Source organism: Curcuma longa, chromosome 11, assembly GCF_044706935.1.
Source record: "Curcuma longa cultivar G26 ecotype Majalengka, Jawa Barat chromosome 11, ITB_CL_G26_1.1, whole genome shotgun sequence".
Classification (NCBI taxonomy): Eukaryota; Viridiplantae; Streptophyta; class Magnoliopsida; order Zingiberales; family Zingiberaceae; genus Curcuma; species Curcuma longa.
Genome location: NC_133871.1, coordinates 21,738,423 through 21,874,496, shown reverse-complemented (window position 1 = coordinate 21,874,496; position 136,074 = coordinate 21,738,423). Strand labels below are relative to the sequence as shown.

The window sequence follows — 136,074 nt, the reverse complement described above, 5'->3', positions numbered from 1 at the left end:
TTAGTCTCGCTCCGGCGGGTTCTTGAGCCTTCACCGCGCGCCGGGGTGATTAATATTGAGATAATTAATATAAGTTAATAATAGTGTGTGATTTTGTTAATCATTTAGTTGTGTAAATTGTTTATCTTTTCTCCCTTGATTATCGTATCGATCTTTAATGTTTTCTATAGTGATATAAACGAGTAAATATAATTTTTTAAAAAAGGAAAAAGAAAAAGAAAAAGTGAAAAATTTGGTTGACACGTTGCTCCGCTACGGTAACCTCCGTCATCAACCGTTTTCCGTTTTTCAAATAGTTGGCAGCGTAATTATTTGCAGTGCGATTTCTCCCTTTATATAGCAAACCAAAACAGATCGATATAACGAAGTTTCTTGTTTAAGTTTGATTAAGCAAATTGCTTTGCTTATATTCTTTCTTTTCAACAACTCTATAAATTAAATTTTCTGATTTTTGAAAAGAAATCAAATATCTTCTCCAAAAAAGGAAAGGAACTTAGCCAAATCTAACAAGAATGGTAACCAAATCCAACCAAACCGATCTCTTTCTTGTTGGCTGCCAAATCCAAACAGAACAACCCTCTCCTTTAACAACGAGAGAAATTACTACCGTATCAAAAAGGTCGTCTCCAATAAAAGAAAGAAGTAAAATGGCCGGCTGGACGCCTCCTCTCTCTTTTGCTTTATCGGTTCGCTCCCTTTGTTGACGCGATTCCCAAGTCTCCATTCCCGGAACCAAACTCATCTTCTCGTTCGTCGCCATCTCCGCAGCCTCCTCCTCCTGCTCACAACTCTCACGCTTCTTTGAAACCGGAGGAGATTGGTAAGAAAATGAACACAAAATCATAGCTTTTGCCTCTCTTTCTTCCCTCTCTCCTTGTTCTGTCGATATTCCTGAATTTAATACGTATTTTATTCTTTTTTGTTGGAAGATTAGTTCATGCTTTTGTGTTCTTGTTGCCCACATTCAAGTTAATGATGTTTAAAATGTCTTCACTATAACATCGACAATGTTTATTTGCTATCTCTTGACTACTTGCAGTAACCTGGCTGCATCCTGCCTGTGCCTTTTATTTTCGATTATCTACGCATGATGTTGCAGTTTAATGATTTATGCAATGATCATCAGGCAAATTAAAATGCCAGATATTCAGATGGGATCCCACACACTGAGATCCCATGGAACCAAAGTCTTAAGATTTCACATGCAAGACTGGATCATACTCATACTCCTTGCTGTAATAGACGGATGCTTAAATATCATAGAGCCTTTTCACCGGTTTGTTGGAAGAAATATGATGACAGATTTGAGGTATCCAATGAAAAAGAACACAGTGCCATTTTGGGGTGTTCCGGTATATTCTCTCTTCCATTCAAAGTAGTAAAGAGTACTGTTTCTTCCATTGTGGAATAGTAAGATCGTCTTCTCGGCAGATACTTGCAATTGTGTTGCCATTCTTAATTATTTTGGGGATCTACTTGAAGAGGAAGAATGTTCTTGATCTGCATAACGCCGTATTAGGTAGATTTCTTTTTGTTTCTTTATCATTTGGCTGTCACTGCGAGCTGATGGAAGCACATAATCAGGCTTGCTCTTTTCGACATTTATCACTGGAGTTATAACTGATGCCATCAAGGATGCTGTTGGCCGACCGAGGCCAGATTTCTTCTGGCGCTGTTTTCCTGATGGAATTCCTGTGAGATATGCTCGATCTGTTCTTCTTTCCATTTTCATTGAAGGATTTCAGAAATCACCATTACAAGTATTGATATGCAGAAATATGACAACATAACAACTGGTGTCATATGCCATGGGGTAAAAAGTGTTATCAAAGAAGGGCACAAGAGTTTCCCGAGCGGGCATTCATCATGTAAGCATCGAACAATTCGTGTTCTTGTTTTTTTAAAGCTGTAACTACAGATTGTGTGACTCTATGGCTTGCTGGTTGCCTCGATCAGGGTCTTTCGCTGGGCTAGGCTTCCTATCATGGTACCTGGCAGGAAAACTCCAGGCTTTTGATGGCAGAGGTCATGTTGCCAAACTGTGCATTGTGATTCTTCCTTTGCTCTTAGCATCACTTGTGGCGATTTCTCGAGTCGATGACTATTGGCATCATTGGCAAGATGTATTTGCAGGAGGCTTCCTAGGTTTGTTTAGAATTTTGAAATCTACATTTGAATTTCAATTGTGTTTCATGGTGATCGACTTGTTTATATTGTAGGACTGGTTGTTGCTTCATTTTGCTACCTGCAATTCTTTCCACCACCGTATGATCTAGATGGTATCGACTAGTTCAAGTGCAAGAACGCAGCTAGCTGTTTCCTTCCTCGTTCATCTAAAATCTCTCATTCTTCTTCTTCCTCTGCAGGTTGGTTGCCTCATGCATACTTGCGCGAAATGTCTGATTCTAGAACCAATGTGCCATTGCAGTCGACTGCAATTTCCCGACAGTCGAGGCCATCAGAAGTCGAAGCTGCAGTTGCATCTAGGCATCAGAATGAGATCTACGCGAGCGATGCAAACACAATTCTAGAGTCGATTGAAGCTGGCAGGAGATATTGATGCACCATCGTTCCTTCTTAGCATTCATTCAGCCACCATCTTCGATTTGTTCTTTTGTTGCTATTTATGTTTGCACAAGGTTTGTTCTTGTTTCCTTGTCTTGTTTTTAACCTTGTTGTTCTTTATGAGAGCTGAATTTGTGTTCATAAGATTTGCATCAAATGTTCAAAGAAATAACTACTTTGTATCAAATGCTCTCATCGATTTGCTCCATAAGATTTGCCCCAATCATTGTTGAGAATCTTTTGACATTAATTTTTTAATTTATAATTAGAAAATTTATACAATTTTATTATGTTTTAGTTAGGGGAGATTTTTAAAGGAAGAAAAAAAAAGTCGAGTCGAGGCAGTTTCAGATTCCTCCTTATCTCGTTTTCTTACTTATCTGACGCCATCGATGGCCCGAGTCTTGGCCGCCGCTGTCGCATTGGTTGGATTTCCTCTCCGCCTGCGCTGCTGCCTCCTCCGCCGTCGCTCCCACTGCCGCCCTTTGTTGTCGTCGTCGTCGCGCTCTCCAAAACACTTCTCCACCGTCACCATGTAAATCAGTCCGGCTCCTCTTAAGATCGATCCCCTTCTCCCAGCACTTGTTCGATTACTGTTCGCTGATTCGTCTCATCCAAGATTCCATCTTGACCAGTCGGAAAGTGTCTGTGTCTTCGTCTGCGCGAGCAGTATCTGCCAAGGAAATGTCCTCCCTCGCGATCGACCCGGCGACCGCCGAAGAGTACGCCTCGCAGTCTAAATTGCTTCAGGAGTTCACGAACGCCCCCACCATCGACAAAGCTTGGATCTTTAAGTCTGGAAATGGTTATATTCTTCAGAATGATGGCGAAGGCTTCTTCGTGTTGCCTATTTCTTTCATCTTATTGATTTTGCTCTTTGTTCCTCACTGTAAATGCAGCAGGCACCTCGCGGGCGATGTTTATTGTCCGGCAAGTGGATCTTTTGGCTAACAAGAAGAGGTTGATGGTTTTGTCTTCTCATATCTCGAAGGCTAGTGAAGACTCTGTCGACTTTCAGTGGTCGCCATTTCCTGTGGAGATGAACGGGGCGTCTGCAGTTGTCCCATCGCCGTCTGGCTCGAAGCTTCTGGTGGTTCGTAATAAAGAGAATGATTCACCAACGGTGCTCGAAATTTGGGGGCCGGCTCTATTGGAAAAGGAAATTCACGTTCCCCAGTCAGTTCATGGTTCAGTTTACACCGACGGATGGTAAGAAGACTTGATGATGTAAAATATTTTTTTCCCTGCTACAAAATGCGTTTGATAAATTATACCCTCATGGTGGTTACATCGTCTGCACTTTGTTCTATTCTTCTGTTTTTTTTTTTTTTTTTTTTGAAATGATTATATTGGCTTTGTTATAGGTTTGAGGGGATTTCATGGAACCATGATGAGTCAATGATCGCCTATGTTGCCGAGGAACCACTTTTAGAAAAGCCAGTGTTCAATTATTTAGGCTTCAAGAAAGAAGGTTCTTCCGAGAAAGATTTTAATAGCTGGAAAGGGCAAGGGGATTGGGAAGAGAGCTGGGGTGAAACATATTCTAAGAAAAGGAACCCTTCACTCTTCGTTGCCAGCATCAATAGGTCTGACCTAGTCCGTTTAATGTTGTAAAAACTGGCAAATTTTACAAATAACGACCTTGTTTTCATGCTTGTGCAGTGGAGAAGTACGGGCGGTTAAAGGCATTCCCAGGAGCTTAAGTGTGGGTCAAGTTGTTTGGGCTCCATCAGTTTCTAAGGCAAATAATTCATTGGTTTTTGTTGGGTGGTCAGTAGAAAATGGACCTCAAAAAACTCCAAGAAAGCTTGGAATCAAATATTGTTACAATAGGCCATGTGCCCTGTATGCAATTAGTGATCCTTTTCAAGATCAAAGTTCTAGCAAGTCATCAAATGGGTGAGTCTGCCATCTTTTTCAATTATCTACAGTTATCTTAGTTTGGAGATGTTTGCTGTGGCAATTTCCTCATATTGCTGGCCACCATTCATCAGGAATGAAGATGTTGTCAATTCTGCAATCAATTTAACTCAAGACTTAGGTAGTGCATTCTGTCCCCGTTTCAGGTAACATTGGCTCTTCCCTTAATTTATGTTTTTAGGATTTTATTTCTGGTAATAGGTAATGTACATTGAATGAGTTAGATGTTTTGATACTTCAAATAATGATGGTAGAAAGCATGTATTTTTTGTTATTTTTTCCAGAAACATGTATGATTTTTTATGATATAACTTATTGGATGGCACACATTTAAATGTTTCTCGAGGGCACATTAGTTGGTGGTGGGGCCAACAAGATGCAAGTGGCAAGTTGTTTTTATTATGACCTCTTCTTCCAAATGATTATACATAAATAGGCTACTTAAGTAGCAGGAAGATAGTAATGATATATGAAACTTCTTTAGCAATTTGTTTAGCATTACTTATTAGGGCTTTCTCTATAATCAACAGGAAGATATTAATGACTTATCAAACTTCTCTTAGCATTTGTTCAACATTATTTATTAGGTCCTAATCTATGATCTGATTTTCTCTTTAATCCGAAGTTTTAGCCAAATGACAGATTTCAGAGTAATAGTCATTAGTGAAAAAACAGTACTTGTAGAAACAAATGAGGTCATTTCAACTTCTAATAATCCTTCATATATGCCTTCGATTGCCTCTAGGAATTTCATAACTGAATGTGAATTGTATTTTTTTTAACTTTTATCATCAGTTACAAAATGCAATGTTTAAGATTTTATTTTTTTCTTTCAATTATCTATTACTTTTGATCAGAAAAAAAATGTGTAGGAATATGCTTGCCCAGAGTTGTGTTGATTTAGGGAGTTATATCCATCTTTAATGCACTTGAATGAGCACAACACTAATAATTTTTGCACCTCAAGTTGGGTTCTGAGGCTTGACATTTTCGAGCTATATGATACTGATATCAAGTTCATTAGAAAGAGCTTTCCTTGTATTAGATTGTTATGCAAAAGCCAAAAGCCTTCTGGGCATACATATCCTTTTTACACTATCACATGGCCTATTTATTTATTTTTTTCCTTACAGTATTGTGTTCCATATCTCAGGTCACATTGTCTTTTTTTTTTTTTTTTTTATATGATGTATACAGTTTGTGTGAATTAGCTATAACAATCTGGTGTGGTACTTCATTCAAATCTGATTATATTATTGCAGTCCAAATGGGAAGTATTTGGTTTTTGTATCTGCAAGGAATGCTGTTGAAAGTGGTGCTCATATGGCAACAGATTCACTTCACAGAATTGTTTGGCCTTCTGATGGACAACTTCATCATTCCCTAGATATCATTGATGTGGTATGCCTTCATCTCATGGGCACAATTTTGCTGGTGTCATCTCACCTTTTTAGTTCGCCAAGTATCAATATTGTGATCCCTCGAGTCCGAATATGTTAGTACGGGCCTTATCAATTTGGCCTAGTGTGATTGGGATTGACCAAGCTTGAGTGATTATCTCTTGATTTTTGTGGGCGACCAATTTTCACTTATTAGCTTTTAGTTTGGATGGCTTACTTTGTAATTTAATAATATCTAGTAAATAATTCATGACATTCCTGCTTACATGAACAAAAAAAAAACTATGACTTCCTTTTCCTGATTGCAAATACAGTTTATAAAATGTAAAGGTCAAGATGAAATGTGATGGGTATTAGATACTATCCTCTTATTACTAGGAATAAGCGACAAATACAGTTTATAATTGAACCATGAACTTTTTAGTTCTTGTATGTGTAAACAACAGATTCAGTATGTGGAAACTTAAATCAAAATAGTCATTGTGAGGGATTACATGCCATTGCCGTATATGTGTATATTGTATTGAGGTTTAATGAATGGGATAAAATTTTGGAATACAGTTTACGGTAACATAGTCAAATGATTTTGTAAGTTGGCCATGGTCATATACTTTTAGTTTCATATATATTTTACGTTGATACTGAGGATGATTGCTTCCCTTCACTTGTTACCAGTCCGATTATAGACCTCTGCCTTTCAGGTCCCTGTTATCATGTGTCCTGAGGATGATTGCTTTCCTGGACTTTATAATTCTGAATTTCTACCTGATCCATGGCTTTCTGATGGCTCTACAATGATTGTTTCATCTGTATGGTGCAGCACTCAAGTAATACTTTCAGTAAATATTATCAGGTACTTCCTATTGCAAATAAAAATTCTAAGTCAATACTGCATTATTCTTGCCTGTAATGCACAAAAATAATTTCTACAGTGGCAAAGTTTTACGTATCAGTCCACATGAATCAAATTTCTCATGGAGTGTTCTTGCTGTACATGGAGATGATATTCTTGCTGGTAAGCTAACTTTAGTTTGCATAATAAAAAGAAATTAACTAACTCATTGTCACATTGCAAATGTTTTCCTTGTTTTCCAAGTTTACAGCAGTCCCATTAACCCACCACAAATCCAGTATGGATGCCATACTTCCCAGAAGGACCAGTTGAGTACATGGACTTGGTTAGGTGTGTCTACTCCAACTTTAAGATACTCTGACAAGGTAGGTATTCTCTGTCATGTTCTTCTTAGTTAAGTATATTTTAGCTATTTTAACTTTAGATTATCTTATGATAATGCATTTTTACTTCATTTGTTTTTCAGGTGAGATCTTTGTTGTCACCACTTAAGTTTAGTATATTGAAGATTCCTGTCAGTAATCCTTCTGCAGAACTTTCTAAAGGTAAAATTTTCTCTTTCTTGTACAGGTTAGGTCTGTTTTAGTTGAATTACAGAAGCCTCTAGGGGTGTTTATTTGCCTACAAATGGTCTGCAAGCTGCAATTCCATTTCCATTGTTTAAAAGGCATTTTTTTTACTTGTAATCAGAAACAATTCACATTTAACACTATTTTGCATGTAAAATATAACAAATTTCAACTACCAATATATAAAATATTATAATATATGATCTGGTACACATTGGCTTATCTCAATTTTCTGTCTGACTGTCAATCTTTTTGGTTTATGCTCAATCCATTAAGTTCATAGTTTGGCTTATGCTTAATGCATCTAAGTTTTTCTGTCTCCCTTTTGTTTCACTGGCATGCATCCCTTCTATATACCGAATCATTTCACACCAATCAAACCTCATTACTATCTTTTTAAGCTTTTCTCACTGAAATGCTACTTCATAAAGCATGAGCTTGGAAATTGTTTCTTGGTTGCGCTGCAATCACAAGATTTGAAGTAGCATTTTGGTGTTAGCTTGGATGGCCATGGTTTTAGTGTCAACCTATAACGCAGTCAGTACATATTGGTACAGGTCAGTTGACCACACCTCTCTAGTTCATCCCATTTGGCCTGTTTACAATGTCAATCACCATCACATGTTTGTATTAAAGAGATAATTCGATCTTTTCAAATAATTCATTCTACTTGCTATGTTGGTCTTGGCAGAGCTCATGTTTGCCTCTATACCCCAATGATCGTCTGTTTCTAGCTTTCCTGTTGATTACAACCAAAACAATCTCAACTCTAAGAAAATTGTCATGAGATGTTGAGCTTGATAAGGGATCTACAAATGAAGAGAATTGTCCCTTTTATTTCCATAATAAGAGGCTAGATTGGGAAAATCATATTTTGTATTATTAGAAGTATATGTATGGCTCATTTAGGCTAATCAGAAAGGTTATCCTACATACTGCTGTTATCCTATATACTTATCTGTTTGATTATATGGTAGGAAATAAGTGCAAATTATCCAGTTAGCTTGGTTTTACTGTTTATTTCTTACAATAGATTAACATGTATAAACTGCAAAGCAGATTTAATTTGGTTTGCATGTTATGATGCATTAATATCTCAAACATCCCTTGCATCTATGTTTGTTATACTATCTAATGAATAGTCTTATAGAACAATTTGGTTATTGTCTAAATGCAGGTGCTAAAAAACCATTTGAGGTTATCTTCGTGTCTCATCCACCTGCTTCTGACAAATCATGCAAGCAGACTCAAGAGGATGGCTTGTGTGCCCCATTAATTCTCGTCCTTCATGGTGGACCGCATTCAATTTCATTGACAAGCTACTCAAAGTCATTGGCATTTCTTTCTTCACTAGGCTATAACTTGCTTGTGGTGAACTACAGGTGAGTCTTCCACATTTTAGTAGATTGAGTTAGTCAAGATCTATTTATCTATTGGGACCTATGTGTTCATGTATTATTTTACTGTAATGAGAAGATTCTTAGTTCTTGTCTTGTTGTAATGATGCAAGTTTTGTAGCCTTTTATTTTTCATATATTGCTACCCTGCAGTTGGTAACTTTTAAAAATTTTCTTTTGCTGGGTGTAACTTGGCTTCAAAGGTTTAATGTGGTGATTTTGCAAAATGGTTTATTAGTTTACATGACATAAGGATGCTCTGTAGTTTCTTTGATTCCCTAGTTCAAGTAAAGATCCTTTTCTCCTGGTGGATTACAAGATCTCAGTGGATACTGAGTTTTTTCTCTAGCTACTTGATTCCAGCTTGCTGTAGTTGAACTCTGTAAAGTTATATCTCCCTCTTGAAATATCTCATGATTTATAACAGGTTTTCTTTTGTTTTTCAGTGTTTATGGTTTTTCTAGTTTGCATCGTCAGAACTTCCATGAATCATGATATATTGACTATTGGGTTTCCCCATTTTTTACTGCATTCTGCAATTTAACCCAGCATCAAAAGCAATAGAAATATTGATAAAATGTCCATTTCTCCTTATCTTCATCAAAACCAATAAACATTTCTTTCGATAACTATTTTACTTTCTTTAGCTTGGTCTTCTTCCTCATGTTGGAGCTTTCCTGTTTCCATTATCTTCTTATGACTTTGTTTGGAAACTGTTAACAGGGGTTCACTGGGATTTGGTGAAGAAGCATTGCAGTCTCTCCCAGGAAGAATTGGTTGCCAGGTGCTTGCTTTGCCATGCTTTTGAAATGGTTTCTGATTATGTTCAATAGTCTGTGGTAAGGACTTTTCTGCAGTTTCTGACATGGAACATAACCTTTATTGTGGTCAGGATGTAGGTGACGTACTTACAGCTTTAGACTATGTCATTCATAAAGGACTTGCAAGCTCATCTAAGGTAGCTGTTGTTGGAGGCTCGCATGGAGGCTTCTTAACTACTCATTTAGTCGGCCAGGTTAGATATCTCTTAAATTTCATCCATGTTTGAGGTTCTTCTGATGTGTTTTCACTATCATGCTTTTAATTTGATACAATGATGCAAGTTGCTCCATAGAGAAACTGATTGAGCAAATTGGTCTGCGTAATGTGTTTTTATCCAAATATTTGATTTTTAGTGCCTTCAGATGTGAATATTGATCACTATTATGTCATGACCAAAACATTGTATGTGTTGGAATCATACAAGATTCTGTGACGAGGTAGTTGCATCATGAGCATGGTCATTTTGTTTTCCTCTGCTTGTATCTTTCCTCATGTTTAGTTAGGTAGCATTCCTGCTCAGCTCTCATGGATGTTGTATCATTCGTTAGAATGTTCTTTTCAGTATCACACAAAATTATATGCCATCTAGCATACATGGCTCATGAGTAATAATAATTGTATATGTTGAAATCATACAAGATTATACCACCAGTTATGTTCTTTCCCCATTTGCATCATGAACATGAGCATTTTGTTTTTCTTCCATTGTAGCTTTTGTGTGATCTTCATGGTGTCCCTTAAAGAAAAGTTTTATAAGACAGCAGCATCACTCACCATACTATATGAACCAGTTTTGCCAAGGAGACATCAATGTACCTGAGTTGAAATGCTAAGGTGGATGTGTGAGATCATTGGAAAAGATAAAAAGGAAGCATCACTACTTGTGAGCAATCCTTCTAAGTTCCAATTCCAATTGATAAAATAAACTAAAGTGGCGTTTAAATGCTATGAATATGTTCAAAGTCGACCAATAAATTTTGTAGTAAGATGAGTTGAAGTAGAGTTGCAAAATAAGTGCCTAGGGAGACCAAAGAAAATTGTAGTTAATGTAATAAAAGTGATTTAATTAACTCGAATACTGGAAGTGGCTTAGAGTTCAATAGGGGATAACATCCATGCTGCTAAATCAGATTGATTATGAATTACATATGCACACTGCTGCTCATATAGATTGAGTCCACCATTGTTGTCATATGTAGTCATTCCAGAATTTATGGAAACCGGAACCAGACCAGTACTTCAAAGTTCAAACCTGTTGTTTAAGCCTCATGCTCAGATTTGTTATCTATGGACTAGTCAGATTTGAAATAAATTTCTTTGCTACAATGTGCTTAGAAGACAAGACAATATACTATTATCATGAGCAGCAAAGAAAGCTAAACCATTTGTATAGTTTGCTAGTATCTTTTTACATTGATATTAAGCATAGATTCAACTAGCTTATTGATGAAGAAAGTAAGCCATGTTTCTTCTCTCTCCAACTTCTTTGCTGGATATCATGTGCATTAAGTGGGTTCTGTTTATTTAGTCATTTGAAAACAGCCAACACGTATTGATTTCTGTTTATTCAGGAAACATTTTTTGGTTCAAAGAACTATGAACAGCTCTTTAACCAAATATAAGCCAGTCCAATCAACAGAGAATGTAAAAAATGTTTCTGTCTTTGTTCCAGGCTCCAGACAGATTTGTTGCAGCAGTTGCTCGCAACCCCGTCTGTAACTTATCAATAATGGTGGGCACCACTGATATCCCTGATTGGTGCTATACAGAGGCCTTTGGAAAGGAAGGGAAGAATTTTTTCTCAGAAGCTCCTACAATTGAAAATCTTCAGATTTTTTATGAGAAGTCTCCTATCTCACATCTTCCAAAGGTATAAATAGTGAATATTTTTCTTGTGAGTAATTTTTACCTATGCTTGTACTGTTGTACCAAGTCCTGAGCTATGATTGTTACCCTGCTCATGAAGTTGGTTATAGGTACTGTCCGTTTGATGATGCACTGTGTTTTTGCAATATTATTATTTTTCATCATGCTCTAGTAGTTATGTCGGTTTACCTGCCTAGCAGCCACTGATCAAATCCCAGAGATGCTTCACAGGTCCATTTAATATGCCTAATATGTTGATGTTCATAGAATTTGCTTTGATTCAGAATATGTTTTGTAAGAATAGAGATTGATCCCTAGCATAAATGGGCATAATCTAGACAAGATTTGTTTCAATTCCCTAGCATTAACAAGCACAATATCAGAAAAACATTGGCAATCTGGTAATTTCAGGTCAAAACGCCAATGCTTTTCCTCCTCGGAGCACAAGATCTTCGTGTTCCTATATCAAATGGACTTCAGGTATGCTAGAGTTTTCCAGTTAGTTTGACATCTATTGCACTTCATTCTGATTTTTTTGTTTGTCTTATAAATATTGCATCTATGCTTATGCAGTGAAAAAAAAATCATTTATATGCTGAATGTTAATTTGTATCCAGGTTTGAGTTCTTGTCCAAGTTTTGGCTTTGAAACTACACCTTTTCTTTATGTTGAAAAAACATAAACTGGGGGAGTATGATTCCCAAATATGCTTGCTTCAATGCATGTTTTATATCCAAATTTTGGTTTTTATCCAGTAGAACAAAATCTACTACAAGGGTTCATCTCGGTGTTTCTTAGCAATGAAAAACTTAAACTTGTAGAATACGATATCTCCCTTTAAAGATGAAATCATTTTCCTAAACAAGAGTCATCATTATTGGATTATGCTACATCATCTGCCATTCCATCAATTTGGATGTGTAGTCGAGATGGTTTCAAACTCACAAACACGCTTCTGGTTCAGATATGAGCAATACACCATGAGAAATTTTGCATAATATCACTTGTCCACTGCAAATCTTTTGTTCTGCTTTCCTTAATTTTTCCCCCTTCTTATACTTTTCCATTTCATACCTATATTGCTTGAATTTCCAGTATGCCCGCGCTCTGAGAGAGAAAGGAGTTGAAGTCAAAATCATTGTATTTCCAGAGGATGTACATGGAATTGACAGGTATTTCCAAATAGTCATAAAGCTTTCATTCTGAATAAATTCAAGCTTTGTTTTTCTGCTCGATGTTAAGTTTATCTATTGATTGTAGGCCACAATCTGATTTCGAAAGCTTCCTCAACATTGGCGTATGGTTTAAGAAGCATTTAGGTTGAATTGCCAATATGGGAATCAAAAATATGAGAAAAAGGGAAGTAATTTATCATTAGCAATCATCTGGACTTTCACCTCCTAGCCGAATGTGGACGGATGCAATTCTAAAGGAAAGAAAAAAAAATCGATTAGGACAACCATTTGTAATGGTTTTTGATTGCTGCAATGTAAACTTTCCCAGGATGATACAATTTTTTAAAAATAATTATAAGCCCAGGTATGATGGATGGTATAAACTTCAGTAATTGAAGATTATTCGAGTGATAAATAACTACGACTAAATTGTGGATTATTTTTCACTAAAGTTAAAGTGTGTAACTATGAGTAGTTCTCAGGAAATTATCTGCCTTGTTTCAAAGAACATGGGAAAAATCAGAGGAAGCGTACAGAGCCTTTTAGGCACCGCCAGCAACAGAAACACATGAAGAACAAAACATGTGATGATGTACAGGCAGGAGAAGAAAACAGAAACACAGGAAGCTTATATATATGACGTAACAATGCATCTATAAAGTGAAGGATGTTTAAGTGCTTTCTTTTTTCAACAACACTAAATGCATCATCACTTAGCTTCTTCAAGATTAGATGCATTGTAATAGTTTTCAGATGCATTTAATTTGTTTGTTAATATCAGAGGCATGAGAGAGATGAATGAATACTGGAACAAAAGGAACGGATCGAAAAGGATGTGAGAGACCATGCATCACCCCATGAAGAACAAGAAGATGAAGGGAAAAGAGAGAAAAAAAAAAAAGCTAGAGACTGTAAAAAGACACTTGAGAAGATGGAATAGTAGCAGTGCTCGGTAATCGCGCTGCCAATCTCTCCACTTTACTACCCTGAAGTGTTACTGAACTGAACAGGAAGGAAGCAAACATGCATGCCATGCATGCATGGTTTACAAATATACACTCATACATACGATCCATGCTTGGTGGTCCCACGCCTATCCCTATCTAGCCAATCTAAAACACATGCTGGTCCCACCCATGCCATGCATGCATCCCTCTCCCTCTCTCGTCTTGGATGCCTCATCCCTACCTTTGCCGGTGCCTTGTCCCCCTTCCAACCTAAACCAGCCAAAACAACGGCCTCAGGCCTCCACTCTCATCCACTTGAGCCTTCTCTATCAATCACTCACTCCCCTCCCTCGAATGCCATTTAAATCCTCCAAGCCTTAACTTATTTTGAATATTACTCCTTCCTTTAATTTCCCCCTCCCCTCTCTTCCTCCTTCTCCTCCTCCTCTACCTATACGTCTAGCCTTTCTTCCTTCATTCACCTTCCCATCAATCAATTCCGGACTAGCTAGCTACGTTCTCCATGTTTTCCCACGGAGGCAACGACGCCTTGCCCAACGACCATAATGCCAAACCTCCTCCTCGCCAAGAAGTCGATGACTCCGTTCTGTTGCTCTCTCTTTGGCCCCCCGGAGCCCATCCCACACCCACCCCTACGACGCTCACTGCCTCCTCTTGCTCCTCGCCGGCTTCCTCCTCCACTTGTTGCTCCTCCAATTGGCTCCAGTACTCCAGCTCCAACCAATGCCAAGACGATCGCGCCGACGTGACGATTGCGCTCTCGATCGGCATGCCGAATTCAAGCGGCATTATTGGTGGTAGTAGTGCTATTGGTGCAACAGTGGCGGCCGCCGCAGCCGCCGCCGCCGCCGCCGCTGCCAGTACTGGTGTCGGTGGCTCAGGGTTCAACCCAGCCCTGCCCAGCCAGTACTGGATCCCCTCCGCCTCCGAAATCCTCATCGGCAACACCCAGTTCTCCTGCACCGTCTGCAATAAAACCTTCAATCGTTTCAACAACATGCAGGTTGAGTTCATTGATTAATTAATTACCTGCATTCTCCCGTCTTGTATGTACCCCTATAATTTAAACTCAAGATACGTTAGTGATTTCAATTTCCAAATTCAACTGGAAAAATTTGTGTTAGGAATATATTGGATAATGTATTAAATGTGCTCTGTTGTTTTCTTAATTTTATGACATGGATGTGGTACAGATGCACATGTGGGGGCACGGATCGCAGTACCGGCGGGGATCGGAGTCGCTGCGTGGGGCTACGCGGCCGATGCCGTCGCCGGCGCTGCTGAAGCTTCCGTGCTACTGCTGCGTGGAGGGGTGCAAGAACCACATCGAGCACCCGCGGGCGCGGCCGCTCAAGGACTTCCGCACGCTGCAGACGCACTACAAGCGCAAGCACGGGGCTCGCCCCTTCGCGTGTCGACGCTGCGGCAAGGCCTTCGCCGTCCGCGGCGACTGGCGCACCCACGAGAAGAACTGCGGCAAGCTCTGGTTCTGCATCTGCGGCTCCGACTTCAAGCACAAGCGCTCCCTCAAGGACCACGTCCGCTCCTTCGGCGCCGGCCACGCCCCCCATATCCTCGACACCGCCGCCGCCACCGTCGCCACCATGAGCGTCGACGAGGAAGAAGACGAGGAGGAGGAAGAGGACCTGCAGGATCAGACCGATGAGGTGGAGCTAGCCAACTAATCGATCGATCCATCCATATCAATCAATCAATCTCACTAGCTTAATTATTAATTATACGATGATCTGATGTTTCCATGCACATAGATATGGTCTTTACTTTTTCCCTTTAGGTTACTGTCCAGTACTATCATTGTGTCTCGTGCATGAGAGGCTGAATCGTTTTAATTATATCCTAGGGCAGACTAGCTACATGTATCTTTTCTAGCTCTTTCAATTCAGTACGTCAAGTTTATGCTCCTTCCATCCACACACACACACACTCTCTCTCTCTCTCTCTCTATATATATATATTATAATATGATAATAAACAGTTAATTCGATCCTTAATTCAAGTTAGTGTATCCATCCATATATATATAGTTACTGATTGATCTGTGAGACGCAGATGATGAGTGGGTGGGAGAGCTCGAAATGGGCAATGTTGGGCTCTTCTCTTTTAGTCTGCACATTTAAAGCAACTCTTCTACTAGTGATGTAAGAGAAAGGATGTGTGATTTTGGTGGTAGAGGCCAGGAGGTGTCTGTTAGCTGCAGCAGCCATGGATGCAATTTATATATAAAACACAGCCAGGGCCCTATGAATTGACAAATGAACACGTTACCTTTCTCTGTTAGTTTCTATATATCTAAGTCGAGAGTACTTGCACTTGCACTTACTCTGTGGTTGTTTTTCTCTCTTGATGCGTACGTACGTCTTCCACGATTACCACTGTTGGAGCAGTGGCTTTATGCGCAGGGTGGTGTCAGCACTGTTATATACGTACGTGGCACTGGTAGCTGCAGCTGCAGCTGCAGCTGGGCGATGGATGGGAGAGGAGAGGTAGCTAGTGTGTGCGTAGTCGAGTGAATGACCAAGCAAGGATTGGGCAGAAGCAGTAGTGGCACTGTAGCGTGTTTCCTTTGTGAGGCAGTGAGGAGCAGAGGCAACAGACGAAAGCGAGGTTTTGCATGCCTGCTCCTTCGCTCGGGTTCCATCAGCTCTCATTATATTGCACGGAAAGTGAAACCCAGATCACTACGCGCCGGGTGTTACCTTCAACCTTCACTTCTGCGGCATGCATGCATTGATCCAAGCACCATCCCCATGCCGACACTCAGGCTACCTAGCTCGATCCACACCTCCAACAAAACCTGAACTCATCTTGTACGTATTATTATTCTATACATCACTAGCTAGTGCTAAAGTTTACACCGACACCACTATATATATATATATATATATATATAGTGAAACTAAGAGCAGATAGAGATATATAAATTAAAGAATGAATATATATAGCTAGATATGGTTTAAGACTTAATGATGAGCTAGATTACCTGTAAATTTTTTACAGGTAATTACATATAGCAGCTAGATGTGATTAAGACGAAATATATATGGAGGTAATAGAAATATCATAGTGGATAATTAATTAATGACTCTGGTAGCTAGCTAGTTCCTCCTCTCAATTAAGTGCACCGACAACAGCTGCATTATGAAAATAATCTTCTACTTCAATCCCAAGCAAGCAATTCATCATCGGAATCAAGGGAATGAGGAAGCTAGATTTGTAAGTTTCCTTGAGGAAAAGTTGCTGCATGCATTCATGATTGTTTCTTTGATCATCAGGCTGCATGCAGATGAACTATTTAATTTGCTTGATTAATTGCATCTTTGAAAGTGTGATTATTAATTATTTGAGATCGATTAGGTGGAAAACTATGTGGGTTTTAATTGATTTTTCCGACCAAGTTTATGATAAAACATCGAAATATTATATTTATTAATTTGGTGTTAAATCCAAGGGCAGAATTAGTCTTCAGTTTATGATCACCGACTTAATTTAATTTTATTGGATCACTTGACTACCACACTTTCTCATTTCCTCTTTTCCTATACGAAGTTTCTCAGATATCAGAATCTAAGTTCTCTATTCTTGAATTAAATGATCGCTAAGTAGCTTGTCTTTGGTTGACTTAACCACCTATCAGTCACAGAGTTTTGAATTATTTTATTTTATTTGAGATGTGAGATAATGATTCAGGGGAACTGAGTACTAGAGAAACAATCAATAGCAGCATGCAGTACGTAGAGCAGGGCCCCACGGGAGGACCCGTCTCAGTCCGTGAGGAAGTGTTCCCCACGCGCAGGGGCCCCACTCCAGACAGTACGACTAAACATACTGTTCCTCGTCCCAAAAGATGCGCGCGCACCATGCAGCAGGCAGCAGCTCCCTCCCCTTGCTCTCTCGCTCGATCGCTGCGAAGGAGGAGGGAGGGAGGGAGGGAGCGGGGCGAGCCATGGACAATTATATGCATGCCCCAGCCCACGCCAGAAGACTCCAAAGCGACTCCCCACAAATTAAAGCTCGCTTCCGAAAGCGACGTCCCCCAGTACCCTGCTGATGCATGTTCTTCTCTCCCCTCCCCTCCCCCCGCCCTCACCGCTGCTAGCTGCGCTTCTGTCTCCGTGCATGCACGTCGAGTGCCCACTACTCATCACCGGCACTGCATTACGCATGTGCATGACCGATTACTAAATCCATCTATGATGCATGTGAATTATTAATGGAATCGGCATGACGAAAGAGATGTGATGGGTCGTTGGCGGATATCTTATTCTGTCGCGGCACGTATGCTTCTCGCCCGTAGGACAGGTTTTTGTAATAACCGCTCGCTCGCGCTCGCTCGGCGTTTAGCTTTTCGTTCTGTCGACTCCAGCTCCAGCTCCAGCTCCAACTCTGGATGACACTTCGCTTTCCACCGTCGACCAACTGCGGATGATTCGGCAATCATCCATCGAGTGTGTTGCTGTGCCGCGCGCTTGCTTTAGGGAGCAAACCTTGGTCGACCTTGTACGCCTGCCTCTTTAGTTAGAAAGCAAGCAGCTGCAGCAACAACAAAATTCCAAAAAGAAACCATGCATGCACCTTCAATAAACTGCTAAATTTATTTTGTTTGTGCTTCAGACTCAGAGCATAATTAATTAACTGGATGGTTGCGAATGAATTTAACTAGCGATGGGCACTGCTCTACTTTGTGATGTGGATTTGAACAGCATCTACCGCGTTTTCTGTGCGACGCGAGCCCCGAAGCCATTAAAGTTGGATGCCTGACAAATATGTTCATGGCTGTGTTGTTTAGAGGTGTCAACCGGCCTGAGCCAATCGCTGCACAGCAGGCGTACCTTGGCCCATCATCATCAGTCATCACGACGGTCCAATCTGCATGAACGTCCATCTGTTCATGTTGACGTATAAACATGCATGAGATGAGATGAGATGAGATGAGGTAGACCATTCCAATTTAAAAGTGTTTTTTTTTACACTTAAAACGACGACGACAACAAAAATTAATGGATTAACTTAAATATTATAAATTGTCCTCTGAATTACTAATTAAAATTCATGGGGCAAAACTAAAAAATAAATAAATCCCGAAAATTGGAAACAAAGAATTGGATTACACTTTGATGGGGCGATGTATTTGGGCTGGGCCGAAATAAGATGGGCCTCATTAATTAACAATGAAACTTAGCAAAGTCACACGACGGTCGATGGAGAAAGAAGAGGCCACATTATTTTGATTTTTTAAATTATATTAAATGCTTATGAGTATGTATACTGATAGATTTAATTATATATTATCTATAAAATTTTAATTATTATATATATATATATATAAAGGCCATATATTTTTTTTATAAAATTAACCACTTGTATTCTATTCTGAATTAATATTATAATGATTTCCAAGTTGACAGTTCCATTAATTAATTTATTATTATTTAGTATATTTATGATGTTATTTTGTAATTACCAGTGAAACTAGTGATCTCATAGTATTTAATCTTTAGTCTATTTTTTTAAAAATTATTTCATGATCGTAAAACATCTTAATTTAGATGAGATAATTGGCAACATCAAAATGGTGTTGTTTTTTAAAAAGTTATCAAAACCTTACTAAAAACAATTATTTTATTTGCCTTTTCTTATAAAATTTGAATCAATAATAAAAATCAAAACTTTTAATTACTTATTTTATAAAATCTTAATTTTAAATTTTTATATGATGTTTTTGTACATTTACATTTTATAACTCTAATTTAATAAAACCTAAATTCATAAAGAAATTAATTTATATATTATAAAAAAATTGGTATTTATAATTATTTTTTAACATTATTTCACAAAAGTTCAGAATTATATACAAAAAGATTTCATAAAATTTTGATGTAAACAACTTGTATATATATACACACACAATTAGTTTAATATATAAATTTATATAATAAAAATAAAAATAACTCTATTTTTGTTATTTGTACTCAAATTCTGCTAAGGTAGTTAATTATATCTAAAAATATTTAAGAATTATCATTTCCAATACATAAAAATCAAAAGGATAAAGTTTTCTTCTTTCTACTCCTTTTAACAACTTCTATTTTTCATAATTAAACTTGTTTTGATTTTTAGTGAGGTTTCTCAAGATCAAACGCACCATAGCCATAATATAATCGTTCGATTCTTTTTTCCTTTCATCAAAAAATTTCATATTAATTAGATTCTCGATCAATAGCTAATAACTCTCAGTTTCTAATACATATCTACATCATCCGACAAGGATAATCCTATCTGATGAGTTTCTTTGAAAAAGAAGATGGCGACGATGATAAACCGAGAACAAGGACACACACATACAAAAGTAATTAATTATATATATGCAGATGACGATGGAATCCCAGAAACTAACATCTCTATCCATCATTATTTACAAACTTGCAAGCCACAGCAAGGTATCGTTATTTAATTATACTAGAAAAGAATATAAATAAATAAAATCATTATTTATTCACTGCATCCCATGCATTCATGCACCTTCCCTTCCCTTTCTCCTCTTCTTCTTCTTCTGTGGTCCAAAAAGGACAGCTAGTGGCTTAACTTGAAGGAACTCTCTTGCATGGTAACCTGCAGCTAGCAATTCCCACGAGTCAAGAAATGGATGAGGAATCTCGGCAAAGTGAGATAAATATCAGCAACTAAAGAGTTGCAACGAATCGAAACACTACTGTGGATTTCTTAATCGAAACACTATATATTAAATGCCCCAAAGAAGAAAGCATCCATTTGTTTATTAAGGATTAATGGAATTAATCTTGATGAGGTATATTGACAACTTAGTTAATTATTAACAAAGCAAATATATATATATACAGAAAACATGAAACACATGCATGGGGAAGGATTAATTAGTCTAACTAAGCTGCTAACTTTATATATATAGTTTGTATGAATACGTCAGAAAATTATCCTGGATAAGGCTTGTGTGGTGACATGACTGGTCCTTAATAATTAAGAAGGTCATAGTTGATACATAATCTGGAATTCCTTGTATTAATTATTATCATATATTGTGCTCCTTTTGTAAGGTGATATATATATTCATGTGAGATTCTGTGTTCGAGTGGTTATTCATTAATATAATTCTGGAATGATCGAGTTGAACTTGGCCTTTTGTTTCTGTCCCTGGATGCAATTAATACAGAGGATCCACCACCCCTAGTTTACGCACGGATGAGAAGAATCCCCAGAAATGACAGATAGGTAAAGTGGGGAAAAAAACAAATGCAGCAACTTGCTCCTGAATTCTATGTTCATCCCCAGCTGCCAATATATATGTATGGACACATACAAAGAATGACACTGACGTACAAACATCACAGAATGCCATGCATGCCACTTTCACTTTCAGCTCACTTTAAAGCTAGCTCTCGGGGAGGGTTTATATGCATGCATCATGCATGAACTTGAAGCCCTCCACCATCCATATCTCCATCCCCATGTTTGTTCTATCTATCCACCATAATTAATCTCCACTTGCATGCCCAAGTTGCACACATAAAACAGTACTGTTCCTTTCCTTTCGTCCATACACAGCTAGCTAGCTACCAACACAAGAAAACAAACAATTAATAATGATTTAATCTTCCTTTTTTGTGTGTGTTGAATTGACCCCCACCACCTCCCCGGCCACATGCCATTAGATGCATGCGTAGAATGCAATGCTAGTAGAAAGCATAATATATGATATAATAAATAACAAACTAATTAATTAAATGTTCTCTCCCTTTCCTCTATATATAACGATCACTACGAGTTTGTTGATTTGTGTTCTCTCTTTAACTATTTATTTATCTCTAGAGCTATCCAAATTTATTCCTTGAATGAATATGGAGAGTAGCATCGAGGAGGAGGCACCAACTCCGCCGCCGCCGCCGCCGCCGCCTCCTAAAGTTGACTTGCGTAGGCTTGGCAGCGGCGGGAGCGTCGTCCTGGATCCTGAGGTGGGCGCCGAAGCAGAGTCCCGCAAGAAGCTGCCGTCGTCGCGGTACAAGGGCGTGGTGCCGCAGCCCAACGGGCGTTGGGGCGCTCAGATCTACGAGAAGCACAACCGCGTCTGGCTCGGCACCTTCGATAACGAGGCCGAGGCTGCTCGAGTCTACGACGTCGCCGTCCAGCGCTTCCGCGGCAGCGACGCCGTCACCAACTTCAAACCCCTCTCCGAGTCCTCGGCCCCCGACGCCGCGGCCGAACGGGCGTTCATCGCCTCGCGCTCCAAGGACGAGGTCGTCGACATGCTCCGTAAGCACACCTACCGAGACGAGCTGCAGCAGAGCAAGAGAAAGCGGGCGACGAGACAGCGGTCGAGAGGCGGCCTCGGGCTCGGTTCGCCGGGATTTGGGGCGGCGGCGCCGCAGCACAGGGTGCAGCTCTTCGAGAAGGCGGTGACGCCAAGCGACGTGGGGAAGTTGAACCGTCTGGTGATCCCCAAGCAGCACGCGGAGAAGCACTTCCCGGCGACGACGGCCGCCGTTAAGGGCATGCTGCTCCACTTCGAGGACGCCGCCGACGGGAAGGTGTGGCGGTTCCGGTACTCGTACTGGGGCAGCAGCCAGAGCTACGTGCTGACCAAGGGATGGAGCCGGTTCGTGAAGGAGAAGGGTCTCCGGGCCGGCGACGTCATCACCTTCCAGCGCTCCACCGGCTCTGAGAAGCTCCTCTTTATCGGGTGGAGGACCCGCTCCGGCCAAGGTCGGCGCACGCAGACGGTGGCATCTGCGACGCCGAACCCAGCTGTCGAGGTCGTGAGGCTCTTTGGGGTCGACATCGTCGTTAGGATGCCGGCGGCCGGCGGAGCCGCGGCAAAGGGGAGCAAGCGCGTAGAGTTGAGCCCGACGGACGAGAGATTACTCAAGAAGCAATGCACGGAGACTAATTTTTGGTCGCCTGTTAATTCGATCGATTAATTTACCAAGAACTCAAAATTTTTCAGGTTTTTGTAAATGTTCAGGTGCACATCAACGGCGGAGATGGCAATTGAGTTGCATCCTATTGGAAGAACTAATAAGAAAAATCAAACATATCTAAAGATTAAAAAAAAAGGAAAGAAAAGAGAATTGCGACTTATTCGTGTTTGATCTCGACTTCTGAACATCGAACGATGATAATCGAGTACAGCAGCGGCACTTTTGGGTAGTCTAAATTCTCTGCGATCATAAAAAAAGACCAAGCTTCTTTAAAATCGTATCATGTTGCACAATTTGTAGAGTTTGAACAAAACGACATGTCCCAAGTTAACTCATTTCCACAAAATTAATCAATCGATATAAATTAAATACCTAATATAAAAAAATTAATGCCATCATCGTGTTGTCTTCCATAACAAGAGTCAACTTTAAGATCACCAAAGACTACAATTGAAATTTAAAAATATTAAGAAGAAGAAAATGAAACATTCAAAAGAAGGCTCATTACCTATATATCATATTTATCACAGTCAAAAAATCAACTCGTATACCTGCACAACCAATTATAATTTTATAAAGTGAACATCATCATTGTCAGTATCAGAGAAGGCGAGTAAGTAAATGGACAAATAAACAAAATTGAGCACAGAACTGCTCGAAATTGTGTAACGTCTGGGACAACATGGTCAGTTACATGTGAGAGTCAAAGAAGGCATAAAATAATAGATGGACAAAATATTCTTGAATACAATGTCTATTATAGTCCCAATAAACTGGTAGCTACTTAAGTTGATAAATACTTCCAATAAATCTGAATATAGATGCATCCAATGTCTATTATCCCCTTAAAATGTAAAAGATCATCCAATACCAAGATTTTCATCCATCCCAAGGTTTCCAATTTTTACATGCCTACCAGTCGATATTTTCAGTTTTCAACAAAAATAATTGAAAATATTAACCCACCATAGGATGGATGAAAATTAGTCTGAGAACTTCGATTTTATCCAAAATATCAAACGCCAATAAACAACACGAGATAAACCAAATTAATCAAATCCATGCACTATATTGTCTGCATCCAAGCTAAATCAGAAAAAAACAATGAAACAATAAAAAAAAGATTTCTTAGGTGTGAGATCGGACAGCACTAAACAAATCCTTTGGTATAAGCAAAATGAACATTTCTGTGTTTATTATCAAAATTTCATAAAACAGCCACTTGGGCATTCTGCCACAAATTTTCGTAAATGCATGTATATTAAGTGATATAAACAACATGAGACTAAAGTACAAATTCCTAATCAAGTTGACACCGTGCTTTTAAAGGCACCTTCAAATATTGTCAGTAATTTCGGAACTACACTGGAAATGGGAACGCGGATAAGACCATGGTTGTGTCCGTTTATGGAGACTTTTGATAGAAGCAAAACTTCGTTGTTCAAAGAATTCCCACAAATTAGTTTATTCCAAAAATTATCATCCTCATTGAGAATTGACTGCTTGAGTAGTTCTAATACCTTGTTCAAATGAGCAACATTTCTACCAGCTCCACAACCAGTTGCAGTTGCAGCACCTATTGCATTTGCTAGTGTTAATGTGTTAATCGCAGGCATGCCATGTAGAAATCCAAAAGCTATGGCTGCAGTGTAACTATCGCCACACCCCACAGTATCAACAACATTTACCTGTTGAGAATTGAGGATCAAATTAAAGCATGTAGTGGCAGTAACCCGAGCATAAATTAGTTTCATAAAAGCAGTGTTTAGGAGGCTGAAGCAAAACAGAGATCGTGGACCTTCAATGGTAGGCTTAAACTGATACAGCAAACTATACCTTGAATGAGGGAGCACATGACACAGTGGTGTGGTCGATCAAAATTGATCCTTTGGCACCCATCTTAATAATGACCCATTTTGTTCGTGCACCTTCTCTGATCAATGCCTTTCCTGCCTCAATAGGATTGTGGATCCCAGTCAGTGTCTCAACCTGCAATATTATAATCAGCATTCGTTGTTCATTCAAAGTTGGATTGTTTAGACATCTACATGCATGAAAGTAATCCTGTTAGAAACTCCTATCAAGTGAATTGAGCATGTAATTAAAATGCTAAATATTATACATTTCAACCAATGATTCTTTTTGGTTGGTTACTATTTGGATAAAGGGAGAGAGGAGCATGAGACAAATTGAAGAAAAGGGACCTCAGTGGAAGATTCAATTATTTTTAATTTTTTCCAAATAATAATTACCCAAATTTAAATAAAAATAAGAATGGATAAAGGTCTTAATCAAATCACAAAAGATATACGCGGTAAATAAAAAAATGGAAATGAGAACTGACACATGTTTGTATCAAAATAAAACCATATGTTCTCCCAGGTAGATGCAGCTATTAGCTGCACTGCATAAGCAATATGCTCTTTATGTGGTTCAAACAATGACAAATTGTACAGGCTAAGTAGAACATCTGTATACTTGTATATTGTAGTCTTCAATTGGCTCACTATTCAGCAAAGGTGGAATCCGCCACCCAAACGGCCCCAGACGGTCGGTCCCACGACCATATGTGAGAAGGTTAATCGGGAAGCTGCAGTACAACGGAGGAGAGCATTGCCTCGGCTTCATCGAGATTCGACCCTTGCCTACTTCAGTAATTCATAGCCATAACCAACTCAACTATGTCCTGGGGGCTTCAATTGGCTCACTCAAACCATGACAATTTAACTTATTTGAGTGCAGTGATTGCTATAGAATCCCCGACTAAAAGCAAAGTTCACACAGTTGCTCAGTCAGGAAAAATGTAACTTTTGATGAACAATGTCTTTACTTTGTTGACAAAAAATAGGTTTAACCTCTCTAGTTTAGTGCATTTACTGCTGTATTTAGTAACTGAATACAGAAGTCTAGGCCCCTATTGAATAAAACTTAATTGTTAAGGAAGATGTGAAGAACTCAAAGAGAATACAAGAGAAGCATGAACATACAATGTCATAGTTGTTTGAAAAGAAAACTGATTTTTGGAGTTTAACGAGGTTATCCAGTTTTGAATAACGTTCCTACAAGCACAACCCAGGATAGAATTTTGTTTTGTTTTTTCCAAGTTTGCCAGTCAATTACATACATTATTTTCTTTTCTATCCATGTTTTCTAAGTCTTCTTTCTTACTCTATAATCATGGTACACTTTCATCCATTAGAGTTTAAAAGCAATTCCAGATCTATACAGAACAATAATTTGTCCAACACAAATGATCCTGTCTATGGTAGATAGTTAACTTCACCTCAGTGTTTCTTCAATATACAATCATTGGTATAGGCAAGTCTATTCTTGAAATCATGCATTTTCTGTACATGTGTTTTTTTTTTTGGCTAAAGTGTTTTTCATCCCTGAATGTAGGAAGCCTGCCACCGGAACCAATGTTTTAAAAGTTGAACTGGACAGCTGGTTCAATTGGGTCAGCTAGGAATGAAACCCACTCAAAAGATGAACCCCTTGACCTTTACTGAACGTGCTATTTACTTCTTTGTTGCCAGATCATCAATGGACCAACTCTGGCAAGTTTATCTCAGAATAGATTGGTTAAGTAACAGACTGTAAAAATTCACTCTATAAACTAAACCTTATCTGACAAGTTCTCTCTGTCACCAGAGTCTCTCCTCAACCTCTTCTGATTCCAATTCAAATATTTCAGGATAATGTTTAATCGCTCTTTAAAAGAAAACATAGCTGAAGACATTTTGCATCAACTATATTTTCTGGGATTATTTTAGAATACTGAATAAATAAGTAAAGCAAGCAGAGATTATGAACCAATTCAAACAATCCTGAAAGGTCTCCAAGAAACTGTGAAATCTAAGAGCAGATCTAAGAATTAATGGTCTGTAAGTAGACACTAGAGATTTATTGACGAATACACACACAGAATCTAGCTGTCTAGTCCTTACCTCCATTATGATTCCCACTGCTAAAACTGAGTGTTGTAGCTAAGTGCAAATAAAATACACAGCATTCAGACCTATGTAAAGCATGCTAAAATAATTATCATAAGAAAGAAGTAAATAAAAAAATCGAGCAATACATGAAATGGCATATGCTGATATTTATTTTGTCAAATAGCTGCACATTTTTTGAAGATACTGCAAGTTTGATAACGTGTAAGAGATCAAAATAATAAAAAATAGTTGAAGAGTGGACCTCATCTGAAGTAAAAAGAAGAACATCACTTTGCCTCAGAAATTGCTGAAGTGCCATCTGTTCTCGAGGGGTTCCATTTGAAAGAGTTTTTACACGTGGGCCAGGATCAAAAAATACTGATGTTCCACAACTAATAGCACAATCAAGTGAAGAGATGATCAAATCAGGGAAGAATTCATCAAATGCATAACCATTGCAGAATAATATCTTAGCTTGCTGGATAGCTATCTTAATCTCTTCTGTCAGCTCAGTCATCCAACTAAATGCAGGTTCCTCACTGAAATCAGCAAAGCTGTACTTGAAAGAATTATGCATTAAGATAAGAATGAAGCCATTAATGTTTTAACATTTTCAATACAAGTAGCAATAAACAGTGAAACGATAAAAAAAAATTGATGATGCAAAAGTCTACCTGCAGAAACCATGCTTTTGAAATGGATCAACCAGTACCCAGCACAAAAGAGTTTGGTAATCTGTAATACTAGAAGTTTCATCAACATTTTTACTCATTCCTAAAAAATTAATGTTCTCATCCTCAAGCACCTCAAGGAGAAAGTTCCCATAAATTTCATCGCCAACATGACCAAGGGTTAAACACAATAGTCCTAGCCTTGATGCAGCAATGGCCAAGTTGCAGTTACCACCAGCTTCCCAAAATTTCTAGACAAAAGAGGGGAAAAGGTTTATAGCGCATTTACCAGAGCCATATAGCAAATCAAGTTCAAATTTCAGTGCTACTCACTCATGGAAGGTAAATTTTGACACAAACAAAAAATAATACAAGAGTTCTGATTTCAATGTACTAGCCAAGCCAAGATTAAGCTCGTTTCTTCAGTATTCCTATTACTTCATTACAATGGCTATAAAAGGGTGACAATGTGAAAAATAATGCAATACAATTTCTTCTAGTTGCTTGTATCTTGATACTATCTTCCCAACAAATTGATAACTTTCTTCTCTACCTCTAGATAACAATCCTCAGGAACTGAAAACAAGGAATTTGTTTTATTTGGTCGATTGTTGAGTTGTTTAAACACTGGGAGATGCATGAAAAATGAGCATAATTAGAAGCATCAGATCTTAATTGTTTAATAATAAAACATCATGACAATTTAAAACCATAATGAAGCTTATATACCATCAAAATAAATTTCTTGTATTTAACAAATGTTTTGAAAAACATGAACAGAATCTCAGGGTAGTATCATAATCTAATAACAGTATCAGTCAATGTAGACCCTTCATGTACCTTTTTTTCTAGAATATCAAAGCGAGCAATCTCTTAAAATGCAAAGACAGACGAGGCCTTTTGTGTTCTCAGAAAAAAGAGTAAATCCAGTAAAGGAAAGAAAAATTGCCAGAAAGCGAACGAATGGGATTCCTACCAACCTTATCAGGAGGCGAAGCTGCCAGCCGTTCCATGTACGCCCGCCGCTCCTCCTTGGACGCCGGCGGCAAGCTCGGGACACCGAGAACGATGTCTACGCAGAGGTTCCCCAGCGTCGTGAGATCGACACTCTTCCGCACCCCGTTCCTCGCCTCGCCACCTACAACGGGATCCCAAACCCGACCATTCCCGGCGGTGATCTGTCGGGAGGCGCAGGCGCCGACAGCGACGCTGGCAGGAGGGAAGGCCGATCTTCTCGGAGGGAGGTGGAGGGTCGTCCGGACATCGATCAGGAACGAGGGTTCTGGCCTCCGAGGCCATGGCGGGTTTAGGGTTCTGAGAGCCATCGATCGCCGAACGAGCGGATATAGAGTGGGCGGTTGATAGTTTCATTAATAGAACCTGAGCATTACCACAAGATACATGAAATAAAAGTCCTCAAAGAATGTGAAATTTAAAGGAGTAACCCCAGCACACAGAAATTAGGTGTTTGTATGCGATCAAAAACTTTCAGCAAGGGGGAATACGCACATTTGTCACTAAAGCCGCTTTAGAGAAGGTTCGCTCTTCGTGCCGACTTGCTCACAGAGACGTGCTTGAATCCTTTACAAAGTTGTGGCATAGAATTGAAAGAGTAGGTCATTAATCTCGGCTTTTTATATATATTAAAATTATTTTTTTTAATTCTCATTTTGTCAATTAGATCAAACTTGACAAGTGGAGGAAAAAAACACTGGTATTGTTTCAGCATCTATCATTCTCATATTAGACTATTAAATCCCTCATTTGATCTGGAATACATAAAAATCGAATAGAATAACAAGTGGAATGAAATGCTTCATTCTTTTATTTAATTGCCACTACAAGTGTGCATACCAATTGAAATGTTGAGAACACCACAAGGGAGACTGTAATTAATCTCATCAACCAGGAGAAGATGAAGGAGCTATGCATAAGATTCAATGAAATGGTTGTTGAGGCAAACAAATAGCAGTCTATCCAACCATTTGAATAAAACAAAATTTGTCTACATTTTACAAGGCTGTGATCCATAACACTTGGGACGACGAAGAATCACTCCAGTAGCACATTCAGCGGATGTCCTATGATCAGCCAACGAATTGTTGCTACTTGATAAAAGCGAATCATGCTGCTACTTTTCTGTCCTGCCGTTTCCGCTTCTTTACCAGGCCTTTTTCTGATAAGGTCCTAAGCTTCTGTGCTTTTCTTTCTCGTGCTGTATCTTCAAAACCATCATCTACCATTTTCATCGTGGCCACGCGTCTAGCTTTGAAGACCTGCACTTTGCGATAAAGTTAACATAAGGCAATTTAGCTGGTGTGGAAATTCCTTGCAACACTGGAATATGAAATCCAGACACCCAATGTTCCTTTATGATGATGGTCTGAATTAAAATAGCATCAAAAGAATGTTTGCTTAACCATTGTACCTGGATAACTATGTTCTATTCTATCGAAACTGAAGAATTAAGAGAATAATTTCAACATGTGAAGGATTGACAAAATATATTGAGAACTTGTCTTGTTTGTTAGCCACACGGGCATCCTCAAACTCCTGGCCATGGAACCAATACGAGTAGCTTATGCCAAGGTAGCACAGAGTTTGTCGAATATTGATTCAACACCATAAACTAACCAGACAAACCACAATTTCCAGTACCTTAATTTATCAAAAGGGCTAATGAGAAATCCTTGATGATACTATGGTGAACAAGAAATGACAATGAGCTGAACTACTACATATCTCATTTAATAAAAGAATGTGGTTGCTTCAAATATCAATCAATTGAACTCAATTCTCTTCACTTTTTCAAGAAGAATAGCAAAGGCTTAGGACATTGTGGTTCTCAGTTTCTTTTCTTCACTCTTTAGACTTCTCAAATTTAAAATGGCTTGTTTATAAGGGTGGATGAATAGGAGAGGAGGAAAAAAACACATAAGCACCCATTTTATGTGTTTTTATTGTTTCTCCCTCCCTCTCTCTCTCTTCCTCCCCCTGTCGTCTTCCCTCTTATTCATTCATCCGTCCCCGGGGCAATGGTGCCGCGGTAGGAATAAGCACCCATTCGATCCCCAGCTACGGTGTATTTGCAGGAATTTTCCTTCAAATAGGGAGCGCAATCAAAGGATGCTGGGTGTCTAGGCTGGCCGCTGCACTTCCCGATTTACCCTAGTGGCCGGTAGGAAACTTCCGTGTGGTCGGGCCGGGCCGGTCACCCCAGGGATAGTCAATGAGGCTAATTGGGGTTTATCATTTTTTTTCTTATTCATTCATCCAAATCAACAAGCTTAAAACCTTTCATCTTCTGTCTCTCTTTCCGCTTTCTTCCTGGCTATCTACCTACACTGCATGCTGTTCCATACCTCTTCTTTTTATCTTCACTGCCTTCGACCTTCAAAACTAGAAGTTTCAATTTGTTCATGGATAGGAACACAAAACTGAATCGGCTCTCCTTAAGTTTGGCATTCTACTTGTAAAAAATCCATACTGATCATAACACAGTTAAAATAATAGACACAAACTCTGACACAATTTGTGAAGCATGCATGTTTATCAAGTCTATATATTTTTAATCTTCTGACAAGAAATACAAGAGGATGAGGGCCTAATTTGACAATAAGGTGGTCACTTGCAACCTAGGTAACTATGTCCAAGTCATGGATATACACCATTTATTTGGGAGAGAGATTGTAAGCATTAACCCTTTATTACTTAGAGGTGCAGTCTATACATTAGGTAATACAGAGGTTCCATCAGTAGCAAGTCCGTAAAAATTCTGTACCCATCGTACCAAGCTTATACTTCAAATTGAAAATCAGCGATTGATGTTTATGTTAAATATTGGTCAAGGCATACACAACTTAAACCTTGAAAACTTACAAAATCAAATGAAAAAAAATCTAGAGACAGTAAGTAGCTTGATCTTGGATAAATATGACAGATTAATGGAACCATACCATTGACAGATCATCTTTAAAGGCGTTTTCTTCATATTTGTATTCTGTTAATTGTTTTTGGATAACAGCCTCTATCTCATGAATGAGATCCAAATCATTCTGCACCATAAGGAACAGGGTAAATATACCTGTCTAGTGAAAAATTATAGTTGCAATAGTAAATCATTAGTTAAATGTTTTGTGGTTAATAATCAGCAATTCATAATACAGGTGATGATGATTTCATGATCATGATGCCAGACCTCGGTGACAAAGCTTATAGAAAGTCCTCCTCTGCCTGCTCTTGCAGTTCGTCCAACACGATGAACATAGTCCCTTGCATACCTTCAGAATTGAAAATACCAATAAGTAGGAATGACATCAAACAGTTAGAGGATCCAAGAAAATCTAAAGTTTGTTCATCTACTTGGGAATGTCATAGTTGATTACGAGATCAACTGTTGGAATATCCAAACCACGGCTTGCTACATCAGTGGCAAGCAAAATAGGAACTTGACCAGATTTAAACCGACTTAATGCAGAAAGTCTCAGTTTTTGGGCCTTGTGAGAGTGCAGAGCCACTGCGGACTGGTCCAATTCTTCCAGGAGCACACTCAGAAGGTGACAACTTCTGCATGCACATAACCAAGAGTTAATAGTGCCCCTAGCTTAAAAAAGAAGGATTCTCGCATTAGATGTCTCTTCCAAAACACATAAAGTGCTTCAAGCCAAACAGGAGAGATACGATAGGTTATTGTTTGCAAAAAAATGCCAACTGATGGGAAAGAGAATCCATAAATAAACAATTTCATGTTGATAGATAGTATATGAAAGTCTATTTGATGCACAGTCCGAGTATGTCTACCAGATGAATGGACTCTAGTGCTCAGTCCTACTATGTATCTTCTAAAACACATAAAAGGCTTTAACCCATAAAGGTATGGATATAATAAATTATGTTCGCAAAAAATTTCCAATTGATGCGTGAGTAAAATTATATAATAAGCAATGTCAAGTTCTTAAATGGTATAAGAAATTTTCTTTGATGCTCAGATGTACTATGTCTACCAGATGAACAAATTCTAGTGCTTGTATAGGCCTGACAGATAGTCATTGCTCCATTTTCAGGGAAACACTTTCATGATAACCAGTAAAAAGCCAGAGGCAGCAATGCTGGTAATAACATCGAAACTAGAAGATTATCTTTGATGAATACAAACTGTTGCTAAGGAATGAAATAGTGAAGATATTGAAAAGCATTATGGGTAAGTGAAGTATTGTCTTAAATAATATAGCATCAGATTTTATCACATTGTTTGTTACCAAAATAACCATATTAAGATATATTCCTATTTCCCAATGATTGTAGTGCTTTAAATAGACAACAGAAAATGAATGAAGCAAAATAGAAGAACAAAATGTTTTTGAAATCACTAGGTGCATTGCATATGCATTACTTAGGTGTGTTTGAGAGCACTTTTAAAAGCATCTTTGAGTGCAAGTGGGGTGTTGGGAAGTGTATACTCAAAAGAATACTTTATCAAAGCCCCACCTTCCTAAAGATATTCTCCAAATGCTGGCACGGAAGCGAAAACTACTTTAGAAAAGCAAATTATAGATTACCATGAAAGTTAGTATAAGACATTTTAGAATATATAATCAATTAAATAATGTTAAATTAGCTTCCATATCTTAGTGAATATTAACACATTCATGTTTCACTTGAATTGATTTCACATCATAACAAAACCAACATAAGATGTATCTCCAGTTTTCAAGATTAGATGAACAATTACAATATACCAAATGAAAGACTATTCTGATCAAAACGTCCAACTACAAACATACCTGCAAGTGGAAACAAATACCATGACTGATCGGATATTTCTCTCCTCCATTCTCGACAAAATGTGAAACAGGTACACATCCTTAAGATTCTTGGGAGTGATAACAAACTGTTGTTCTAAAGAATCAACTGTTTTAAATCCTTCATATCCCTCGTAAAAGTATGACCTATTTCCAGATATTTGAAGCAAGGCCTGTAAATTACTGGTCATAGTTGCAGAAAACAAAAGTGTTTGCCGACTCTTAGGCAGAAATTTAAATATAACCCGAAGTTCCTCCTCAAAGCCAACATCCAATACTCGGTCTGCCTCGTCCAAAACTAGAAACTGAAAGAAAAGAAATAAGACACATAAATATCATAAATCTTGAAACTTTAATGCTCAGAAAGCAGACAATAAGAAGTGATATAGAAGTTTTAACAAACTAAACATACAAAGGATGAGAAGCTTTGTTTAATGCAAGAGAAAAAAAACAATTTCCAGTCATACTTTTGTTCACATCTCCACCAGACAATCACATACTTTGTTTTTATGATGCTTCTCAAAAAAATCAAATGAAGATATCTTTCCAAAGAGTTACCCTGTAAACATAGGTCATAACTTGATAAGATCAAGATTACTAAATAGTTGGGGCAAGAAGGAAAAAACTAAATTTTAATCTCCCTACTAGGTTTCAACTCATTGCAGCGACTCAAACTGAAATTCTTTCCAAGACAGCTAGTCATGCTAACTTAAGTTAGAAATAAAAAATTTAATGTTGTTGCCGATGAATGATTTATTTTCTTGTTATACAAAGCCACCTGATTGCATCTAATTCATCTAGCACTGAACCCAATGCTAGCCGCAATTAGGATAATATTAAGCAACCATCACTAAGAATTAGTTTGTCTGTTGCTATATAGCTTATTCATCTGCTAAATCATAGTTGCTAGTAGACCAAATGGATTCAATTCCAGATACAACTACCAATTTATACATGTATGGATTTACATTTAGCACATCTGTGTTGAAGACACATCTGATATTGCAAACAAAATTACATAACTTGGAGCAAAGTTAGTCACTCTGTCTGCATCTACACTGTTTCAAGTATGATGAAAAAATTTGTAGCCATTATTTATATATAGTGTAAGAACAAAACTACCACAGTTATGCATAACAAGAACTCACTGTAAGGTACAGCATTTTTGTTAGTTACTGTAAGGTACTTTTCATACCAGTCCAGACCAAAATTGGTCATCAGAATAAAGGAAATCTCATCGTAAACCCAAAATTTTGCAGCCAACAAGAACTCACTGTATTTAATGCTAATCTACAGTGGTAGAAGACTGAAACAAAAGCAAAGCATGCCTGGGCATAATAAAACACTAAAATTTTCCGAGTTAAATATCATGCAACAAATAAAACTATTAATCTTTCATTGCACAACTTAAAATAGTTCTTAGAAAATGCTTGAACAATCTCCATAAAACATAAAAGGGAGACGATATATCAAGTTTGATAAAACGTAGGCTACTTAATTTGTAAGAGAGTAATTATTGAAGTCAACACTATTATTTTCCTCTTTTGGTGGAAATACTGTTTTTTGTTTTATCAACCTAAAGATACTCTTTGGACTTTCACTCGGCAATATATAGCAAGCAAATTTTCACCTTTGTCTTTGAAAAAACAGCAGGTAAATCAGGATCTTGCTCCAGCAAAACCTTGATCCGCCCTGGGGTCGCAACGACTACATGTGGTCGTTGGGAGAGGGCCCGTGCCTGACTGAGCATGTCCATACCACCGACGACGAGCGTGCACCTTAGGTTGAGCGATGAACCAAACGCCCTGAATTGCTCCGCAAGCTGAACGGCAAGCTCCCTGGTGGGAGTGACTACGAGGGCGAAGACACCGTAGGGGTCCTCAGCCAAGCGATTGAGGATAGGAAGGGCAAAGGCTGCAGTCTTTCCGCTGCCGGTCTGAGCAATCCCTAGCACATCATCACCAGCTAGGATACGCGGAATACAGCGGCTCTGCACTGTGGTGGGGCGTTCAATTCGCAGCTCACGGCAGGTATCGACAGCCCACTCGGAGAGGCCAAGCTCGGCGAAGGAAGCCGGACCGACGGCGTCGGCATTGCCGCGTTCGTGTTCGAAGTCATTGGAAGTAGGATCTGGGATGCGGGAGGGTAAGGCGGGAGCTGGAGGGTTGGACTTCTTGATGCTGGAGAAGAGGCGGAATGGTTTGGGCTCCGCATCCATAGGAAGAGTTGATTACGCCGCCGACAGCGAGCGAGGGACCTTGGCGAGGGATAAATTTCGGCGATGGACGACGATAACGAACGACCGCCCTCGAAAAATCGCCGGCGGCGAGTTGTTAGGGTTTTGTTGGGATGCCAATCCACGCTACACATTGACAATAAAAAAAAGGAAGCAAACGGAAATTAGATCAGTTATTGTAAAATAATAATAATAATAAATAAATAAATAAAAAGCCTGATTTATAATAAATTCAATAAAATTATGAACAAAATTAAGTGGTTGTTTTCTACGAAAGTTAAAAGATTAAAAATTGGACTTGTTATTTCAATTATAATATGCAGTTATTTTTATAATTGAAACTAAAATAAATGTCACTTCAAACGCTTTGTAAATAAATTTTTAATTAAAAATATATTTAAAAATTGAGAATTATTAATGATAAATCCCAGTTAGTGTCATGGACTTAATCCCTGGAGGTGGTCGGTTCGGTCCCACAAAATTTTCTACCGACCACCAGGATAAATCGGAAAGCACATATGGCGACCAATCCAAATGCTCAGCATCCTTTGATTGCGTTTCCCATTTGGAAGAAAATTCTTGTAAATACGTCGTAGTTGGGGATCGAACCGTAGGTCCCTGGTCACCATTGCCCCGGGGACAGACATTGTTAATATAACAACGTATATCAAGGATTTCAAATGGACATTATCATAAAATTAATTGAATGTGAAATTTAATAAAATAAAAATGAATGAACAATGAATATGCAATCGCAGCTGGTGATGAAATTGTAGTTTCTCAACTAATACGTAGATTGTAGTAGCTCTGTATTTCATCGTGGTCGTACTTACAACAAAATAATAAAGGCCATCCATCATTCACTGGTGAACAAAGATGCATGTATCCATTAACACACTGCAAATTCAAAGAAGAAATGCAACAAGACTTGCTAAGCAATATCACAACCACCATTCATGCATGCATAGAAGAAATACGATGGCTTCTATAGTCCATTTCTCCTCTCGTCTAAGTGCGAGGCCCCTCGAGCCGTAGCCTCGCCGTAAGCCACTCGCAGACAGCACCCATCTCGTCAGGTACAGTGTAGTGTTCGAGCCTGCCCAATTCCATCTCATCGAGTAAAGGTTTAAATATTAAAGGTCATTTTGAGCTGAAAATTTAAATGCTAGCTGAGAACATACGCATTAAAGGTCTTAAACATGAGATTTCTGAACCCAGAGATTCTTAGAATCTCTGCAGATCTTTCCCCGAGCTTGTAGGAAACGACTCCATCCCCTGCAGTTCAAAAATAAGAAAACAAAATCTTCTTCTTTTTGTTCTATATATCGTAGCTGTCTGATAAATACCTCTTCCATGGCAGAGCAAGACTGGCATGGAAGCAGCTCTCCTCGCCGCATCATGTGAACTTTCGACCTTTGTTTTCAGAGTCCTGTTTTGAATTCATGTCAGAAATAATGTGGTTATTCGATCTCCTAAAATGACGACTATTCTGAAACGAAGAGAATTTGCAGACCTGCAACATGGAAGCCAACCGCTGAGACTGACAGTTACACTGAGGTTGATGGGGTATGGGCTGCCATTTCCGTACTTGCCGTATGCAAAGCATGATGCAGAGTACAAGGCAGTCGCAGCACCCATACTGAATCCACCAATCCCGAGTTTCACTGGATGAATTCGAGCAGAGAGCAAATGAATTTAGCATCGATGGAAACAATAACACAAAAAAGGAAGAAGCAGAAGAAGAAGAAGAAGAAGAAAGCACCATCAGATGGCTCAGAAGATAAAAGATTCGCAATGTGTGCGGCCGAAGCATCCAGTCCGTCAACATCATCAGGGCCATCCTCTTTGATTTCCATGACATCAAACCCTATCAGAAAGAACAAAAGAAAAAAACGATGCTTACCATTTTTCAGAGAACGTACGTATATCACAAACTGAAGAAGAAGAAGAAGAAGAAAAAAAAAATGCTTCATTCAATTAGAATGCAGATCTACATGCTGTGCAGGCAAATCCACCAAACATGGCCACAGGTCGCGTAGGAGCAGTCGGACATATCCACTTAATCTGCAGGAAAACAACTTTGAAGTTCCAATTAGATGGACTGGACTGTCCGAGAGCATGATCATGAAGCTCGTAATTGCACTTACATTTGGCAGAGGAAGTGATTTCAGAAACTGGGACCAGCTGCTCATGTAAACAAGATGGAATTATGTTATATATTCTCTCTCTCTCTCTCTCTCTCTCTCTCTCTGGTTGCACCAGTGAAATAAACAGCATTTGGTCTGGTGTCTGACCTTAATCCGTTGTCGCCTAAACCATGGAGCCACACAATGGTCGCCTGGTGTCTCCCCTTGGGCCTCACCACGTAGGTCCTGCCATACTCCACGAACCTCCTCGCTGCAGACTTACCACCTGCATGCGTGGAAACTTAACCGTTTCTAAAATACTTACAGATCGATTATGATACAAACAGGAGTTTACCAGAAGGATTTGAGCTGCTTCCACGGTACATTTCGATGGCAATTAATTGTTGGATTTAATTTGGAACTGCGATATAATGTGATGACGAGAGAGAGGATGGATTGACCTCTATTTATAAAGGAGAAGGTAGTGGTGCCTGCTGATCATGGGGCTGTGCCTCTGGGATATCATATATAATTAGTACATATAAAAAGAAGGGAAGCTTTTTTCTGCAGGCGAATTGAAGAATCTTTGAGCAAAACTGCGAGCTCGCTCACTCGCAATATAATACTATATATATTTATATAGTCTTTAATATAACGAATCCATTGAACTCTTCTTTAACAAGAAATAGGCTTTTAGATTAATTTTATGTGCCATAATTCTCTAGTGTAGTTTTTAAGCTGAGGATTTCCCTACCAAACAACTGCAATAACCATCATCTAACTAAAAGGTTAATAATCTGCTTCGACGTGTCATCTCATTATTCCTCGAATAAGCAGAGATGTAGAGTAATTAATCAATGACGACAATAATTATAAGCAACTCAAGTCCAAGTCAAATAGTGCAGAATCTTTCAATATCCAAGGAAAAAAGGCATCATTGCCGAAGTCAACGTGCATGGTTCTATACATGCATGCGTCGATGCTGAGCTACTTAACTTTGGAGCTGGAATTTATTCCTCTTTCTCTTTCTTATTGATATCTTTGTGCAACAAGCAGAATCTAAGCTATTTCTGCCGACAGTTAATTAATTTATTACTAACAAGTAAGTGAAATCAAATTTCAATTGGGTGTCCTTGTTATGCTTGTCTCATGATGAAGCTCTACGATAGCGACAGTAACATGAAGGTGTGTCCTAATTGCAACTCCACAAGTGGAATCGGTTTGTGTTATCGTACAGGTAATGACTAATCTAATCTAATATGCCTGCAGGCTAAGAAATGGGAACAGATTCGAGTGTTTTAATTACTGTGAATTAGGTATAGGAGATAAGGCCATGAAGATAAATATACCTACAAAATATAGAATGTTATCATCAATGCCAAGAAATCGAAATCCTTGGTACACTGTTTTTTACGAACAAGTCTTTGTGCCATGTAGGATATTAGAGAAGCTTTCGACACCTTCCTACTGCTTGAGTTTTTCAGGGGCAGCTTCATTTCACCTTCAATAATGATGTATGTTTTTTGGTGAATTTTCGACAATAAAAGATAAACTTAAAAAAATAATAAAAAAATTTACTCAGCCAAAAGAAAGATGAATGATCTAAGTACTACTAATAATATAATCTTGCAAAAAATTCAACAGCAATCCAAGCTTGCTGTGAATACCAGATTCATAATAACCCATGGTGCTGTTTCAGCTGCACCAAAGTTAATGCCTAATTTCCTATATTGATCAGTAATGTGCTTACACAACCAGCGTTCATTGATTGAATATCCCATGCTGATTCATTCCACTAGCTGATGAAGCTCTGTATTAGTAAAGGCAGAAGATGCACACAAGGCTGAATGTGAAAGCCGAGAACTCTACTGGTGCAATTTCTAGCAACTAAGCCACATATACACAATTCTAATATCTGGTTAAGACGTTGCTGAAACTTCAAGCAGTGTTGCAGAGCAAGGCTGCGTGCCGAGATTAGGTCAGGTTCCTTTCCTCGATTAAAAATGCCTCTTTTTCAAAAATCAACTGCCCAAGCCAGTGCATCCCCTCAAAATCCCTATAAGAATAGTCTGGTAAGTATGAAGCAATGGAACATGTCTTCAGCTTTTAGAACATGGCAGGAGATTGATAAAACCAAACCTAGTCAAAATTCAAACTAGGACAGTTAAAAAGGTAGTCAGAGACTTAATAGCCATTTCATTTGCTTTTCAATCTCCTCTTCACTTCCTTCAACTTATCAGCTTGTTCCTATAAACAATGGAAGATAGTCTATCAGACTCAGTGGTTAGTAATAAAAGACTAAATTCAGTTGCAAGACATAATTTAAGATGAAAATACCTTGTGCAAGATTTTCAAGCTCCTTCCTGCTAATTCGTCACAAAGCCGCCATTCCATAGCCATCTCATATTCAATTGTGTTAGGTTGCGAACAATGCGATGTTGACACAGCCATTCTCTATACCAAAAAAAAAAAAATCAGAATATTAAAATTAAATTTATAACAATATTCAAAAAGAAAAATAAACGTGCATGAAATCAGACAATAAATTATTATGAAGTTACCGTCTCTCGTGTTAGTAATTTATTTACTGAAAGATGACCACGAATAGATGATTTAGGCACCTCCAATAATCCTTTGCTGCAGAGAAGGGGACTGCAAAAGACAATTACCATAACTGAGGACGTTTTTTGTCCAAGATGACTTACTACCATGCATATATCACAATAGAATATCAAAAAAGGAAAAAAAAAACATTATTCTACGACTCCTGTTTCTCCCAACTATTTAGGAAGACTAACTGGATTTTATTCCTTCAATGGCCAATCCAAAATGCTATATAACACCAGCAATATTTAAATCGATTTTTATTGAATTAACAAGAATTTCCTTTGATCTCTCTACTCATTGCTCCTTCACTAATTGATTCAACTTGTCTAACTATAAAAGTGTTTGCCTTTCAACAGTTCATACCATGTCTGCCTTTTTTTCATATCTCTTATCCTGCCTAGATCGTGCATCTCCATTCACACTCTCTCTGTTAGTCTTTACATGTTATTTCTTAAGAGACACTAATCAATAATGTATTACAAGCCGTAAGTATCATTTTATCCTTTTAAAAAAATTCATAACATTATAAGACAATAGTTACATTCATGACAAAAAATGTATTATGTGGAATCTACATAATTCTAGTTATTTTACAATGCAACCTTTTAAGTCCCTTGCCTTTGCAACTTTCAAGGCACGATCATAAATGAATTGACAAGTAATATTCCAACCAAAACCAGCAAATAGTTCAGTTGGTGCAGATGCCATTTGCAGCGCCTACTTGGATTTTACCAAACTCCCAGATATGACAAGTTTGTCATTAATTTCAGCAGTGAAGCAATGACTTCCATGATAGCATATATGATGAAACTTACCAAAATGTAGAATATGGGTCATGAATTCATTCATTACTGATATAAAAAGATCAACATGCAGACACAAGCTATGTTGGAAGTTAGAATCACATACTACTTTAGCATAAGGTGGAATCCGCCATCCCAACGGCCCCACATGGTCGGCCTCACGACCATCTGTGAGGAGGTAAATCGGGAAGCTGCAATTGGCCACTATGAAGGAAGGCATTACCTCGATTTCGTCGAAATTCAACCCTTGCCCACTTTAGCAAGTCTACCCCGCACTAACCAACTCAACCATGCCCTGGGGGCTAGAATCACATACTACACATTAGCTCTAAGTGTCTAATGCCAGGAGCTAAATTAAGATTACTGTATTTTTTTTATCTATAGCTTGGAAGCACTTTTCATCAAAAGGATTCTTCACTAAAGATCATGAAAAACAAGTTTCACTTTATTCCAATTCTGAATCTAGGGAATATGCTTTCAACATCTTCAGTCATCATCCTTATTTGATATTCTAACTCAAGGAAAAAATCTCTAATTGGAGCAAACTTTTCATAGCTCCCATTTTTCAAAATTGATAAAGATCAACTTAAACATAAATGTTTATCCTTGGATAGTTGAACAACATGGTATGTTTGATGCTATTGCAAGATCAGCTCGTCCTCATTTATCAACAAATATATAATCTGACATACCGTAAAATCTAGCAAAGATCCATCTGATGTCTCAAAATTCAGTATATCTCAAAATTTTGGTCATACTGCATCACTATTATTCTTATAGTTAATCTAAACTTATCCTCCATTCCTCAAGCATCTTCTAAACTCCTAAACAGCTAACAATTTCACCAAATTATGTCAATCTATTAATCACTGCTCATGTCAACCAGCTCCTTTAATGCAATGGAGTCAGCTAGCTGCAGCTATTATTGAAACCCAATTTTTCTGAACTACCTGGGTGTTTGTTCAGAAAACAAATACCATACTGATAATGATGTGTGAATGATTAAAAGATTTACTAACATAAAGTTTAATTCACTAAAAAATGATTTAAAATAGACTTTAGTTTTTTTTGTCTGTGGTGAGGGGCATTGATCCCACATTATCTATGGATGGGAGGCAGCAGCATGTGCTTCAAAGGCTCAAATAAACTCTAATATTCCACGTACTGTTTAGAAAACATGACCCATGGAAATCCTTCATGAAGGGAGATAATGAAGGGACCTCTTATCCTACAAGTTGCCCTACTAGAAAGGGGAAATTAAGTTGCCTAGAAAGAAACAGGTGAGGAGTGGGAATCAATGCTTGTGTGGCAGTGAAGTTGGAACCAGCTGCAATAACCAAGAATATTTTCAATTCCATTCATACTGCTAGTTATATGGATTATATCATGATAACATCACCTAGCCATTGGTTGCATTTAATTAGTTGAAGGGAGCAGCGTCTAATACTTGTGTCTTGGTTCATCACTGATACAATCTTTCATGATCAAACAATCTTGTCAGTGCATTGGGTTAGATGCAATAGGAAGTAGGCATTCTCATTGGCAGACTTTAATAGTTTCAGTTATTAAGAAAATTTTCTCTTTCAGTAGGGCTTGAAGCAGGATGCAATTTTTTTGAATGACCTGTGAATGTTTAACACTTTTTATGTGGTACAATCTTTGTATCACATATCATAATTATAAAAATTGAAATTGAAATCGAATCAGACAAATTTAAGCCACTGGTTCAGTAGTCAAACTGGCAGATCAACATGGTTAAACTTCACATTGACTGAATATTGACCTGACGGAGACTATTGATCGAACCTACCAATGTCAATTAGTTTCCCGGCAAATTCACTGATTTTATTTCTAAATGTATAGTTAAGTAACAAAAACTAGCTAAATTTAAGCCAATGGTTCAGTAGTCAAACTGGCAGATCAACATGGTTGAACTTCACATTGACTGAATATTGACCTGACCAAGACTATCGGTCGAACCTACCAATGTCAATTAGTTTCCCTGCAAATTCACTGATTTTATTTCTTAATGTATAGTTAAGTAACAAAGAAAACTAGCTAGTTGAGTCACACAAATAAGTTCAATGTCACAAACTAGTGCTAGTCAGACTGATTGGTCCAATGGGGCTCAGCGAGCCCGTTGACTGTCAGTCCTGACAACTTGGACGGCCTAGGCAGGCAAACAAACAAGTGATTCAGGCAGCCTGATTGGTTCGGATCTGTCAGGCTGCTTTGGGTGTTCTTGATTCAATCAATGCAAGTCGGGTCATACAGTCAAGATAGTCAGTCTAGCAGGTCAAGCAAACTGAGGAATTCAGCTAATCCACACGATCTAGGAAGGCTGAGAAAACCATGGACGATTTTGGATGGCTCAAGGATGATAGCAAAGAGGGGCTTATGGGCGAAGGGTGGAATTGATGAGGGTGCAGGGCTTACGAAAACTAGAACAGGTAAATCATTGTTCCTTATGAGAAAGGGAAAGGTCTAGGTTTCCAACAAAAAAATAACTGTTCCATTACCTGTGGAAATAGTACCTCAATGAGCTGACAAATCAAGCTCAACATGCAACAAAAGACCTCATCTAGTACTAAAAATTGCTTGCAGCTTGCAAGTAGATGCAACACCATACCTAATTAACTACCATGAATAACAAATTTCGGAATATTTTTGCTTAGTTATTAGAAAAGAAATTTCAGGTGTAGTGAGCAATACCTTCCGTTTGGTAGTAAAATGCATCCTCGGTTGATTTTTGAAACTGCGGAATCTGCTGCATCCCTTGTTTTAAAAATAACATATGCCTGACCTGAAGTTACAAGAACAATTTTATGCAATTATCCAACCAGACGTATCAGTGTGGGCACATCAAAGGATCATATACCATGATTGGGATTTTGAAATGTAGCTTGTGGTATCATCTTTGCATTGCAACTTAGCTGCAAGGTAGTGAAAATAATATCCTACATAGAAGAAAAACATTTTGAAAGAAAAAAAAAACACTTGTAATACTAGTATGTAACTGATTCAAATGCTACCAAAATCTAAAAGTGCACAATGCACTGCATGTGAATGCTACAATTATTCAATGGCAACTGAACATGTGTAGGCACCTGAAGTTTGATTAATATGTTAAAAAATGGCAAATATGTCTTTGAAAAAAATGTGTGCAAGGTTGTATGTCAGTGCGCAACAATATATGCAAGCATAAAGAATGTGCAATGCCAAAATGTTTTCTTCAACCAGCTAAGCCAACTTACTCTTTGCAAAACATAATACCATAGATTCAACAACTAGTGCAGTCTGCATCATTAATGACCTAACACTTCTTCCCTATTTCCCAAACTGCTTCCAATAAGAAACAGAAGGCTTGTGTAGCAATCATATGAAAGACAGAATAAGGGGAAAAGCTATGCCTCTAACCGATAGTAAGATGCCACCACTTTGTCTCTCCCTCACCCATACTGCTAAGTAATTCCCATTTTCTAATTCTTCTGCAACTGTTGAGGTTGCCTCATCTTTTGTCAAGCCCTTTCATCTCCTCTTAGAGGTTTAGAATTGTAGTTAGTTAATATCATTAATATGCAACTATGATATTCCAAAAATTATACGAAAATTCTAACTATTTTAAACACAACAGTAATATTTGTAGATGTCTAAGTAAGCACAAAATTGAGTCCAATGGTACTTGTTCCTCCAGTCACTTGCATAAAGCTTTGTTCCAGTAAATAAGATTCGCAAGATAAAGCTCTTACTGCACCCAATGAAGTCTAGAAAGGCACTAGTTTAAGAAAACAAAAAATAGAATTTAACAGGATGGCTCTGCAATAGAGATTTGTCCATGTGCACAAAGAATACTAAAACAAGAGAGGCATGGCTGATAGTAAAATGAAACTTGTGTATGTAGCTTTAAAAAAGGCTTCACTTTCGTTGACAGCAAATAAATAAAATTTTGACTCTGAAATTTTAGAGGCAAATAGACTACCAGACATTATACAGTAAAACTTAACATCTTGTGCACATGAAACAAGCATGTTTAAGCTCTGACCATTTTTACTATATTTTGAGTAAATATTCAATGCAATGAACCTAGTGTTCCCTTATTTTTGCATATTTTGCAAAATGAGACTCGGATATTGTCAGTCCAGGACCAACTGCCAAAAATCTCAACGCGCTTGTGATTTATAGATTTATAAGGGCACGTAGAAGGGAATTCAGGTCAACAGAGAAGTGCATATGCCTTCACTTTTTGGTATAACTTCACATTAGATGAGATTGGTAATGGGAAAATATAAAGAATGGCAAATACCTCTACTTCTGATGATGCATATGATGGGTCCAAATTCTCCACAAGTACAAGAGTTCCTTCCCTCTCAGCTTTTCGCATTCTTTCTTCCCAATTCTGGATATTTCATGTGAAGTAAAATATTGAATTAAACAGCCAAAATGGTCAAAGTTTTGAAGAATTATAAGATTCATCTCTATTCTATCAAACAAGGGCCGGCAATCTAAAACATGGATTATATTGAAAAAAAAACAAGTTATCCGCCATCCTGACAGACTAGTGGACAGTAACTAGTGCAGCTAGGCACCATAATTGCATACTGGTTTAGCCATGCCACTAACTGCACAAACACAATAAGGTGTGCATATTACACCACATGGCATTAGCAACCAAATGTGTAAGACTTTAATATTTGGGTTAATATAAAATTATGATCCTATTATTTGACGCTATGAGTACATCATGCCACACAACCAAATCTAGCTCCTTTGTTCATATGACAAGTACCAATACAACATAAACATAAAACAATATAATTTGTTCCATTGGTCAAATCCAGCTTCCTAATGGTCAATGAACTCTAAAAGTTGCATTAATTTTCCCAAAAATCTTCACCTACTACTTGAAGATTAGAAAGAGGATAGTACCGCTCGTGCATCCATTTGCAGACAAAAAGAAAGAGACTCTGCAATCTGTGCAAATCCTAATGTGAGGTGAGATGCATTTGAACATGTACAACTAGAATTAAAGCAGCGAGTCACATTATTTGCTTAAAGACTGCCATATTATTATGACTGATGTTATTGACTTGTCTGCAAGTTTCATGATCATGAAAGGAAAAGGCCAAATGTGTCATTCATGCAGGGAGCACATTTAATAGGTACCACATTGGGACTGCAAAGATAGCATATGGCATATTGACATTCAGTATATGAGCAAAAAAAAGAGTATAATAACATAAAGAAAAGGGTCAGGATAGTAAAATGCTACTCACCATTTTGAACCATTTGCTTCTATCCTGGGGGAAAAAATACAAGAAATAGCATCAGCACATAACCTCTATGGCCAAATAAATACAACTTTTAATCAATGTGACTTTTTATATGTGTCCCCATGAAATGACTTCTCATATGTATATCAATTTAAAGAAACCAAATATAAGAGTATGATCTTTGAGACAAAAATAGTTTAATGCAGAGTTATGTGTAACAACCATACAATTACATGATGAGGTATAAATGTCTCTTTGACCTAGCCATGAAGTGCACAATTATCGTACCATCCAAGTTGTTGTGGGCTAACCAACAACCATACCTCAAAAAAGCACATAGTCAACAGCAGACCTAGCCTTTAACTTTGGAGGGCAAATTAATGAATATATGTTAGTATTCAATCTTAGAGGGGGCAATTGTAATTGCACAATATATATATATATAAATTTACATGGAGTTCTGCCCCCCCCCCCTGCGCGAAGCAATCGAGACCGTCCGTTTCTCCGATCGACGCACAGTCTGTTTCTCCTCGGACGTTTGCTCCTTCACCGCAGCTGTTCACCGGCGTTCGGCCATCTCCGGCCACCGACCGGCGCGATCGGATGCGCAACTCACCCCCTTTCTGCATACATCCGTAGAATTAAAATAAAGAACTCCATACTAAGGTCTAATAAAACACTTGGGGCCACTACCACTCAAGAGAAAAAGGACAATGATTAATGTATACTTTCAAATTGTAAGTGATGCAAATAAAAGTGTTGGATGCAAAAATGAGATTAGCATTCTATTATCAACTCTACGGAATGAGAAATGTTAACAGGAGATTGAGTTAAAGACCATTCATTCTGAGAAAGAGAGATGTCAGAAGAGCCTAACTCTGAGAGAAGATGTTGGAAGATATAAACAATGCTTAATTGCATCTTCAATCATGCAAAAAAATGAAAAAAAAAGTGATAATTTAGAACCTACCAGTATAACAACTTGAGGTAAACTAGTTATTAAGTGGAGAAGATTATGAAACCAAATAAATAAATGTTTCATATCTCTCATCATTTTCTTAATGGTCCCCTCTTTTAGTTGTGCCATCACACTTTCATTTTGAGGATTTGTAACTTTTTTTTTTTCAAAATACAGAATTACGTGTTATAGTTAGGTATCAGTTAATTAAAGATGATGGACAAGAGAAAAAGTGTGGAGAAACAATATTAAGGATTCATGGTGATTTCAGAAGAAGTCATAGCTCTAGGAAAGCATTCACTCAAATATCAAGTTGAAAGGGATAAATTATATTGATATCTTGTATATTGTTCAGAACAAATTACTACATACATAGAATGTTGCAAGAATCACATGTCTCGTTCAAATGGAAAGCAATAAGATGATAGTAAGGAGGCAACCACTAGTAAGTTATATTCTGTTGCTTTTTCAAGTTGTTTCAATGAATTTTAAATTCAAATGAAAATGATGCCACTATATTTTTTGTTTTTGATAATAAAAAAAGGTCAAGTGCGAGAGAATTTGATTGACCCATGTCAACCCAAATCATGTCTATGGCTTGGCACCAGAACCCCAAAATGGTGCCATTATGAGCCTTGCAGACTCTGATATGTAATTATATCAATATAATAACATATAAGAATTTTTCAAGTTGAGCTTTTAAAATTCATCATTAATTATCACAAACCCAATGAAACAAACACATCAATATCCAATATGTGCCAAAAAAACTTCTTAATAATTGAACAAAGAGCTATCACAGGCTGTATTCTTGACTCAAAAAAGTCTCTTCCCACCCTTCCTAGGCTTGCCTCATGAAAATCAGAGAAAAAAATATTAGTAAGTTTCACATTTCTTTGTTAATCAACTTGAGAATAGCAAGGGAAAAAAAGAGAAAACTAGTCCCTCACTTTTCCCAACAAGATGCCATCAAGTTGCATGTTTGCACATGAATTTTGCTGATGCACCTACTACATGGTTAAGGCATGTCTTTATTTGCCAAAAGACCCTAGATTCACTCTCATTATTCTGTGGTTGCACAAATTTCCTGCTCTAGTGGGTTTCTTTTGTCTTCTCAAGAAAACACAAGATTAGCAAGGTGAATACAGCAATATCCATCTCTTCCTTAACTTGAATTCCCTAAATCCACCTCCCCCCCCCCCCCCCCCCCCCCCCCCCCCCCCCCCCCCCACTCTCAATGTGAAGCCTATTGAAATCAGATTAAGATGACAGTTGAGCAACAAGCAGGCAAGTCATCCCTTTGCACTTAAATCTTTCAAGTAAATGATTAGTCAAATAACATTACAAAAGTAAGAAAGCACTTGACACAGTTTACAAAATTGCTACTCAAAAATATAATTAAGAAGTTTGGAATTTAGAAGTGCTTAGAATATGTGCATAGAAAGTAAGTCTTACCACATCTGGCCTTCTAGTCACTTGCAAAACCTCATTGTCAGAATGCTTCTTTGTCATTGCCAAAAGAGGAGTCTTTTTCTCAGGTCCATCCACAATTTTAGTTTTACCATCAACAAGGTTCCTGTTCTCTGACAATTTTTTGTTCAAATGAAGAATCTCTTTCGAAGAGCCAACCCCATTGGACTCCATATTTGGTTTTTGGAAACTAGGGTGACGCATGGCTTCTTTAGAAGCATTAGTGACCATTCTCTTGAGAATCTTATCAACTGGAGCATCACTCCTCATTTCAGAAGATTCTTGATGACTTGAAGAATTACAGCCATTAGACTCTACTTCATGCATGTTTAAATGAGTGGCATTCATGACTTGTACAGGATTTTTCATTTTTTTGAGATATTTACCATCGACTAAGCCTGAATGAGATATGTTTTTGTCATATACTGAGTCATCTTCAACATTTCCACCTTCTGAAGTAATTTCCATTTTTGGAGATCCTCTTTTGTCTGAAAGACATTGTCCTGAAAGTTTGCTAACAATATCAGCAGCTTTCTTAAAGGAAGTTGCAGCAGATTTGATGTTGTTATTTTCTGTGTTCTCTACAGTTCTCAAAGGATCTGGCATTGATGTACTGGGTGGAATGGGAATCAGTGGGCCTACTTTATCAGTGTCGGCTTTCACCTCAGTCTTGAAATCTGACTGATCTTCTTTACGATTTAAAAAATACTTTACTTCTACACCAGCTATCTTTTCATCAAAATTTTCAGATATTGTAAAGCTTTGAACATTAAAGGTGCGATAGAATATGTAATCTGCCGTTTCCAATTCATAATTTGATGGCTGTGGATTCCTCTCATCCCTTAAAGTGCAAATCACAGAACATTTGCCAAGAATAACTTCCAGCGGATTAATGTTGCAAAGACCAACACCTTCTCCAGTGGCTAAAAAGATTTCCTTCTCCAATGGCTTATCTTCCAAATAGTTATAGAGGTCATTAGGGCGGAAAAACCATACAAGTTTCACTTTCCTCTTGTTGTCTGGTTGTTGCCATAACTTCACTATTTTCCCAATATGAGGCTCACCAATCTCGTTATAGGCATATATAGAGTCATACAATGAATAAATGATATTATCAATCATAAATGACTCATAGAACTGAAAATTTCTCTTAGCACCACCGACTCCTCTTTTTTTGCCCCATTGAAATCTAGGTGCATCATTTGATGGATCCTCAAGGTGATCCATTGCTCATCTACAAGCAAAGTTTCCTAGACCAAATTTGCCTCAAAAAATCAAAGAAATGTTGAAGTAGCATGCCAGTTACAAATATGAATTGTACAATACAAAGCAGATTCTAGATTACAAATTGAATAATAAAGCTAAGACAATTGATGAAAATTTACAACATCCATAGAAATTCAAGATGATGTTGTGCAAATGAAGAATCAAAACTATGAAAAATGGACTAAAAGGAACAATTGAAAGTAATTATCATAGAGGGACAAAACTATGATCAAAAGGATGACTTCAAGTATGTAGAATTACTGGTATATTAACTTAATAATATGACTAGTTATTGTCTGATACAATATATAAATACATTGTAGTTATAGATTAAAATAGTGACTCAAGATTCATAATCACTTACAAATATCATAGTTATATATTCTGAAATTAAGGCATTAGCAAAAGAGGAAGTAACATCAGATTTAAAAAAAAGATATGAAAAAAGGGAGCTAATTGGAGTATGGTTGAGAGAGGAAGATGTGGTAGCTTAATATTCTGCAAAACATACAGACATTACTGTTTATCACAACCATTAGTGGCGGTATACACTATCAATTGTTATAGGAGACTTATCTTTCTAATTGCAAGAGAAGGTAGAGAAAAATGATTCTTTGATATACAATTATTCTTATAACTTCATACCCTGATGCATGACTGGACAGCTGCACCAAGAAACTCCCGTAACATAGATCAAGCACATCTTATGTGACAGAGTGGAATGTTTCAAAAATCCTACATCACTCAGAGTTTGGTATGAGCATCTAACCGAATATATGAATCTAGGTGCACAACTCATTTCGAGAAAAATCAAAAAGAAAAAAAGAAAAGAAAAAATTATACTTGATTGATTCGGATGTAAGGATCAAATTGGAATGTCTGCACAATCCAACATATGGCTGCACAATCAACGGCCTATTGCTTGCTCCAGAGCCAACCTAATAAACAGAAACCCATAATTAGCAAACCACCAAATTCAATTAGTAAGACTAAACAATCCATGACATACGGCCTGCTATATACAGACGACTGCAACAAGCGGTCTGGACGCAGGAATAGAAAGAGTTGCCACTGTGAACGCGAGGAAGAAGCAAGAAGCAAGAAACAGCGGCTTCTCACTGCACGTACAAAGGGCCCGACTGGTTGCTGCTCCACCTCGCCGGGCAGAAGAGGAGCTTCCGGAGGCGAAGGGAAAGGAGGAGGCGGAACTGGCTTCGTGCAGCAGCGGCGTTGCCAGCCGACGGCGTGCCGGTAGGTGGCCGGGTGCCGGGGGCTCGCGAGAGAAGCGCGAGGGAGGAGGGTTCCGAAAGAAGGGGGGGAAATGTTTTTTACAACTGTACAAGTAGACAGTCCGAACCGAAAATTAGGGTTTTTTGGTGCTTTAAAAAGTCGTCGGAGAAAGACTGGGAATGGAGAAGGGAGAGGACCTGTTCTAACTGGATTACCGTCGCGAAGACCTCTTGTGCGAGGACTGTTATCGCCGGCGGCCAACTCCGCGAGCAAGAAACGGCAGATTACGAAGAGAGTGCCAACATGCGGGACAAACACACAATCTTTGAAGGGAAAGATCCGTAACCGTGCGCAAATGATTTCAAATGTAGTGTGGTTAATGGGCCGCGCTCATGTCCGGCCCGGGACGAGCCCATATCAGCAGTTGAAGCGAAATCCGGGAAACAGCACAGTGCAGGATTCTGTGTCAGGATTGATCGATAACGAAATGACTTGCCAGCATGGGAAATTGCACTCCAGCAAGATAAGTGAGACAGAAGAAGATCAGTGAGTATAAGAAGATCGTCGGTGGTGGTCGGCCAACGCAACGAGCTCCCGCCGCCGCTCCTGCTCCATCCTCGGGACGGGGAGTGACGGCAGCGATCGGGACGGGGAGTGTGATAGCGACGATCGGGACAGGGACTTACGGCGGCGACGAGCTCTTTCGGGACGGCGAGAGGCGACGGCGGCGACGAGATATCTCGTCGGGACGGGGAGAGACGAGAGGGCTAGGTGGACGAAGGCTTCAAATCACCGCCGCGCGATCATTCGCTAGGGTTTCGTAGCGCGGGGGACGGTAGAGTCGGGTTCACCGTATGTTTTGAAGGGTAATTTTGTAAAGAAAATTATCTTAATTTCGGAATGAAAATTTTGAATTTTTTTTAATTTAACTAATACATTTAATTAAATATTTTTTTTCATCACATAGATATTAATAATTTTTTTAAACTTTATATTTAATTAAACAATGATTAGATCTAGGACTATAAATCTCAACTTATTATATATCCATAAATCTCAACTTATTATATATCCATACTTGTGAGAAATTCAAGAAACTCCAATGCCCTCTTTGAGTTGCTACTCAAGTTGGGTTTAGATAAGGCTTCGCTAGTGATTATCAGATGTTTATGTTTTAGTGTCAGTGATTTGATGTTGGTCAACAAGAAAAGTCTTACGGAAGAATGTCTCTATGTTAAAAGTATCGGTTGGATGCACAGAAACACTAACAAAATTGCATATCGAGAAAGTCACTATACTTCAAATCCATTGCAGGAACGAGCAAGTCTCATCCTTATAGACTGATACAATTGCATCCAATGAAAAAGGAGGAAAAGTAAGGAGATGGTGATGAAGAATTAGGTGCTTTCTTTTCTTTCAGCCATGTGCAGAGATGAAAGAAGAAGGAAAGGGTCCTTGCATATTCTTTAGGCCTTGCGTTGTGTCTGCACCAAAATAATTAGGACTAAACCTGACAAATTGGAGTAAGGAAGAAGAAGAAGGCAAGGCATACTGAACAAGGATGCTCGCTCCATGATTGAAGATAACATCTGGATTGACTCCCACTAACAAAATTATGCACACGATTAATTGCTTGGTTGAAACTCTTAATTAAAACAGAAAACACTGCACTCACGGCGATCCGTTCCCCTCCGACGACGAGGCAACGGCCGTCGCCTTGCTTCTTAATCATTCCTTTTGTCATTTCTGGCATGCAATTCCCTCGCTTGTGTTCAAATCTTTTGAAAACGACCATCGAGATCTTGTCAAGACATGCATTCACTCAAAGACTAATTCAATCAGATGCTTTTGCCCTGTTTGTTAGAATCAAGCGACATGGCTATTATATGGCCTCTGTCAGAGTGACCTTCCTTTCCGTTGCGAACATGATCGAGTTGACCTTCCTTTCAGAGAGTGAAGCTTTCGGTATGGCTCTTCCCCGTACCTCCTTGGCTGAAGCTTATCGATGGAAGATGAATGTTGTTATCGATGGAACATTCCTGTGGATTTCGTTTAAGAACTGAGCTGAGAGTAGCAGTGGGATTAGCAGCATTTACTCAAGAGTACTCTTCGGCCGTCATTTATGTCCTTTAATACCAGCTGCATGCGTAATCCCAATCAAAATGTATCTCTTGGTCTCGGTCAGTATGTTTGAGAGGAAAGAATGGCGATAGAAAGAACCAAATGGTTTGCCTCAGGCCTTACGCTTCGACGTCTCTCACACTTCACTGTCGCTCGCTGTTGCTCTGCTCCATGTAAAGCCTCTCCGTTAAACCTTCCTTGAAACTGTCCGAATTCCAGAACACCCACCGCCATCTGCCTATAAATGAAAACTCTCCCCTTTCGACTTCCCTAACCCAGTCATAATCGACGAGTCCCTTTCTGCTACAGTAGTGGAAGAAGAATAGCAAACTGAAGGCCGAATAGCGACAAACAGGCCAATGCAAAGTGGAGGAGGGGCAGAGCGGAACAGAGGACGCGTTGCCTCCGACGATAGCCCACCTGAAGCAACCTGGGTGCCGGGGCCCATTATTATCGGCGCGGGGCCCTCCGGTCTCGCCGCCGCTGCCTGTCTCGCCAACGTCGGCATCCCCTCCACCGTGGTCGAGAAGTCCAGCTGCGTGGGCTCGCTGTGGCAGCACCGCACCTACGACCGCCTGCGCCTCCACCTCCCCAAGCAGTTCTGCGAGCTTCCAATGTTGGGCTTCCCGGTGGGCTTCCCCAAGTACCCGTCCAAGCATCAGTTCCTTTCTTACCTGGAGGCCTACGCTGCTGCCTTCGGCATCCGACCGCGGTTCCGCACCGAGGTCGCTGCAGCGGAGTTCGACCCGGCCGTCGGGGCGTGGAGGGTCCGGACGCGAGGCGGCGGGGAGTTGGCGAGCCGGTGGCTGGTGGTGGCGACGGGCGAGAACGCGGAGCCGTTGGTGCCGGACTTTCCCGGGATGAAGAGCTTTCTCGGCCGCGTCGTCCACACATGCGCCTACAAATCCGGGGCCGATTTCGTTGGGCAGAGGGTGCTGGTCGTGGGCTGCGGGAATTCCGGCATGGAGGTGAGCTTGGACCTCTGCCGCCACGGCGCCAAACCTTACATGGTCGTCAGGAACACTGTAAGCTCGCTCTCCCTACACATCTCTTGCTCTTGGGGCGCGATCAAGTATTTCACAATGGCGCCTTCTCCAGGTACATGTGTTGCCGCGGGAGATGATGCGGATGTCGACGTTCGGCCTGACGGTGGCGCTCCTGCGGTGGCTACCGCTGCGGCTGGTGGACCAGTTTCTGTGCGCGGTGGCCCATCTCATGCTCGGCGACACTGACAGGCTCGGCCTCCGAAGGCCTAAGACAGGCCCCATCGCCCTCAAGAATCTCACGGGCAAGACTCCGGTCCTCGACGCGGGCGCCCTCGCCCAAATCAAATCTGGCAACATTAAGGTACGCTTAACTACTCATCGATTACCTTCAAAGCCGCGTAACTCTCATCGACAAACTCTCGTTTAAACTGATCATCCTCTTATAAGGTGACGCGAGGCGTGAAGGAGATAACTCCTAGAGGAGCAAAGTTCGTCGATGGGACAGAGGNTCGAGTTGACCTTCCTTTGAGAGAGTGAAGCTTTCGGTATGGCTCTTCCCCTACCTCCTTGGCTGAAGCTTACAGATGGAAGATGAATGTTGTTATCGATGGAACATTCCTGTGGATTTCGTTTAAGAACTGAGCTGAGAGAAGCAGTGAGATTAGCAGCATTTACTCAACAGTACTCTTCGGCCGTCATTTATGTCCTTTAAACCAGCTGCATGCGTAATCCCAATCAAAATGTCTCTCTTGGTCTCGGTCAGTATGCTTGAGAGGAAAGAATGGCGATAGAAAGAACCAAATGGTTTGCCTTAGGCCTTACGCTTCGACGTCTCTCACACTTTCACTGTCGCTCGCTGTTACTCTGCTCCATGTAAAACCTCTCCATTAAACCTTCCCTAAAACTGTCCGAATTCCAGAACACCCACCACCATCTGCCTATAAATGAAAAACTCTCCCCTTTCGACTTCCCTAACCCAGTCATAATCGACGGAGCTCCTTTTTGCTACAGTTGCGGAAGAAGAATCGCCTTACGAACGAACTGAAGGCCGAATAGCGACAAACAGGGCAATGCAAAGTGGAGGAGGGGCAGAGCGGAACAGAGGACGCGTTGCCTCCGACGATAGCCCACCTGAAGCAACCTGGCTGCCGGGGCCCATTATTATCGGCGCGGGGCCCTCCGGTCTCGCCGCCGCCGCCTGTCTCGCCAACATCGGCATCCCCTCCACCGTGGTCGAGAAGTCCAGCTGCGTGGGCTCGCTGTGGCAGCACCGCACGTACGACCGCCTGCGCCTCCACCTCCCCAAGCAGTTCTGCGAGCTTCCAATGTTGGGCTTCCCGGAGGGCTTCCCCAAGTACCCGTCCAAGCATCAGTTCCTTTCTTACCTGGAGGCCTACGCTGCCGCCTTCGGCATCCTCCGTGGTTCCGCACCGAGGTCGCTGCAGCGGAGTTCGACCCGGCCGTCGGGCGTGGAGGGTCCGGACGCGAGGCGGCGGGGAGTTGGCGAGCCGGTGGCTGGTTAGGCCCAGATACCGAACTGCTGCAGCAGTTTGGGGATAGAAAATAGAGAATAGATGAAGGGAAAAGCCAACTTCTTATTATCCAAAGACAAGCCAAACAAGCCTATAAATAGGCTTTTACAATAGACCATCTCAACATGAATAAATAAAATAAAAGACTCGGTTACCTAAAAACTCGGAACGACTCAGTTACCTAAAAACTCGAACAAACTTAAAAGACTCGGACAAATTATCTAAATATTTAACACCCTCCCTTAAACTGAAGTCGGCAGAAATCAGTTTAAGAGAAAACAACAGCAGCACGTGAATAGACTCCAAGTAGATCACGTAACCTCAAATGTAGCTAACTTGAGAGGCTTGGTCTGTATATCTGCAACTTGATCTTCACTTCGGCAATAAACCAGTCTGATTGTTCCATCATTGCTTGCAACGGGAGCAAAAACTTCTGTATAATCAATTCCATACTCTTGCTTATATCCCTTAGCTACTAGACGCGCCTTATACTTGTCAACTTCACCATTTTCTTTTATTTTTGTTTTGAAGACCCACTTTACACCAATGGTTTTGTGTCCTTTTGGAAGATCAGTTAACTCCCAAGTATTATTTCTTTCAATGGCTTCAATTTCATCATCCATCGCCTTACGCCATTTTGCATCTTTGACGGCACTTTCAAAGGTTGTAGGATCACAATCTGAAAATAAAGCAAAATGTATAAGAGGATCATCACCTTGATCAATTCCAGTCACCTCATAATTAGACATCCATGCCGGTCTTCTTCGAACACGTTGTGGCCTTTGCGATTCTACTTCCATTGAACTTTGATCTGCTATAGGAGTATTTTGAGAGATTTCCTCATGTTGCTTATCCTCCATAGGTTGTTGTACTTTCTCATCATCATCAAGATCTGCTGGGATTTGTTGCTTATCCTCCATAGATTGTTGTACTTTCTCATCATCATCAAGATCTGCTGGGATAATTCTTTTAACACAATTTTGATTCCATGGCCAAGTGTCTTTTTCATCAAAAATAACATCACGACTTATAATGATTTTCTTAGTGCAAGGATTATATAATCTATAAGCTTTCGATGTATTACTTATACCAAGAAAAATGCATTTTTCACCTTTGTTGTCTAACTTCTTTCTCCTTTCATCTGGAATATGAGCATAAGCAATACATCCGAAAATCCGAAAATGATCAACCGTTGGTTTTCTTCCACTCCAAGCTTCCTCTGGTGTCATATTTTGAACAGATAATGTGGGACTTCTATTCAATATATGGATACTCCAATTAACTGCTTCTGGCCAAAAATTTTTAGGAATACCACTTGTCGTTAGAAGGCTTCGCACCATATTCATAATAGTGCGGTTCTTCCTTTCACATATACCATTCTGTTGGGGTGTGTAAGCAGCTGTAAGTTGTCTTTTGATTCCATGATTCTCACAAAAATTTGCAAATTCATGTGAGTTATATTCTCCACCACGATCTGTACGCAGAACTTTAATCGAATTGCCAATTTCTTTCTCGACAAGTACTTTATAATTTTTGAAAGCAGTAAGGGCTTCAGATTTTTCTTGCAAAAAATAAATCCATATTTTGCGACTATAATCATCAATAAAGGTAATTATGTATCTTTTACCTCCATTAGAATGTGGTGTTATTGGCCCGCAAATATCTGAATGGACAAGCTCCAATGCCGCCTTTGCTCTCCAAGATTTTCCCTGGGGGAATTGATTACGGTGTTGTTTGCTAACAACACATTCTTCACAAACTTGAGAAGGATTTGTAATTTGAGGAAGACCGATCACCATATTCTTTTGTTTTAGTGTTTTTAATCCACTAAAATTTAGATGTCCATAACGAAAGTGCCATAACCATGCCTCATCATCAGATTTTGCTGAAAAACATGAATGAGATGTTGTATGAAGATCAAGTGGAAACATATGATTGGCTGTCATGTTAACTTGCGCAATTAATCCCAACTTTGCATCTTGAATGCGACAAACTCCTTCTTTAATAGCAATTTCATATCCTTTTTCTTGTAGTTGACCCACACTAAGCAAATTAGTCTTTAAATCTGGCACAAAAAGAACATTAGAGATAGTATGGGTAGTATTTCCTTTTGCTTGTATGGTTACCTTTCCCTTTCCCATAACAGAAATTGTAGAGTTGTCGCCAAATTTGACAGAACTGCGAAAGGTTTCATCTAAGTCAGAAAATGTATCCTTCTCCCCACACATGTGGTTGCTGCAACCTGTATCTAAATACCATACATGTCGTTGAGTTTTCTCTTTCTCATGACATACCATCAAAAGAGACACTTCTTCTTCTTCTTCTTCTTCTTCTGCAAAGTTAGTCTGATCTCCATTTTGTTTATTCAAATTAGTGTAACATTCTGATCTATAATGGCCATACCTATGACATCGGTAACATTCAACATTGGACTTGTCTGCTGACTTTGTTCTATCAGTTGTTGAATAATAACCTCCACGTCCTCTTCTTTGAAAATAATTCTCTTGATGTTGATTTTGTTGTTGGTTTCCTTGATCGTTGTTGTATCTTCCTCCTCTTCCTCGACCTCTACCTCTTCCTCGTCCTCTATCACTTCTATAATTTGTAGAGTGATTTTCTGATAAAGCCTTCAATGCTTGCTCCTCTTTTTCATATTGATTGATTTTCTGCTCATGAACCAATAATGAACCTTGTAATTCATCAATTGAAAGTGTACTTACATCATTTGCTTCTTCAATGGCGCAGACAACAAAATTAAATTTTGGTGTCATAGATCGAAGGATTTTTTCGATGATGAGAACATCCTCTGTCTTGTCACCAAGGATCCGCATTTTATTGACGATTGTCATCGTTCTTGAAAAATATTCTGAAACTGATTCTCCTGATTTCATTCGGAGCATTTCAAACTCTGAACGAAGTGCTTGAAGCTGCTGCCTCTTAGCTCTTGTCGTGCCTTGGTACTTCTTTTTCATAGAATCCCAGATATCTTTTGCAGTATTCTTGCAGAGAATGGTTTCCAGAATTGAACGATCTATAGCTTGGAAGAGATAATTCTTTGCTTTAAGATCTTTCAATTGCTCTTCTGTTAGCGCAGCATCTTCTTTTGATTTTTCTACTCCAGAAATCACGACCGTCCAATATTCTTTGGACCTTAAGAAATTTTCCATGAGCATGCTCCAATGGTCATAGTGACCATCAAAGCGTGGAATTGCAGGTTGCACAAAATTACTTTCGGATGTCATTGAAGGAGATAATTCTGATACCTGACACCGGCCTCTGATTCGTGATGCTGAAGGGAAAAAACTTAAGATGAAGGGAAAAGCCAACTTCTTATTATCCAAAGACAAGCCAAACAAGCCTATAAATAGGCTTTTACAATAGACCATCTCAACATGAATAAATAAAATAAAAGACTCGGTTACCTAAAAACTCGGAACGACTCAGTTACCTAAAAACTCGAACAAACTTAACAGACTCGGACAAATTATCTAAATATTTAACAGGAACAGTTCGACTCGATTGTCCTGGCCACGGGTTACAAGAGCAACGTGCCTTCCTGGCTCAAGGTTCTCTGATCTCGTCTTCTCCTCATTTTTGGTTTACCCCCCTGCGAGCCACCGTTTTATAGGCACTAGTGCATGGTGCAAACTAGATCATAGCTTCCTTTTCTTTATTGCATTGGGTAAGGCTAAAAAAAATGATCATCAATGGCGTTTGCATTCGTCCTGTTCCTGGGGTCCTCTGACCAGGTCGCCCACCTGAGCTAGGTTGAGAGTCGTGCGGTAGGCCACGCCTTGCACCAGAGGCGCTGAGCGGTGGGCCAAACTTAGCCGGCCAGCGGCGTGAATTCGGCTCCATTAATGTTTTGCTTGTACCATGCCCGTAGATAGCAGGAGCAAAAGTTCAAATTTTCGGTCGGGCGGCGATTGATGAGCAGCCTGCATGCTTTAACACGCTCTCTGTTCATGATTATGGCAGGGTGGCTCAGGCCTGTTCACCGAGGATGGCATAGCCAAGGAACCCTTCCCCGGCGGATGGAAAGGCGAGGATGGACTCTACTGCGTCGGCTTCACCAAGCGTGGCCTTCTCGGTGCCGCCCACGACGCCAGCAACATCGCCAGGGACATCCTTCTCCGCTGGAGGAAGAAGCCCAAGGAGTTGTGATGAGAAGCGAAGCAAACAAAGATCCTTCATCTTCTCTTCTTCTTGTACACCACCCATTTTGCCTCGGGGTTTCTTCTTCCCACCTCAAACTGTGGTGGATTTTGGATCGCATGTAAAACTTCATATTCGGGTATAGAATGGAGAAAGTTCGCTCATCAGTAAACCTTTTTCTCTGACAAAACTTATTTGAACGTTTGACTTCCGATGAACAATTTCTTTGACGCATGGGAGAATTACCACACTGCTCGCTCTCTAAATCATACGCAGCGTGCTCTGCCTGCCTGCCTGCATGCCTGCAGTCAACATGCAGGGCAGCGAGCTTTCGATCTGCTAAATATAAATGCGTTCGAAGTCGTTGGAGATGCTGCGCGATTGAGTAAATGCTCGAATCAATGTGCTTAAAGCAAAAGGCGTACGGCTGGATGCGCATCAATGATGAGGTCCTAACTGGAGAAACAGCTGTGCCCACAGCAGGATACGCATACACGCCTGGGGAAAACACATAGGGAATAGGGCCTCGAGGTCGACTTAATGCACCCTTCCAGGGCTTCGTGGTGCGTCTCTATCTCAGAAATTTAAAGAGACAATGATGGGGCTGACGTCGGTATTCCTTCAGCATTCCTGCAGGCAGGCATGCATGCTGACGCTGAGCTGACCTTGGAGTACTCAATTACATGTGAGCGTAGGCACACAAGCCTGCGTCTCGTCCATGCGTACAAAGGGTAAGAAATGAATTAAGCGTAAAGGTGCGTAAGAATCATAAATAAACGAGCAGGGAGAAGGAGGAGGCTGCATCGCTTTTGGCTGGAGAGTCACTTTAGTCAGTTGTCCAGGGGCGTGAGCTTGGGACGAGAGCACGCGTAGTGCGCCCATGGGGGAGAGGACGTCATGCTTCCGGGTGGCTCTAGAAAGGACATGGAAATCACAAGCGATGGCACGCATTTCAAAGAGTCAGTAAAGGACATTCTCTAATTCCAATATCTAGGGGTGGGCGAAAAGCTATCCAATAAATATCTAATTCATCTAAAAATGAATAAATATTTATATATTATTATTATTATTATTATTTTCCGTACAGCATAACTCGAGGTGGGACCGGTGCCACGCCCTTGGGTTGACCGTTAATAGTTTCTTTTTCGTTTTGTAGTCGATGATTAAAGTAAAAGAAAGCAGAGATCGGGGATTTCGAATTGGGGGAAAGAGCAAGGCGACGATGGCATCGGAAGCAGCATCGGGGCAGCTCCCTAAGATCGATTTCTCCGGGGTTGGCCTGGCGGATAGTGGATCACCCGCCTGGACCGCCGTCCGGGACCAGGTGATGCGCGCCATGGCCACCGTTGGCTGCTTCGAGGCCGTGTACGACCGCGTCTCTCCTCATCTCCGCGACTCCCTCCTCCGCATGGTCTCCCAGGAGCTGTTCCCGCTGCCTCGCGAGGTCAAAATCAAGAATAGCTCCGCAAAGATCTACGGCGGCTACATGGGTCAGATCCCAGGGCTCGCCTACGAGAGCCTGGCCATCACGGGCGCCTCCGACGCCGCCGGCGTCGACAACTTTTTCAGCCTACTCTGGCCCGATGGCAACCCTCGTTTCAGGTATGTAATCTAACAACGCCTTTGATTTCTCCGATCGATCGATTAGTTTGGTAAATTGTTGCTTGGCTCGCAGCGAGACGACCCTGTCGTTCGCGACTAAGCTGGTGGAGCTGGAGGAGATGGTGAGGAGGATGGTGTGGGAGAGCTTGGGAGTAGCGAAGTACCAAGTGGAGCCATCGGAATCCGCCGTGTATTATATGCTTCGTTTCGCCAAGTACGGGGAGGAAAAGGAAGGGGCGGAGGAAAAGGGGGAGGAGGTTAAGCTGGCGGGATGTGAGGTTCACCGGGACACGAACGCGTTCTCGATGGTGTGTCAGTTGAACGAGGTGGATGGATTGGAGGTGCAGATTAGCGAAAACGAAGAGGAATGGGTCTCGGTGAAGCCTAGCTCACGGGCCTCCATTTTCGTCTTGGCTGGCAATGCTATCCGGGTATCTTCTTCTTCATTTTTTCCTTTGGTTTCTTAATCATGGTGTCAAGTGTTCTGTTTACACAGGATCAGTTTTCACAATTTGCTGCCAAAAAGTCCATGAATTAGAGAAATCAAGGTGGAATTGGATTATACAGGTCCTCTATTTGATTCTCTTCCCAGAGCTGCTTCTTTTCCATACTTACATATCTCTAGCTCCTTAATTGTTCATCATTACATTACACTCTAAACTACCACCACTATGTTGTGCATATTGAGTTGGCATTGAGCATTATCTCTATTGTAGCCACTGTGTTGGGTTGCAAATTCTGTGAAGGCCTCCTTCTAAGAGATTTTCCATTAAGGTTCAAATGGATTTCTCATGCTTCTCATTGTACACACAATTCTTTGGTGTATGTTCCCTAAAGATTCACACAATTAAATGCTATCTCAATTATGTATTTAATCTCATCCTTCATGATAGTTGGTCTTATTGGATCACATAGCGTAGGTATAGTGGATAAACTTGTGGCATTATCTTAGCAATCCATGAATCCTTCTGTCAGTGCCCTAAACATCAGACTCAAATTCAAAGCTTACATCAGACTCAAATAATTTATTTGTATTATTGCCATATCCCATATCGAAAGACTTATTATTGATTATATTAACTACTTTATTGATAGTCTGTAATTGAAACTCTGATCATGACTTATCATTCTTTATATTTCTGTGACAGGCATGGACTGACGGCAGGATCCGCGCAGCGCCGCACAGGGTAACTGTCGATGGCAAGAACCCGATTAGATACTCTGCGATGATCTTCTCAGTTCCCCATGACGACTATGTGATTCAAGCCCCGCCAGAGTTGGTGGACAATGCCCACCCCTCCCTCTTCAAACCTTACAAGTACGGTGATTTCTTGGCGTATCTGCTTACAGAGGAGGGTGTCAAGGCTAAGGACAAACTCACCCCTTACCGTAGGGTTGTTGCCTAAAGTTACTATAAACTGTATTTTACTCATTACAAGTTATGTTCTCTCTGGTTTTGTACCATATTAAAACTTGTAACGGTCCACGATAAATAAATCTTTAGTATATTAAAGTAATTAATCATATAGTTATTCACCTGTCCTTTCTCATAAATTTCATACATTTCATCTGATAAATAAATAAAGAAAGAAAGAAAAGTATTCCTCTCTTCTTCCGTCTAACAAAAAATTGTCAATAAAAATAACTATATTTATATATTTCTTAATTTCTTTTCCGTTTGGACCATTTATGCCATTCCCAAATCTCAACCGGAAGGAGTTTGACTTCGCTACGCTGCGGAAATGTCGAGAGGAGGAGCTGTTCTCGCCGTGGCCGCCTTCCTCGTCCTCGCTTCCCCAGCCCTTTCCGAGAATCTTAACCCTAATCCCAGCACTGCCTATGACGAGCTGCAGGGCAGCGGCTTCCCGGTCGGCCTCCTCCCCGCCGGCGTCGTCGCCTATTCCATCAACCGAACCTCTGGCGATTTCGCGGTCGACTTCGGGGACGCATGCCGCGTCACCCTCCCTCCTGACAATTATCTAGCCTCCTACTCTCATCGGGTCACCGGGAACCTTGTCGCCGGCCGCATCACGGGGCTTCAAGGCATACGGGTCCGCGCCTTCTTCCGGTGGTGGTCGATCACAGGGATCCGATCCTCTGGCAAAGATATCGTCTTCGAGGTCGGCCCCACGTCGGCCAAGTATCCCTCCCGAAACTTCGATCAAAGCCTTGATTGCGAGGGCCGTAACCCTACAGTTGCCGCTGCTTAAAACCAAAGGTTAATTTACACATCGGACTCTCTTTGATTTATGTTTCCCTTCCTTCCTCATATATCGTGCAATTATTTAGGTCGTTGCCGCTAACGCAATGATCTTGTTCTGCTGAAAGGACTGCAATAGATTAAAACAAAAAGACCTCAATCATAGACTCTTTATTCTAACTGGAATAGCACAAGTCATTGTGCATCATGTCTAGGTCTAGAATTGTTCACTTAATTATACAGATAGAGATACAATATTGAGCACTAATTCTTCTTTTGATTATTAAGGAGCATAGAAGTGCATTTGGTTTATGATATCTCAATTCATCATGGACAACTATACTATTATATTAGGTAGCTGATTTCACAGCTATGGCGAACAATAATAGTTTTAGTTGTTTGAGTATAGTTGATGTCGCTCCTGCAATCAGTCATGGTATTCTTATTCAAAGGAGGTGCTATCCTAGAATTAGAACCTTTGAATCTTTACTTACGATATTAGAAATTTTCTGCATCGTTCCTCGGTTGTTACTCAATTCCGCCTCACTCCTTCCCTATAGTTTGGGAATTATTAGGGGCACAGAACGACAGGAACATCTGTAATAAAAATAAAACAGGATGATCTCCTTTTGGAAGGTTCAGAACATTTCAAATAAGCTCCAGAACATTTTAAACTAAATTATTTGATGAAATTTAAGCTTCTTGACTTAGTTTCTGTAATCTATTGCTGGATATTCAGTCTACCAATAGCAGAACCAGTTCAGTTTGGACCTTTTTCCTTACTCTGTGAAGTCTGCCAACCAACTATTTCCATTGATCCAGATTCAACACCATTACAGTTTAGCAACCTCTTACAATAAGCTTGACATATTTATTTTATTTGTTTATTCTATACTTCTACTGCATTGTATACGTTCAGGTATCAATTGGTAAATATATATCTAAACTTGGATGTTATACAATCAACCAAACTTTGTAAAATTCTATTCTAATTTCACCTTCCTATCAATGCAAACTATTTTTGGAAGCTAGTAGCTACCAAGCACCGTTTTTATAGTTGGTCAGCTACCACATGCTCTATTGGTTCTTATAGTTAATAATTTGATTTGTTAAACTCTCCAACTTGCATTTTAGGTTCATTAAAATTCAATTAAACTATGATATGTCATACTTATCGGCTGGAAATAGTGTTGTGTTGATCACATGACTTGCAGACTTGTTGAGTTGCAACAAATTTGATTGTAGATTAGTGACGCAAGGATTTATACATGGAAAACATTATAAATTTGTTAACCATATTAGTTGAAATTAGATATGTTAAAACATCGAGAGTAGGTAGATTTACCAATCAACCATAGGTCCATGACAAATAACAAAAGATTATTTGCAGCATCTTGAATGTATCCAATTTTTTGGTCTAACTATATTATGTCTTAATTCCTCCCATAAATCACAATCTAATATGGGGTTCAATCAAAAATTATGGTGAATCACTGTCGCCTGGTTATGCTATTGTACAATCTCAGCTTCTCTGTTTAGGTTTTTTTCTTAATAACATTTTTTATTTCAAATATCGGAAGATGAATAATCAGAATGAACATTCACCATTATCATAATTTTTGTTGGCTCCAATTCTTTGGGACCAACTATATGGATCTTATTTCTTCATTGAACTTACTGCAAAATGTTAAGAATGCACATTACTTTTTGTAAATTGATGCATACCCGATGGCCCTTACAAACCAATATTTCTTTGCAGGAGACAGAGGGTCACAATCTACATGCTACATTTTCATGACCTTACAGATTCTTCAGCAGCATCCGGAGTATAGCCTTGGAAGAAATCATATATTTACCCTTGTTTGTTTTTTCCTTCATGTTAACGTAGTTGTCTGTCAACATACGATCTTATGTTCTTTGTCATCTTGTATGCTGATAACAGGGCAATCATGTGGTAACTTATGGCACAACACTCAGTTCATTATCAATGGATAGATACCTCTCTCACGAAATGATTAATGTAAAACTCAGATATTGGGCACGTTATTAGATGTTGATGTGCATGTTCGACCATTTAATCATCATTAAATCTACGATGTTAACTCATTCGATATGATTCTTTCGGAGCTACCGAGATCCAGGTAAGTCTTTTTTTTTTTTTAAATAAAAAAATTGAAGTCGTTTTCTGTTTGTGTATTCTAAATTTATTAAACAAGTAAATCATTCTAAATCGAGAAAGTTCTTCAATTGATCATTTGAATGAGTTTATTTATTTTTATTGCAAAAATAGCAAAAATGATTTTGAAACAAAAACAGAAATAAAAAATGTTGCGAATGGGCTTGCTTGCTGCTGCTACTACTACACTGAGCTCGTTAGATTCCCCCTTTGTCTCTTCGCTTTACTCCAGTCGCTTTTCTTTATTCTTACGCTCGCCCAATCAATTTAGGGTGCCCGACGCCTCCCTCTCCTTCCCTCCATTTCTTTACTCCGCGTCAGATTCTTCCTTATCTTGGGTTCTTCCTCCACTCCGCTGCCAATCATTCTCCAATTTGATCTTTTCCCCTTCCCCCTCCTGCTCGCGGTTTCTTGTTCCTGATTGGGTGGAAAGGCGAAAGATTTTATCTTGGAAGGTGGATCTTCGGAGTGGCTTCATGGTCTTCTGAGCTGCTTGCTTTCTTGACATGGGATTGCGGCCCCAGGTGGCGCAGCTGGCCTCGTGGGAGGGTTCCAAGGAGAGAAGTTCGAAGAAGAAGAGGAGGAGGAAGAAGGGCAAGGACAGCAGTAGCGGCAAGAGTGAGGGGACGAGTTGCTGGATGAAGTTTCGATTGATGGGGGGCTGCGTCCCTTCCAGTTCTAGAGCCAAGGTGGATATTTCCATCAGCAGCGCAGCCACTCAATGCGGTAATCTATCCCTACTTCTGCAACTTATCTTCCGCGTTGGCACTCCGTAGTCTTTCTGTGGTTGTCGAAGTCGTGCGCGATGCTTGTAGTCGTTATAATGGGTAGACAATCTCCCTTTTACTTCAGTACCTTTTCCTTTCCAACCTATAATACCCGTGTTTTCTGTTTTTCGTATCTGGTAGCCACGATCTTTTATTTCTGCAATATTCTGGGAGTAGTATTATCTCATATCAGAAGAGGTTTGGTCATATGCTTAGTTACAGACTATTTGCTTGGTAAAATGGCCAGCTTCATGATGACATTGCTGCCGATGCTGGGTAACGGAAGAGATCAATGAATTTGCCCATACACAACTACAATATTCAAGCATATTCTTAACTCAAATCATGTTCAGTTATTTAGCTGATAAAGTAGCAATCTTTCTATACAAGTAACATTACACAAACAGAGAATGATTTTAATTCATTCTTTTTCTAGGAAAACAATGTTTTATACTATTTCTATTATCTAACAATTTGCTTCTTATTCAGAGATTTGTTCTGTTAATTACCTGTCTAATTGAAGAAAGCTTTCCTCATAAAATTGTCCCTTTCTTTGAAGAAATTAACATAATGTTAATGATATTCACCATGTCGAAGTGTTGGCTAAAAGGATGAGCATTGAATTTGGTGTTCATGGTAGTCATTTAGGTGGTGTACAGTTGACAAAAGTTATCACTTTTAATTCTTTTTTTTTTCTTTATATAATCAGGGGATGTTTGTTAGCATCTCACAATGCCACTGAACTACTCTCTTAATTTGTTATTTTTGTTGTTTTAAGATATAATTTGTGGCATTCCAATATTTTCCTATAATTTATTGATAACCAGCATATTTAATATGGGTTTGCAGAAAGTAAGTCGACTAATGATGGTAGTAGGGACCAGCCAGTTGCACCAATGGCATCTGGTTCTACTACCACGAGTAATGCTGAAAGTAATTCATCTGTGTCGAAAGTTGGGGAGGAGCTTAAGGTTGCAACTCAACTGCGGAAATTCACCTTCAATGAGCTCAAATCGGCAACAAGAAATTTCAGACCTGAAAGTCTTCTTGGAGAAGGAGGATTTGGTTGTGTATTTAAAGGATGGATTGAGGAGAATGGAACTGCTCCTGTGAAACCTGGTACAGGGCTTACTGTTGCTGTCAAAACTCTTAACCATGATGGACTTCAAGGGCATAAAGAATGGCTGGTATGTTATACTAGAAGCATCAGTTTTAGTTCCATGAATTGGTTATAAATACAGAACTTTCTGTACATCTGTTGGATATTTTTGATGTGAATCCCTCTTCATTTATGTCTAGGCTGAAGTTGATTATCTTGGTCAACTTCAACATCCAAATTTGGTAAAATTGATCGGTTATTGCATTGAAGATGACCAACGATTGCTAGTGTATGAGTTTATGCCTCGTGGAAGTTTAGAGAACCATCTATTTAGAAGTATGTATCTCCATGCATTCTCTCTTCTTCCATTAGATTCCATAAAAGATCCTAGATATTATTGAAATGTTCACAATCCTGCATCGGTTATCAATTTTTCCCCTTGTTTATCATATAATAACAAGTTTTACATTTTGCTTTTTGATGTTAACTTTGAAGTCTAATAGATGATGTTTGCACTTTACAGCAATCAAACCTATATCGCTTCTTCTTCACTAGATTTAATTGGAATTTTCTGCCATATGCTATCCTGTGACTTAGCTAGTCAACACTTGTTATGACGTTTTTAAATACATGAAGAAAGCAAGGAAATGTCACACTCCTGTAAAAACAAACAAGTCAATGATGCTTTGGCACTTCAACAAAAATATCCCTTGTAAAACATTAATTGCTCTCCCACCTAATCTCTGTAAAATACAAAAATAGCACTATTGAGATTGTAGGATTGAATTTGCAAACTGCAACTTGAACTTTTATTTAAATAGATAAGTAGCAGCAATTAGCAAATTTCCCCATACTATGTCTAACTCTCTTTCTTACATGCGACCTAGAATTGCACTTATATGTTTCATAGTGACACTACATGTCCATAACTATTACAGCCATTATTCTGGAATTTCTAGAACAATAATTTCAACAACTGAGGCAACCTGTACAGCTACTAGAAAATCAAGTGAGAGCTGGAGGGAGATATTTATTTAGTTATGACCTTACTTTTGTGTGGTTGGATTGGAGCTATACCTTGAATAAGATGTCTAAAATATGCACATGCATGCCCTTTTTTCTGAGAGAAAGTGAAGGCAATACGAGAACTGTTAGTGGTGTCTACATTTTTTTCATGCATCGTTTCTTGAACAAAATTCGTTTTGATATGATATTGGTATGGCCTTTCCTTTCCATAGTTTTCAGATGTAGATGAGGAAGGGAGAAATAGGTCACTTGGAAACTATACACCCAGCCCAAGGTCAATCCACCTAACAGAAAGTTTCCCTTGGTTCATGTAGTTCAAAGTAATGTCAGAGAAAAGACATCTCTTGAAAAACAAACAACCACTGTCCATGGGGACATAGTGCGATCAACTAATAGGCATCCAGAATTGGAGGCAGCATAAGGAAATTGAGCACAAATGTTGAAAAGTAGATATGAAAACAACATGGTTATAGGTATAGAATAAAGTTGAACAACAATTGAGGTTCATCAATAATGCATCATAAACTCCAAAACAGAAGGTAAAAAAAAAACATGCCACTGCAATAATTTTCTATCATGTGTATTCTTTATGTCTATTGCAACATAAGTTACTACAACAACACACTGCAATGAATGGATAATGTAATAACTATAAGAATTCCACATTTGCTAAAGTAATATGTACTGCTATTGACATAATGCTCACTAACTGTTAAAGATCAATCACTGAGCATCTTTGCATCCATCCATGGGTGTTTTACCCGTTGCAGTTTGCACTACCCCATTCATCTGTGATAATCTCATCATTTGCTAGTAAACCATCATCCATGGGTAAATTATTTAGTGCTATCTTGGGTGGTGGGTTATGTCTTATAACCGCCATGTTACAACAACAAATAGTGAGTTCTGATTATCTACCATCGTAGATGTGTATTAACATTAACAACAATAATGGACTGCATCATGCTATACATCGAACATAAATTAACCTACATTAGCTTAAGTGGTTTGTTAACGTGGATTACAAGGATTTGTTAGGATGGAGTTACTTGCAAGAAATAGTAGTTGGAAGGGGTGCCCTCTGCTATGGTCCCTTACATATATAAGTATGAGGATTCCTTTTGATGTTTGGTTGGCAAAAAGTGGGGCATGTTTAGAGTGTCTGCCTCATGAATTACCAAATGCCTCCTATAATTTAAGTGGCATAAATCTGCTATATCTGATTTTAGAGGTTGTGTTTGATTAAATTTTGACATTGTTCCTGGCTACTGATTTGTATTACACATGTCGCAAACAATGTTTCTTGGTGGCAAATTCGCAATTTCCCTATTCAATTGTGTCCTTTAATTACCTCTATAAATTCAGATATGAAGACCATTCATTTTGTTTTTTATTGCAGTTGATCCTACCATGTTGGAAATGTGTTTTTGAAGTGTCGCCTATCGTACATTATCTATCCTCTCTCTGTGACAAACTTTATAAATTTTGGGGAACTAGTCTGTGTTTTCTCACTAGTTTAACAACATTACAGAATCTTAGTGATGTGGAATTTCTATTAGTATATACAGTTATTAGAGCTAATTGATGCCTTCTTCTTAGTCATCCATTAGGGAAATATTTGATTAATACAAATTTTCCTCTCAAGTAAATCAACTTTACGTTGCTTTTTTTTTCTATGGTGCCTAGTCTCTTATGGTACATGGCAGACATAGGTAATGTCCCTGATGAATTACCAGTAATGGGTCTTTTGTGTTGCCCAATTTGCCATTATCTTGTATCTTTCTCTTTCTCTTCCTCTGGTTTTGTTATGTCAGTTATCACGCCAATGTCTTTCATTGTTAATCTAGTCTTGTAGAACACTTGAATGTGTATTTTATCATGCTGCTATTCTTTTCTTATCTGTATGTCAGGTTCAAGTGCTATTAATTTTTTTTGTTTATTCTCTTTGACAGGAACCCTTCCTCTACCATGGTCTGTAAGAATGAAAATTGCATTTGGAGCCGCGAAGGGTCTTGCTTTTCTTCATGAGGAAGCTGAAAGGCCAGTGATATATCGCGATTTCAAGTCATCAAATGTCCTGTTAGATGTGGTAAGTAACAAATACTATTATCTTGCCCTTGAGTATCTGTTCTGTCCATTCTGAAATCCATGCGCCCAGGATTACAATGCTAAGCTGTCAGACTTTGGGCTCGCTAAAGATGCTCCTGAAGGTGATAAAACTCATGTGTCTACTCGAGTGATGGGTACATATGGATATGCAGCTCCTGAGTATGTTATGACAGGTGCAGTAATGAGCGTCTTCTCTAAGTGAAAATTTGACCTGGTCTTTTGTGGTATATTACTGATATGAGATCATAGGTTATATCTTGAAAGGTTCCATGTCAATTTCTTCATCTATTTCCCCCCTCTTATTTGTTAAATTTTGTATATCTTAATGTTTCTGAAATCATTCTTCAATTAATCCTTAGTTCTATTTCATGGTGAAAATGCAATTCATCTTAAACACCCAAGTTGGCAGAGCCCCAAGTTTAATATAGTTTCTCACCCTCAAAATAGACAAGCAACTGGAGAACACAGAGATTATGCCTGTGCTAGTTATGGATATCTGTTGGACATTTGTTAGAACTTGGCGAGGATCATCAATATTTGGCTTATATGTTGGATGTTTATAAAGGAATGATAAGGTTGCCTACTGTATAGCATAGGTAACTTCCATAAGTAACATAAGTCCTATTCAAGAAAGCTGTCGTTGACCCTTAAGCTCTTAACTTTATCCTGTTGGGTTCGTCATATCTTACCTTTGCTGAAGATCCCTATTTCTGTTAAATATATCTTCTCTTCCTCTAGATGCTCATGTATTTTTGAGACGGGGTTCGATGCCAATGATGACTACCACAAAAATGAGCTATTGAGTTCTTCACTTCCTCTTATTCAAAGCGTGTTCACATTATCAGGTCTCTCCTTACTACATCTTTGTATTGATATTGGTACCTTGCCAGATTATGTTATTAATTCTAAGTTGTTTATACCATGGTCACTCCAGCCATTTCTACTGATCCATGCGTAAGAATTTCACAAGTTGTCACAGATAATTTTTTGTTTGATGGTTTAAGAGAAGTCTCCTTTGGTTTTCTTAACCCTCATGTCATAAAGTTTAGCATACTGTATTTCTTTTCCCAATTGATCTTGAACTACATATTCATGAATCATAGCTGCTAACATGCGACAGTTTTCTATCCTTTCTAGTAATCTTTTCTTAATCAGTTATCCTTTAATCCTTAAGTTAAGGATGTCAAATATTTTGGAAACACAAAAACCAAACCTGAACTTACCCAATAGTCAGGCTTTTGGGTCATGAATGATGTCTTAGGTGTTTTTTTTTTTAATTATTTTATTTCTTTAGGGATTTAGATTTCGGTTGGTTCCCTTCCTTCCGGTCCCACTCCAGGCTATGTTTTGTTTGTTTTAAACTGAAACCATTTTCATAAACTTGTATACCTTTTGACTGAAATTTACCTAACCCCAACCCTATTTCATAGAAATAAAAGGAAAAAAAATCAACACTCTATGCACAATTTGAGCAAACTATATGAGTATTTAGGCAGACAAATTATGTGGTTGCAGTTCATATTTTTACTTGAGATGTACTAGACTTTCATTTAGGTTGTACAAGTCCAGGCTAGAATTTGACTTCTTTCTCCATTATGAATGTTATACTTGAATATCATGTGTGTATCTCAGGGCATTTGACTTCAAAGAGCGACGTCTATAGCTTTGGAGTGGTGCTACTTGAGATGATGACGGGAAAAAGGTCGATGGACAAACACCGGCCGAACGGAGAGCACAATCTTGTGGAGTGGGCACGCCCACACCTTGGAGAAAGGCGCCGGTTTTATAGACTTGTAGATCCTCACTTGGAGGGCAATTTCTCCATCAAAGGCGCACAGAAAGTATCCCAACTTGCACAAGCATGTCTCAGTCGTGATCCCAAAGCGAGGCCGCTAATGAGTGAGGTCGTTGAAGCCCTCGGACCAATTATCAACCTTAAAGACCTAGCAAGCTCTTCTTATTTCTACCAGACCATGCAAACAGAACGCTCAATGGCACATTCCAATAGCCTGGGTGCTAGAAATGGATTGAGACCACAAGGTTCATTCGGAAGACAAGGACAACAGCCGACAAGGAGCCTTTCACAAGGCACACATGCTTCGCCATATCGCCAGTCCCCAAAGCCCAATGTTAGATGACCATCGACATAGAACAACACTCAAGGATTTGAAATAGCTTTAGCTCGTCAAATTAAAAACTTTGTATTGTTGTAGATGATTCATCTATGCAAGTCCAGTGGGGGTTGCTGTGGATAAAAAGATTATGCCATCATGTGGGCAGTTTGATTGGTGTCAACATTTGATAGCTATGAGTTTCTTTAAAATGCAACTCTGATGAGTATTTATTTATGGTCTCGCAACTTTGTTTGGTCCATCATTGTTCAAATATTTGACATGATTGCCATATAATTACATTTATCTAAATGGATCCAACTCTCCATTGCTTGGTGTAATGGTGTCCTTATCTCTATGCAACTTGTGCATGATGCCTCGTTTCACAAAGTAGAGATATATTATGGCAGTATCTTGTGTCATGCATGCATTTGAACTGAATCCCAGTATTAGATATTTAGTGAATAATTATACGTTACAAACTGTTATACGAAGTTATGTTCATATAAAAGTGAGTTTCAAAGATTTGAATAATGTATCTAATAGGGTGGGTGTTAGACTTTAATGAGTAGAAATTTGACTAAAAGGCAACTGGAAGTCCAAAACATCAGGAAGGTATTCTTTACATCCTAGAAAAAGCTAAGTATTCTAGTTTTCCTTCCGTAGGAGAAGACAACATCCAGCATGGAGGGTAAGGAATGACTGTCTGGGGAGCCATTTGATCTGCAACACCAGGCCATGAAACAGAGCGATGCATCTCTATAAATCCGTGGAACAAACTGAGAGTTACATCGTACAAAACAGATTCTCTCTCGCAGATCTTTTCTTCTATGAACAGAGGCGGATTTGATATAGCATCATTGTTGATGGATAGCATCAGAGGACAGCCCAAACAAGTGGTTTACCAGGATCTATCGCCGTTGACCGAACATACTGAAACCATTGACAGTCATGTTCTCCGTGTCCATCTTCCAGGTATAATCTCTGTGTCGATTCTCAAGTTTCTTACTGCAACTGCAATTGATCTGATTGCGAAAACTTTGAATTATGGCCCCCAAATCATTACTGGGGCTTCCAGATTTGTTGCGACCATCTTTCAGGAAGTGGTCCTTACTGTGCTCGATCTTATCTTATATATCCATGCATGCTAAATCTTAACACCACACTGATCATTCCAAGTACCTTTTATCTATTTTGCATGGGAATCAAGATTTCAGGGCTGAAGACGTCAAGATTCGGCTCGACCATAACTCCATGAAGCTGTTGGTGAGGTGCAGGAAGCCTCTGGCTCAAACCACCATCGCCCGAGTCGAGCTAGATCTCGACGTTCCTAAGGATGCAGACGTCGGACATATCAGAGGGAATTTTGAACAAGGATGGCTGTCGCTGTTCATGCCCAAGAAGAGGATTACGCAGGATACTGATAGGAAAGAGGAGGAAGAAATACCAAAGGAGAAGGCAGGGAGTGGAGAAAGGAAGAAGGAAGAACAGCTCATCTCGAAAGAGAAGGCAGAGAGCGGAGAAACGAAGAAGAAAGAAGAGCCCATGCCAAAAGAGAAGGCAGAGAGTGGAGAGAGGAAGAAGAAAGAAGAGCCCATGCCAAAAGAGGAGCAGAAGAAAATCAAAGAAGAAGACATGCCCAAGGAAACAGACTTGCTGAAGGAAAAGATCGAGAAGGATAAAACAGAGGAGAAGACAAAAGAAGGAAGCTTACCAGAGGACAAACCTACTGTGGGTGCCGACAACAGCGAGCAGGAACGTAAGAAGCAATCGGACAAGGCAAAGAGTAAAAAAGACACTACAGAAGAAGCAGCACCTTCCATGAACGGAGAGAAGCCAAAGGCTTGCAGAAAGAGAGAGAGAAGAGAAGGAAAGTGGGAAGGCGCGAATTGGAAGAACAAAATTGAGGTGATAGAAGAGTGGCTCGACGGTGGACTGGTGGATAAGTTGACGAAGAGCTTTGAGAATAACAAGAAGTTGATATATGCAGCGGCTGTAGGCTTCTCTGTGGGCTTCCTTGTGTCTCAGAAGCTGAGGTCCAGAAGCACATGAACAGAGGCTTTCATGCCCTGCCACGCACTGTCAAATATATTAAGAATCCTTTTTTATTTATTATTAAAATCATATTCTATTCTTTTCATTTTTATATTTGAAAATATCTTTATGATTATTTCATCTTTAATTAACGAGTAATCATATTGATTACTGACGCACTGTTCTTTTCATTAATCAACTCCAATCAAGCGAGTTCTTCCTCCTCAGGTCTTTGTGTTATCAACAAAACTTAAATCTTCCTGCGCCACCTTTTGCTGCTTTGATCTCGGTTTGGTTTATCAACAAAACTTAAGGCCGGCTAATTTTGCTGCTTTGTCTCGGTTTGGTTCCGGGTGGGCCCGGGCTAACCGGGTCAACGGGCCAGGTCGGGTCTCTACCTGCTCCCTACGCGCTGTCACTGCAGAAGTGCAGATTCAAGATGACCTTCTTGACTCCTTGTTCCTTGCTCCTCGATTGCACTTTGGATTTTAATATGCCATTCGGAAGCCAAACTGAAAAACGCAAGAACGAGGGGGACGAAAAAAACAGAGGTGACGGATGCATGGCATGCATGCAAAAGCAGATCGGCAGGGGCAGTGGTTAATTTGATGCACTGCCTCGTTTTTAACAGAATAACTAATCGTAAAAACTCTTCCAACTCACTGTAATTTTAAACGACTTATATGAATTCAAAAGAATATTAACGCATTTAAGGAAATACTTTATAGGACAAAAAACTGATTTGTAAAAAACACTTTTAGAATATATGTAATATTAGTATTATATATTTGCATGAACTCGGTCTGATACGCATTTAACTTTAGATCAGTTAGAATCGAGCAGAGGTTCTCGCGCACTCCATACGAATACTGAGCGCCCAATGTCAATTTACATTAAGAACGATTAAGTTAACTCCATATTCAAATTAGCAAGAACATGGGCCAACAGGAGCAACTAGTAAGAACAAAGAACTTATTGTTAATATAAACTCAGAGGCGCATCCACATGCTTTACTAAAGCAGGAAGCTTATTCACATTACGAAGCATTTAAAGTTAAGGCATAAGTAAAACAAAATTGTAGAATTTTAAGTTAAAATCATGCAAGTCCATTTCATCTGACTTCATATAACTAAATGAAGTCAAAATGAAATGACGAGTAAACAGTTTAGAGTTTTAAATAGACCTTTTGGATGCTATGGTAGGCGACCTTTCTTAAGGATGGAAAGCGAGTAATTAGCGGTATCAATGAGCTCAGCGATATTATGGAGGGAACGCTCCTCGGCACCGAACAAGAAGATGCTGCGGACCTCTGATTTTTTAGCAAGGCGAGCGGCATGGGTGAGAGGAAGTTCTGGGGAGTTGAGGCATCTCAAGAATTGACGGTACAGTGACAGTACCCTTCCTCGGTTCTTTGCCAAGTCTTCAGCAGTTGCCCATAAAAATCCTGTTCCCATTCTAATCGGATAAACTGTGAATAAAGAATTTTAGTTAAAGAAAATAGAAGTTAGAACTTCATTACACCTTAGCATCAAGTTCTCTCAAGTTCATAGCATCGGCTTATTGGAAACTGTAATAAGTTTAATATATCAATTGATTTGAAGGGCAAAAAACCCCACAATGGCATACAGAAGGATGTGATTTAGGAACAAAACAAAAACAAATAAATAAATATGCAAAAATGCTAATGTAATATAGGAATAGGAGAAGTTGCTAAACCAAATCCCTGATTCCTACGATGAAGAAAAAGTTCAGAGGAAAGAAGGCATATCCTAAAAGAAAAACAGTATGCAGAGAGGTGAAAGAAATGATTCCTCAATTTTTTTTTTTTTTTTTTTGCTTAGAAGGAATGGACAAAACACATTTTCCCTCATTGTTCCTGGGAGAGGAAGAGATGAATTTTTTATTTATTTAATGAAAAATGATTTAACAAATAATCATTAAGGAAACAATGGATGCAAAGCCAATGGTGAAAGAGAATGTGCTTAATCAAGTGATAACCTGCCAAGTAATTTTCATGGGGCAACTCTAAGATACCAAATCTCAGATCAAATCCGACACTTGTTGAGGATGAAGCTGTTCTAGCACCATTCAGTATCAAACTACCTAGAAACTGTATATAGTTTAAATGCTTTTGTCACGACCTGGAGACCTTCATCCATGTATGGAAGTTAACCTCCTTGATCGGGCAATATTCATTCCTGCATCAAAATCCATAAATAATACCCGACAAGGGTACACAGGTTGTACGAACATAAATATGTAATATTTTATTTAATGATGCCGACAATGTTCGACTCCAAAATCCGACTCTACTATACCCTAACATGACTGACAATCGACCTCATGCAGAAAATAAAATGATCAATGTCGAAATAGCAAAATGGATAAACAATCACTATGCAATGAATTAAACTTAGTGGACTCTGCCTAATCCGTCTCCATAACTGTCGCGGAGTATCTCTAAAGCACGCTCCAACTTTATTGATCAAACCTTGAAGATCGCCTTAACTCTGCGAATATGGAGGTCAAAGGAAAACAAAAGAAAGAAGAGTGAGCACAAAGTGCACAGTGGAGATATGAAAGACGTGCATGAAAATATTATTTAAAAGAGCAATACATTATTTACCCTTTTATAATATCATGTTCTTCGTCTTTCCTTCCCTTCTTAATTAATATCATCAGTTCTCCTTAATTTCTCATTTGCTAAAATTTTTTTACTCATTCTTTTCTTATTGGTAAACTACATACCATATACTCTTCCAGAAGGTGTCATAAGGTGAATGACCTGCATTCCACCTAATATAAACCCAATATGTTTAAATGAAAGATATTAAAGTGAGCGACCTGTAACCCACTTGGAAACGATGCATCGAATAGCCGAGTGAATGAACTACAATCCATTCATAACGAAACTACATCGTAAGTATGTATCTATACATACATAGGGTGAACGACCCGCAATCCACCCAAAATATCTCACAAATATATATATATATATATATACAAGATGAACGACCTGCAATCCATCCCGTGAGGTGCCCCACATAAGAATAGGGTGAACGACCTGCAACCCACCCCGTGAGGAGACATTATTTTCTCCCTTTGATCGAAGATTACTCTAATAGAACTAAAGTTTTATGGCACGAAAGTTGTATTCACTTCTTTTCGTAACTTGATTGAGAAGTTATCTAACTTCTTACAAGCCTTGAGACGAAACACTCTTATATAATTACATATTTAATTTGTTGGCTATATGATCATTGCGGTGCGTGTTTCTCACACCAACTCCTTGGATCACTGCCAAGCAATAGCATGATAAGCTATGCATTGACTTGGACGCAACTGCACAAATCCCCCTCATTAGAGAATATATATGTAATTAATGATTCTTCAACCAAATTTGACCTCCTCACCATATGTCTGGATAATCAAATATTCTCTCTCGATCAAACTATATGAATATATATATAATTAAATTCGTCCTCATGGAAATATAACTAGCAAGATTAACACATGGAATATATATAGAAGTTTACAAACATGAAATAAAACAGGACAAACACATATAAATAGCAAGATTAGTCCATGACAATATACATAGAAATTTACAGACAGGATATAATATAGGACAAATAACTATGCATAACAAGATTAACCCATGGAAAGATATAGAAGCTTGTATTTTTTTTTTCTAACGTATACTAAAACAAAGCTTCACATTTTGATGAATTGGAACATCTCTTCTCCATTCCTATTCACCCAGTTCATACCCTTTTTCCTTTTTTTTTTTTTCCTGAAAAGAGGTCCGAACTGTGGGATTTGCATGCTAATGCAAACAACCATCACTATTACAAACTATAACCATAAACAGAGAAAGAAAGAAACCTCAGTCCGTGTGAGGATCCGGGCAAACCAAGCCACAGTATTTACTTAATGGGAGCTACACCTAAAGGTGTATGTTAATCATGCACGAAAGCGAAGAAATCAAGCAAAAATCTAGGGGAAAACTCCACCTCAAATCGAAGGATCTTCTTTGTGGAGCGTCGGCGACACGACGACGATGGCGTGACTATGTTGGCGCTGGCTACCAGAGCGTTCAACAACCCCACAGTGGACGGCGGGGTTGATGACGGCGAAAATCGATTTTGGGCAAAAGTTAGAGTTAGGGCAAAATTTAAAGAGGGGACGAAGAAGAAGTCAATCATGTGAAGGAAGATTTCGGCCACCTCTTTTAATTGGATATTTTGCAAAAAGGTCCAGCCACATTTTGAAATTTACAACTAAATCCTTTTTTTCCAATAATATAACAGCTTTTTACTCTTGTTTTTAACCACCCAACATAAATCAACATTGTTATGCCTAGGATGCCAAAATCACTCTAGTGAAGTCACACATATTCTCTCTTATTATAAGAAATGTAAGGAATACCTTATGAGCAACCAAGGACCTCCTTTAACACCTTGCTAAGAAAAACAAGTAATATAAAGAGGTTCAACCCAACTATACTTCCACAGAGAGAAATCTAAGTTACATGAGATGAAAGCTCAATTACATAGGAAACTTAGGCAAGTCATTGACCAAGAAAACCCTCCCACTGAGGCAAGCCTTACCCCTGTTGGTTTATGTGAGAGAGTTTAAAGGACAAAATGAGAGCAAACTCGTTTGCTCCAAGTTGGTGAAATTGCAATTTTGGACTTGTGGGGGCCCACTGCTGTGAACTGCAAATTACCTCCCTATCACTTAAGAGGCATCTCAGTTTTGATTGCATCGATAGCCTACATGCCTTGTCGCACCATTGTTTTAGAAAGTATGTGGGGCACTCTATGAAATCCAAGGGTGTATCATCATAATTTACATGATTTTTATGTAAAAAAATTTCTGAAATTTTCGAGGAATTTGATTTGAGTCATTCATCTCTTAAGAATCACAATCTCTTCCTTATTTCCAACATGATCTAAGTGATCTCCGGTGACAATCACCAACAAGCGTCCTTCCTCCTGTCCACTCCTAAGTTCCTCCTCTTTGAGAAATTGCACATCTGGGTGTTCAGGTCATGAATCAGTAGCACTCTGCCTCCTTGCTCTCCCTTTTTTATCCTCACAATCTCTTGATTATTGGGAGCCCACAATGCTCCTTTCCATCTTTGTAGTTCCCTCGCCTCGCCTACTTTGATATCATAGTAGTTGCACACACATGCTCAACTCATTTATAGCCTTTGGCACCCTAAAATTTTGTCTATGAATAAACCAAATAGTGATTTTTTTTTCTCTTGTAATTGCATTTGTTAAAGAATATTGAATGATCCTATTTCAAACAATTTTATTTTAATGATATTAAGTGTTTGATATCAGTGGAATAAGCCTCCTAGTAATTTGTTAGCTCTAAGAGAAATTATGTGCTCCCAATGAGATCAACCTATACTATGGTCTACTCTATTGGTTTTTCTGAGACCAAAAGAACCAAATAAGGCACTAAAACAGTATTATTACCAAAACACCCTTAAAATCCTAAATTAACCAAACAAGACGACAATAATAAAATAGATAGCAATTAGGGTTTATAGATCCAAAACACAAGACAAACAAGAGCAAGGAATCTACACATCAACACTATAACGAACAACAGCAATTAAACTACTTGAAACAGCAAACATACACCACTGCACACGAGAATAGCCACAACTCACCCTCACCACAAGCTATCCAAAACCGGAAGGAGTGGGAATGAATTCAAGCTAAGAACAACACAAATTTTACGGATAAACAAATGCAAGCACTAGATCAGATTTGAAATGACTAGCAACAAAACGAGCAGTAACAGATCGCACACAACTCACCCCAGGGAAGGGAACGGCCTGGATACCCACAGATCAAGGAGCCACCTGAAAGAAAGGGGTGTGGCGCTGCTGGGGAGTGTCGATCGCTAGAAGAGACGCAAGAGATCTAGATAAGAGAGAGGAAAAGAAGGATAAGGAGAGGAAACAAACCCCACTGCCAGCTGCCAGAGGGGCGGCGAACCACCGCTGCCCACTGCGGGCGATCGCACAGCTCACGATCGGCGACGGAAGCGATAAGCGAAGGACGGAGGACGAAGAAGAAGTTGGGCTAGCGTAATGGAAAGAGGGGCAGCCACTGCCGCTCGTCGCCACCGTAGCGTCGTGATCGCAGCGGCGAATCGGAGAGAGAGAAATCGGCGGGGTTACTTCTCGTGAGAAGGCGGAAAGGAACGGAAACCTCCCACGCACAGCTCGGCTCTCTTGTCCAACATAACGGCCAATGGGCTTGAGTTTGGTGGGCCGACACAAGCTTGAGCCCATATGAATTGGGCTGGGCCGCATGCGGCTGGCCCGACTTAGAGTCCGGAAGCGACAGTGTACCAAAAGCTATGTAACAACCGTTAGCCGTCGAGGTGGACCAAGCAGGACTCTTGAGTCATTTTGTTGCCGTCAAACGCAACAGTGAAGGGCCGTCTAATTCTAACGCCGAACAACCGCCGCCACCGCATCTCTGTCCTCTCGTCCTCTTTAAACGATCCCCTTGCCTCCTCCTTATTCCTCCTTGCTTCCTCCTGGATCCCCCTCACCGCGGAACCTGGTGAGGCGATCGGAAGCGGAGCGTAGGCGAAAAATCACCCAGATCTCTCCATCTCACCATGGCTTCGGAGGTCTTTACCGACAAGAACGCCGTCTTCAGAAAGCTGAAGTCCAAGCCTGAGAACAAGGTGATGCACCGAAGCATCTAGATGCCGCCTCTCCTGCTTCTTGGAGTTGTTTGCCTCGATCGAGGTGTTCGTGGGATGCAGATCTTGATGTGGATCTGACGGGTTTGGTTCTTTTTCTCCTCCGCAGATGTGCTTCGATTGCAACGCCAAGAACCCGACCTGGGCGTCCGTCACATACGGGATCTTCCTCTGCATCGATTGCTCCGCTGTCCACCGCAGCCTAGGCGTGCACATTAGCTTTGTCAGGTAAGGTGTGCGTGTAACTTCCTGTAGTTCTCTTTTTTCCTTCACAGGTTTTGGTTATTGAATGATAGCTGATTGCTCCTTAGAAATTTTACCTTTTTTGTTCCTTAAGGAAGATTGAAGCTTTAGGTAGTGCGTTAACTTTATGACACAGAAACCTAATTAATTCACAGTAAGATCTCACCTTTGTCATAATTCTATTAGCAGAATCCTTCTGCATTTCTCTGGAATCTTGCTAACTATCGACTATCCTGTGTGATGCGATCACAAAAAGGATAAATTCAAAGGCCATTCATTTACCTGTTAATTGAGAGTTGTGTTTATTTAATTCCTATTGAATAATTTATTCCCTCATTTTATGTAGATTTTTTATTCTGTCATAGAAAAGAAACCCTCTTGGATGCCTATGCATAATCATCACCTATGGATTCCTTTCTCTTTATATCAATCAAATCAATGAAATAATATAGCCTTTGAGATTTGGAGGTTTAGCCTCTCAAGGTGATTATATCCTGTCCTATTTCCAGTGTTCTTATTACTGTGTTTATCCAATGATCCAATATAAATTACAGACATGTTGATATTAAGACTGAAATTGATGGAACAAGAGTGCTCAGGTAGCACAAAGTTTATCACATTGTCGTTTTAGCAATTTTCAGGTCTACCATTTTTGCGATCAAATACAACAACAACAACCAAGCCTTATCCCACTAGGTGGGGTCGGCTATATGGATTCTCCTACGTTATTGGGGTCTATCATCTACTATATCATCATTTATATTTAAATAAATTTTATCTTATTTTATTGTTACTAATCAAGTCTTAGTTTCATCATTTCACCTACCATTTTTGTGATATGATGTAAAGATAAATTCTTAGTTTCTTAGAAAAGAGTCAATATTATTTTTCATCTCTTTAAGAATGTTGAAGATGAGGTGGCATGGTTGGATTTTCTTTTATTTTGGTTTATTCTCACCGATAGTTCTGGAATTATATTTATGAACATCTAAGAAGGTTCTCAATGCCATCACGATCTATGTTAAAGATATATTAGATCTTTAATTTCTAATATTCAGAGTTCAATGTAGGTTGTATTGCCTCCCTGACATTTCCCACCCACTTCTAAGTTCAAAGTTAGATGATGGTATTTTTGTTAACGGGCAGTGTCCTAAAAAATGACCCAGGTGGTTGTGTAGGTGGCTATTTAGGTCATTAGTTGTGATCCAGTCCCTTTAGGCACCTCAGTTGCCTATGTGGGTTAAGTGTGTTTGTACATGAGCTAGACGGGCTATCTATGTGATGAAAAGAAAAAATTGGTTTGATTTATTTGATGATTATGAATTTAGTGAGAACTTTTGTGATGGTTTTTGTATGTTAAAAGAAAACTAGTTCTTGTGATTCTGAAATAGTAACTAAGTTTTTGATGTGGTAGCTCGCCACTTATAAGCTTTACCTTTTTATTTATTTTGCAAATAATATACACTCTAAATGTTAGTTATGTGCATGTTACTAATCAATACGGTCTATTGTACATTCTTATATTTGTGGTTTCATGGTGTATGATTGTACAATAGACCCGATGTGGTTTGACCCCTTTCTCGGGATCCCATATTGATGGAAGCTTCGTACACGGAGCTGTTTTATGGTGTATGACTGACATATTTTTCTCTATGACATTATAAATTGGATGGACTATCTACTATATGTTGTTGGATAAATATTAGTCAATGTTATCAATATAAATATAAATATATTAAATAAGTTTGCATATGATCTTGCGCGTTATATATATATATATATATATATATATATATATATATATATATATATTGGAGTTTGGAAGATGAAAATTACGAGGTCTGAACTCTTTTCTAAGCACTTACCAGTTCACATCATGTTTGAGTGGTCTTTATGCCCCATCATCATCATCAAGCCATGTTTGTTCCTTTGGGGTTCCGTGTCCTGCTCTACCCCCTACTTGACATGCCAATTAAATCTCAACATATAATAGTTTAAGGAGAGTTAAGTACACGATATATGTTCTTCTAAGGAAGCATTTTATACTGCTTTGAAGTTAGATCAAACCAACTTCACCATCAAAACCATTTATTGCCTGTCAAGGAGGCAAATAATACCATTTTGAAGCAGCAGCTCAACATTGTGCCTCCAAAGTTCTTAGCTCTCATGCTACCCCTTATTTTCTTATTCTTTTGATTTTTGTTCTATTTTTTATAATAAACTGGCATCAGCAGATGTAGAAACTCTAGTTCGAGTTGGAATTGTATAGAAATATGTTAGTTTCATATATAGGGTATTGCTTTATTAGCTATCATGTTATGACCCTATATACATTTCTATTTATGAACTTCTGTATTACTTTCAACTTTAACTTCCAAAGATTTTATGGAGTGTTATAACGTCAATATAAGTGTTTGACTAGATTTTTGAACTGTTACACGAAAATGCTACTTGATCGTATTTTAAGAAAGTTATCCCTCTATTTTAGATCTACAAATTTGGACTCATGGACTCCTGAGCAACTTAAGACAATGGTTTTTGGAGGCAACAATCGTGCACAAGTTTTCTTTAAGCAGCATGGGTGGACTGATGGTGGTAAAACTGATGCAAAGTATACATCTAGAGCGGCTGAGTTGTATAAGCAGATACTTTCAAAGGAGGTTGTGAAAAGCTTCACAGAAGATAATGCTATCCCTTCATCGCCTGTTGCTCCATCTGCTTCATCTGATACCACAAATGGATTTCCTGAACTTAAACTTGTAGATGCAATGAAGAACAGTTTGAATGATGAGAAGCCTGAGCCTGAAATTACACATTCACCTAAAGCTCCTATTCGTTCAACAGTCATATCCTCTATCAAGAAACCTATTGGTTCAAGGAAGACTGGAGGGAAGGCTGGTGGGCTGGGTGTGAGGAAGCTCACAACAAAGGTAATCTGCTACTTCGAAAGTTTGATGGTTCCCTAATCTCAAGCACAGGCTGGTCCCAAGTCATCTATAACACTTAGCATTTTTGTTGAATATTTAGTAAAACTAGTATGCTATGCACTTTATTTTCCCCCCTTCCAATATCCTTTCTTAATTTCTATGAAGGTTGTAAATGATTAACAAGGTGGTCAATGCTGCTATGTATGAACATCATACATGTAACAAATAGAGAATAAAGACACAAGTTATAGTGGCTGTTTTTGATAAATGATTTAGTCAACAAACTTTAGGTGTTTGCACTTTGGCATTCCATTTAAACCCTCATGTATTATTAAGATGAAAGACGAGATTTGTTTTCTGTTCATGTATCTGTACTTAGAGTCCTATGTTTTGAAATGTTACTCACTTTCTCTGATTCATGATCTTCCTTTTAGTGTGCCATCACATTAATATCTTTTTTGACCATGAACCTTAGTCTATCTGAAAGTTTATATTTCAGCCAAATGAAAGTCTATACGATCAGAAGCCTGAAGAACCAACTCCTGCTACAACATCTTTAGTTAAATCAAAGATAACAGATGCTCCATCGTTTCTTTCTCGGTTTGAGTATGTGGAGAACAATGCAACTGAGAAAAATGCTGAAGATGCTCAAGTTATCGGACATGTTGCTCCGCCAAAATCTTCAAGCTTCTTTGCGGAGTTTGGAGTAGACAGTGGGTTTCAGAAAAAGTCAAGCTCAACTTCATCAAAGGTGCAGGTATACCACTGCTAAGATATTTTATCACTATGTTGATATTGATGGGTATTTATATTTGTTTAAATTATTTCTGCAAGATTTAAGTCCTGTAGTAAAATGTTATAAATTATCTTATGATGTTTATGGCTCAAATTGTTAGGGATGACTAATAAACTTTGATCAAACATTTCTCTGCCATTACCACCTTTGGTATTTGTGACAATATTTTTCTTGAACTGATCAAATATCCATTAAGCAAGGGTAATTATTTATCTATTCCACCATAATCTATCTATTCTATGATTATATTTTATAATATTCTAGTATGATATAGCTCTGATACTTCTCTGAACTTAGAGAAGTAAAATATACAACCAATCAGTTCCAACTTTGGTTTGAAAAATAGTAGACAAAAACAAATTGAAATGAGAACCAGCCCTGAAAGATTAGATGCTGAAGCAGCCTGAAATTTGGGTAGGGCCTTGAGATTATGACTTTGTGCTGTAACCATGAAAGCCAAACTGCATCCTCAAGCAGATATGTGAATGCTGCAGGGTTCTATATCTATAGCTGAAAATTTGTGTCTTAAGAATTAACATGGATGTTTAACAATTAGTTTGGATACATTTTAAGAATAGTTGAGTCCTTTAAGAGTATCTGAGTCCATTTTTTAATTTTCAATACACTATTTTGTGTTTAACTGTAGTTGCTACATCTTTTTTCCACACTTCAACCTATTGCTCATTATATTGCCATTATACACTTCTATCATGGAATATGGTTGACTCTTATTTTGGCCTTCAACTTCAGGAAAGTAATGAAGCAAGGCAGAAATTCTCGAATGCCAAGTCAATTTCTTCAGCCCAATTCTTTGGAGATCAAAACAATGCAAGTGAGAATGAAGCACAGAACACCCTTCAAAGGTTCACGGTATGTGTAATTTATACAGGCATAACTTGTATTAAAGTTGTGCAACACAAGAAAATCTGTAGATTCATGAGCAAGTGCTAGGTAACTGCTATTTCCAAATGCTTAAGCTCATTTAGACTACTAAACACAAACCAGTAATAGAATGTAGTAGTGAGGTGAGCCTGAGCTAGGATTTCATTAATGGGTAATCACTTAATTCAAAAGCTGATTTTGTTGTACAAAAACCCAACCTATTTATTGCTTGGATTTTAGAACCGGATGATTGGATATACGGCATCTTGTAAGTAATTCCTCATGTAATCTTCTGATGCGCATGGTCTTATCACTCTTAGGGTTAACTTATTGTAGCTTTAAACTTTTTGATAATTTAGTAATATCCTGGTGAACGGTTTGGAATACCAAGCTTGATCTTCTTGATTGAGATTGACATAATTTGACTTCATCTCTATCTCTCTTTTACTAATGTTAGAATTTGATGGGTTATTGTTGTTATTATTATTATTTGAAGTGTTCGCCATTTTATTTATTTACATAGGACTCAAAAGCCATTTCAAGTGCCGAGCTGTTTGGTAATGGTACAGAAAATTCCAGTCTAGATTTGACTGCTGCTGATCTCATCAACCGTATCTCTTTCCAGGTACACTATTAGAGGTGTTGTTTTATTCACTTTGCTAACAAATTGGTGAGTACATGAGCGAGGATTTCCGTGAAACTAAAAATAATAATTAAATTAAGAGGGAGATTGCCTTCCGTCTTAAGAGGCTTCAATAAGTTTCATTTCTCATGGTCTCTCATGGGCAGTGTTCCCAAATTGGAATGGTGGGTGAACCAGTGGCCTTGCTGGTTCTTGGTTTTTCCAGCTGGTTCAATGGGAAATTGTGTCAATCCAATGGCCTTACTGGTTCTTGGTTTTTCCGGCTGGTTCAATGGGAAATTGTGCCAATCCAATGACCTTGCTGTTCCAGTCCAGCTTTGAAAACACTTAGTGCGGTTATCAAATTGGTGTTTAGGCTTTTAGGGATCCAGTTACAAGTGTCATCGTTTCCCGGAGTATATTCTATCTTGATTTACTTCATGTGCTCTTTGTACTTTTAGGCATCACAGGATTTATCTTCCCTCACAAACATTGCTGGGGAGACAGGCAAGAAGTTGACTTCCATTGCATCCAGCCTGATCTATGATCTTCAAGACAGAATCCTTTAGTTGAATTAGCATGCATTATCGGCCGCCAGTGCCACCTCAAAGATTGGTTCAAACATCAAGAAGTTGTAAGGTTTAGAAACATATTAGGGTATGCATTTTTTTTCTCAGGGATGTTAAACTTGGTTATTTTACAATTTTCCTATTTACATTTGATCTATATGTAGCTATTGTTGTTTAATTTGAACAGAAGCTTGAGTATCTCGGTTGCAACTATTACTTGGACTAATATTTCATTTGTATTTAAGAACCTGGTAAATCCCAAAGCGCTTCATACTTTGGTTTTCATGCCAGAAATAATTCGTGTAAGTTGTCGTAGGTGTAGCATTCTCTCATTATCTTCTGGTGACACTGAGAGTGTAACGAGATCAATGTTCAGTCAATAAGTGCTTTTTCTCCCTGCCATATACTATTTTAATTAGTCCAATATGACAATCTTACTTAATACTATTCAATATGTATGTATCATAATTATTCATAAATAATGTGTGCATAGATCATGAAACTTAGTGGTAATCTCGATTTACTTCCTCACATATGGTCATGAGGCTGATCGTGTGGGGGACCGTGTGGGGCTTGGATTCCATCTTTTGTAGAAGAGTTAATTTTTGTAATAAATTTTTTATTGTCTTAATATTTTATAATGTTTTTATATAGATTTAAACTTATATTTATATTTTTTTATTGATATGATTATTCTTATATTATTACATATTTTATAAAATTATAGAATTGCTTTCTTATGAATATTAAATTAAATATATATTTTTTGAATTTAGCTATTTCTTATTTAAAAATTGAGATGAATTGAATTGAGAATTTTTTTTACGAAGTTAAACAATTTATTTTCCTATTATAATAATTTTGTAAAAATAAATAAATTTAGAGATGATTTTAAAAACTAAGGATGCTTTTTCAATCGTTGTCCTTCTACCTTCCATAATCTACACCCTTTCAAATACGCAGCCAATAAGTAAATTTAACTATTGGGAAAAAAATTATTCATTTAATCTCATTAAATATGGTCTCTTCGTGACCGACCATTGTAACATGAACGCTCTTGGAGGCTTTTGAGAGCTTTACATCTTAAATAAAATTTGGGACTCCGCAACATGATCATATACCAAATTTGTACAGAAACAGAGTATTCAGTGTCTTTCTCACAAAGTGAAGCCATCAGACAACAATGCCATAATCACTAATTACAGATGAATCTCATGACGAATAGCAATCACTATTATCCAACTGAAACATCTGACAATCAAGTACAAAAGGGCAACACCAAGAAGGTAAAATCATACAAAAGAATAGCTTTTTTCTATGGAAATACAGATGGGTTGTTCAATGGATTTCATTCGACATTTTTACATATATTGGAGCTCAAACTTGGAGAAGGATCCAATGTGAAACAACAATTGTATCATCTTATCTGAACCACTCCTGAGTTATCAATATCCAAATCATTTGGCGCCCTCCAAAGCTCACGCTCTGTCTGTTTCTAAGCAGATCAAAAACTAACATCTGATCTCATATGATCCTGCTTTTGTGATGTAACGAACCCATTCAACTGTGTTATACCCACTCTTCTCCCATACCTTGAGGAAAAAGAAAAGGTTATTGTAGTAATGAGAAAAAGAATGATGACAGACAATTATTGTAGTGGAATAAATCAAATATGTACCTTGAGAAAGCGGACCCTCAGGCCTGATGCAGTGAACATTGGAACCTAAGGTAATCAAAGAATGAATATGCTATAGTAAATGAAAAACAATTATATGAAACAAAAAAAAAACAAATACAAATGTGAAATCTCAGAAGGCAATTGTGCTCGTTCTATGACAGTTCAAGTGGTGCGTGATGCAGATATTCAGGATTGCAGTAAATTATACAAGAAGTGTGTCTCATACATCTATGTATCAGTTTAAAAAAAGAACAAACTGGGAATTGGCAGCAAAAGAATTTCCGATTGGTTTGAGTGATCTGGCAATTGGTTCAAGTGGCGTTACTTCACTCACATGTGGATGATTAATCATATTTGAATTCAAGTGGATGCAGATTTCCAATTCTACACATTATAGTGGACACGTGGAAGATCATATAAATAAATACACACACACATATATACATAAGTTTGCTTGCTAGAACGGTCTTGATTATTTAACAAATGGATTTCATTATTTCATAAAAAAAGTAAGAGAGCAATATATCGTGTTGATCTTTTAAAAATCAGACTTTCTGATACAAGCTTACTATTTCATCCCTACTCCTGATTTCATTTTTGTGCTGAGAAAAGGCGTATGGCTATGAGCATTGAAACAGTATAATAGTGAGAAATAGTTTCATGCCCTTAAATTGGAACATAGATCACTCACAAGCTGTTGCTTGCTGCAACAAAAAATTGCTAATGGCGATATCCTGACGATACTCAACTTTTCCAACAAATTATAAGTGTCTAATTGACAAATAACTTCTTAACCAGTGCAAGATATAAGCTTAATATAAGAGAATTAACTTCAGCTGGAAAAAAGTAGGCATTTTTAGGATCAGAAATGGGCAAAAAACCTGGAACTCCATTTGAATAGGTGGCCGTGTCCATGATTTCTTTTCTGCCATTGTTGAAATCAATTCAACTTCTGCACTCATAGTTGACTCAGTTTGTCCTGGAAACTTTCTGATCCTACAAGTTTAGCATCAGACTGAATTGTTATCAAATCCAGAATCAAAATTCTTCTGATTAAGCAATGATACAAAAAAAAAAAAACAGATAGCTGCCTAGAATTCCAAACTGCAACTGATGCATTTATAACAGCTATCAGTTAGATTTTGCAAGGGTAAGAATCTATAATGAAAATGAAAGGCAAACTAGAGCATGTAGTGGCAAACAGAAATTTAAAGCCTTAGCTTGATCAAGCAAATCTGGGCACGTCAAAATAATCGACAGATGCACTGCTAAATAGTTCCTTGTTCTGAGACTGTCTAGATGGGGAAAACACCAGATGCCACTGCTCCACATGGTCAAAGAGTATAAACCCATAACTATTTAATTTATAATGGTTAATTACGTTAGTCTTGGTGCCAGCATTAGTGATTTCTAGATTAATCAGAAATAGAATCATAACCAACAATAGTTCAATTGTGTAGGCATGTTATTGAAATTGCAAACCATGTGACCCATGCATTATTGACTCCCCACAACTTATTATCCAACTAATGCCATTGAACATAAGGATAAACCCATCAAAACCATGTTCATATGAAGAAGTGTCCACAATAGCATGAGCAATGAAAAAATTGGAAAGGACATTTGCAAAAAAAAAATAATTTGTATATAGAGGAGGAAGATCAATCCACCATAAATAGATTTGGATGTGTGAAAATGAATGCCCTTGACTAACTCTATCACAAATTATCATGACAAAAAGGTGAGAAGAAGTTCAATGTCCCAGCACAGTCAGTCAGATTGACTTAGTATCAGAGCTGACTAACATTATTATAATTTTGAAAGGCAAGATTTTCAAATAAGAAAAAATGCTAAAAGATTTGTCTGCAAGAAAAACAATTTTCTCCTGTACAACATAAATCACATTATGATGCCAATAGATTGAATCAAATAGTAAATCCCAACAAGGATCAAATGTCAGAAATAAAGACCTCGTATTTGCAGAAGCTAATGCATCTAAGCCACTTTTATATAAATTTTATATTCCTATCCGAATTTTTACATTATTATATTCATTATCAGATAATAAATTAGTGAGGAAGCCTTTTATCCATTCCAAACATCACTTTGAATTGTCTAAATGATTCTAGTTTACGGTCTCTGATGCTTTTAATAATATAACTTATATTATCAGCCAATACAGAACGTTTGCTGATGGAAGTGCCAGGATATACGATCAGGTGATTCTCTACACGTAAACTTGTATAGATGAGTGACAAAAGGCCCTTTCATGTGATTTGCATGTCCGTGTAGTATATTTGACATTTTGACTAGAAAAAAAGGAAAGTTGAAAATTGCTTAGCGTATACACTGAATAGAATTTGATTCGTGATGATTGAATTGGCATCTCTCCCCATCCTCCAAGTCTTTGCCTGACACCCTGAAGGGGAGAGAACAGTTTACTGTTTGGTAATATATGAGTCTGGGGTGGCCACGACAATGACTCCAGAATAGCAGTGTAAGTGGTAATGGCAAGAAAAATGGTGAAGATGACTGACAAACGTAGAGAAGTTAGTTTGAACCGTTTTCAACTCCTCTCTTACATTTTTTCCTTTTTTTGATCCTCCCATTATTTTGTCAATTTAATCATTTCTATCAGAGGTGGCCATCGCTGAGGACCATGGATATGGTTACTACGCCAAAATTGTCTGGAATCTGTGAGGATAAACCAATAAACAATCTCACTCAAACCACACTAATTCACACCCAATTTTGATTAGCTTTTCAAAATAACCAATTCCCAGAGCAAGCACACATTGGATAAGATTTTGGATTGAAAAGGAAAAAAATATTGATAGGAAATATTATCCATTCATCACCCACAAGGACTAATTGTGGAATAAAGGGCAGCTATCAGGTTAACAAAATGGGTTGGCACCTAGCTAAATTAGACTTTGTCACATAATCTAAGCTACTTGGGACTTGGGAGGTTGTTAAAATGATCTAAAACTTTAAAAGCTATTTGCGTTCTTCATTTGAAGTTGTACAACCCTATAAGCATCAGAAATAGCCTAAGAAAATAAGAAACTATCAGAACCATTAGAGCAAGTCATATTGCCTTTCAAGAAAGCAATAGCAAATTGTATTTCAGCCTCATACCTAAAGGCACACAATACCTTATGTAAATGCACAATCTGAAAAACAGAGTAGCACTAGTTCAAACCAAGTCTCAAACCTGAAAGACCTATAATGCTATTAGTTTGCAAAATGATATACCAACTTCTACTACCGAACGACAGAATAAAATATAACTGCTGCCAAATTACAAGGTAGGGAACTAATCATGAGAGCACAGTGCAACCCCTTTATGCTAGCAAGGGAGAAGTAATGAAGCCTCAACATTTTCTTGCATTAAATAAATAGAATAAATGCACAATTTGAGTTATACAGCTTTCTTTTCTACTGAATGAACATTACTTCTTGGCTACAAAATCTAATTGTAAGTCTACATTGGACTTGTATGTTCAACTCTTATAAGATGACAGTTGCATGTAGTGCATCAATTACAGCATAATGCAAATTGCAAAAGATGCTGAAACAAAAAATGAATACGAAGGCATCAATTTTAAATGGAGTAATAGGCAAAACTTACTTCCACACTAAACAATCTATGGAAGCATTATACTTGGCTCGACCACTCGTTACTTGGAAACTTGTTTTTGCAGTTTGTTTAGGAACTGGAACTTTCACTACAACACCAAGAGCGAACATTTTGGCCCCAAAGACACTCTTAACCTGAATATCGTGGTAAAGAAACACATTAGTAAACTGAAGATCATAAATGTAAAGTTTCAATTACAACTAACCTTGACATTTACTTCCATCCGTGTTCTACCCAATTCCTTGATTGTTGGCAACACACGAAAAGGTAGATTTACACCCTCAGTTATGCGATACCTAAAGGTTATGTGAACAACCATCTTGAGGTGGTTTCAAAAGGAATATAGACAATATACTGTCTGAAACATTCTTATATCCAAAATGGAAAACAAAGAAATTTTCTTCTCTAAGGCAGTTTATTTGGGTGAGATTCTTCAAACTCTCTGCTTTGATTATGATTCACAACCCAACAGAAAAGAGCAATGCTAAAACATGTAACATGTACTTATCATTGCCATTCTTATAGCATGTAATTTAAGACACACTTAACATTTTGCCAAGACAATTACAATATAAGTGAAACACAAATAAAAAAAATTAAAACACCAGTGTCAGTTATCATCTGCGTGGCACAAGTTACGATTGCAAAATTTTGGAGTCAATTTGTGGAATATTTCCCAAGTATAGTATTAATCAATTATGTGATCTGAAATCTAGTCACTTAAGTTGCAGCAGTGAACTAACTTGTTCTGTCAAGGCTCAATCATACTAGTAGAGACAATCGAACAAAAAATTAGATAATTTCACAGTCCAATTGATTATGAGATTGTTCTTTCGCATCAATAAAAGGCAAATTGATAATTTTTTAAGAGGTACATTCAAATTTATGTTGATAAGGACAAAAAATACATTTGTTAGTGAATATTAGCAAAAAAAAAAAAAAGAACATAAACCTCCTATGTACTAAACCAAAAGGTGATCTCACGAATATTGTAGCCAAATACAATTCTTACTAGCAAAAATTGAGTAAGAAAATTACTTCATCAATTCAAATTCACCATCAGGAGGCACAAAACTGACGGTCTTTTCTGAGTTGAACCTCGTCAAATTTACACATTGGTGAAAAGTGACATCATCTAGTTCTATGGTCTTTCCACTGAAAAGAAGAAATGAAACATTGTTAGATTCAGCCAAGAAAATTTAAGTTACACCAAATAAGATGTTAAACTATTGTAGAAAACATGAAGAAAAAAAAGTTAAAACTAGGATGCAAAAGAGCTGCGCATCTTTTGGTTAACACTAAATGATCTTACCAAATTAGCATGCCTCATAAAAACAAAAGAAGCTACAACAGAAGTGAAGAAAACTTTGCAACTGTTGAAAAGCATATGACTAACATTTCCAGTTAATTTCTTAAGGTCATAATTAACCTTACAAAAAAATTTCAATGTCAAAATATAAAGGATACACACTGAATAAATATTCCTGCTCTATCAGCATAAAGAATGGAAAAAAGATTTCTATGTGTATCAAATAGAAGATCAAAAGCCTAAATGCAGACTGGAAAATTTCCACATATCGAATGAATTATCAATAGCATAAAAAGAAGGTAAAATATTAAAACGTCTTCATTTGATTGTAAACCCAAACCTTTTTCTCTCCTAACTTTGGTGTTATTTGATTCTAACCCTACAGCATTTTTGTTATTGTTATTGCAAAATTAAGTGTATCTGGAAATTTGAAATACCACCATGCTAAAGACCTGGGAAGCTCAGACTGGTAAGCTGTCTTGGGGAAGTACACTACTCAAGTAGAAAGAGACTGGAAACATTTCTCAAGGCACTAGCAAGTCTAACTTATTTTACCTTTTTATAGGCCTGGATTTTAGTTGTGATTCCTTTTCAAGACCAATCTTATCATTTAATCCTAACTTAAGGTCAGGCATCCCAGAAAGAAAGCACTTCATGAGAATCTTTCCAGTCACATCACAACGTAGAACACTACCTGAAAAGCATAAACAGATGTCAGAGATGAATGAGATAGGCTAACATACAAATACAAACCTTTGGAGGACATAAGAAGATTAACACTTTCAACAATGTCCAGGAAGACCTGAAACATATTGTCATCAGTACTAGAATTTCTTAGCAAGATATGAGCATAAAGGTCTGATAAGATCACCTCATTCTTTTTGTACACAAGACCTTCACGTCTCCAACCAACTGCACCTGTAACTTGGAGAGTTGCATTCGGGACAGGCTTATCTGAGGGCTGAGTTTGCATAAAAACAACACAACATGGATGTGAATAAATAACAAATTCTGCTAATTCAGGCAAACTAATAGAACGTGAAACTAAACTAAAATGGCAATGAGAAAGTAATGGAGCCTTTGACATCTCACCTTGGAGGAAAATGGTGAGCGAACTCCTTCTTGAGTGATGTAAAGCTTCAAAATCTCAGGGGAAAGATTTTGGGGGTATCCAAAATCCATAATCTCTGAGAATCAAACAAGAGAATATCGTGACCCATGTTATATAGATACATGTGTGTGTGTGTGTGTGTGTGTGCGTGCGCGTAATTAGTTATGAAGGCAACAATGAGTTGACAAGAACAAGCAGCTAAGATGATATATCTATGACAACTCACTGAGTACTTGTATACATTGTTATGTTGTTAGCTTATGAATATCTTTGAAGCTTATTTAGTAATAACAATTGTGTTTTTTTTTTGAAAAAAATTATTTTTCTGATATCCCATTAGACCTAGAAGGGAAGCCTTGAAACAACAGTAAAGTTATTGCCATGTAACCTAGAGGTCACAAGTTCAGGTCTCGAAAATAGCCTCTTGCAAAGCAAGGTAAGACTGCATACAATAAACCCTTCTCCAGGACCACATTGGCGAAAGCTTTGTATATCGAGCTGCCCTTTTTATATCCCATTACCCCTAAAATAAGATCGAATGAGAATGCATGAAGCTTGTGGGATTTATGTGATAGGGTAGGGATGACTATATTGCTGAGAGCAAACTCCAAGTTAATATGAAGCGCATGAATACAAATTATGCACTGAAAGAGGATTCCGAATCTGCTTTATCTGCAAAGAAGAAAGCTATAAGGAATGCAACTATGAATCTCATAGAGAGAGTTTGATTATGGCTCAAGATGAACATTGGCAGCATGCTTAACACATGCAAGTTGGATGGGAAATGATGCTTCTTGCTTGCCAAATTTACTTGCCAACCTGTCCTCAACACTCCCCTACTAAGATTGTAGCTGATGAACACTGTCTGATGTAGTTCCAGTGGTGTGTCAGTTCCCCACTCAGAGCATCATGTTTTCATGAGTCTCAGTGTGGACTAATACAAAGAAAAGTTCCTCTTGTTTGTATTGGGCAAGATGAGAAAGATTTAAAATCATGCATAGAAGGACACCAACCTATCAATTCAAACACCTTTCCTGGTGTCTTTCACACTTTTTCTTTCTGCAATTTCCAAACATAAAATTGCTAGCTCTTCTAATTTGATATTTGATAGGCTTCTTTCTTCCTTGAATTAGAGAAGAGTAGCATATTCCCTAGGCATTTATAATCTCTTGCAAATTCCAAGATCCAATAAGCTAGAATATTCTTACCATTGTACAATTAACATATGCTATCATCAGCATGAGGAAGCCAATCTAATGATGTATATCTACTAAAGATGTATGAGGTCATAACTCATGATAAAGTAGAATAGCAATCCAATTTAACCAACCAGTTAAATAGGGGAACTAATATCACTAATCATTTCCTGCTATAAGTTATAACCATCAAATGTAACGAACCCAGTCCAGAAGATTTGCAGAAATGCAGAGTAGGGGTGAAGTCCCTACAAGTATACACAGTCTTAACCAGAAGAAGCTGGTTTCCTTGCACAATTACTAGTGGAAATACAGAGGTAATAATAATTTCTTTTCAGATTTAGTAGGAAAAGAACTTATGAAACAAATAATAATAACAATAATAATGGAACAAACTACATAAAAACCAATTCAAAGTTTAGTTTCAATGAGTGAACACGTGGATCCATCCTTTTGTACACACTATAAGACCTGTTGGATCATTGATGCAAGAAAAGTCATATCATATGATAATGGAAGCATGCCAATGACTATACAAATAAAGATGAAGAACATTTCTTCTAGAATTCTTCTTAAATAACTTCAAAAAGCAATTCATGAGGATGAAATAATTCAACTAAAATATGATTTAACAGGTTACAAGAATTGTACCACAACAGAAAAGCAGTGCATACCATCAAGAAGTTCATAAATCAGAACAAAGTTATTCCGAATGGCATCTTCATCAAATGCACCACCAAAATATGATTTAAATAATGCAACAGCCTGATTATTTGCAAAGAAACCCAAATGTTACCAAGAAAACATGCCAAGGAAAAGATTTAACAGAGAGAGCTACAATTCTTTTGCTAGAAGGTTTTATCACCAGCTCTAATATAACTCGTAAGATAAAGTTATTACACAATGTCAATCACTTCTGGATATATATTTAGGAAGTGCAATGTAACTAATAACTGTAGGGAACCATTTACATACAGAATTAGCACAATAAAGAGAAATATATGTGACTAAGTGTAGAATGTCAAGGTGGTGAAGCAAATAAATAAAGACCCTTTGAAAACAAATTGGTCCAATAAAATAAGTCCATTCATGGTCTAATTTTCCTTTTTTTTTTATTGCTGCAATTATAGTCAACTGGAATGATAATACCAATTCAGAAATCAGTTTTCATGTTCATTATGCCATGCTTATATTTTTTATCTTAATATTTGTATGTCTTACAAAGTATCATAACAACAAGCTTAGACTAATTTAGTCACTCAGAGCATGTTAAACTTAAATTTTAGCACATAATGACATGACTATGCTTATTGAAACTTTAAATATTTGTATAGTTACATTTTGATCACATGATCACACTTTGAAAAATGATCTTAAGATATTTATCATGCTTATACATACGATTTCCCATGCTTTGATAGACTTTTTGTCATTTAAGGGCTTATTTCGTATTTAAAGTTATAATCATGAAAAATCATAGAATAGAAGTGTGCCATGTTAACATGAATTTGATATACATTAACTTATGCTTTGTTTGTTTACTTGTTTAATCACTATGCTTACTTTACAACTTTGTGATAATGTATCTAACATACATGATTTATCAAATGTTTAATTGTTTGTTGTATGACAAAGGGGGTGAAATGTTGAGGTTTAAGTTAATAAATCTGCCCTAATTGGAAAACAAAGAGTCACTTGAAAGGTAGCTTATCTCAAGGGTCATAACCAAGATGGAAGAGAGCTTAGGTTGAGGCAGAGCTTAGGTCATCTAGTCAATTGGAGGAGACTGGAATATGTTCGTTAGAGGGCTTATTATATAAGATCCTATTGAGTTTTGGGGCATAAAAGTCACACATAAAAACTTGTGAATTATCTATGCTCACTTATATTGCTCAAGTGCCTAAAATTCTTCAAGATATTAGACAAGGATTGGTAGACTTCAATCATTAAGCTCTCAGTGATTTAGTCTCTCCTAGTCTATTATTTATCTTAGGGAGAGATGATATATTTGTGAGTGAAATCCTCTATTAACGATCAAGCTTGTGACATCTTGTAAGGTAAGGTGTATCCTCATTTGTAGAGATTTACTCCATTACCTTTTGAATGGGTGATTTTAATGGATTCGCCGGGTTGACGGACCAAATGCATCATAGGTTGTGGAGTAGGAGTGGAATCTCTAAACCATGTAAATTCTTGCCAAGCCATATAGATCCACATTAGCTTGTGAGACCCAACCACTAGCCTGAAATGTTTAAACCTAAATTAATAGTAATTACTCGCACATACGTGAGACTAAACTAAGCTATTACAAAGATTCTCTAATAAAGACACTAAAACAATGAAGGACACGGGGAGTGGAGTGGTGTACATACCAATCACTACACATATTTTACTAGAAGCTCGATAGTAGGCAAACACATAAAATTGTCCCCTAACAGCCATATCTATATAGCAAAGTCATCAAGGTATCAAACAACTAATAAGAAAAAGTAGCATTTAAGCTTATCCTAAACAAAAGTTTATTAAGCACTGAACATTAGGTGTTAACTTTGGTGGTCCATTATCCCATATATTCTTTAATTTAAAGAACAAAGAACGTGATATGTTGTGTATAACTCTTAGAAGTCTGAAGCATTTTGAAGCATCGAATCCATTATAAATAATGATGAAAACAAGATGATAATTCCTAAAGAAAAAAAATTTAGGATATCTCACATTAAGGTTGAATGAAAGTGAATCCCTAATTGCAAGTGTTAAATTTAGTTGTAAGAGGAAACATATTGTTAATTCGCATACATAAGGTAATAACCCAGAGAAGATCTATTATGCACCACCTAGTTAATAGAAGTTAAATAGATTGCGTTGGGTATGTTTTTACACATTATTGTTGCTCTTAACACTAAAACTTAATTGCCTATCAAAATACCCTACCAATAAAGATATTCCCAGGATAACAGACGAATAATGGAAATACTAAGCAGCTTACCTCAACAACAAACTTGAAAGCACAGGCAACATTGGCATTGCCACTAACAACGATCACTATGTATACATTACTAATTCTCATGTAGAGAAAGGAGCAGCCTCCAATTTGGCGAACAGGACATGTGCCAAGTTCCTTCGTCTGCATGATATGAATCCGAAATGCATCCACCATATTCCCGCTGAATAGAGTTTATAATATCAAAATATCGAATTTTTTAGCAAAAGCAGCGCACAAACTCTGAAAATAGAAAGGTCACTTACGCGCTAACGGGCCACGATTCGAAAATCATATTTTCAAAAATGAAAAAAAAAATGTATAATTCCATTTTCAGTAGACGCAAGCTCAAAAAGGAAAAACAAAGTGGAGATTTTGGATAAGATCACCGATAAGACACGCAGACATGATAACTACAGCGTATCAGTGAATCTCCACTAATTAAAATGTCAGAAACTGGAAATCGATAGAAGGTGAAGATAGACGCTTGCTTACCCCACATCGTCGCGGTAAAGGCGATTGATGAGAACATCGCCGCGTAGATTCAGGAAGTAAATAGCGGATGCCGCCACAGGCATCTCGTCCGCGGAAGAGATTCGGAACCCAGAAGGCCCGTAGCCGATCTAGATCGGTACACAAGCCTGAAGGCGAGCCAAGAAAGAAGGAGATAGGCAGAGATCCTTCCTACCAAGATTTAGGTATCACCCTCAATCGTTCTTGGCGATGATGCAAGGGGTCTCAATTCTCAGATCTGAAAATTAGAACTGGAAAAGTCAGGATTCGTGGGGGAAGAATGGAGAAGAAATTGGGCTTTCGGGACCGGAGGGCGGAGGCTTTCTCTTTGTTTTCCCCCATTATTTTAATGTTTATTTATAACAGCGTCCTTTTTCACCGACGGAGTTATTTATATAAAACTATGTAGCAAATAATAAATATTCTGAAATTTAAATCTCAAATAAAATAAATATTTTAAAAATTAATCTCTAAATATACATGTATACTTTGAATTTATTTAATAGATAAATAAAAAAAAATATTTATAAAAATTTAACCTCTTAGCTATGAAATTGGGGTCAAGTGGTTACGAGTTGATCGTGAAGTAAATAGATAAATAATATTGAAAATTAATTTTTTAAATATATATAAATTGTATTCATGGATAAATTAAAAAAAATCTACTTTCAAAATTAATCGAATCAAATCCAAATATTTAAATTATCAGATAAAAATAGATAAACAAAAGAGTATTTTATAAAATCTATAATCATTTTATAAACACACAATTTTCAACCATCAGCATATTAAACATGATCAATCACTCCACTTTAGATAAATTGACTAACAATTTATGTTACAGTTGATTAATGTCAAACTTGTACGAGTGCTATAAACAGACATGCCAATCTTTCTTAAATCTATCTGACCCTTTCTACAAGGTTAAATTGTTCAATAAGCTGTTCAGCTCCGTCATTGTGTTCAACGACATCGTTTTTTATCTCAACGACATCGTTTTTTGGTGGTCGATCTTACAAGTCAACTAAGTCTCCTTTGTTCTCGTTAAACAATTGTGGATGGGTAATATCACTACGAACCATCTTATCTCGATCAGTTGACTATTTGTATTTTTTATTGATAGAATTATCTGATTTAATTATTTTTGACGGAAATTAAAATTAATATTTGTAATAAGTTACTTACGCCAGCGGCGCCTACTTATGATTCCTTTGCGTTAATGCCCATCGAATCCTTCCTTGGCCTTCGTCATGAACGACGACTTGCTTCGGCCGCCGCCGCCGCCGCCAATCCTGAAACACCTGCCGTTGGCGGTTGACCCCAAACAGTTCCCTCCGCCCGCCCCCTCCTCATCGCCTTCGATATCCTTGGGCTGGACCCTTCTTATAATCACCGCCATCCTCGGCTTCAGCTTCCTCGCTTGCCTCTTCATTCGCCTCGTCCTCCGCCTCCGCCGCTCCTATTCAGCCGTCGCCTCCGCTTCGTTCCTCGATCTGAACCAACCCTCCGGCCCTGCCGCGGCTGACGACGGTGACCCTTCAGAGAAGAAATTGAACTCTCTCGGCCCTGCTCTCTCGGCCCTCTCCAAATCCTCCCCGGATTGCGCCGTCTGCCTCCGCTCGTTCCGGCCAGATGAGGATCTCCGCCTCCTCCCCGCCTGCTCCCACTCTTTCCACGCCGGATGCGTCGACACGTGGATCCAGAACTCACCGTCCTGTCCTCTCTGCCGCGCCCCCGTCACTCTCCCGCCGCCGCCGTTGTTATCTGCGGCGCTTCCGCCTCCCGTCAAGATGACTAGCAGCGGCGTCCAAGCGAGAAGCTTTCCGGAAGGCGAATCGATCAGGAATATCTCTCTTCCCTCTCCCCTGGCTTCTCCTCCGCGCCGCCTCTTGTATTCGATCTGCGACGAAACAATGGAGGAGGATATCGAGGAGGCACTAGCGCGAATCGTTATGCGATCTGACTCCGGCGGCTCCTCTGCCAGGATGCCTTCTTCTCCAGGTGATGAGGTCGCGGCGGCGACGGCCGGTGGGGAGCCGACAAGGTGGCTAAGGGATTGTATCGACCGACAGCTCTCGTCCCGGTCTTCTTCCTTCTTCCCATATGCTTCGTCGTCGTTCCAATACTCCGGCAGGTGGGCCGTTCACCAGGAAGACTTTGGCGGCAGCGGACGCTACCCAACGGATCGGGAGGAAGCGGGGAATGGCATCTGTTGGTGGTCCATAGGGGTATAATCGTCAATTCCACAAGCGCGCGATTCAGTAGATTCGGTTATCTTCCTGCTTTAACATCGTTATCAATTGGACGGGCGAGATCTAAGAAAAGATTGCGAGATCTCCGTTGTTTTCTTCATTTTTCTTTTTTCTAAGAAAATATATTATTTAGCGCAGTGGATGTTAGATTTGAACAAAATAAATGTTAACGTTTATGTTTCTATGAGGTTTTTATGAAAATAAAAAAGACTGCTGTTTACTTTTAATTGCTTTAAAAAAAAAAGAAAATTATACTTTTTATATTGCAGGAACATGTGGGAACTAATTCCTAGTTGGAATGATGAAAGACAAGCTCTGATTGCCAACGCACCATGATACTGAACCAGCTTCTGACGCCATAGTGGGATCAGACTAAAGACTGCCTTCCTGAAAACTTTATGAAGAACTGCAACTTCAACCTAAAAAGCCAGTGCTATCTGATCCAATCTATGCATGGATGAGTAATTCACCTAACCATTACAAATGGTGATTGGTTTACTGTAATTTATTCAGTTGATCTTACAAAGAAAAAGAAACAATCCAACAATGCAGGTTTACAATGACAGGAAAGGAGGTGCAGTACTTTTTCAAGTTCTGATGATATGCTCTTAATTTGTGTTTCATATGAGGCATTTCTCAAACATAATGAGGTGCAATTTTCTGCTTACCTACTGAATATGATGTAGTTAAAACCCAATTGGAAACCAACCTGGTTTCTCTCACAACTAGTTCCATATCTAATGTACATAAACCATGTACTCTATATATTCCTTGTTAAATATCCAAGTGTTTGTGGATTAGACACCTAAACCTTGAAATGTTAGAAACAAGATGAGCAGTTATATGACGATCGGTTGCTTAAGAAAAATCACCTAAGCATTGTGTTTGTGAATTAATAATGAATCACACTAATGAACTTTGTAAAAGACTCAAAGCAGAACAAAGGTGGAAACAATCATAGGTGAAAATAGGCTGCTCCTTTCCTACTGTCCTCGGTTGTAGGATATACAGTTGCATTGTAAGTAACACAATAATATACGAGGAAGAACAAGAGTTCACCTTGAGTTGGTATTTCTTTTGCAGTGAGAGTTCACCACACATCCACCATGAAAAGATTAATCCTTCTCCAATCAAAAAGGATGTTTTGGGGTCAATACCATGGAAAAATGCTGTGGCAGCCCCAAGTAAAATGCCACCTTCATCAGCATTCATGGATGAGCAATCACAATCTTTTGAACAGAGTGTTGTGAGAGATAATATATGCATATACACAGCATGACATGATGGTAGAGCTTTGTACCAAATCAACATTCTGAAAATGACAGTTTTAACTTTGCAACAAAGAACCATGAAACAAAGGGAGGCCTTACAGCTCTCCAGATCCTCAGCACCTCCATAAATTCCAGTTGTCTCGTAGCTTTCGGGAAGAAGCCATCTCGAGCTTTGATTAAAAATGTAATATACTTATTACTGTTTTTAAATTCTTTCAGCATCTGCTCAGTGAAGTGGCTGGCTTCATGTAAATTTTATTAAGGATACTTCTGCATTTTGCTAGTAAAAAACAAGCTGTAACTTGTTACGCAACGACAAAAGTTGCAGAATCACGTGTCTCCTTCGAAAGTTGCACCATCACGAACTCACTTTTATTTTATTTTTATCCTTTTTATTTCCCAACATGATAAATTGATAGCCCCTTGTATTCTGCCAATCCGGAACTAAAATCCAGTTTGCACTTGCTGCACTTTCCTGGATCCACCACTTTTATTGCTGCTCTACATTTTTTCATCAATTTTTTTTTCTTTCTGCTGAACACAAAATTGTTTTGCCAAATTAGCTGATAGCTTCACCAAATTACCATTCTCTGCACAATTCACAGTAATAAACACTTTCATCTAGAGACTCCGAATGATAACTGAGCTTATTGTTGTATATATACACTGATACACAGACAGCAAGCAAAGCAGAGTCGTTCCCAGCTCCTCCAATGGCGCCGCCGGTCGAGTCACCAGCGGCATCCCTCCTCCTCATCTCCCTCCTACTCACTTCAGCCGCATTCCCGCCGCTGGCATCGGCCTGTGACACGTGTACGACCACACGCCCCAAGAAGCACCACCCCAAGCAGCGCTCGCCCCCGGAGGTCACTAGTCCCCCTGCCGTCGTCCCTCCACCAGCGGACGACGGCGGCGATCCGGCGGCGAAGTGCTCGGTGGAGTACATTCTGAAGCTGGGGCTGTGCCTGGACGCTCTGGGAGGTCTGGTGCACGTGGGGCTGGGCCGGCCCGCGGAGAACGCCTGCTGCCCGGTGCTGGAGGGTCTGCTGGAGGCGGAGGCGGCGGCGTGCCTCTGCACCGCCATCAAGCTCAGGGTGCTCAACCTCGATATCTACATCCCCTTGGCTCTCCAGTTGCTGGTTACCTGCGGCAAGGATCCTGCCCCCGGCTACCTCTGCCCTCTCAACTGATAGCTAACGGTGTAATTCCCAAGATTATGGCAAGAATTTCCATGGTTTAGAAGATTTATTAATTAGGCGCTGCTGGTTCTTGTTGTATTAGATCATGAACTTTTTGTTTCTTGTTTTTTCTAGATCGAGCACTCCATTACCTGTGTCATCTTAGTGCTCTTGCTTCTGATGAATGGATTGTGGTGTGGCAGACGCATTTTAGTTCGATTCCGTTGTGTTTTCTTCTACAAGTGAAAGATCTTATTTTCAAGCAACTTTTCTGAAACTGACGACAAATTAAAACAGACCAAATCGATTGAATGGACATGAGACGACCAAACTCTCGATTTCACTTGACCAAAAGTCCAAACTCCAACCTTCGCTTTACATTCTTTATACGTTAATTACTCATGCAGCACCAAAAGCAGCAGCCAGCAAGTCCCGTTTTGACTTTAACCGTTGACTATGACGCCGCCTGTATTCACAATTTTGAAGTCAAATTCAGACATGCCGGCCATTAGTAATACTATGAACGTACCGTTGGGGTGGATGACTTGTCCGGTGATGTAGGAAGCATCCGGCGTCGACGCGAGGAAGACATACGACGGCGCAACCTCGATCGGCTGCGCCGCTCGGCCCATCGGCACCCCCTTCCCGAAGTTGGCCACCTCCTCCTCGTTCATGGACGAGGGTATGAGCGGCGTCCAAATCGGACCCGGTGCCACTCCGTTCACCCGAATCCCCTTCTCCGCAAGGTGCAGCGCCAGCGCGCGGGTGAACGCCACGATCGCCCCCTTCGTCGCCGTGTAGTCCAGCAGCTGCTTGTGTCCCTTGTACGCGTTCACTGACGTCGTGTTGATGATACAGCTCCCTGCCTTCATGTGTTTCAACGCGAACCTTGATTCACCAGATCAAGAACAATAATTGATTAGCCCAAATCAATCAATTAGGCCGCGTGATCGATCATAGTGGACGAGGGCCAACTTTGTGACGAGGAAGAAAGATATGATGTTGGTACGGAACATCCGATCGAGCTGCTCCTCGGTGATCTCCGTGATGCAGGGGCGCTCGTACTGCTCCGCGGCGTTGTTGACCAGGATGTCGATGCGGCCGTAGGCGTTGACCACTTCCTCCACCACCTTGCGGCAGTTTTCCTCGTAGCCGAGGTCGGCCGGCACAGCGATTGGATCCCTGGCGCCGTCCCTCTTGCTCTTCCGCAGCAACTCGAGCGTGTCCTTCGCGTCCTTGTCCTCCTCCGGCTTCAGGTACGTGAACGCCACCGTGGCGCCCTCCTGCACGAAGCAGTGGCACACCGCACGTCCGATGCCGGAGTCGCCTCCGGTTACCAGCGCCACCTTCCCCTGCGAGTCGATCTATCGCATCAGAATCGATGCATCAACAATTACAAAGTAACAATTCATATAATTTTTAGAGAGGCAGATGGAGTCCAAGAGAACTTGAAGCTTGTTAGCGGGCTTGTAGTCGTCGCTGGTGGCCTGAGGAAGAGGATCCATGATGTGCTCCTTGCCGGGTTGTTTGTCTTGCTTCTGAGGGGGGAAGGTCTGACCTCCGGAGGCCATTCTGGAAAACAGAGCAGGAGTGGCCGGCGGCGATGAGAAGGATGGTCTGGCTTTCAGGTACTGTACCGCGGAGAGGTGGAGGAGAAGCTTGAGAGGGGAGCGTGAGGAGAATGAGATCGCAGCCCTGAGCGGGAAGGGCATATACAAGGGAGAAGAAGATGGGAGTTGAGAAAGGCCGTGGATGCCAAGTGTGAAGTGAGGGACACGTGGCGTGATGCAACGTTTACGTGGCTGTTTATGCATGCGCGAAGCAGCCACGCGTCAATTGTACTCGCGTGATTTTTGTTTTTTTTTCTTTTTACGTTCGCGGTGGCGTGTTTATTTATAATAATAAAGGAGGAGGAGCCTCAGGTTTTGCACATACACCCTCTTTAAAATTTGAATTCGCAAATTACCCTTCGTCTACGGATTTATTTTCTTTGTGCCAGATCGGAAAAAAAAATGTGAATCTGGAGGAAGGAGCCAACTCCCATCGCCGTTGGAAATTCCAGGCGAAAGCTGGCATAGTCGCGATCTGCGAATCATGGCGGTCGCAGCCTCGCCAGCCGGAGACTGGGACGAGCTGCGGAGAGAAGCACGGCGGATCGAAGGCGACCTCGACGTCCGCCTCTCCTCTTACGCTAAACTCGGAGGTGGAATTGAACTCCCTCCCCCTCTTTTCTTGCTCTTCTATTCCGTTTTCTCTTGTTGGTTTTTATTATTGTTGTTATCGGTCGTAGGTTATTCGGATCCGAAGAGCCCTGCGAGCGATTCGCAGTGGAAGTCGATGGAGATGGAAATCGAGACGCTGCTGGCGAGGCTGACGGACGTCAACGAGGCGATGAGCAGGTGCGCCGCTGCCGCCTCGTCGACGACTTCTGTGGCCCAAAAGCTCACCAGGCACAGAGACATCCTTCACGAGTTTGCCCAGGTCGGATTTAATTACTCTTGTTCTTTCTTTGGATTCCTTGCCTATTAATATAAATCGATCTTTTAAAGAAATGTACCTTCCTTCTCCCCCTTGTTTGTGAGTAGCGTACTAGAAGAAAAATTTAAACAAACCCAATTATTTTTCCTGGGAGCGAGGACAGATATGCACTTATTCCTTTACAAGAAAAATGGTCAACCTGGGAGTGTAGCTAACTATCATGGCATGCGCGCCATAGGGAAGTTGCAAACAAGAAAAGTTCTATGTTTGGCTTAATACATAATGGCACTCAAAGCAAATAAGAAAAGTTCTATGCTTAGCTTTACAAGAAAGTTCTATGTTTAGCTTAAGCAAAGTTCTATGTTGCAAATAAGAAAAAGGGTCAACATGGGAGTGTAGCTAACTATCATGACACTTAATACATGAAAATTATGTAGAAGCCCTTTTCTAGTAAGACATTGACTCTGTATGAGAAATACTAGGATGACTGGATTCTCGTTTGTTTAGCTTAAAGTAACCAAATATGATTGTCAAAACCTAATGCTTGTGGATTTCTTTGAGAAAGTTGCTCAGTCAATGACTTAATGTACTTTCTTATAATTTTATTTATTCAATCTGCTTTCCATGGAAAATCATGCTAGCATATTGAAATATTAGTGTCTAAGAGTAATTTTATCTCAAAATGAAATTTGATATTTGTATAAAATATGAATCTTGTACAAGAATATACATTATTACTGGGTAACTGTCCTTCAGTCAGTTTCATCTGTCCAAAAGGACTAAAGTTTGCACAGAACTTCACATATGACGTTTGCATTAACAGGAGTTCAAGCGAACAAGGAGTAACATACTGTCAAAAAGGGAGCATGCTGAGCTGCTTACATCAGTTCGCAATGATATAAGTGAATACAAGGTTTCCTTCTAGTTTAAACTAACTGGATCCATGATTCTACTTGTGCTCTTAGCTAAGCTAACCGATCAGTTTAATGAGCAGGCTACAAGCAGCACACAATCAGCACCAAGTTTACTGAGAGAGCGTGCTGCTATACATGGAAGTATTTCTCAGGTAAGTGATTTTATGTGATATTCAAAATGGTAGTAGCAAAAATGTGTTAAATGCTTGTATCCATTTTCTATATCGGTGTCATAAGTATTCTAAATGTTGTTATTCATTTTTAGATTGATGAGGTGACCAATCAAGCAGACGCAATAAGGGCTGTATTGGCAACTCAAAGAAGTACTTTCAGTGATATTCAAGGAAAAGTAAAACAATTGAGTGACAGATTCCCCATGATCCGCAATATACTAGGTCTTTCTCTTCTCTCAACCACTTTTATATAGATACATTTAGCTAAATTCGAAGAACAGTCTGACTATCATGCTTGTTATGGAAATGACCAATATGGTTTAGAATTTCACAACACCACGACATATAAGTATGCAGTAAGTGGTAGCACTAATTTCCAATACTTTTTTTATTATTCCGACACTATATGGGCCATAAATTATAGAACACTCTATTCTAAAAAAATAATTTGTTTACATCAGCTGACAAAACTACATTATTCAAGAACTAGATAAAATTATATGTAAAATGAGATACTTTTAGATTTTAATTAATTACAAACCTAAATTAATGGGATTAAGCACATAAATGTCAGGTAAGATTGCATTGTATGTTTGTATTATTGTATGACTTTAGAAGAATTCTGAATATAGAATATTGCAGATGATGAGTTGAAAGATTTCATGTTTTAGATTCTTGACAATTTAGTGCTGATGCAAAAACAAATTATTTTGTGCTAGATAAATGCAAAATATCAAATCAAACTTCCCCAAACCTAATATTTGATTCTTAATTCTAAAAATGGATAATTTGCCTTTAAATCAAATTTACAAGTTAAACCAAAAGAACGAAATATCCCTGATCACTTTTTTTTTCTTAATCATAAACTATTTGAATATCTTTTCTTTTTTTGTTTGTCTCTTATTGTCTCTCTATTCCCTTAGCACTCATCCAACATGTAGGTGATTGGATGTTTGGGTGCTTGATTATCCATTCAACTTGTTTTTTTTTTAGTTGTAGTACTAAAGAATAAATTCGTGAAAGATACTATATGACTTAGTCTACTTGGGTGTAAAAATAGGAGGGATGGAGGAGGGTGAACAAATCGCATAGGTAGCATGGATTGCTTGTATACATTTCCGTGTTACTTTTCCTCTCCGTCCATTTCCCCTTCCTAGTTATCTATTTAAGCAAACCAAACCTAAGTGTGATACGTAGGCATTGATAACTAATTTTTCTCTAGACGAGTTAATGATATTTTTGTTCATCTTATGTTTTTCAGGAATGATAAAGAGGAAGAAATCCAAAGACACCATAATTCTCTCCGCTGTTATTGCCGGATGTACATTATTTCTTATCCTTTACTGGTTCTCCAAGTGATTTCCTATAAATTGTGGCTCGCAATCAATTCCAAATGTCAGCCTCTACACCTATTGTGAAGATTTAGTGGTCTCTGAATTATGGCCTCGAGGAGCAATCTTCCACAGGTGTACGTACATTTGCAAGTTTAAGCATACGTGGACAGTGTGAAGTGAACTTCATTGGCCAGTTTTATTCAATTTGTTGATACTATATCTGAAGGTTCGTTTATAAGAGTTGAACATTTCATATTGAAATTTTGTTCAAACTTCAATCTTTATTGACATATTAGATACAGGTACCCGGTTTGTGCATGGAGTTTTGATGAATTGGATAGTAGGATAACTGGTACAAATGCGTCCTACTCTTCTCTATTTTATACACTACCGGTACCTATCGCACCTGCATGGCGGTGTTTGCTTCCCCTGCAAATAACAATTCTCAGTAATAATCATTTATTACCTTTCGATTATCCACAAATGATTGCTATTTTCAAGTTCATTGGTAAATCAGCACCATGCCAAGTGGTCCTGACTCGACCAGCACAGGGTGACAGTGGGTGGTGTGATGGAGATGGAGGAAGACACATACACCACAACGAGCAGTGCAGTGGAGATCGAGTTGTGATACTCGACTGTGAAGTGGTTTCAACATAGACGAGCTCTTCTGCAAAAGATGAATTTGTCATCTTAACGGTTCCATGATTTTATGATCATTGATAAAGAGATAAATCGAAAAGTTATAATTGATAAATATACAACAAGCTCAATTAAGGCTCATGACAAACTTATCAATAATGATGTTGAAGGAATCTCCTGGTTGAGAACGAGGTGTTTAGACAACCGGTGTATATATTTTTTTCACTTTTTTTGCATTTGATTTTTTCTTTTTTTTAGCTGTCAGTTTTTTCCTTAGTTTCTAGAAAATAATTTTTAATATATATATAAATTGATCTGTTAAAACTTAAAATAAAAAAATTGTGAAAATTTTCATTAAACTATATCCCCTTGATTAAATTTATTTTTTTAATTAGATTTCGCTAATTTTAATAATGTGTATTTTAAATTTAATATGATTGTAATAAAATTTGATAACAATACAGAGGAGGTGTGATGCTTTTATGATAAAATATCGGTCAGCTTTAGACACCGAATTAAAGCAAACAAAGCAAGAGAAGAAAAAATTGCATAAAAGATACCTTTTCGTTGTAAATTTTGGTGATCATCATTGCCGTTAAACTAGCTGCCATCGAACAAGCAGCACTGAACACAAAGAACATAAGATGGTTAACTACATCTATATATTGCAAACTCTAACAGGAAAAAGAAAAGAAAATTCGAGGTTTGGTGAGGAGGGAACAAAAGATACTTAACCATAAACTGGCGACCGGAGTACATTATTCTGCTTACTTTAGATAAGACAACCCGTTTCTCCAACTGTAGAATCTTCGATTAGATTTTTGAGGTGAGAATGTGAGGCCAAACATTTCTTTGAGGGCATGCCCTTGGTCTAGAATTCCAATTAAGCTTGCCACAACAGATGCACTCTCTCTAGCATGTTCGACGTCCTTGGGTTCTGACCATAGGCGCCCAGCAAGCTGCATTCTTCTCTGCTTCGAGTCTAATGCAATTCCCCACTTGACATAGAGTCTGTCTCTTTCTGCTGTAGACAAACTCTTTTGCATCTGCCTGCAAAGCATGTCTCTTTCGCGTCGAAGCAATCTTAAACTGTCAAAGCGGAATCGAATCTTACTTTAGTTAGTGACAATCAGGGCTATGTTTTCACAGAAACAAGAGTGAAAAATGCAGCATTTCGAATGTAACCTTGGTGGGGAAGTGGAACTTTGACCAGCTGTTGATGCTTTATGAATGTTTTTCCGAGATAAAGTGCTCTTTAAAAAGGATAATCTCCTTGATTCCACTTCCATGTAAATAGAGTCTGTTGGATCACCTGTGAATAGCATGTAAAAGCAAGTCCTATGAACTAAGGGCACATTACACTCATGCCAAAGCTCAATTATCTCTCGCTGCTGCTTCTCAAATTCCCTGGGCCATTCAGAAGGAGATTGCAATGAATCTAAAGATGGTGCCAAATTGAGAACCTTCCCCCTATCCTCAGCTCCAAAAGTTTGAACCCCCTTCCTTTTAGTTTTCTGACATCAAGCAAGATGTTAATGGGAATGAAGAATATTAAGGATACTTGCTACACCATTTGTTTAAACTTGAAGTTCAAATGCATGGTTATTTATAAATATTTCAATATTAACAACATTCGTAATTAAGTTTCCTTAGCGTCAAAACAAAAACAAAACAGTATGAAGTGAAAATTTGAAATTCATGAGAAAATTATATGATAACAGCCAAGGAAAAAATCAATATTACTCAGACTAGACTAGGGTGAAAAATCAATATTACACAGACTAGACTAGGGTACAAGCATCTACACAGATCTGATCGTCTGACAAACCTTCCTTAGAAGTGAGGACGCAAGCACTCGACAAAAAAGAGTCTGAATTTTAGATGTGGCTAGCTTAAGTATTATAATTATTAATTATGATATTGTTATTAATATGTTATTAAAAGATAGTAGAATATTAACAAATAATGATATAATATAATATAAAACTAAGTGTTAGTACTATTAAATTAATATTTCCTTATATTTAATAGTATCATATTAAAAAACCAAAAAAAACAACAAATAATAACAAAATAATTGTGTTGTATTTACAATATCATATTATAAAATTGATATTATTAATTCATCCATAACACAGTATGCTATTTTATTACCTAGCATATTAGTTGATGCATAACAATAAGTAATAAGTGAAAATAATTTCGTCCCTGGTGTTGGTCCGTGTGACATGTCCTATGCAGGACTGTTTTATTGGTAAACAAAATCCGCGGCAAGAAAGAATAAGATTAGATACTTATTCAGTATGGATAGCATACCTGATCATTGGAATCTTTTCGAAAATGAACTTCATTCATCTCATTGCCTTGTGTATAGCCAACCAAACTGTCCACCTTGACACTGGAAGCAGCTTCTGAGTTTAGTTTCTGTGAATTAAAACTTGCTGTATGTATGGAAATTTGAGATACTGTTGCTGATTGGTTTTTGGTATTATCTCCAAAGTCCAAGGCAAGCCGTTTCTTTTGTAATCCCTGAGGCCTTCCAGGGAATTCTTTCAGAGATATATCAGGTGGTGTACTAGCTTCTTGGAGCCAAATTGAAGAGCTCATCAATGTTGATCTACAACTTTTACTTCTACTTAATGGAACGCCTCTAAAGCTTTGATCTTGCCATGTTGAACACGGAGAGGATCCATCTGGATATGCTTTCACAAGGTTGCTAAGTGTCTTCTTTACATTCTGAAGATGCTGCTCTAATGTGACAGGATCAGCATTTGTTAATCCCTGATCTAGTTGGAGACTGTTGCTTCCTTCTGCCAACATGCACTCTGATTCTTGGTGCACAAGTTCACCATTCACTTCAATGCAGTGGACATCCTGACAAAGTTCCTCAAACTCTTCATCACGTTGACTCCTGGTTGACTCAATGAAGTCCAGATTTTTAACTGTGCGTCTTGGTGATGGAGTTGCATGGGTTCCTGTTTGCTTATACTGATTTTGTGAATTTACACATTTCAATGAGGCAGAATCAATACTGAGATTATCAGAAAGCTCAGATGTTGAAATTAAATCATCGCATGCATAAGTTCCATTGACTGCTGGGGTTTGGCTCGACTCCTGGAAGAAAAACCAAAAATAAATAGCGAACATAGTTTCAAGTCTCAATTTTCAGATATGAGAATATAGTTACCCATTTTTTTGAAGAAGGATCCTTTTGGATAATTTGCAGCAAATCCTCCATGTGAGACTGGGCCATATCGCGTTGCTGGATCAATTTGTTGATCTCACTCTCCAGCTATAAATTATGGATTATAATTTCAGTTGATTTCTAAACTTGTAGAGAACTGAGAATATCATAATTATTCTACTTCGTAATACCAAATTGAAATATATATGGTTTGCTCGTAAGTCAATAGAAAGTTACAAAATGGTACCATTTCCAGTCCACCTGTACATGATTGATAAATTAGGCAAAAGTGACTGCGAAATCATATTTTATATATTATTCATCAAAGATTGACTGATATAATCTCTATGGAACTCCATGGAGGGAAAAAACATCCATGCAATTAATTCTAAGCAGTTCGGAGAGAATACAGTGACTTACAGATATGAGATATAGTGAAGTATAAAAAGTATAGATCATGCAAGAACAGTGAATTATTTAGGTCAAATGAAAAGAAGACCATTTCTTGCCTTTTTAATATGAAGATCCTTCTCCCTCAGCAATGTTTCAACGCTTGGAGCTATTCCTGAATATCTCATTTCACTCTCCAATCTTGCAAGTTCTTTTTGCAAATGTTTAACTAATGCCTTATCCGACATAACTATATTCACTTGTGCACTGGTAGCAACCTCTTTCGCACAACTAGCAAATAAAAGAGTGTTTCTGGATTGCTCAATATGGCTTCTTGCAGGACTCATTGTGCAAATAATGGCAGTTCTTGAATTACCCCCCAATGATGGTTGCAATATCCGTGTGAGCTTTGAATCTCGAAATGGAATGTGTCCATTTCTTCCCTTACTGTGCAAACCAATTACAGTGGTATAAAAAATTATAAATTAATAAAAGAAGCATTGTCAATCTTCAAATCACCTTACATCATCAACTTAACAGGAAAAAACTCAGATTATATCTAAGTACTCAAAATAATCTAGGTATGACCAAATTATGGATCATAGATCACTTAACCTCTAGAAATCATTGAGTGTGCAAAAACAGATTGTCAGCTTCCATGCAACTAGAGATGCCTTCAATCCCAACATATTTTAGGATACCCAAAATCATATACATCTACATGCACTTTGAGAATAATGATGATGCACAAAAATACAATAGTTATTGAACACCAAAATTATTGTCCATGGTTGCCAACTTATGCCTTTTGGATTATTTATCTTTATTTTCGAATAAGGAAGAGAATGCTTGAAATAATTGCAATTTCACTGTTATGATTCACTATGGTTCTTGCTATCCGCATAAATCTACTAGTGGGAAAGACAGACTGATAATTTTTGTACCACTGCATCAATATGACACATCTACTGGTCCACTGAATAAACCAACCAGGTCATAAAGGAGCTTTGCTCAACACTTTAGCTCCAATCAATCTCTTTATAGTCTATTGTATTACTTGAAATGAATAAATCATAACGGTTCAGTTACTTTGGATTCCAAGGCCCAGAAAATTTGCTGGATAGTTTAGAAAGGAAACATGCAGCTCCATAATCCAGGGGAAAAAACTGCTGTCTATCCTCTCATCCACAGTGGAGTATTCACAAAAAATTCAATAAGTATTAAATCTATGAATGAAATTTAGGTTTCGTCACAAATCAAACATGCTGGGAACGCGAAAAGAAAGCTATATGTCTTAACTAAGGCGCTTAGGTGCAGCCATATCTATACCTTAGTACAGTAGAAGACACAAACATTGTTTTGCAGCTAAAAATTTACAAAGCCTAACATGGCACGGTACTGATAGATATTAGTAAATGGTAGTACCTAATTCTATTGTCAATTGATTTTATCTAGTTCTTTCGCCACCATTGGATCATTTGTCAGTGCACTGTAACAGGCATATTCTTTTAATACTATTGATAGATATTACTAAATAGTAGTACCTAATTCATAAATCCCATCTTTAAACGCGTAAACTATTACTTGGTGATATTAGTTAGCAACTCAAATAATCATGTCATACGAATGACTTTTCCCCAATAAATGAGGTTAAACCTTGAAATCAGATCTGTACATGCTTTTGGGTTTGGATCCATACATTTATTATAATAGTTCTGTTTGAGAGCAGATTCCTAGCAAATAGGTTCACAATCAAGAAATAGTTTAACAAAATTGGTAGTACCAAAATGCTGGGGGAAAAAAGATATAAATGTGTTTTTCAATAGCCTAATTTCAGGTGATAACTTATAAGTAGTAGAAAATGCATCGAAGAAAAAAGATCCCATACTTTATTTTGTTTCAAGGCAACAGTTTTCCACATCGATCTATCTAACAGAGCTCCGCTCCCTACTAGAACAGACAATAACAATAAAGAAAAACTATTTTTTCTCCCCGGCTCAGAAAATACATAAAAAGTGAGTCAATAAGCATGGAAAAACATACAAATTAACATGATAAATCTCAAGCCATTCGAACAAGATAGCTTCAATAAATAGGTACCAATAAAAGTACAAAGCAAAGAAAAGGCTGAAAAGAGAAGGTCAGACAACCTCAATTTGCGAATAACAGATCCAAGTGTCAGCAAGCTTCGATTTATATGGCAACCCTCTTTAAGCCTGGTACCAGCTGATAGTGCCTGAGATGCACGTTCACTTCCAGCTAGATCAACAAAATTCTGCATGCAACAAATAGATAAAACTTAACAAGAATCTCCCTTTAACACACATAACCACAATAATATAAACAGAACTAAAAAATATCAGCCTACCACACTAGCTACAAGCGTGGTTGAGTTGTGTTTTCCCAAAAATTCCCGTGCACAATTTTCAATAGTCTGCATTGTTGATGCATTACAGGAAATACAATATGACTCTTCCAAACCAGAAAGTGATCCCGTTTAACATAATTATAGAATAAGAAAACAGACCAGTCGGAGAATTTGATGAGATCTGGAGCTTGTTTCATTTAGAGAGGTTTCCCCTATCTTTCTCTGAGCTAAAGAGAATGAATCTTGTAGAGTTAGGACATCTCAATAAGAATAAGGCACATTCCTTAACAAACTTTATATTGATTACCTTCACACACAGAAATGAGTGCTTTAAGGTGGTTCCAGTCCTTTAGTATTTCCTCTGTGAGTTTCTCAATTACTGTTCCTTTCTGCTAAAAACATTTTCTTTTCACCTTCTAGTTTATCAAAAGTGAAACAAAATATACAGATACGAAATTTCACCTCTGGATCATCTAAAAGCCTAAGGGGATAAGAATCTGTACTTAGTAGATCTTTAACAGCCTCATTGTAAATCTCTATTGCTGAAAACTTCAGCACAAATGCTCTCTCACTATGCTGCAAAAAATAAATATATATATTTATGAAGGGCTACTTTTTGCACAATAGAGGAATTCAACTAGAATATCAGTTAGTAAAATCGGTATTACCTCATGTATATATTCATATATATCTAGTGCGGTGCACTCAGTTATGCCAGTCATTGTGTATGTTTTTCCACTGCTTGTTTGACCATAAGCAAAAATAGTAGCTGGAAAGAATTACATGCGCTTATTTTAAATGTGTTTTAACATATGTGGCAAAACAGAATCATACAACTGTATACTTACCATTAATCCCACTAACTACAGAAAGAGCAACTTCTTTAGCCCCTTCCTCATACACTTGTTTGGTGGTGCAATCACTTCGAAATACTCTGTCTATTAGCAAGACGTATAAGGTGGAAATGGAAGTTAATATAAAAGTACTTTATTATCGACTGTCCCAGCAAAAAAGAGTGTCCTCTGAAAAGAAAAATAGGCATGATTTGTACCCCAATACACTATATGGATTCTCACAAGATAGAGAAATTATGTAGCCGAAAAAAGTAATGCATTAGTAATTGGAATTGTCAGATCATGTTGCATAACTAAAGACTTTTCACAATTGAAAATCTACATGGCTTGTGGCCTTTGGGAATACCCATATACTACTACAGTGTATTACAAAACTACATCTAGTTCACCTGGAAAATATATGAGATCTCAAATAAATGAATAAAAGAAGAAACATTTTAATCTCACCAAATGTGTAAGCTGTGGGACTAATTGACCGCTCAGATAGATTGTTCCTGAATATAATTGTTGTGTCATTGATCCACTCCCAATCACAGGGATCATTCATCGCCACCTCCTTCTCGCTCAGAGGCCTCGATCGCACCGAAACAAAAATCTTCTCCACCTTCTCACCACCTCTTTCTCCAGCAGTCGCCTCCATGTTCTCCCACCGAGCCAGCTCCTCTCCGCTAACCGACCCCATTCCTGGCCTCTAACTCCTACACCAATCGCAACAAGCCACAAATGTATATATACATATAAAAACAACGGTCGCATAACAAACAATAATATATTGCCCTAGCATGATTCACTCTCAGCTCAAGTTGAAGCATCAGCGATGAGTTTCTGCGAGAGAAGCAACAGATCAAGGCTGTCGAACTGCAAAGATCCATTTGTCCTCAAAACTATCATCTTCGCAGAGCATCAAAATCTGAGATCATTATGCTCGACAAACGCCGGCTTAAAGAATATAAACAAGTTTTTTTGGAAAAAAAAATGTTTGGATAGGGTTTTGTGCCAGTTAGATCTGGACTGCCAGCTGACAGAACCTATCGCGCAAGAACAATAAGAGGCATTTGACATAAATGGCGAAGTTGGGGAGCAGATAGGGCATAGCCAAGGGCCGGCATTTGCAGGCATCCAACTAGAAAAGAATCAAATGCATTTTCCTCCTAATGCAGCTTTCGATTGAAAGAAGAGCTTAACCGAACGCACCGAAGAAGAGGCTTCTAGGGAACCGGCGGCGAGAACTAGCGACTGCAGTCGCCTCCGCCTCCTCCTCTCCCCTGCGATCTGAAGCAGCAGCAGCACCCGCCGACGCTGCCTCGTCTTTAGAGCCGTCTGATATTAGATCCATGCATCTAAAACAGTTTTTAAAATATATTAAGAAATTGTTTCCAAATCCGTCCGATTGGATCGATATCTCGTATTTATTTAATCGACCGTTGTTTTCTTAATAATAGCAATAATAATTAATAATATGATTGATAATCAATAATTTAATAGTAATCGTATTTTTTTGTTTTTTGTAAACCGCATTGATTAAGTTTTCAATTTGGCCGAATGACATTGAACCGCCCAAATTAAAGACTTTTAGCCATCATCAATTAGTTAATGCCGCAATTATTTTCAAGGGTTGATGGCGATGAACTAACTTTTCATGTTGATAAACTCGCATTTATAATGCGAATTTGATAAAGATGTGACGTGGATTGGATTGATCCATTAGAGCATACACATTGTACACATTGGGTTAATAAATGTATATTATAACACAGTAGGGTTAATCGTGTGGACCCATTAGTGGATGACAGATTCTATTTTTTAAATTGGAGAAAACTCCTCAAACTGAAATATATATATATATATTACACTCAATTTATATTTATAACCAGTGATTGCTATAACACTTACGCATTAATAACGTTCAATTTTTTGAACTCAATTAATAAGTAGATTTTAAAAATAATAATATTATAAAATTATAAGTATAAATTTAAAATTTATTTATTTATTTAATATAAAATAAAATAAATATGAATGACTGTATGTTAATGTTCAAATCAATATGGGTGTATGTTAATATAATAGATATGTGACATGTATCTTATATTTTTTGAAAAGTGATATATTATATCAATGTTAGAATCAATAAATTTATGATGCCTTCATTATTAATTAAATATGAGAGCATCCACATTGATATTAAATTATTAATGTGTGAGTGTTATGATATGATACACAAATGATATTACAATCAATGTAGATAAATATTATAATGCATACACACGTTATCATTCAAATCTTTGAATGCAGTTAATGTAGCAAAATGTTAAAAACATCCATTGTATGAATGGACGTATATGTTAATAAAAATAATGAGTGTTAATAAAATGAATATGAGTATATGTTAATAAAAAAAATGTGTTGATGTATTAACGTTGAAATCAATAAAAATGTCTTGATAAAAAAGAAAATCATTGATGATTTAGTTGGAACAAAAAAACAAGGGGACTAAAATTTAATTATAATTTTATTTTTATTCAAATATATAAAAATTATACATTTTTATAATTTAAAATTATCCATCATAATACGTTAAAGATAAGAAAAATTAAACTCGATAAAAAAAATTCTACTCAAAATCAATAACATTTTTAATAAATAAATTTAATAAGTAGATAAATAAGATTAAACATAGTTAAATGCGGCTCAGGTTAACCCTTTTACACCCTACCAAAGCCTCATAACCTCTTCGCCTTCACTGTCCCCATTTATAGAAAATGAGCTAAGTCACACATCTCCATCTCCCACGCAACATGACAAAATTCCATTTTATTTATTAAATATTGCGAAATACCACAAAATTCGTTGATTAGTGAGAGATAGTTTAGTTTAGCTAACTAAAAAGTGTTGATTTAATGTCGAGCCATCGTTAATTATTCTAGTGATTAATTTGATCATTCGCATTAAGGCTACATCAATCATTATCACAATCACTATGGTGGCCCTTGGAAGATATATACAAGTTAGGAACCAAGCAATGATAGACTTCCCTTCTTCCACGCTTGTCTTTGGCAATGAGATATCTTATTCAAATCCAATTGACTTTTGTTGCACGCTAGCTATATATTTTAAGTCTTGCACACATTAGTTATTTCATAATAATCTTGTATTTTTTGTAATAGAATGAATACTTTAATTTGATTAGTTTTAAACAGGAGATTATGTGTTCTTTTTGTGTAAAAAAAAGAAGGAAAAAAAACTAGAATACAAATATTGTTCCCTAACGAGCATAGAAAAATATCATAATAATATCAAATATTCTTGTGGGAAAATCGTTAAGAAGTATTAATCTTAGAATATAAAGCTATTTTCACCCAATATCTAGTTAATTATAAAAAAATAATGATAAATCTCAGTTAACCTCGTTGATTATCCCTGAGGGTGACCGATCCGACTCCATGAAAATTTCCTACCGGCCACTAGAATAAATCTTAATTGATCCAAACTAATTTAGTAATCATCTAACAAGCAACCTTAATTATACTAGCTAGCTAGTCATGCATATATTCTGGTCCATTCTAGGGGTGTCAAACTGATCAAGTCGTCTGCGACATACGGCCCAGCCAGCCGCGACCCACCGGGGCCTAACCCTGTACCCCGGGTCAGGTCAGGCTAATCCATCCTTGGAATAGAAGGGCGGGCGGTGTTACCTGGCAAAGGCGTGGGGTAACATGCCGGGTTGCGGGTTGATTTGTATCCGTGAGGTGTTAAATTTTTGCTTGTGGGATCCGCATTAAACGCCAGCCCCACGCCACAGTATTCGCCTCCTCTCTCTCTCTCTCTCTCTCTCTCTCTCTCTCTCTCTCTCTCTCTATATATAATTTAAAAAATAAATTTATATTTTCTTTTTCCCTCCTGTTCACAGCCTGTGTTTATCGTCATGTACTTGCTGTGTAAATGCTCAAGTCCGGATACCCATCGACAATAATTTTCCACCACCCAGCAATTATACAAACACGTTACTTGTTTGCTTCTTCTGTGTTTTTAATGCTTTTGTTTGTCCGTTTATTTGATCTCAGCGGCGTGGGAAAGTACGTACGCGATTTTGCACAAACTCGTATCGTAAATTCGTTCCAAAATACAAGCAAGCCGGTAGAGTTTAACAGAATGGGAATTAGCCAGGGCCTCATGCACTAAACCATGAGCTGGTGAAGTGATTTAGGGTATGTTTTTCCTTGTGGGCGAGGGAATTTTGAGCCTTTGCTTTTGCATGCGTGATGTGGGCAGGCCATGTGGGTGAGGGAGGGCAGGATGGATCCATTGGAGATGCTCCATGACGGTGCGAGATTAATACTCTGCTTCTGCTACAATGCTCTTCTATCTCTTCTTTTTCTTCTGGCTTGCTTCTACAGTACTCTCTCTCTCTCTCTCTCTCTCTGCTCACAGACAAAACCATCCGATGTGAGTTCTCTCTCACCTGTCCTTTGGGTTTTAACTATGATTAATCGCAAAGTAAGCCCCCACCCCTGACAGTGCAGCATCTCGTCTGCTCTATCATCTCTCTCTCTCTCTTTCTAACATCATCACCAGCAGCAGTGGCAGGCATCTCTGCATGCCTTCCGTCTTTCTTCCTCCAACTCACTGTTTTAATTCTTGGATCTTTCTTCTTCTTCTTCTTCGACCTTCTCGCCATGGAGGTAGTCAAGCTTTAAGGTCTTTGTGGCCTCGTAGTTAAATTGGGTTTTGCAATTCTGTCGCTTCTCTCCTCTCTTTCTCCTCACTGAAGTGGGAGAGAGAGGGAGAGAGAAAGGCGTGAGTTTGGAATTGAGCTCAATTGATCCCGAATTATAACTGGAGAGATGCAACAGCAGGCGCAGCCGCGAGGAGGGACTCAGTTCGGGGCGTCGCCCTCCCAGATTCTCCCGTTCTCGTCCGCTCCACTTGCCTCCCGAGCGCACCTGCTCGGAATTCCGCCGACCGACGACGTCGCCTCCCCCATCAGCACCCGCCCTCCGCCCCCTGCGGCGGCCGGGAATTTTGACAAACTGCAGGTGGCCGTTGAATTTCCAGACGACGAGGCCCTCGCCGCCGCCGCCGTCGCAGGCGACGACCCCGAGCGAGGCGGCAGTTCAACCGGGAACCGGTGGCCGCGGCAGGAGACGCTGGCGCTGCTCAAGATCCGGTCCGAGATGGACGCCAGCTTCCGCGACGCCACGCTAAAAGGCCCTCTCTGGGAGGAGGTCTCCAGGTTACATACAATACACATCATATCTCCTACGATTCACATCAAAATGTCGCCTTTTTGCTTCATTTTGTTCATGGATCTCTCTCTCTCTCTCTCTCTCTCTCTCTCGGGAATTGACACTCAAACGACCATCACCGCCAGCTTAATAAGAAAGATTTTCCTCTTTGCGAGACAGTTGAAAAGTATAACCATATCTGACTCTGTGTCGTACAACGACACAGCTGCAACGGTAGCAGGAGTGAGCAAGCATGAAGCAAGAGCTTGGTTTTTGGGGGCAAAAAACGAGTCATCTTCTCTCATTGTCTTCTTGAAGCGTCTCAGATCTCTGTCTCTCGTTCATGATCAGTACTACTGCATCTTCTCTTTTCTCAAATTACATCATCTCTGAATTCGATGTCAGCGGCTGCTCCAGATCCGGTGCATCAATCCCAACCAATAATTGTTAATTTCTAAATCCTTGTGTAGATCGGGCTTAAAGATTCCCGGAGGCAAATGGTGCATTCCCTCAGTACAGTCCATTGATTATTCTATCATCCTGCTGTTCTTTTAGCTAGTTGATTGCTACGGCTTTAAGTCCGTCATTTTTATCCTTGGAGGTAGGTCATTAGCATGTTAGATAAGAAGATTAGTGGCGTAATCAATCATCGCAAGGGAACTTCTTAATTATTCTTCTTGTTTGAAGGCTTTACCTATGACTTTTCTGTGGTGGTTGCCGTTTCACTTTTTAGTGCTTTAATAATTCCTTTATCCTCATCCGTTTGGTGCTGTGCCTGTTGCTTGTGATTGTTGTGCAGTTGATGATATATGGCTGCAATTGTCAATGGTGCAGGAAGCTGGCGGAGTTGGGGTACAAGAGGTGCGCAAAAAAGTGCAAGGAGAAGTTTGAGAACGTGCACAAGTACTACAAGCGCACCAAGGAAGGCCGCGCCGGCCGCCAGGACGGCAAGAGCTACCGTTTCTTCACCCAGCTCGAAGCCCTCCACAGCGGCACCAGCTCCTCCGCCGCCGGACCTCCAGCGGTCGCCGCCCCTGCAGCTCAGGTTGAGTTTGCCGACTCCTCCTCTGCAGCCTTCAGCGCCGCCGCCATGATGGGCCAGCCGCCAGCTAACAGAGCTCAGCCTGTCTCCTCCGTCGCACCCCCACCGCCGATCGTTGCCTTGCCGACGAGAGTGGTCGCCCCTGAGCTGCAGGTTCATGGAATCTCGACCTCGGCCGCGCTGACTGCGGGGTTCAGCTTCTCGTCCAACTCGTCCTCTTCCGCGTCGTCGGACTCGGACGAGGAGACAGCAGGGGAGAGCCAGGAAGGAAGGAAGAGGAAGCGAGAGGCGGCGACGACGAGCAGGAAGATGATGGCCTTCTTCGATGGACTGATGAAGCAGGTGATAGAGCGGCAGGAGGCGATGCATCAGCGGTTCTCGGAGGCCATCGAGAAGAGGGAACAGGACCGCATAATACGGGAGGAAGCGTGGCGGCGGCAGGAGATGACGAGGCTCAATCGGGAGCAGGAGATGCTGGCGCAGGAGCGGGCCATGGCCGCTTCCAGAGACACCGCCATCATCTCCTATCTCCAGAAGATAGCCGGCCAAAACATCTCCCTCTCCAACCCCAGGGCCAATTCCTCCAACAGCCCCGGGGATCTCCACCGTGCCTCTCCAGCAGCTGCCACCGTCTCTCTCTCAAAGCACTCCGCCACCGCCACCACTGCAAAATAATGTTCCTCAGTCAACTCCGCAGCCAGCCGCACCACCCCAAGCATCACAAACACAACCATCACAAATTCAGCAATCGGCTAGCCAAGTCGCCGACATTGCCCGGCGCCAGTCGCCTCTGCCGACGTTGGAGCTCGCCCCCAGCTCAGAGCCACCGCCGTCGAGCCTCGACGCCATATCGCCGACATCGTCTTCCCGGTGGCCGAAGGCAGAGGTGCACGCCCTGATCAAGATCCGGAGCGGACTGGACTCCAAGTACCTGGACTCGGGATCGAAGGGGACTCTGTGGGAGGAGGTATCCGCCGGAATGCAGCGTCTCGGCTACAACCGGAGCGCGAAGAGGTGCAAAGAGAAATGGGAAAACATAAACAAGTACTACAAGAAGGTGAAGGAAAGTAACAAAAAGCGGCCGGAGGACTCCAAGACCTGCACTTACTTCCATCAATTGGACGCGCTCCACCGCGGCAAACTCCTCAGTGCCGGCGGCGGATCAATGCAGAGACCTCAAGGCCCAGATCAGTCCACTAATACCATCCCCCCGTCGTCAAATCGACAGCAGACTGATGCGATAGCGACGAACAGGTTACACGAGCAAGAACCAGTGATACCGCCGCTGCCTAAGTCGGCCGCGGAGGCTGAAAGAAAGAACGGGAATTCAGACATTAACGCCGGAGTTCAGATACAAACTGGTAACGGAGGACTCACCGCTGGCTTCTTCGACCAAGAATTAAAACAGGTATAATATACTGGTTAATAATAATGCACTGATAAATAAAATCAATTACGCACCTAATTGCTGAATTCTCATTGCATTGAAGCCAGAAGAGATCATGAAGGAGCTGATGGGGCAACGGCAACACCCTGCAGACCACGACTACGATAAGTTGGACGACCACAGTGACGACACGGACCAAGATGACGAGGGCGAGGACGAGGATGACGAGGACGAGGGCGACGAGATCAAAAATAATAACAAAATATTGCATTATAAGATATAGTTGCAGAGACAGAAAGAAGAAGAAAAAGTGAATTAAAACCTATAAAATTGGTTTCTTTTTTCCTCATGTGTCATCCATCCTCAATTATTCCCATCCAGTATCCACCAACGCACTTGACCATTCATTTCTGCGCATGCATCCTCACAAGCTCATCGTCATTTCCCCAGCATCGAAGTAACACTTGTTTAGTGTTGGCATTACATGCATGACACCTTACATCGCATCTGATGCGGGGAGTCATGACAGATGACGTGGGTCTTCTTGCAAGTCACCGCACGGTCAAAACCCAGGCTAAGGTGGCACTCGTGTCCCTTACCCCACCTTGGCATGCAACGCTCGTCTCAGCCAGTCATCTCTCTCGGCGAGAGAGACTCTCGTCTCGTCCTCCGACGTTTCGGCCAGCCATCCCTCTCGGCAAGAGAAACTCTCATCTCGTCCTCCGACGTCTCGGCCAGCTATCCCTCTCGGCAAGGGAAACTCTCGTCTCGTTCCCTGACATCTCGGCCAGTCATCCCTCTCGGCAAGGGAAACTCTCGTCTCGTCCTCCGACGTCTCAGTCAGTCATCCCTCTCGGCAAGAGAGACTCTCGTCTCGTCCTCTGACGTCTCGGCCAGGTATCCCTCTTGGCAAGGGGAACTCTCGTCTCATCCCCCGATGTCTCGGCCAGTCATCCCTCTCGACAAAGGAGATTCTCATGATGTTTCTCGACATCTCGGTGGACAGACCATCACAGTGAAGGAGGACTCTCGACTTATCCCTTTGCGCCGGCATCGATCGACTCCCCTTCTAGAGTTCCATCAAGTTCCTTTCGTTTCCATATACAAACCCAGTCACTCCACCTCTGTCAGGTTAGACTATAGCCTTAACTAGGCCCCTTTGACACTGGTTGCGGGCGTCGCCGCTGTGAGGGGAAGGAGACAGTCGGTGGCCCAACCGCAGTTTCCTCCAGTGCTAGTCCTTGTTACGCCATCGCATTAAAGGCGCGCCCAGTCATTATACATGGCTTCTTCCTCATACCTTGTGGCTTGCACGCACTACCATAAAGAAGATATAGGGAATCAGGCTCGAGCTTCCCCTACACTCTGCCCCTATGCTCGTATCTTAAAACGGAGGAGATAGAAGGAAGGTCCTTCTGGTAATTGCTCAGCAGCCGACTCCACGTACGGAATCCAGAGGTTGACTATAAAAAGAGTAACTCAACATCATGCAAGAGATCAGTCTCCGAAAACTCTCTCACTACTTTTCCTATTGCTTCTTACTTTCTCCTTTTTTATCGGAACCCTAACTTGAACATCGGAGTGGCTTACCGGAACTCCCCGAGGCGTCATTCTAACCTCTTTTGTGAGTGCGTTTCAGGATTCTCTTGACGGTGACCGCTCGGGAAACCCCTCGCCTAACTCGATTGTAGGATTGCTTGCGTCAGACGGTGCGTTGACTGGTGGCTTGACCTTCCGCGGCATTTAGCCGGAACAGCATCCTTCGATCAACCCTTTTCAATTCATTGTAATTGATTTGTTCGTGGAGTGAATAAGAATGCCCTCGAGTCAACGACGGGGCAGGCGGTTAATTAATATTCGCTGATGGAGCAAGAACAAGATGATGAGTCCCAAATAGGCAGAGATACCAGGAGTTTTCCTGGGGCTGTATATTGGACTGGGAAACCGGGAAGTGTTCCATTGATTAAAGGAACACTTGGTGAATAAAGCGGAAAGATTAAGGAAAAGAGGTAATTGTTAAGGTTAGACTCTGTGCACTTCCAGTGTCTTCGGGACTTAATTACTTGGAGAGCACCTTTTCCTTTCAGGAGTTCTCGACTTGAGTGAGTGAGAATTCAGGAAGGCATCTCTTCTTGCGTGAGAGCTGGCTGCAATTATGAAATAGAATAGAATGGAATTTATCACATTTAGAGAAGTATTGATTTCAATTCTCTTGTATCTTCCCAAAGTTGTCGCAACATGTTCAAATTTGTCAGGCAAAACGAGGCATTCGGCAGCAGAGAACGAAGGCAGTGCAGTGGCACTGAGCGTGCAGGCGCACCATGTGTTGAAGCTCTACATCAGGCTTCACGCCACACGAGGCATCAATTCTGCTGCTACCTCGCGTTCTCCAGATCCAACAACGCTGTGTTCAATAATCAAATTCTCCAACAACTCTCGATGACTGACGGATCCAGTCCGTCCCAATCATATGCCTGGCCATCATCAGTCTTATCACATGACATGAGCTATCATACTTCGTAGTTAGATCGTTTCTTTTCTTTAGTTTGTATATTATGCCATCTGTTCTTGCTGAAGAGGTTGTGAACAGGGTTGCTGAAGAGGCTGTAGTTTTAATGTACAAAACGTCAAAGGTTGTTTATAGTTTATCTTTGGTATACAGTTTCCAATTAAAGATATCATTAAAGAAAACAAAGGAAGATAATAAAAAAGTAAAATATTTCTTGCTTTAAAGATGATTTCATGTTTGTAAACGTTGTGGACATTTTGAAATCTCTTTTGTTGATAACCCCCATTGTCATGCATCCTTGCTGTGATCTCTATGATAACGTAGTTAACTAATGTAGATTCTTTGGTTCTCAATTCTATCCTTGCTGTTAATTACATTGCATGAGACTAAAGATCTTCCTTACAAATTATTCTGAATAGCCAGAACAGTTGTTTCATTGAAAATACTGGAGTGAGCAGAGGGGAAAATAAACCCGATTAAGGAAATAATTTAGCAATCGAAACTTGGGTTCGGTCGCTAAATTAGCGATCGAACCCCAGTTCGATCGTTAAATTAGCGACCGAATTCCAATTCGATCGTTAATTAGTGACTGAACTCGATTTCCGTCGCTAAATATTAATGACTGAATAAAAAATCCGTCGTTAAATTTGTCCATCGTCGTAAAATTCTATAATTACCGATCGAAGTTAAAATTTGATAACTAATTTAGCGATCGATTAAAATTCGATCGCTAATTTAGCCACCAAATTTTAATTTCGGTCGCAAATTAGCCACCGAACTTATATCCGTCGCTATTTAGCGACCGATTTAGAGATCGATTAAATTTCGATCGCTATTTAGCGACCGAAATTTAATCCGTTACTATTTAGCGACCGAAGTTAAAATTCGATCGTTAAATTAGCGATCGAATTTTAATCGGTCGCTAAATCCGTCGTTATTTGTGGATTTTTTTGTAGTATTGCGTGACCCATAATCCTACAGTTCGCCGGCAATCTTATCGGGACAGAGGATATTGAATTTCTAGTCCAGGTATTATGTAATTTTATTGAGCAAGTGGTAATGAATTTCTACCTGGATGGTGGCGCTGGTGGACAAATTGACGTAACCGTACTCCTGAAGACTCCCAGCACCGTTATCAACTCCGCGACCACTGCAGCCGCCACCGTAGCCGTCACTGCCGCGGCTAATGCTGCCACCGCCGCCGCTGCTAGCGCTCAAGATGCCGCCGACAACGCTCAAGCTACCGCCGACAGCGCTCAAGCCGCCGCCGTCGCCACAGCTAACGCTGCGGCCACGGCAGCCGACGCCGTCGCCATAGCTAACGCTGCGGCCACGACAGCTGACGCCGCGGCTGTCGCTGCTGATGCCGCAAGCACCGCCACTGAAGCTGCGATCACAACCGCCTCCCTAGTGTGATGCATCGGAATTCTGACGATACTATTTTTTCAAATTTGTTGATGAACAAAACATTTGAGGATTTTTTTTTTCAAATAAATAGTTTGATTTGTTCAAATTCTAGTATATGACGAGTTGCAATTACCTTCATGAAGGAACTATCTCACTTCACTTCCTAAACTTGTTTAATGTCAAGTGACCTATGACCATTATGTTTTTGTTTCTATTTTCCCCTACACACTTTCACATGGAAATTGTCTCATCAATAATTTTTACATGGAAGTTCAACAAACATGCACAGGTTTTTCTGAAAAATACTGTGATCTGTTGATTTCTTTATTAATTTTTTTGACTGTAGTTTTAATATACAAAATGTCAAGTGTTGTTTATAGTTTGTCTTTGGTATACAGTTCCCAATTAAAGATATCATTAAAGAAAACAAAGGAAGATAACAAGAAAGTAAAATATTTCTTGCTTTAAAGATGATTTCATGTTTGTAAACGTTGTGGACATTTTGAGATCTCTTTTGTTGATAACCTCCATTGTCATGCATCCTTGCTGTGATCTCTATGATAATGTAGTTAACCAATGTAGATTCTTAGGTTCTCAATTCTATCCTTGCTGTTAATTACATTGCATGAGACTAAAGATCTTCCTTACAAATTATTCTGCATAGCCAAAATAGTTATTTCATCGAAAATGCTGGAGTGAGCAGAGGGGAAAATAAACCCGATTAAGAAAATAATTTAGCGACCGAAACTTAGGTTCGGTCGTTAAATTAGTGACTGAACTGGGGTTCGATCGCTAATTAGCGATCGAACACTGATTCGATCACTAATTTAGCAACCAAACCGGTGTTTGGTCGCTAATTTAGCGATCGAATTCCAATTCGATCGCTAAATTAGCGACCGAATTTCAATTCGATCGTTAATTAGTGACAGAACTCGATTTCCATCGCTAAATATTAACGACTGAATAAAAAATTCATCGCTAAATTTGTCCATCGTCGTAAAATTTTATAATTACCGGCCGAAGTTAAAATTTGATCACTAATTTAGCGACCGATTAAAATCGATCGCTAATTTAGCCACCGAATTTTAATTTCGGTCACAAATTAGCCACTGAACTTATATCCGTCACTATTTAACGACCGATTAAATTTCGATCGCTATTTAGCGATCGAAATTTAATCGGTCGCTATTTAGCGACCGAAGTTAAAATTCGATCGTTAAATTAGCGATCGAATTTTAATCGATCGCTAAATCCATCGTTATTTGTGAGTTTTTTTCGGCAATTTGTGGAGAGAAATATCAGCATTTGCTCGATCCGCCCTAATCGTTCGACACCGCCGCCCCGTACTTCGAGCCCTTACGGCCGGCGGCGCCTACTTGGGTACTTCGTGCCCTAACAGCTGGTGGAGAAAAGACCAACCCTATCCTCACAGCCTCGTTCTGCCGGCGAGCTACGGGCGACGCCGTCAAGATACTGCTGCAGACCGAGATCTATCGTCTAACTTTGTTCCTTTCTCATGATCGGCGAACCAACCGCATCGCCCGCACCTCAACCACCTCGCCGGCATGATCTTTTCATCATGCCTTCAGCATCCGCCAGATCTCGGCACCCCGCTGTCGCTGAAACCAGCACCGGACCTCTGCAGTTAATTCCAATTGAATCCACACCAAATCAAATCTGAACTCGAGTTCGAGCCCTAAAGCTTAACTAAAAATCGGATCGATTCCATAAATTAAATTTTTTATATCAAAAAAATTGCCAAAAAAAGAGAAATTCATCTACTCTGGATGGCCTGTAAGATAAAAGATTTTATTTTAAAAAATTAATTATATTAATTTACAATTTGTATAAGATGGTCCAAAAATCAAAAGAATATTATGAAAAGAATATAATATATCATTTGTCTAAGCAAATATTTGATTATTGAATCAATATTTGATTATTGATGCTTCTACATGTCTACATGATGCAGTCCTAAATACAGTATTTAGGAGAATAAAAAAGAGAATCAGAGTATTTAGGGGAATAAAAAAATCAAAATTAAAATTTTAATAAGAATTAATATTTTAAAAGTCTTTAAATTAGTCGGACAAAATCTGAATACTTAAATTATTTTAAAAAAATATGATTATTGAACGCGCTGGTGCAACGCTTTTCCAATACAATTTATTTTATCACTTTTTAATATGTTACGGCAGATAACCATGATGACGTCAGCAGGGGCTCGAGTCTGATCCAGGTCTGACCTGAACCTCGCCCATAGACCCGATAAGCCCTGTACAGATCTCCATGGGTCTGGTAAGCCATTGCCGAATCCCCATTCGGCCATATCCCTTGCCGAATCCTCCTTCGACCACGGGCCTCGCCGAATCCTCATTCGGCCGTAGCCTTCGCCAAATCCCCATTCGGCCGTAGCATAAGCCGAATCCCTCATTCGGCCACGGTCCGTCGTCGAATCCTCATTCGGCCCTAACCCTTTGCCGAACTGTCATTCGGCCCTAGTCTAAGTCGAATCCTCATTCGGCCCTAACCCTTTGCCGAGTCCTCATTCGGCCGTAGCATTAGCCGAATACTCATTCGGCCTTATCCCTAAACCGAGTCCCTCATTCGGCTCTACCCTTTACCGAATCCTCATTCGGCCGTAGCATTAGCCGGATACCCATTCGGCACATGCTCCTAAGCCGAATCCCTCATTCGGCCATACTCTTGTGCCAAATCCTCATTCAGCCGTATCACAGCCGGATACCCAGTCGGCCATATTCATAAGCCGAATCCCCATTTGACCACATCCTCGTCGAGTCGCCCGGCAAAGCCTGGGCCCACCTCATCATGATTTCTAATAAGTCCACGCCCCATTTAATTAATGCTGCCTGTACACAAATGTCGACGAGATGATACTTTTACGGCGATGGGACAGAGAACTCAATTGTTCCTGATATCTTATTAATCATGATAAGACATTCTACGTGACACGTGACGTGACACGTGCGCACGCTCATCCCTTCCTTTAAAAGACCACTCCGTCGGACATGTATGGGGGGCTGGACTCTTACTCTCTTTTACACGCTCAAGGCCTTATTTCACTGTTGATCTTCTTCTTCCTCTGGCCATTGCTAACTTGAATGTCGGAGTGGTCACGCCGGAGCCACCTCCGGCCGTCCTACTGACGTTTGTTGTGCCTGCAGGTCCTGTGGCCCTCGAACTTCTTCTTCTCCTGCTCTTCTTCCCCATCGGTTCCACCTCATGGCGAGATAGGTCCGGTGACGTGTCTCGGCGCACTTCTCAACCGGAACATAATATATATGCAACACGTGGTTTTGACCTTGACTTCTTAATTCGTTGGAACAGCTTGTATTCCGCGGAACAATTCTTAATATAAATCTCCTTCTAGACCAAACGTAGCCAGAGAGCAGAATTACATTCAATGAATATGCAAAGGCTAATATTTTTCTTAATTATTCAATGAAAAGTCAGCCATGATTCGTTTGAATATGAAAAAAATGCAAAAAATAGTAATTAATGCAATTGTGAATTTTGACTAACCAACAGCTCTGCGAAGTTGAAAAAATAAAATAAAATCAAATGATCTGAATCAAAATCACAGGCGTTCCAATAAATCGGATGGGTTCTACAAAAATAATGCCGACTTTTGTTAGACTTTTTGGTGGAGTGGGATCGACTGTTCCCACAGTAACCTCCACTAATTGTTTCACACTGATAAATCCATCAGATGACCTGTTTAATTTAACGTGGGTTAATGAAAATATTTAATGTTAATTTGACTGTTAAGAGCATGCTACGGATCTCTAGAAAGAGGGCCTTTATTAACCGTACGACGGCAATCTGGAATTCGATCCGACGGTTCTGCGACGACGATCGAATTCGAAACAACGTGGGGATCACGCAGGGATGACCTCCGTTTCCATTCCTCGTTAGGTATTGCCCAACTTTGGAATTGGTGAACCTTCTTCCCCCGTTGCGAAGGAAGGAAGGAAGATATTTGTGAGATATGTGCAACAACTATCCACATCATCTGATGGCGACGTGCGCATGGACGGCGTTGCGATTCTAGAAGCACCGGAAGGACCCGATTTGATCAATTCAACGTCCCGCAAACGATAAACGCTTTTTAAAAAAATGAGAATAATTATTCAAATGGGACTTTCGAAGATGTTTGAAATGTTCCGCTGGGCCCCGCCCTGTCGGAGCGAGGGGACTTTCGTCGATTAATATACAGCTAAGCATCATATCGGGATGCGCTGCGGCGGTCAGAGCAGGAACCGGGAACTGCACGCCAGCCGACTACACCGCCAATCTGTTTGCTGTTCTGGACGATCGTTTCCGGTGGGGAAGGCGAAAGGTTTTTCCAGATGCTGCGCCGCGATTTCCACCCCCCACACGTCCGCGTCGCGGCCTCTTTACCGTCCACCGTCCACGTGGGCGTCGTGATGCCGCTGATTGGAGGCTGTGCGCAGGATGGAATCGTAGAGTCACCCCATCATCTCATTTGACCGGCGCCCGTCGGTTGGACCAGGAGCTAGCACTATCTTCCTGGAACCTTCTCCAAACGTAGTAGCTTCTCGCCCTTTCCATTGGTTTCGTCGTCGTATCCTTCCCTTTTCTGTCCCTTCCTCATCAGTTCTTCTTCTTGTTCTTCCACCGCCGCCTGATTCCCTTTTCTGCTCCTTCCTTTCCTTTTCCGCCTCTTCTATTTATACTTGGTGGTTTCTCGTCCCTGCGAAACTTTTTGAATCTCGGCATCCGGCCGTAACCATGGCTCGCCCGTCGGCGGAATCTTCGCCGACAACAGAGGGAGGAGGGGCCCCGCTTTCGGCGCATGATCAGGGGCATCGTTCCACGCCGACGCCCTTCCTGACGAAGACGTACCAGCTCGTGGACGAACCTTCGATCGACGACGTCATCTCGTGGAACAAGGACGGCACCACCTTCATAGTCTGGCGCCCGGCCGAGTTCGCCGGCGAGGTCCTCCCAAAGTACTTCAAGCACAACAACTTCTCCAGCTTCGTCCGCCAGCTCAACACCTACGTGTGTGATTGATTCGTTTTGTTTATCCCCTGCTTTGAGTTAGTTGATTTATGTAGTTGAATCGGGAACTTTTTTAGGGATTCCGGAAGATCGTGCCGGATAGGTGGGAATTCGCTAATGACTTCTTCCGGCGCGGCGAGAAGCGGTTGCTCTGCGAAATCCACCGCCGGAAGATCTCCTCCTCGACGGCGGCTCCGTCGGCCTCCCCGGTGATCCCCGCCGGGTCGCCGGTTAATTCTGGGGAGGAGCAGGTCATCACGACGATCCCTTTAGCCGGAGGCGCGCAGCCAGCGGAGGAAAGCAGCGGCGCGGCGACGGTGCTCGTGGAGGAGAATGATCGGCTTCGTCGCGAGAACAAAAGCCTCTGCCGAGAACTCAGCCAGATGAAGAACCTGTGCAACAATATCCTTAATCTCATGTCCAAGTACGCGCCCAGCTGCCGGCATAACGTCGCCGCGAACATAGGCACGACGGCTTCGCCGCCGGACCTGGCGACGTCGTCGCCGATGGAACAGGACGATAGCGATGAAGCGGAGATGGCAGCACCAGCGCCGTCGCCGCCGCCGCCGCCACCTGTGGGGAAAAAGGCGGAGGGGTTCTGCTCGACGACCACGAGGCTCTTCGGCGTCTCGATCGGGTTCAAGCGGAACCGCGTAGAGAGCGGCGCGAGCTCGAAATCAGAGGCGGACGTGAAGCGAGAGCCGATGGATTTGGACGGAGGCGGGGAGAGTTAACGGAGAATGACGGTTTGCCGTCACTGTGTAACGGTTGGTAAATGTCTTGGTAGCGTTGATCGCGTCAATTTCTGTTTCTTTTTTTCTTTTTTTTTTCTTTTGGTCTCGTGAATAAGGAAGCAAGGTGCGTGTTAGTGTAAGCATATAGTCAACTTTCGCGTGTGAAAGCAGGACAATAATTTTTGCTGCCCCGCGTAGAAAGAGAGCATATATGCGATTCGCGTTGGGAATTATTAATTTATTGTTTCTTTTGTTGTGTATGGATTTCGATAGAGGGAAACAAAGTCGTATTGAATAAGTGTAAGTTTGTAGTATGGAAATGGTCAAACATTTACCGATAAATGCATAATAAATATCATTTGTGGCATGATGAATTCATTTGATAAAATTCTAAAAACCACTTCAAAACTAATTCTCAAGGATTATTAAAGATTTAAAATTAAATCATCAAAAAAGATTGAGTATCGAATTAATTTATCTAAATCGTTTAGAATTATTTGAAAATTTTCCTAATTATTTCCAAAAGAAAGATAACAAAATTACAATAAAAAGCCAAAAAAAACTTTTGTTCTACAAATGATGTTTTCAGAAAGTATTTTTTTAATCTTAAACTTATAGAATTTATTCATATTAGATAACTTTAGATTAATATTTTAATTTTTTATTCATATTAAGAGATTTTTTTATTTATTTACATGTTTGATAAAAACTATATTAATAATCATAATTCATAAGTTTGTTTGTAAACATTATTTATAAATATTGTTCATATATATATATAATTCACAATCTCTATTTATAAATATTAACAAGCTTTACATATGCTGTTTATATTTTTGTATTTAATCGACTTTATATATATTAAATAAATTTTAATCAAATCAAATATCAAATTTATTCATGAATATTTGATTTTATTTGTAAATTTAATTTTAAATTTAGTCATATTTAAAACCAACCATGTACATTCAAGGATATATACTTTCATTTTTCAAGGATATATACTTGCAGAAGAAGAGGATATATACTTTCAAAAAAATTACTTTAATTTTTGAAAATGTGTTAGGTTAAGCTACAACAACTCGACAAGGATGGTTAGAATTAATTATAAAATATTTTTCTCTTATTCTGCCATGAATAAAATATAAAACAAATTATAATTCGTTGAGCGGATCTCATTATCACTGAGAGAAATCAATGATTATATATATCCTGCAAATTCCATCCACCACCGCTCCTAGCTACTTCACAGAAGTGAACAACATCTACAATTACAAAACAAGATAATTTTTTAGATAAATTAATTATATAACAAAAGTTACTGTTACTGTTTAAGTATACTTCAAGTTACTGTTAACTTGGATACTATTTAATCACTGACAACTTTAATCTTCAGTACTGCCCTTTAATTGTAATTGCATGCACTAAACTTTTCTGCAAGCGCACGTACACATTCTGATGATCTTGAAATATATCTTTCTGGGAGTATAAATGAAATATACTAATATCAGTACAACCATAATTTAAAAAGGGACAAAAATCCATTTGCAAATTGAAATCCAAACTGGATAAAAAAAGAAGAAGCTGAAAGCATGCAGCTCACGAGCGTTGGACGTATCATTGCGAGAACTCTGAATGAGTGAATTAACGGGACCATCTGAAACTATTCATTGTGTTTTGGCATCTG

General features: G+C 39.3%; 23 protein-coding genes and 2 pseudogenes across 34 annotated transcripts in view; 16 read left to right on the top strand and 9 right to left on the bottom strand.

Annotated features, from left to right (window-relative positions):
* LOC141838405 (uncharacterized) overlaps positions 1 to 122 on the top strand; it is a 6,745-nt gene extending 6,623 nt beyond the window's left edge. For both annotated transcript variants that reach the window (XM_074725866.1, XM_074725865.1), the window contains one exon: positions 1 to 122. This exon is cut by the window's left edge and continues 958 nt beyond it. In XM_074725866.1, the coding sequence (XP_074581967.1) occupies positions 1 to 26 (26 nt within the window). In that variant the 3' untranslated portion in view covers positions 27 to 122.
* The window catches only part of LOC141838404 (lipid phosphate phosphatase 2-like), a 3,870-nt gene extending 1,310 nt beyond the window's left edge, over positions 1 to 2,560 (top strand). Inside the window, exons 2-8 of the mRNA XM_074725864.1 lie at positions 1,127 to 1,352; positions 1,432 to 1,519; positions 1,585 to 1,694; positions 1,775 to 1,868; positions 1,957 to 2,145; positions 2,220 to 2,279; positions 2,367 to 2,560. Of these exons, the coding sequence (XP_074581965.1) occupies positions 1,127 to 1,352; positions 1,432 to 1,519; positions 1,585 to 1,694; positions 1,775 to 1,868; positions 1,957 to 2,145; positions 2,220 to 2,279; positions 2,367 to 2,560 (961 nt within the window). The remainder of the gene's footprint in view (positions 1 to 1,126; positions 1,353 to 1,431; positions 1,520 to 1,584; positions 1,695 to 1,774; positions 1,869 to 1,956; positions 2,146 to 2,219; positions 2,280 to 2,366) is intronic.
* Positions 2,561 to 3,133: 573 nt separating this feature from the next.
* LOC141840604 (acylamino-acid-releasing enzyme 1) lies at positions 3,134 to 12,816 on the top strand. Of its 2 annotated transcripts, none has more exons than XM_074728644.1 (17): positions 3,134 to 3,370; positions 3,468 to 3,774; positions 3,930 to 4,151; positions 4,228 to 4,464; positions 4,560 to 4,631; positions 5,748 to 5,886; positions 6,587 to 6,738; positions 6,818 to 6,900; positions 6,982 to 7,103; positions 7,205 to 7,283; positions 8,485 to 8,689; positions 9,428 to 9,488; positions 9,597 to 9,719; positions 11,199 to 11,396; positions 11,804 to 11,872; positions 12,488 to 12,564; positions 12,653 to 12,816. In XM_074728644.1, exons 1-17 carry the CDS (start codon positions 3,250 to 3,252, stop codon positions 12,714 to 12,716), a joined length of 2,331 nt encoding a protein of 776 aa, XP_074584745.1. In that variant the 5' UTR covers positions 3,134 to 3,249; the 3' UTR covers positions 12,717 to 12,816. The 2 variants fall into 2 exon arrangements, with proteins under 2 accessions (XP_074584745.1, XP_074584744.1); XM_074728643.1 differs by having other exon boundaries at positions 3,465 to 3,774.
* Positions 12,817 to 14,037: 1,221 nt separating this feature from the next.
* LOC141840798 (zinc finger protein WIP6-like) lies at positions 14,038 to 15,220 on the top strand. Its single transcript, XM_074728865.1, has 2 exons — positions 14,038 to 14,538; positions 14,729 to 15,220. Exons 1-2 carry the CDS (start codon positions 14,038 to 14,040, stop codon positions 15,218 to 15,220), a joined length of 993 nt encoding a protein of 330 aa, XP_074584966.1.
* A 6,160-nt stretch (positions 15,221 to 21,380) lies between these two features.
* On the top strand, positions 21,381 to 22,529 carry LOC141840797 (AP2/ERF and B3 domain-containing transcription factor RAV1-like). The gene has a single exon (XM_074728864.1). It carries the CDS (start codon positions 21,422 to 21,424, stop codon positions 22,502 to 22,504), a length of 1,083 nt encoding a protein of 360 aa, XP_074584965.1. The 5' UTR covers positions 21,381 to 21,421; the 3' UTR covers positions 22,505 to 22,529.
* Positions 22,530 to 23,669: 1,140 nt separating this feature from the next.
* Positions 23,670 to 28,436, bottom strand: LOC141840566 (uncharacterized). 2 transcript variants are annotated; one of them, XM_074728603.1, is made up of 6 exons: positions 28,091 to 28,436; positions 27,114 to 27,361; positions 26,702 to 26,993; positions 24,341 to 24,493; positions 24,025 to 24,192; positions 23,670 to 23,936 (listed from the first exon to the last, which is right to left on the bottom strand). In XM_074728603.1, the coding sequence occupies exons 1-6, from the start codon at positions 28,433 to 28,435 to the stop codon at positions 23,910 to 23,912; spliced, it is 1,233 nt and encodes a 410-aa protein (XP_074584704.1). In that variant the 5' UTR covers position 28,436; the 3' UTR covers positions 23,670 to 23,909. The 2 variants fall into 2 exon arrangements, with proteins under 2 accessions (XP_074584704.1, XP_074584703.1); XM_074728602.1 differs by having other exon boundaries at positions 23,670 to 24,192.
* A 637-nt stretch (positions 28,437 to 29,073) lies between these two features.
* Positions 29,074 to 35,154, bottom strand: LOC141840799 (DEAD-box ATP-dependent RNA helicase 36). Its single transcript, XM_074728867.1, has 6 exons — positions 34,542 to 35,154; positions 32,894 to 33,216; positions 31,473 to 31,676; positions 31,309 to 31,390; positions 31,067 to 31,165; positions 29,074 to 29,386 (listed from the first exon to the last, which is right to left on the bottom strand). The coding sequence occupies exons 1-6, from the start codon at positions 35,127 to 35,129 to the stop codon at positions 29,234 to 29,236; spliced, it is 1,449 nt and encodes a 482-aa protein (XP_074584968.1). The 5' UTR covers positions 35,130 to 35,154; the 3' UTR covers positions 29,074 to 29,233.
* A 1,001-nt stretch (positions 35,155 to 36,155) lies between these two features.
* LOC141840054 (uncharacterized) lies at positions 36,156 to 37,659 on the bottom strand. Its single transcript, XM_074727940.1, has 9 exons — positions 37,629 to 37,659; positions 37,442 to 37,559; positions 37,295 to 37,331; positions 37,142 to 37,211; positions 36,910 to 37,014; positions 36,661 to 36,811; positions 36,494 to 36,576; positions 36,329 to 36,422; positions 36,156 to 36,243 (listed from the first exon to the last, which is right to left on the bottom strand). Exons 1-9 carry the CDS (start codon positions 37,657 to 37,659, stop codon positions 36,156 to 36,158), a joined length of 777 nt encoding a protein of 258 aa, XP_074584041.1.
* Positions 37,660 to 38,861: 1,202 nt separating this feature from the next.
* LOC141838668 (protein ANTI-SILENCING 1) lies at positions 38,862 to 50,854 on the bottom strand. 4 transcript variants are annotated; one of them, XR_012602657.1, is made up of 12 exons: positions 50,657 to 50,850; positions 50,491 to 50,585; positions 50,293 to 50,382; positions 48,367 to 49,631; positions 45,957 to 45,980; positions 44,987 to 45,079; positions 43,562 to 43,640; positions 43,396 to 43,486; positions 39,835 to 39,925; positions 39,611 to 39,727; positions 39,413 to 39,520; positions 38,862 to 39,329 (listed from the first exon to the last, which is right to left on the bottom strand). XR_012602657.1 is itself a non-coding variant. In XM_074726209.1 (10 exons), the coding sequence occupies exons 3-10, from the start codon at positions 49,606 to 49,608 to the stop codon at positions 39,470 to 39,472; spliced, it is 1,788 nt and encodes a 595-aa protein (XP_074582310.1). In that variant the 5' UTR covers positions 49,609 to 49,631; positions 50,293 to 50,585; positions 50,657 to 50,851; the 3' UTR covers positions 38,862 to 39,469. The 4 variants fall into 4 exon arrangements, 1 of the variants encoding a protein (XP_074582310.1); XR_012602658.1 differs by lacking the exon at positions 50,293 to 50,382; XM_074726209.1 differs by having other exon boundaries at positions 38,862 to 39,520; positions 50,293 to 50,585; positions 50,657 to 50,851.
* Positions 50,855 to 53,357: 2,503 nt separating this feature from the next.
* LOC141837342 (indole-3-pyruvate monooxygenase YUCCA1-like) lies at positions 53,358 to 54,521 on the top strand (annotated as a pseudogene).
* Positions 54,522 to 55,827: 1,306 nt separating this feature from the next.
* Positions 55,828 to 58,758, bottom strand: LOC141837341 (uncharacterized). The gene is made up of 4 exons (XM_074724763.1): positions 58,206 to 58,758; positions 57,920 to 58,111; positions 57,144 to 57,581; positions 55,828 to 56,468 (listed from the first exon to the last, which is right to left on the bottom strand). Exons 1-4 carry the CDS (start codon positions 58,756 to 58,758, stop codon positions 55,828 to 55,830), a joined length of 1,824 nt encoding a protein of 607 aa, XP_074580864.1.
* Positions 58,759 to 60,819: 2,061 nt separating this feature from the next.
* Positions 60,820 to 62,794, top strand: LOC141838670 (putative 2-oxoglutarate-dependent dioxygenase AOP1). The gene is made up of 3 exons (XM_074726211.1): positions 60,820 to 61,273; positions 61,347 to 61,704; positions 62,422 to 62,794. Exons 1-3 carry the CDS (start codon positions 60,831 to 60,833, stop codon positions 62,677 to 62,679), a joined length of 1,059 nt encoding a protein of 352 aa, XP_074582312.1. The 5' UTR covers positions 60,820 to 60,830; the 3' UTR covers positions 62,680 to 62,794.
* A 178-nt stretch (positions 62,795 to 62,972) lies between these two features.
* Positions 62,973 to 65,485, top strand: LOC141838672 (uncharacterized). Its single transcript, XM_074726213.1, has 2 exons — positions 62,973 to 63,491; positions 65,233 to 65,485. Exon 1 carries the CDS (start codon positions 63,016 to 63,018, stop codon positions 63,481 to 63,483), a length of 468 nt encoding a protein of 155 aa, XP_074582314.1. The 5' UTR covers positions 62,973 to 63,015; the 3' UTR covers positions 63,484 to 63,491; positions 65,233 to 65,485.
* Positions 65,486 to 65,849: 364 nt separating this feature from the next.
* LOC141838669 (serine/threonine-protein kinase PBL34-like) lies at positions 65,850 to 73,035 on the top strand. The gene is made up of 6 exons (XM_074726210.1): positions 65,850 to 66,375; positions 67,266 to 67,603; positions 67,716 to 67,851; positions 70,494 to 70,630; positions 70,700 to 70,823; positions 72,283 to 73,035. The coding sequence occupies exons 1-6, from the start codon at positions 66,156 to 66,158 to the stop codon at positions 72,786 to 72,788; spliced, it is 1,461 nt and encodes a 486-aa protein (XP_074582311.1). The 5' UTR covers positions 65,850 to 66,155; the 3' UTR covers positions 72,789 to 73,035.
* A 592-nt stretch (positions 73,036 to 73,627) lies between these two features.
* Positions 73,628 to 74,813, top strand: LOC141838671 (uncharacterized). Its single transcript, XM_074726212.1, has 2 exons — positions 73,628 to 73,736; positions 73,972 to 74,813. Exons 1-2 carry the CDS (start codon positions 73,628 to 73,630, stop codon positions 74,811 to 74,813), a joined length of 951 nt encoding a protein of 316 aa, XP_074582313.1.
* A 979-nt stretch (positions 74,814 to 75,792) lies between these two features.
* LOC141838673 (uncharacterized) lies at positions 75,793 to 81,004 on the bottom strand. Of its 4 annotated transcripts, none has more exons than XM_074726215.1 (2): positions 80,632 to 81,004; positions 75,793 to 76,263 (listed from the first exon to the last, which is right to left on the bottom strand). In XM_074726215.1, exon 2 carries the CDS (start codon positions 76,247 to 76,249, stop codon positions 75,989 to 75,991), a length of 261 nt encoding a protein of 86 aa, XP_074582316.1. In that variant the 5' UTR covers positions 76,250 to 76,263; positions 80,632 to 81,004; the 3' UTR covers positions 75,793 to 75,988. The 4 variants fall into 4 exon arrangements, 3 of the variants coding, with proteins under 3 accessions (XP_074582316.1, XP_074582318.1, XP_074582317.1); XM_074726217.1 differs by having other exon boundaries at positions 75,793 to 76,250; XM_074726216.1 differs by lacking the exon at positions 80,632 to 81,004 and adding an exon at positions 78,809 to 78,983.
* Positions 81,005 to 81,266: 262 nt separating this feature from the next.
* LOC141840909 (putative ADP-ribosylation factor GTPase-activating protein AGD8) lies at positions 81,267 to 87,770 on the top strand. Of its 2 annotated transcripts, none has more exons than XM_074729010.1 (7): positions 81,267 to 81,515; positions 81,643 to 81,761; positions 84,265 to 84,706; positions 85,203 to 85,454; positions 86,250 to 86,369; positions 86,905 to 87,006; positions 87,465 to 87,770. In XM_074729010.1, the coding sequence occupies exons 1-7, from the start codon at positions 81,447 to 81,449 to the stop codon at positions 87,570 to 87,572; spliced, it is 1,212 nt and encodes a 403-aa protein (XP_074585111.1). In that variant the 5' UTR covers positions 81,267 to 81,446; the 3' UTR covers positions 87,573 to 87,770. The 2 variants fall into 2 exon arrangements, with proteins under 2 accessions (XP_074585111.1, XP_074585110.1); XM_074729009.1 differs by having other exon boundaries at positions 81,271 to 81,515; positions 85,203 to 85,460.
* Positions 87,771 to 88,784: 1,014 nt separating this feature from the next.
* Positions 88,785 to 100,306, bottom strand: LOC141839041 (AP-2 complex subunit mu). Its single transcript, XM_074726691.1, has 13 exons — positions 99,982 to 100,306; positions 99,493 to 99,670; positions 97,181 to 97,271; positions 95,292 to 95,386; positions 95,071 to 95,160; positions 94,953 to 95,001; positions 94,755 to 94,893; positions 93,929 to 94,045; positions 93,096 to 93,186; positions 92,882 to 93,024; positions 90,132 to 90,246; positions 89,251 to 89,295; positions 88,785 to 89,164 (listed from the first exon to the last, which is right to left on the bottom strand). Exons 1-13 carry the CDS (start codon positions 100,062 to 100,064, stop codon positions 89,084 to 89,086), a joined length of 1,317 nt encoding a protein of 438 aa, XP_074582792.1. The 5' UTR covers positions 100,065 to 100,306; the 3' UTR covers positions 88,785 to 89,083.
* Positions 100,307 to 101,249: 943 nt separating this feature from the next.
* On the top strand, positions 101,250 to 102,263 carry LOC141837855 (uncharacterized). The gene has a single exon (XM_074725227.1). It carries the CDS (start codon positions 101,250 to 101,252, stop codon positions 102,231 to 102,233), a length of 984 nt encoding a protein of 327 aa, XP_074581328.1. The 3' UTR covers positions 102,234 to 102,263.
* A 1,972-nt stretch (positions 102,264 to 104,235) lies between these two features.
* Positions 104,236 to 104,712, top strand: LOC141837776 (36.4 kDa proline-rich protein-like). Its single transcript, XM_074725148.1, has one exon. It carries the CDS (start codon positions 104,236 to 104,238, stop codon positions 104,710 to 104,712), a length of 477 nt encoding a protein of 158 aa, XP_074581249.1.
* A 431-nt stretch (positions 104,713 to 105,143) lies between these two features.
* Positions 105,144 to 106,271, bottom strand: LOC141837340 (NADPH-dependent aldehyde reductase 1, chloroplastic-like). The gene is made up of 4 exons (XM_074724762.1): positions 106,149 to 106,271; positions 105,676 to 106,052; positions 105,230 to 105,588; positions 105,144 to 105,166 (listed from the first exon to the last, which is right to left on the bottom strand). The coding sequence occupies exons 1-4, from the start codon at positions 106,269 to 106,271 to the stop codon at positions 105,144 to 105,146; spliced, it is 882 nt and encodes a 293-aa protein (XP_074580863.1).
* A 457-nt stretch (positions 106,272 to 106,728) lies between these two features.
* LOC141838413 (Golgi SNAP receptor complex member 1-2-like) lies at positions 106,729 to 110,015 on the top strand. Of its 2 annotated transcripts, XR_012602641.1 has the most exons (7): positions 106,729 to 106,903; positions 106,991 to 107,181; positions 108,002 to 108,091; positions 108,173 to 108,244; positions 108,358 to 108,487; positions 109,527 to 109,825; positions 109,902 to 110,015. XR_012602641.1 is itself a non-coding variant. In XM_074725876.1 (6 exons), the coding sequence occupies exons 1-6, from the start codon at positions 106,795 to 106,797 to the stop codon at positions 109,622 to 109,624; spliced, it is 690 nt and encodes a 229-aa protein (XP_074581977.1). In that variant the 5' UTR covers positions 106,729 to 106,794; the 3' UTR covers positions 109,625 to 109,917. The 2 variants fall into 2 exon arrangements, 1 of the variants encoding a protein (XP_074581977.1); XM_074725876.1 differs by having other exon boundaries at positions 109,527 to 109,917.
* An 826-nt stretch (positions 110,016 to 110,841) lies between these two features.
* Positions 110,842 to 118,320, bottom strand: LOC141838414 (kinesin-like protein KIN-7F). The gene is made up of 14 exons (XM_074725877.1): positions 118,232 to 118,320; positions 117,485 to 117,735; positions 117,032 to 117,121; positions 116,852 to 116,952; positions 116,646 to 116,759; positions 116,491 to 116,572; positions 116,343 to 116,410; positions 116,184 to 116,249; positions 115,966 to 116,090; positions 113,935 to 114,262; positions 113,429 to 113,533; positions 112,558 to 113,355; positions 111,427 to 111,755; positions 110,842 to 111,330 (listed from the first exon to the last, which is right to left on the bottom strand). The coding sequence occupies exons 2-14, from the start codon at positions 117,717 to 117,719 to the stop codon at positions 111,009 to 111,011; spliced, it is 2,763 nt and encodes a 920-aa protein (XP_074581978.1). The 5' UTR covers positions 117,720 to 117,735; positions 118,232 to 118,320; the 3' UTR covers positions 110,842 to 111,008.
* A 3,045-nt stretch (positions 118,321 to 121,365) lies between these two features.
* LOC141837987 (trihelix transcription factor GTL1-like) lies at positions 121,366 to 125,035 on the top strand (annotated as a pseudogene).
* Positions 125,036 to 133,173: 8,138 nt separating this feature from the next.
* Positions 133,174 to 134,754, top strand: LOC141837988 (heat stress transcription factor B-2b-like). The gene is made up of 2 exons (XM_074725362.1): positions 133,174 to 133,653; positions 133,731 to 134,754. Exons 1-2 carry the CDS (start codon positions 133,381 to 133,383, stop codon positions 134,385 to 134,387), a joined length of 930 nt encoding a protein of 309 aa, XP_074581463.1. The 5' UTR covers positions 133,174 to 133,380; the 3' UTR covers positions 134,388 to 134,754.
* The last annotated feature ends 1,320 nt before the right edge of the window (positions 134,755 to 136,074 follow it).

Coding starts and splice junctions, on each gene's coding strand:
- LOC141838672 (XM_074726213.1), top strand. CDS start 63,016: ATGTCGAGAGGAGGAGCTGTTCTCGCCGTGGCCGCCTTCCTCGTCCTC.
- LOC141840604 (XM_074728643.1), top strand. CDS start 3,250: ATGTCCTCCCTCGCGATCGACCCGGCGACCGCCGAAGAGTACGCCTCG. Junction 3,371..3,464: donor GATCTTTAAGTCTGGAAATG/GTTATATTCTTC, acceptor CTGTAAATGCAG/CAGGCACCTCGCGGGCGATG. Junction 11,397..11,803: donor CTATCTCACATCTTCCAAAG/GTATAAATAGTG, acceptor TGGTAATTTCAG/GTCAAAACGCCAATGCTTTT.
- LOC141840797 (XM_074728864.1), top strand. CDS start 21,422: ATGAATATGGAGAGTAGCATCGAGGAGGAGGCACCAACTCCGCCGCCG.
- LOC141837341 (XM_074724763.1), bottom strand. CDS start 58,758: ATGACATCCGAAAGTAATTTTGTGCAACCTGCAATTCCACGCTTTGAT. Junction 58,112..58,205: donor TTCAATTGATGAATTACAAG/GTTCATTATTGG, acceptor TACAAATTATAG/AAGTGATAGAGGACGAGGAA. Junction 57,582..57,919: donor GAATGTTACCGATGTCATAG/GTATGGCCATTA, acceptor TTTTTGTGCCAG/ATTTAAAGACTAATTTGCTT.
- LOC141837855 (XM_074725227.1), top strand. CDS start 101,250: ATGAACGACGACTTGCTTCGGCCGCCGCCGCCGCCGCCAATCCTGAAA.
- LOC141838414 (XM_074725877.1), bottom strand. CDS start 117,719: ATGGGGTCGGTTAGCGGAGAGGAGCTGGCTCGGTGGGAGAACATGGAG. Junction 111,756..112,557: donor GAAAAGATTCCAATGATCAG/GTATGCTATCCA, acceptor GCTTGATGTCAG/AAAACTAAAAGGAAGGGGGT. Junction 111,331..111,426: donor AGTTCCACTTCCCCACCAAG/GTTACATTCGAA, acceptor CCGCTTTGACAG/TTTAAGATTGCTTCGACGCG.
- LOC141837988 (XM_074725362.1), top strand. CDS start 133,381: ATGGCTCGCCCGTCGGCGGAATCTTCGCCGACAACAGAGGGAGGAGGG. Junction 133,654..133,730: donor TCCGCCAGCTCAACACCTAC/GTGTGTGATTGA, acceptor GAACTTTTTTAG/GGATTCCGGAAGATCGTGCC.
- LOC141838671 (XM_074726212.1), top strand. CDS start 73,628: ATGGATAGCATCAGAGGACAGCCCAAACAAGTGGTTTACCAGGATCTA. Junction 73,737..73,971: donor TCTCCGTGTCCATCTTCCAG/GTATAATCTCTG, acceptor ATGGGAATCAAG/ATTTCAGGGCTGAAGACGTC.
- LOC141840798 (XM_074728865.1), top strand. CDS start 14,038: ATGTTTTCCCACGGAGGCAACGACGCCTTGCCCAACGACCATAATGCC. Junction 14,539..14,728: donor ATCGTTTCAACAACATGCAG/GTTGAGTTCATT, acceptor GATGTGGTACAG/ATGCACATGTGGGGGCACGG.
- LOC141838669 (XM_074726210.1), top strand. CDS start 66,156: ATGGGATTGCGGCCCCAGGTGGCGCAGCTGGCCTCGTGGGAGGGTTCC. Junction 70,631..70,699: donor CAAATGTCCTGTTAGATGTG/GTAAGTAACAAA, acceptor CCATGCGCCCAG/GATTACAATGCTAAGCTGTC. Junction 70,824..72,282: donor TCCTGAGTATGTTATGACAG/GTGCAGTAATGA, acceptor TGTGTATCTCAG/GGCATTTGACTTCAAAGAGC.
- LOC141838673 (XM_074726215.1), bottom strand. CDS start 76,249: ATGGGAACAGGATTTTTATGGGCAACTGCTGAAGACTTGGCAAAGAAC.
- LOC141838668 (XM_074726209.1), bottom strand. CDS start 49,608: ATGGATCACCTTGAGGATCCATCAAATGATGCACCTAGATTTCAATGG. Junction 45,080..45,956: donor GAAGCAAATGGTTCAAAATG/GTGAGTAGCATT, acceptor TGAAATATCCAG/AATTGGGAAGAAAGAATGCG. Junction 43,487..43,561: donor ATTTCAAAATCCCAATCATG/GTATATGATCCT, acceptor TTGTAACTTCAG/GTCAGGCATATGTTATTTTT.
- LOC141840566 (XM_074728602.1), bottom strand. CDS start 28,435: ATGGCTCTCAGAACCCTAAACCCGCCATGGCCTCGGAGGCCAGAACCC. Junction 27,362..28,090: donor CAGCTTCGCCTCCTGATAAG/GTTGGTAGGAAT, acceptor TCTTTTGTCTAG/AAATTTTGGGAAGCTGGTGG. Junction 26,994..27,113: donor CAAAAGCATGGTTTCTGCAG/GTAGACTTTTGC, acceptor TTTCAAGTACAG/CTTTGCTGATTTCAGTGAGG.
- LOC141840799 (XM_074728867.1), bottom strand. CDS start 35,129: ATGGATGCGGAGCCCAAACCATTCCGCCTCTTCTCCAGCATCAAGAAG. Junction 33,217..34,541: donor CTGTTTTTTCAAAGACAAAG/GTGAAAATTTGC, acceptor CTTTTCTTTCAG/TTTCTAGTTTTGGACGAGGC. Junction 29,387..31,066: donor TTAAAGATGATCTGTCAATG/GTATGGTTCCAT, acceptor CGCAAAGTGCAG/GTCTTCAAAGCTAGACGCGT.
- LOC141837776 (XM_074725148.1), top strand. CDS start 104,236: ATGGCGCCGCCGGTCGAGTCACCAGCGGCATCCCTCCTCCTCATCTCC.
- LOC141838413 (XM_074725876.1), top strand. CDS start 106,795: ATGGCGGTCGCAGCCTCGCCAGCCGGAGACTGGGACGAGCTGCGGAGA. Junction 106,904..106,990: donor CTCTTACGCTAAACTCGGAG/GTGGAATTGAAC, acceptor TATCGGTCGTAG/GTTATTCGGATCCGAAGAGC. Junction 108,245..108,357: donor TACATGGAAGTATTTCTCAG/GTAAGTGATTTT, acceptor ATTCATTTTTAG/ATTGATGAGGTGACCAATCA.
- LOC141839041 (XM_074726691.1), bottom strand. CDS start 100,064: ATGCCTGTGGCGGCATCCGCTATTTACTTCCTGAATCTACGCGGCGAT. Junction 94,046..94,754: donor AAATCCAGGCCTATAAAAAG/GTAAAATAAGTT, acceptor TCTTCTTTTCAG/TGGAAAGACCATAGAACTAG. Junction 89,165..89,250: donor TGAGGGTCCGCTTTCTCAAG/GTACATATTTGA, acceptor TTTTTCCTCAAG/GTATGGGAGAAGAGTGGGTA.
- LOC141840054 (XM_074727940.1), bottom strand. CDS start 37,659: ATGTACCGTGGAAGCAGCTCAAATCCTTCTG. Junction 37,212..37,294: donor AATCACTTCCTCTGCCAAAT/GTAAGTGCAATT, acceptor GTTTTCCTGCAG/ATTAAGTGGATATGTCCGAC. Junction 36,812..36,909: donor ATCTTCTGAGCCATCTGATG/GTGCTTTCTTCT, acceptor GAATTCATCCAG/TGAAACTCGGGATTGGTGGA.
- LOC141840909 (XM_074729009.1), top strand. CDS start 81,447: ATGGCTTCGGAGGTCTTTACCGACAAGAACGCCGTCTTCAGAAAGCTG. Junction 81,762..84,264: donor GTGCACATTAGCTTTGTCAG/GTAAGGTGTGCG, acceptor CCTCTATTTTAG/ATCTACAAATTTGGACTCAT. Junction 85,461..86,249: donor CAACTTCATCAAAGGTGCAG/GTATACCACTGC, acceptor CTTCAACTTCAG/GAAAGTAATGAAGCAAGGCA.
- LOC141837340 (XM_074724762.1), bottom strand. CDS start 106,271: ATGGCCTCCGGAGGTCAGACCTTCCCCCCTCAGAAGCAAGACAAACAA. Junction 106,053..106,148: donor AGCCCGCTAACAAGCTTCAA/GTTCTCTTGGAC, acceptor ATCGACTCGCAG/GGGAAGGTGGCGCTGGTAAC. Junction 105,167..105,229: donor ACAAGTCATCCACCCCAACG/GTACGTTCATAG, acceptor TTGTGAATACAG/GCGGCGTCATAGTCAACGGT.
- LOC141838670 (XM_074726211.1), top strand. CDS start 60,831: ATGATTAAAGTAAAAGAAAGCAGAGATCGGGGATTTCGAATTGGGGGA. Junction 61,274..61,346: donor GATGGCAACCCTCGTTTCAG/GTATGTAATCTA, acceptor CTTGGCTCGCAG/CGAGACGACCCTGTCGTTCG. Junction 61,705..62,421: donor TGGCTGGCAATGCTATCCGG/GTATCTTCTTCT, acceptor TTTCTGTGACAG/GCATGGACTGACGGCAGGAT.